Source organism: Perognathus longimembris, chromosome 13, assembly GCF_023159225.1.
Source record: "Perognathus longimembris pacificus isolate PPM17 chromosome 13, ASM2315922v1, whole genome shotgun sequence".
NCBI classification, from domain to species: Eukaryota; Metazoa; Chordata; class Mammalia; order Rodentia; family Heteromyidae; genus Perognathus; species Perognathus longimembris.
Window position 1 is genome coordinate 9,581,858 of NC_063173.1, and position 144,179 is coordinate 9,726,036.

The 144,179-nt window shown below is 40.3% G+C and overlaps 1 protein-coding gene across 1 annotated transcript; it reads right to left on the reverse strand.

Moving 5' to 3' along the window:
• Positions 1-36,147: 36,147 nt before the first annotated feature.
• Positions 36,148-93,649, reverse strand: Rab38 (RAB38, member RAS oncogene family). Its single transcript, XM_048360706.1, has 3 exons — positions 93,381-93,649; positions 75,037-75,317; positions 36,148-38,046 (listed from the first exon to the last, which is right to left on the reverse strand). The coding sequence occupies exons 1-3, from the start codon at positions 93,580-93,582 to the stop codon at positions 37,894-37,896; spliced, it is 636 nt and encodes a 211-aa protein (XP_048216663.1). The 5' UTR covers positions 93,583-93,649; the 3' UTR covers positions 36,148-37,893.
• Between the last annotated feature and the right edge of the window lie 50,530 nt (positions 93,650-144,179).

The following is a 144,179-nucleotide window of genomic DNA, read 5'->3' on the forward strand; positions in this document are numbered from 1 at the left end:
TGAAAATGAAATGCCATTAGTAGACCTTATTTGATTTCATGTTGGGATAAACTGAGTAAAAGATACATGGAATTTCTCTGTATTAAATATTACAATTGCCAATCAAACCCAGCCATTAAAGTGGATATCCATCAGTAAATGGATTTTATACAGAAAAGAAAGGTTTGTTTATTGCCTTAAAATTAGTACTCTACTTCCTCATCCAAAATGAGTATCTTTTCAATAGATATAACAAGACCATTTGCAGCATGATGAAAATTTCTCAGTCAACTAAAAATAGATTGGAAAAGATCTGGTAAAAAACAAACAACCAAAATATGATGTAAGGAGTGGTGTTGATGAGGATGTACTGCATTCACAAGTGATAGGTTGAATTGAAATACCTTTGTACAGCTACTTAAAGATAACAAAATAGAAAGTTTTAAAATTCTGTGACAATGAGTGGGTGGTGAACATGGTCAAAATCCACTCTGTAAATGCATTAGAGTCATAGTGAAACACAGTACTTTGTACAATTAATATATAATCTTTCAAAATATCTGTTATGTTTAATGATCAGATTTGGACAAAAAATAGTTTAAACCTAGTGAGTAAATGTAGCAAATCCAAGGTCGGTTTAAAAAGTATAAAGATAGAATACAAAATCAACCCTATTTTCATGTATTGGCAATGAACAACTGGAAAATGAATATCCAAGCCAGTCACATAAAATGTCTCAACAATATGAGTTTGTCTGATCTAACCCAAGATCTGAATCAGGTTGGATGTTTTTAACAATTGCATGATTATCCTATTCCTCTATTAACTCTCACGGAAAGGTAGCATCCATTGGTTGATTGATTTCTCTGATCTATTATTACAGAAATACTTGCAAAACAACTTTTGAAAATATTAATATTACCAGCTATCATTCCATGAAGAAAAGTTTCCTATTCTTTGGCCTTTTTCTCTGAGTATTGCTATCAATTCTTTATCAATTATTATCCATGTTATTAATGAGTTTCAAATCATTACTATGATTGCCTTTTGTTATGCTTAAATGTCCTGTATGCAATACTTATATTTAGATATTATAATTGGAAATTTGTAGAGGTTGGAGTTTGATTTCCAGGGTTAAGGGCAATAGTAACAGACGTGCTTGCTTATGAAAAATGGAAATCTAGACCTTTTTTCATTTGTTTGAGTAATCTGGTGATAATTCCAATAATGTGGTATATATGGAACACAATTATTTAAAGTTATGTCTGTCAACTCTAGCATCTAGATTGTTTCTTTTCCCTAAGTGCTTCTTTGAGTTGCTAGTCTCTCTTGCAGGTTTTTGTCTGAATGTCACACATTGTTTAGGGGAAAAAAATGGAAGAGGCTCTGTATTATATTGTTGGTTTTTTTTTTCAGAGAAAGCTGTTTCCTTATGGTAGGGAGTTAAAGAAAGTTACTGTAATGTTGCTAACACTGAGGTTGAAAAAAATTTTTTTTCACCAGTCCTGGGCCTTGGACTCAGGGCCTGAGCACTGTCCCTGGCTTCTTTTTGCTCAAGGCTAGCACGCTGCCACTTGAGCCACAACACCACTCCTGGCAGTTTTCTGTATATGTGGTGCTGGGGAATTGAACCCAGGGCTTCATGTATACGAGGCACGCACTCTTGCCACTAGGCCATATTCCCAGCCCTGGTTGAAATGTTTTTAACTCACATATTTTTTGTTTTTGTTAGGTTGTTTGATTTCTGCCTCATGCTTACACCAAAGCGTCTTAAAGATTGCAATAAAAGCCAGCTGTTTTCATGACTTTCCACTTGCATGTTCCCTCAAGTTCCAGTTTTGTCTTCCAAATTTGGTGAAATTTGGAGAAATATCTACTTTGGTTTTTTTTGTATTATTTTATTTTTTTCATTTAATGTCTGACTATTGCTTAATTTCTTGGCCTTTTGCCCTACATAAATACACATAGCTTAATGTTCAGAAAATTGTCTCTAAATGAAATCAGACATGTCCTTGTCTTGCTTCCTGTCACTTTCTTCTCCAGGCTCTTGGTCCTTCTGTATGGATCACAAAGAACCATGAGCTGCATTTCTTTTGTCTGGTAGTAGCATGATTGCTGTATTCTCTTTGCTTTTGCTTTCTTTAAGGAAAATGGACAACTTTCAAGAGAAATTCTTAGTAGTGAAGAGCTAGAAGTCATTTTGATGCATGTCTTTCTTTTCTTGGATCATAGGTCCCACATTCTGTTTGTCTCTAATTACCTTAAACCACTCTTTTTTTAAAAATAGAAGTCTTATAATTAGGGCAGTAATAAGATATAATGCTTATTCTTCATAGCTAGAAGCAAAATTATTATTTAATCATGCCAACTTTCTACAATGAGCTTGGGATTAAACATGATTCTGAGTCGTTTATGTCCTGACTCATGCCTGTGATCCTAGCTACTGAGGAGGCTAAGATATGATGATTAAGGCTCAAAGCCATCTTGGACAGATAAATCCAAGAGATAGATAACTCCATAAACTAGGGAGATCACTAGACTTAAGTAAAAAAACCAAACAAGAACACAAGGCCCTGAGTTCAAACCCCAGTGCCAGCATTGATACTACTACTAATCATAATAAATTTACACTCAAATGAACTAAATAGCTAAGTGTACAATCCTATGAGACCATCACAATGTGTGTGATCCCTACTTGGTCAAAACATTACATTTCTGGGGCTGGGAATGTGGCTCAGCGGTAGAGGGCTTGCCTAGCATGCATGAAGCCCTGGGTTCGATGCCTCAGTAACACATAAACAGAAAAGGCTGGAAGTGGCACTGTGGCTCAAGTGGTAGAGTGCTAACCTTCAACAAAAGAAGCCCAGGGACAGTGCTCAGGCCCTGTGTGGGGTTCAAGCTCGAGACTTCAGAAAACAAAACAAAACAAAGGAAAACATTACATTTCTATATTACTTCTAGGAAGGGTGCACACTCAAAATAATATGATTAAATTACCTGAATTAATCTTTTCTATGGTATTATGTGATCAAATGACATATAATAAGGGTTAATTGTTTTTGTTTTCTGTTTGATTTTGTTGAACATTATCAATAGGAGCAAATGTAGGATTATTTGCAAAACAACTATTAGCATAAAATTGTACTAGTTGATTCCCTAATACATTGCAAATCTTCCAATGAATTATTTGAAAGATTTAGTTTGTATAACCTTTATAAGGGAAATGGTTTCCTTTATTTTTTTCTGTGTTATCTTTATTAGGTTTAGTTTGCAATTGAAGGTAGTAATGGTTTTCAATTATTGATACAATTCTCTATAAAACCGCTCATTTTGGTAATTTTGAACAAATAGCTCCTTAAATTATTCATCTTTGTTATATGCTAAGCAGTCTGCTTCAGTAATCTTTAACAAGTAGGGTCAATTATAATAAACTACATTTTCAGAAGATTTCAAATACTTACTATAGATTGGTGTGAAATAATGTCATGATTTTGTTTATTTAATCTTCCCCTCTATGATTTCCCATTGCCAGATTCCATCTCACACCAGTAAGGTTATCATCAAGAATGTGAACAACAAATGCTGTTGAGAAGTCAAGGAATGAAATCCTATTACACTCTTGTTGGGAATGTAAATGGGCTCAACCACTGTGGAAAGCACACTGGATATTTCTCAAAAACCTAAACTTAGAGCTTCCCTGTGATCCAGCTATACCACTGTTAGGCATTTATCCAAATGATTATAGGCAGGATACAGTAAAGACCATTACACACCCGTGTTCATTGCTACACTATTCACCATAGCTAAGTCATGGAAACAGACCAGATGCCCTACAACAGATGAAAGGGGACATCTACATCATACGGGGGAGGATTCTAATGGTGTAATGTCTTTGATAACTAACTTATAGTTCCACAAAATAAATACCAGAAAGTTAGGCTATGTGTTGTTGGGGGACAGGTTAAGGGAAAGAGGGAAGATAAATGGAGAGAGGAAGGATAGCCACATGTAGTCATAATATTCAATGTATGTATGTGGGAATGGAACCAGATAACTTGAGGGGATGAGTAGGATTGAAGGAGAGAATGATAACATTAGTCACGATGCACTGTGCCCAGAAACTGACATTTAACAAGACCTTAAAGATAATTTAAATTAAAAATGAATAAAGTGCTATTTTGCTGACGTGCAACTTTTTAGTGACACGGCCTTTTCACCCCAGAGGTGTGAGAAGCTTACTGGAGTGAGATGGAATCTTCCTCTTGTTTTGATTTGTACTTCCCTTATGATGTGTGCTGGTGTGAATTTCTTCTTGCGTCTATTGGTCATTTTTACTTCTTCTTTTGGTAAGGCTCTATTTAGCTCAGTTGACCATTTATTCATCAGGTTATTGATGTTGAGGGTTTATAATTTCTTGTACTTTTTGTATATTCTGGATAGTATACCCTTGTCAACCATATAGCTGGCAAAGACCTTCTCCATTCTGTAGGCTGATGTTTTTTTTTTAGCTTAGTAACTATATCCTCACTGTGTAGAAACTTCTTAGCTGGATGAAATCCCATTTGTCAATTATCTCCCCCTATTTGCTGTGCCCCTGGAATAGGCACTTCCTGCCTATGATAATCAGTGTGGCTGTTGCTTCTTCTCCTTCCTATGGTAGTTTCAATGTTTCAGGTATTTCATTGAGGTTGTTGATCCATCTTGAAATGATATTAGTACAAAGTGAAAGACACGGTCCAGCTTCAATCTCTTGCATATGGATATCCAATTGTCCCAGCAGTGTTTGTTGAAGAGGCTACCCTCTTTCCAACCTATATTTCTGGTTCCCTAGTCAAGTATCAGATGGACTTCCAGTCTGTCCCACTGATTTTCAAGTCTATTTTTATGCCAGTACCAAGCTGGTTTTTGTTGTTGTTGTTGTTGTTAGACAGAAAAGCTGGATCTTTGCATCCTGACAAACACTTAATAAGCTCACAGCCATCTGCCAACAGGTTCCCAATGCCAAAATATCAAATCAACAAAAATCATTATTGCCATTGAGAGCCCAACCTCAGAGGAGTGCCCACTGCTACTGCTACCATGCTGACCACACAGCCATTATTACAACAGTGACTTTTATTTCCTCAGGAAAGTGAATGGTATACTTTTCTCTAATTTACTTCTCATTGTTTATGGATTTACTATCTTTGTAAGCCATTTTAAAGCTTTCTTTTTTAGTTTGGATATATATCTTGACTTTTAATTAGATTGAGTTTTCACTGGTAAAGACCTTTCCTCACAAAGTACAAATTGTAAAAAAGAGAAAACTAAAAAAAATTGTTCACTCAAAACTTACCTTATTTCTTATGGTCTATCAGAAACATGTCAGTTTTTACTTCATATTCTCTTCAGGGATTCAGGAATTATTTCCTTAAGACCATTTAACAAATCAAACAACAAGCACTACCAATTCTTTAGTTTGAAATCTGTAATTCTTTATTTTTGCTGTTATTTATTTAGGCCAGGCAGATCATTTCATACTTAAATAATTCATTATTTTTGCTTTATTTCTCCACTTCTGGGGTGAAACTTTGCAATAATATGAAAGCCATATTCCACAATGCAGTTAGCAATAGTTCCTAAAATCCAGTTCCATTTATTTCCTTACTTTTTATGAGCAGCCACTTTGCTATGCTCTGTAGTTGTGAAGATGAAAAAGAAAGCCCCTGGCTCTTTCATTTTATCTAACAGAGCAGGCGAACTCAGAAATAATAATAAGGAATCAAAGAAGCAAGCTTGAATCAATTTATTTGCGAGCACATAACTGGAAGTAAATATTTGATCTAAGCCTTAAAGGAAGAGGAGAAATTTACCTGTTTTGTGTTCTTTTGCTTTCTCATTATAGCCAGGTTGAAGAATAATTTGGATTATGTACAAAGGATAGGGGAGGGGAAACTGGCTATTTTTTTAGACCATACTATTGGTGGTAATTTAGAGGCTTTGTGGCATCAAAAAATTCATATGATTATGGAGATTGTTTGGAATTTAAGAAAGAAGGATTACCATTTAAAATTTCTTATGTCCTTTAGGGCACCATTGTGCCATATATCAGATCTACTTATTCTGTAGAGACATACTAAACAGGTCCCTTAGGCAAAGATAAATCACAGAGGCACCTAATACCCTAGATAAGCAGAATCGTGGCATGGGAAAAATGCAGAAAGATGTGCAGAGATTTAGTTGCCCCTTGGGAGGAAGGGATTTATATGCTCAGCTTGCTTCTTGAAATTCAGAGCCATCTCAGTTTTACTCATGAATTTATTAGGTTCCTTAGAAGGTCCACTGATTGAGAGAGCTTAAAGGTATGCTACCAAGAGGGAAGAGAAATCCTGACTGGCAAGCAACATTCAGAGCAGAGCCCAAATGGAAATAAGGATGAGCTGAAATTGTGTGCCTCTCTGTAGACACAATGACTGGAGTTTACACTAAAGACTAAGACCATATAAATTCAACCTTGAGCATTTTTAAATAAAGAGAATGATCATGGGTGTAAGATCATACAAGCAAACTTGACTTTGGTGCAGTTGTTCAAGAAGTATTCAATAGTGTAGCAACAAGCTTCAATCATTTGCCAATGACGACCACAACAACAAACAGTCCAAAAACTAGCATACATCTGTGGCATATTCAATTTTTTTCCTTTCTTAAAATATTTATTTTAGGGCTGGGGATATGGCCTAGTGGCAAGAGTGCCTGCCTCATATACATGAGGCCCTGGGTTCGATTCCCCAGCACCACATATACAGAAAACGGCCAGAAGTGGGGCTGTGGCTCAAGTGGCAGAGTGCTAGCCTTGAGCAAAAAGAAGCCAGGGACAGTGCTCAGGCCCAGAGTCCAAGCCCCAGGACTGGCCAAAAAAAAAAAATTTATTTTATGTTTTAGTATCTATACAGAAGAGTTGTGTTCAATGAAACAGTTAATAAATGCAATGACTCTTGACCAATATCACTCCGTTCATTATTCTCACCCATTCCTCTCAACCCACCACTTCCTTCAATTTTCTTCTTTTTGTAGACGCTGCATTAATTTTTTTTCATCTTTATTGTCAAAGTGAAGTACAGAGGGGTTACTGCTTCATATGTAAGGCAGTGAGTACATTTCTTATCCAACTTGTTGCCTCTTCTCTCATTTTCCCCCACCTCCCTCCTCCCCATTTCTCTCCCCCTGCAATAAGCTGTACAGTTGGTTTACACCAAATGGTTTTGTAAGTATTGCTGTTGCATTAGTTTGTCTTTTTACCCTTTGTCTATTTTGGTACTCCCTTCCCTTCCCTAGTTCTAATACACGTATATACAACATCCAGGGCACTAAAATCAGTTACAGTGATATCAGGGGTAAAACCATGAGAAGGGAATACAAGGAGGACAAAAGGGTATGTATGGTTTCACATGGCATGTTGAAAATAACTACAACAATGATATACACTTGTTTCCATAATTTGAAGTTCATTTCGCTAAGCATCATCTTATGTGTTCATACGGGCATAGCTTCTGAGCTATTATGATCTTTTGCTAGGACTATCCTAGACTTGTACTAATTATTTCCCTCGAGAGAAACCATAGAGTCCATGTTTCTTTGGGTCTGGCTCACTTAACTTAGTATGATTTTTTTTTCTAAGTCCTTCCATTTCCTTACAAATCCTCAAAGAACCAACAGACCCCTCAACAAATGGGCTAAAGACCTAAAAAGAGACTTGTCTAAGAGGAAACGAGAATGGCCAAGAGACACATGAAGAAGTGCTCTACATCACTGGCCATAAAAGAAATGCAAATCAAAACAACACTGAGATTCCACCTCACCCCCTTGAGAATGGCCATTACCAGGAAAACTAATAATAACAAATGCTGGAGGGGATGTGGCCAAAAGGGAACCCTGCTACATTGTTGGTGGGAGTGTAAACTTGTTCAGCCAATCTGGAAAGCAGTATGGAGATTCCTCAGAAGGTTAAACATAGAGCTCCTCTATGACCCAGCAGCCCCATTCTTGGGCATCTACCCAAAAGATTATAAGCAAGACCACACTAAAGCCACCAGCACACCAATGTTCATCACAGCACAATTTGTCATTGCTAAATTATGGAACCAACCCAGATGTCCCTCAATAGGCAAGTGAATCAGGAAAATGTGGTACATATACACAATGGAATTCTATGCCTCTATCATAAAGAATGATACCGCCCCATTCATAAGGCATATTCAGTTTTTGAGTCTTTCATCTTTTCTAGAAATAGTACTAGTTACTTTGGTGTGAATAGTCCCAAGTGTTCTTGCACAATTGATTATTATTGGTGAAACTCCAAGAAAAATTCTCTAAAATCTTTGCTCAGATTGCCACAACAAAGTATCCCTGACTGGATGGCTTAAACAACAGAAAGTTATTTTCTCACAATTTTGCAGGCTGCAAGGAGCCAGCAGACCGACCCTGCAGTTTTTCTCCTGCCAGGGGTTCGGTGTCTCGTGTCTCTAAATGGTTTCTCCTCTGGGAAAGTCTATGTGCTGCTGAGACTTACTATAGCTATAACAAAATAGCAGACAGGACAACTTAAAAACAAGGAAAGGTTTGTTTGGGCTTATGATCTTAGAAGCTTCAATCTATGGTGGACTTAATCTATTGGTTTCCAACCATGACTAGGCAAAGTATCATGGGGACAGGAAGAAGAGCTGGCCACTGCATGGCAGTCAGGGACCAGGTACAGCTCCCAAAGACACAGTCACAGTGATTTACTTTCTCTGGCTAGGCCCTGCCCCCTTGAAGTTTCCAGAATGTCCCAAGATAGCAACATTAGCTGAGGACCAGGCCTTCACCATGAGCCTTTTCCAGTGAGTGGAGACTTCATAGCCAAACTATGACAGTCTGTGTCCTAATTTCCTGCTCTTATAAGTGTACCACTCATGTTGGATTAGGGCCCATTCTAGTGACCTCATTTCAATGCAGTTATCCCTTGAAGAGCTGGTCTTCAATAGTCACACTAAAATAATATAATTTGGTCAGGGGAAAACACTTAGTTTATGGCACTTACCAAGATACATATATAAAACATGAGTGAATTTGGCTATTAAAATAAATGCAAGCCGTGAGAATGATTTAATGGGTGGCATTGATCATCATACATTGTACTTTTAAACTTATTTGTGGATTTGAGGAAAATATGAAAGCCTTATTATTTTTTAGTTATGTTACTGTGAATGTTAGCAAGATAATAATAACAGAAATCATAATTCTTAAAAAAAAATACAAATTCCTATTTTGTATGTCATTGTCAAATATTTACCCATCACTAATATTATCATATCTAGAAATGGGCTGATTTGTTTCAGAACCTTTTGCTAATGTATAAAAAAATAGCAGGACACTGGTGGTTCATGTCTACAAATCTAGCTACTTAGGAGGCTGAGATCTGTGGACAGAGGTTCAAAGCCAGCCTAGGCTTACAAATCTATGAGACTCTTTACCTCCAATTAATCAGCAAAAAGCCAGAACTGAGGGTCAAGTAGTAGAGCAGCACCCTTGAGCAAAAAAGCCAAGTGAGAACTCAAGGACTCAAATTAAAGCCCATATATGTATGTATACATATATGTATACACATACACATATATTATATAAATATATAATAGTAAACACAATCAAGGCTTCCTGTGAGTTTCTCTATTCCCTTTCATGCATTTTTTCTCTCACAGATTATACTGGTTTTTCTACTGTAAACATTGCTGTGGATGTTTTTCAGTCTTTCCTTATAACTGTACCCATGCTCTCAGCTGTTGATGTAGGTGGTACCAGCTATATTTGTTTAATATTCTTATATAAGTGGCAATTTAAGACTCAATTCGTATTCCTTAGTATGGCATGTTATTTAATTACCTGTCCTTCTCTGACTCTCTGATCCTGTTCTCTGGCCTAACCCTGTGCAACTGTGAGCAGAGACTGTCATTTGCACTCATAAATCTCCATTCCTTATAATGCTCCACTCTGTCTGCAATGACCTTGCTTTCTGCCAGCTGGTTTGTCCTCCCTCATTTATACTCAGACATCATTGGATAAAACTTCAGTCACTATCCACATTACAGAAGATTAAAATCATACATTTTCAAAAGATTCCGAATGCCTTGAACGTGAGGAGTGAGTCCATCATAACTCAGTGTCTAGGGTTTGGTACACAATATGCTACAAGCTCAAGATGTATTCAATGGATTTGCTAAATGGATGGCTTCATTGGCTGTTGATGTTGGTTGGTGATAATATTGCTTGCTGGCACATGCTACCTCGAGAAATTTAAAAACCATTTAGATGTTGACTCAATCTGATAATGGTGCATTTCTGAGCTCCTCTGGCAATGGAAGCAGGATGTAGATAAAGAAAACAAAAGGGGGAGGCGTTTTGCACTCGTGGATTCTCCCTGGGCAGCCACCTTGTCCCTGCATCTGAGAAATACAGAACGGAGGGCTCTGGCAGCTGCCTCTCCCCATCCTGGCAGAACTGGGCCCTGAAAAGTAGCTCAGCCAAAACGTACAGCTCACAGAAAGAAAGAGAAATGCAGGTCCACTTCCCACGTTGAAAGATCCATTCAGGGTCTACACTTGTGAAGCCCATCAGAGTTACATGAGTTCAAATCTTGCATCCATGAAACTCTTCTGAAGAAAACAGACTATGTGCCTCACCAGTCACGGGCTGGAGCCTGGACTCCTGAGCCAAGGCGGAAGCCGGCTTCTCCCTAGGTCACCAGTCCTCCCAGAGGAAGAGCTGATCCCGCTTGCCACTTCCTCCCCGAACCTCTCACCTGCTGACTTGGGCTGCCAGGCCCTGTGTCCACCACCACTTCCCCCGGAGTCCATTCCTGGGCTCTCTTCTCACTCACTACTATCCCTCTCTGACATCAGCAGCCCTCAAGTCAGACCCACGCCTGGCTCCCTTTCCCTGTCCAATGATGTACTGGGGGGGAATGGGGCGGGGGGGGGGGGTTACCTTCCAGGCAAGGATTCCTGGCAAGGAAGAGAATGCAAGGGAGACAGGCAATTCCCGCCCCGCCCCGGGATAGACCAGGCAGATAGGGAAGAAAAGCACCAGGTTGTGCGTGGAGAGGCCTTGGGGAGGACCCCGAGTTCATCTGCTGGCTCCCAAAGTACCCCCATCCAATCTCAGAACTCAATCATCGCTATCAGGAATGGCGTAAAGACTTCGGTCAGAATGTCTTTGCAGAGAATCATGTAAGAAAATTTACATTACTAAAGCAATAGCTACCTGTGGAGGAGGAGTCCCAGCGAGCTCTTGAAACACACAACACTTAGGTAAAGAGAGTGAGCAAGGAGACCGGTTCTGACTTACTTCCAAAAGAGAAAGTCGATGGGACCTATTGGAAACCTTTTGAATGCACCGGAAAGCCTGTCTCGGCTCAGTGGGAACCTGCGTGCCTATTGTCTCAGATTTGTTTCACCTCCATAGGGGCATGCCTATGTCCTGAAGGAGACAGCAATGGTTCCTTCCTTCCTTCCTTCCTTCCATCCTTCCTTCCTTCCTTCCTTCCTTCCTTCCTTCCTTCCTTCCTTCCTTCCTTCCTTCCTTCCTTCCTTCCTTTCTTTCTTCCTTCCTTCCTTCCTTCCTTCCCTTTCTTCCCTTTCTTCCCTTTCTTTCTTTCCTTCTTTCTTTCTTTCTTTCTTTTCTTTCTTTCTTTCTTTCTTTCTTTCTTTCTTTCTTTCTTTCTTTCTTTCTTTCTTTCTTTCTTTCTTTCTTTCTTTCTTTCTTTCTCTCGTCTACTTTTAGACACTCTACATTGTCTAGAAAAGGGACAGCCCAGTGAAGGTGCTACACTAGCATTTCTAGAAAGGAAGGAAACAAGCAGAGAAGGAACCATGGGAAGGTGAAAGCAGGAAGGAGACAGGGACAAAAGGCAGATAGGGGATATTTTAAGATGATCCAGAATGATTCAGAAATTCATTCGCCAAACCAGGATGTAAATTGGATTATTTTGCGGAAATGAATAAATTAAGCCATTTATGAATTTGAAAAGCAGTTAATGGTGCTTGTACTTAGCCCTTATTTTCCAGTCATATTCAATGATCATATAATATTTACTTACATTCAACAATGTCTTCTATGACCTTCTGCCTAAAGCTGTTCATCTATATTCAATTTAAAAAAAGTTTGTGGACCAATGAGTGAACAAACAGAAATTCTACTCAAAGGAATGCAAATAGGACATTGCACTATGTTTTTCAATATTTTTCCTGGTAAGTATGCATATAGCTAAAGAAATAGAAGCACTAAACTTGACCTGCCTTGTTTTCAAAAATGTACAATCCATGTATGTTTCTTTTCTATTTTTATTTTTTTTTTTTGGCCAGTCCTGGGCCTTGGACTCAGGGCCTGAGCACTGTCCCTGGCTTCTTTTTGCTCAAGGCTAGCACTCTGTCACTTGAGCCACAGCGCCACTTCTGGCCATTTTCTGTATATGTGGTGCTGGGGAATTGAACCCAGGGCCTCATGTATAGGAGGCAAGCACTCTTTCCACTAGGCCATATCCCCAGCCCTGTATGTTTCTTTTCTATAATTAGGGAAAGTCTCCATAGCGTCAGAGCAATCAAATAAAGTGCTCATAAGATATCTCATGAATTCCCTGAAACATGAAAAAAGACAGAAACTCCTAAGTTCTCAATTATAACATTTTTTGACGTTAATTTTGAAAGAAACAGAAAAGAATCCTATTTATCGGAATTTGAGGCATGCTTAGGTAAGTCCCACTGTCACTTCTGGCTCTACTGTGGTCATTTTCTCTCTCCCTCCCCCCTTTTTCTCCCCTCCTTCTGTCTCCCTCCTCCTCCCTCTCTGTCACTTTCACAATGACATCCTTGAGTGTACGTGCAGATGAACACATATATATGCATACTCATTTTCTCTGGCAGATGGGAGAAGAAAGGAATACACTGTACAACTTTTACAAAGTAAATTTTGTTTTCAAAGGTAAAATGTTTCACTAGGAAAAACCATTTTATTTTGAAATGTTTACTCTCTGCTTTTCCCCCTAGAATTTATTTCCTTTGGCAACATGTCTTCCCTAACTTAGCTCCAGATGGCAATTTAAGAATGTACTTGTTAAATATGACAGTATTTTTTTAAAATGGCCAGGCACCAGTGCCTCATGCCTGTAATCCTAGCTATTCAGGAGGCTGAAATCTAAGGATCATGTGAAGCCAGCCTAGGCAGAGGGCCTGTTAGACTCTTCAATTAACCACCAATAAGTTGGAAGTAGAGCTATAGCTCAAGTGGTAGAGCACTACCTTTGAGCATAAAGCTCAGAGACAGTTCCTAGGCCCAGAGTTCAAGCCTCAGGACCAGCACAACACACATACACACACACACACACACACACACACACACACACACACACACACACACATCTTCTCTGGTTCTCATTCCAGCTAAGATGACATAAGCATGCCTATTTTTGTTTTGCACCATATACAGCTCCCAGACTTGCTCAGGAATCACATGACAACTGGTCGACAATGAAACTGTATATGCACATTGGCAATGACAAGAATTTAAAGTACCACCAAGGGGCAGGCTTTGTGGGGTTTTTCCATTTGTCCCCTGCTTGGCCTCCATTTGGGGTGGAGTTGTGCAGGACTCGGGATGAGAAAAGATTGAAGAGATTGAGAAATGTGGAATGGTTCCTATGTTTGTTTTAAATTCTAAAATTATGTTCATTATAGGTTTTTCCACTAAATTTGTTTTTTAATGTCATATGAAATGCTATTTACCTTGAGTATTGAAATCTTTGTGTGTGGTTTTCCAATTTTGTTCTTTGCAAGTATTGCATCTGTTCACCCTCCTTTCTGTCCTTCCAGCAAAATAAGGTAACTAAAAACCTTCCAGTTTGGTCTGGAGCTTCCAAAAAGTTGAGCAAGAGAGAAATGGAAACTAATAAAATTATTGGTGAATAATTCTGCTAAATACTCTGAGAAAACTTCCCACTCCTGGACATCATACACATGGAACTGATTTTTAACCAGCAGCCTCTCAAATACTGTCAAGTGAACCAAACAGTATAAAGAACATATATGGAACAAGATAAATCTCGGCTCACGTGGACAGAAGTAATCAAGTGATCTCAGCACCAACATGACACAGATGTTAAAATGATGTGACCAAACCTTAAAAATAGTTATAATAAAAATGCAGCAAGCCAGCTGTGGTTGCTCATAGCTCTAATTTTGGCTGTTTTGGAGGCAGAGATACAATGATCAATGTCTGAAGCCAGACTGTGCAATGTCAAGACACTCTATGAAAAACAAACCACAGCAAAAAAGGGCTGGAGCAAGGAGGAACTGTGGATCAAGTGTAAGAGCACCTGTTTAGCAAAGCCATGAGTTCAAATCTCAGTACCTTCAATAAAATAATTAATTAAAAAATAATGGATTTCTAATAAATAACTGGGGACATTCTTGAAGCAAATGAAAAACTGAAGGTTTCAGCCAAGCATTGGAAGATTTAAAGAGCTCAATAGACACTTTAACACTAAAAAAAATAACTGAAATAAAGAACTCATTAGTTTTACTTGACAATGGAAATCAAAGAAAAATAGAGAAGTGAGAGAACTTCTAAAATGATCAACACAAGTTATTTCCTCCAACCAACAGAAAGAGATTTTAAAAAAAGAAATAACAGGAGGGAAAAATAGGATCGGTAGGACAATACAGAGGTCTATTCCTTATGTCATCAACATCAGGAAATAATTACGTGCAGAAAAGTAGTAAATATATATGTATTATATATAAAGTATCTATATGTGTGTATATAATTTATATATACACACTTTGTATAACACATACATATATATGCATATACATATATACATCTATATACTTTCCAAAACATTTGGTGTATGGTTGGGTCCATTTTAATCCTTACAATCATGCTTAGAATATATGTATGAAATTCTAAATATATAACCAGGACAACTTGAATTTAATTCTTGTTTGGGGTTGTTGCTGTTGTTTGTTTTTACTTAAAAAGTTCTTCTTGGGCTGGGGGATATGGCCTAGTGGCAAGAATGCCTGCCTCATATACATGAGGCCCTGGGTTTGATTCCCCAGCACCACATATACAGAAAACGGCCAGAAGTGGCGCTGTAGCTCAAGTGGCAGAGTGCTAGCCTTGAGCAAAAAGGAAGCCAGGGACAGTGCTCAGACCCTGAGTCCAAGGCCCAGGACTGGCCAAAAAACAAAAAACAAAAACAAAAAAAAAAAGTTCTTCTGTTCTTATTCATGTTTTCTTTGGTCTGTTCTTGAATTTTACTGCATAGCTATTCTTGCTGTTAAAATATCAAGAGAAGAATGTTGTCTGTCATGATTTCTTCCATTCTCATAAGTTCTTGACACTGACCCATCATTGCTGCATGAATGTCTGTTCTCCTGGAGTTTTCCCTCAAAGTTGGATATTTTTTTAATAGTTGATGCTCTCCAGTGACCTAAAAGAAATTGAGGCCACCTTTGAAAATCAGCATGGAACCTTTCAGTGTTGTGGGGCTTCTTTATTTGCTGGGTCTTGGCTGTCAAAAATAAGTAAGTGGGTAGATAGAGGTTAATCTAAATTTTTTAATGTAAATTTTATACAACTCCCAAACACTGCAGGAAGCATAAAAAACCCTATGAATAATGTGTGGGTATAAATTATGCCATATATGTATATAAATGTACATATAACATATGCATTACATGTATATGTATTGAACCTTCTGCTTTTGTCTTAAAAAATTACCACCCCAGCACAAATGTTTTCAGAAAGCTGTTTGTACAGTGAGAAAAACATATTAATAAAAAATAAACTAAAACACACAAAAACCAAAAAAAAAAAAAGAACCTAGCAGTTTCTCTCCTACTGGGAAAGAAATGTAAATGGTTTCAGGACGGGACCATGAACAGGTGCAGGACCTGAACAAGTTCCATCCAAAGCCTTAATACATATTTGGCAAGGACCAATAGCCACTGTAGGTCTCAACCAGGTACACTGTTGAATTTATAAGCAAGTGGAAATATATTCCAACCACATGACTAATAAGCAGGAAAAGAGAAGTTCCCAATGAATGAAGTGAGAAAGATTGTGATTTATGTTATTGATGCTCATAAAACAAGAAAAGCTCCTATGGTAGAGACCCATAGAGTACCCACTTTACGACCAGGTGGAACTCTGAGAATCTCTGGTTTCACTGTATGTGAAATTGACAAGTCATTAATCCTATCCGATTCCCACTTCCCTAGACTGTCACAAAGGAATACACTGTCCCATGTGGCTATTGCAAGGATCAATGCATTGCATCTGAAGCTCATCTGCAATACCTCTCTGAGATCACACGCCTCAGAGACAGCAATTTTCTTGTCTGCAGAGCAGCAGTTCTTCACATTTGAAAAGCTTTGCTTCTTGCTTTTTGAGGCTTGGAAATAAACTGGGGATGAACCCTGATTTTACCGAGTTGACCACATTCCTATATGTTTTTCTCCCTTCTAATACACTCGATATTTATGTTGAGGAGTGGGGAAAGCAATACAGAAGACTGATGGTTTGTGCAGATAAGTGATCCCAATATGACTGCCAATGAAAAAAACGCTAAGTGTTTGGAATACATAGAATTTAGTCCTGTACTATGGACATTTGATTCATTTTTCCAATAACACCAACCAACTTCTTCTAAACACATGCTTTCTTTTAACAAATCCCAAACTTTTCACTTTATCATGTTCCTCAAGTACATTAAGTTCCACATTGCTTTGTGGGTATTATGGGCCTGTAGGGAGGCACATTTGCATAAAATTAAGAGTAGAGAAACACCCAGCAAACCACACAATGATTTTAAGCACAGCTGAAAATAATGTGGAAATGGTTGAGAACTTAGCCATATAATGCATGTGCAGAATTTATTTGTTTCTGAAATTTCTTCTTTCACTTACTATATTATTATGATTACTTTAACACTGTAAAAATTAGGTGTAATAAATCTGTGAATAAGGAAGGTTAATTGTGTTTTATTCAATTTGCCTGGCTTTGAAACATTGATATAATCAAGTTTGCTAGAGTGTCAGCACAGATTTTAGAAAAGTTAAAGAGTTATTAACATTAGGAGTGTACAAACACAGATTTAATGTTCAAATCACTCCAGGTAGTTCCATTCAACTTGGCTGTATTGAGCATGTAATGGACATGACATAGTCTCTGTTATAAGACTACCTAAGTCATATTAAGGGAAACAAATTTCTCTACAGTCCAGTGAGGAAAGCTTATAACAGAAATGAATAGATACAAGGAATAAAAGGTCACTGCTTGGTCAGGAAAACACAGATAGATGGAGAGACAGAGATATCTATACATAAAGGTATATGGTGTTTTTCAGGTTTAAGCTAAGAAGAATGACAGACTATACAATGTCACCGAGTCAAGTAAGCTCTAAGTTACCAGTGGGCCTTTTTAAGTCTGCTGTGGCCCCAGAACAAAAGAGATGGTTAAGAATCCCATTTCCCGGGCTGGGGATATGGCCTAGTGGCAAGAGAGCTTGCCTCATATACATGAGGCCCTGGGTTCGATTCCCCAGCACCACATATACAGAAAATGGCCAGAAGTGGCGCTGTGGCTCAAGTGGCCCAGTGCTAGCCTTGAGCAAAAAAGGAAGCCAGGGACAGTGCTCAGGCCCTGAGTCCAAGGCCCAGGACTGGCCGAAAAAAAAAAAAAAAAAAGAATCCCATTTCCCAAGGTCAAGATGAACTCTCTCTGCATTTCACACCAGGTCTCTAATATAGGGAATAATTTGTAGAAGAAGTCTAACCATCTAAGTAGGCTAACCATTTTATCTCAAACTGCTCAGCATATTAGTTTTGTCACCTAGAAAATGGATTAAATAACACAGTGACTGTGATAAGAACCTATTGATATCAAAACATCATTGAAAGTACAAATCTATAAAACATCCATTATTATTAATATTAATTAGATCTTATGCATAAGTAATTGATACTAAATTAATGGCTACATTTATAAAGCAACAGATACACATTGTCCTGAGTATTATTAGGATGCAATACATGGCTCCTAATACAGTATTCTAGGAATTGAGAGAGGCATGAAGAAAAGTCCAGTGATTTTTAGAGTTACTTTCAACATGCTTATGAGTAGGAAGAGAAGATTCATCCACTTCTGTAATGACTTTCTGGCCTCACAGTGTGGAGGAGAAGCTTAAGAAACGGGGGTTAGGACAGAAAATGAAAATAAATACTAAAAGATGCTGAAATCAAGTGTTCTCTAAGAAGAAAACTACAGGCAAACACAGACATGCTAGTCAAGGTACTTCTGTGAAAGTGTACTGGATAAATTGAGGGGACAGGGCAGTTGCGAATGATGGGGAAGACAAAGGAAGGAGTGACATTGCTGGAGAAGCATTGTACTCATAAACTGATGTAGAATGGCAACCCCTTTCCCCAACTACATCAAGATAATTATATATATGTATGTATATATATATATATATATATATATATATATATATATTGAAAATTAGAATGAAAATATTAACCAGTGTTCGGGGTAGAAAAAAGGTTACAATGGAGAATAGGATATCCAATTTGTACATCTCAGGACCGATGGAAGAGAATAGAAGATACAGAAATAAACCCACAGGCCAGTGGCAATCTAATATTTGAAAAGGGAGCCAAAAACATAAGATAGAAAAGATAGCCGCTTCAACCATCAATGTTAGGAAAACTGAACGTTCACATGCAGAAAACTGACACTGCTCTGTCACGCTGTAATAACATCAATTCAAAGTGAATCAAAGACCTCAATGTAATACCAGAAACCATGAAACTGCTTCAGTAAAGACTAGAGGAAACATCAGACCTTCTCAGCACAGGCAGGAACTTTCTGAGTAAAGTTCAGGGGGCTTAGCAAATCAAAGAAAGAATTGGTGAATGGGATTGCATCAGACTAAGAAGTTTTTGCACCGCAATGGATATAGTTAACAAGCTAAAAAAGACAGCCTTCCAAATGGAAGAAGATCTTTGCCAGCGAAACATCAGACCTTGGCCTAATATCTAGAATACAAAGAATTCAAGAACCGAAACCCTCAAAGCACAAGCAACCCAATTTTTAAAATGAGCAAAAGAGCTAAATAGAGACTTCCCAGAAGAAATCAAAATGGTCAATAAACAATGCAGAAAAGCTCCATATCCCTGGCCAGAAAGAAAATGCAAATAAAGACAACACTGAAATTCCACTTCATCCCTGAGAATGGCCATTATCCAAAACACAAACAACAATAGCTGCTGGCTCAGATATGTGTTGGAGGGAGGAACCATGCTATACTATAAACTTGTTCAAGCACTCTGGAAAGTAGTTTGGAGATTCCTCAAATACTAAACCTAGCACTGATACAGTAAAGCCATCAACACAAGCACAACTATACGTATTGCCTAGATGCCCCTCAGTGGGTGAATGTTTCAAGAAAATGTGGCATATATACAGTAGAATTTTATTCATCCATTAGGAAGAATGATATTACATCAATGGCAAAGAAGTGGTCATACCTGGAAAAAGCTATGGTAAGTGAAATAGGTTTGGCCCAGAGACACAAAGGATGCGTGTGAAAGCTAGAAAAAATGTACTAGAAAACACACAAGAGATGTTTGTAAATGCACACAGATGAGTTACCCCAACTATGGCATTTTCAGGGGAAAATTAAAATGATGGAATGTCTTAGAACAACTTACAGTCCAACAAAATGAATAATAGAAAACTGGCACTTGTAAGGTGGGAAGAAGTCAAGGAGATGGCGTGAGCACATGAACAAAGGAAGCCAGAGAATGTAGTAAGAATAGTCACTGTATATCCTATGAAATTAAGAACACTGAGAGAAGAGATTTGGTTAGGATGGATGGGGGTGGGGTGAGAATGATAAAAGAGGTGACATCAATCAAGATGCATAGCATTATAAAGTCATTTGGTAAAACTACCTAAAGATAAAACATAGTTCTAAAAACTTAGGAGGGACAGGGATACAATAATTTGATAAGTACATAATATTTTCACTGGTATTTGGGGATTGTAGAAACTATTAAACTACCAGGTCTGATACACTAATTTTTACTTTTAATTTCTTCTGTGTTCCTCATCTTCTCTTGCTGAGTTTCTAAAATATACCAATGCCTTCTGTCGGCCAGCCTGTGATCCTTTTCCTCATCCAGCTTCAATGTAGCTTATCCGAAATCTGTAGTGTTCTCTTGGAAAGACAATTCAACCAAGAACATACATCTACATCACAAATTAGAAATGGAGACATTTCCCTCCTTGGAATAATTATGCTCAGCAACTACATCTGCTACCAGCCTGAAAAGTAAATTGGCCTTTCTTACACCTGAACAAAGGACACAAACATCTTGGATGGGATTTGTTCCCCACTTTCCATCCCACGTGTAAAGCAAACATGTTCATTTCTAAGGTTGCATTACACCTGGAGCCCTGACCTATGAGCCAATGGACCCTGTGTTGAGACCTCGGCAGCCATGCTTCATCCCAGTGCAACAAAGCCAAAGCTTCAGTTCTGTGAGCCTCCCTGTGATCATTGCTCCAAAAACAATGAGGAAAGTCAGTTAGCTTGTGGAATTATGGTGAAGATTCAATAAACAAAATAAGAAGAGCACAGCATGCAGGGCATAGATGTTTTTGCTTTGTGTTTCAGTATCTCACCCAACTGTAAACTTGTGAGGGAACATTTTATCTTTCTAATTATCTTTAAATTGTTGTACAAAGGAGCTTCAACTGAGCAAGTCAAATTGTATAAACAATGTGTCACAATCACTGTTAGCCCAATGTCTCCTCCATCTTTCCCAACCCCAAGGAACACTTTCTTAATTTCTCTGTGTGTGTATTTCAGAGGGAGGTCCCCTTTGATCCTATCCTATCTTAAATACATTTTCCCCATGACCCTATCAACACCTTGAAGTAAGGAACATATATCTTTGGGTTCATTGCTTGGAATCTTTCAGTTGCTCTTCCTGTCTACCTTTGCTTTCCCTTCACATTATCACTCCAATTTTTCCCATTATCCAGAGATGAAACAAGAAGAACTGAAGGATCTCCTGTTAACAGGAATAGCATCAACTGAGATAGGGAATTCTTTAGCGCATCCTGGAAAATAGAGTATGTTGCATGTCGATTCCCTGTATCAGCCAAGGGAATGCTTACCTGAAATGCAATGTCCCACAAATTTGTGTCCTGTATACTTGACAATGAGTGGACAGTTTAGACAGGCAGAGAAAGGGAGACAGACAGAGACAGAGAGAAAGACAAGAGAGAGGGGGGGGAATAAGATTATTTACATCACATGATTTGGAACAGTATAAAAGGAAACAGAAACATTAAGGAAGCATAATTATCTCTGGTATTAAAACCACTGCCATTTCTCTAGGGCCCCACACAAAGGACAGTCTAATTTAATTAACAATGCTTGCTAGAGCATCTTTCTGTAAATTCAACACAAAACAGAAAGGCCATAACCACGAAATCTAGGAACATTCCTGCTAGCCATTTGTAGTCTGGAGATATATTTTTGCACAGTGCCTAGAGGAACAGTAGACCAGCATAATCTTCTGAGACTCATTATAAATACTATTTTCTTGGGGCCAATTGGATCTGAATGGAACATCTGTATCTTTGGAAAATAATCCCTTTGTGGTAGAGTAGCAGAATTGCCTAGCAGTTACCAGTCAATGCTGATGGTCCCCACTGAATAAGTATTGCTAGGAGTTGTGACTGACAAATAACACTGATTGTCTTTAAGCTACAGTTTCCTTGTCTGTCAATCAGGGACAAGGTCTGGATGTATTCTCATTGGATGTTGTGAGCCTGAGTATGAAAATACATGAAAACGCTCAATGTGTAGAAAAGAGTGAGCACCTGACCAAGCCTTAGTTACTAACATGGGTTTTGAAGGGAAAGTCGTTAATTTTCCTGATCAGTTATTTTCTACAGTAGATTCCACATTGTCTCACTCTGGTTTGTTAATTTATGTTCATTCATAGTTGAAGGTTTCCTTTAATGTGAAGACTGTTGTCATGTAAGAGCAGAAGCCTCACACCTCCAAAGGTTAGGAATACTTTTAGCTTAAGAAATGGGTGGAATTAACATCTTATTAGTGCTTTGGCATGCTTCAGTTTCTCTTAACGTACCCTACACCTAAGAGCTTAGAGCCAAAGAGCTCAGAGTGGCCCCAAGCAGGGGCTAGTAGGATGGTTTGCTTATTTATTTATTTGTTCTTATTCTGTAAGCATCCTTTTGATCAAGGTTGCCCTTTTTGTGTCTCCAGAAAGAAACAATGGAATAAAGCCTTACCATAATTTGTTATTAAGATCTAGGAATCCCTGGATCTTTTTCTTTCAATTATCCTTGGGTCTTATCAACTATTTTACGCCTACATTCTTAGATGACAGAATTTTGAAAGTGTAAGGAAAGTCCATGTATGTTTGAGTACCTTTGGTGGCTCAAGCATTGAAGCAGTCACATTTACATAATTAAACATTTTACTTAATTCCCCCAGATAACCAGTAGAAATTAAGACTAGAGAAGTCAAAACAATTTGCTCAGGTTATAGGCAAGTTAGTAGCTGGGTTGTGATTGAACCTAATTCTGACTCCACAGTGTCTTTTTCTACAACAGCAGTGTATAGCAATGTGAACAGGCTAGCATTTGGGAGCTATTTTGTTCTTTGTATGCATTACATACTTTTTGATGTTTTGCAGTATCCCCTGATCCATCCCAACGGATATCAGTGGCATCCCCTATTTGTAATAACCCAAATTCTCACCCAAGCATTGCCAAATGACCTTCCATAAAAGCCACTGCCCTGCACTTGACTAAAAGAAAATATTCATCAAATTATATAGTTAATACGTATTTTTTATTAAAAAAATGTACATAAACAAATTATATAAAGAAATAGATTAGGGACTGTGGTGCTAACACAAAGGTGCATAAAGCATGCCATCTCAAGGTAGTAATAAAAGGCATTCAAATCAGGGTAGAAATGGAAGGACTACTTATAGTGACAACTGTTTGTTCTGCCAGGAAGGAACTAGTCAGAATGAACTGTCTTTCATTCATTCATCAGTGACCCTAAAATGATGACCTGCAAATATCATAGTAATACCAATCCTGAAAAATGGACATTTACTGGTTTTGCAAATAGGAAGTATTGAGGCTGAGAGGATTGACGCAATGTGCCGGCAGACAAAGTAATTGGGAGGAAGAAAGGGAAGCACAAGTGCTATTTCTCTCTGGATCACAAAGGGTGCCCAGTCACAGGTGCCCGGAAAGACCTAAGAGCAAGCTGTTGGCAGGAGCCTCAGACGTAAAGGGAAACCAACAAATTAGATGTGAGCCCTCTGTGCTGAGCAAAATGAGAAAATTAATCATGTGTATTTGAAAGAGACATCCCAGATGCCTAGAGACATTTGCCTGTTTATGTATCATAAATGAAGACATCACTTTGTTTAGTAACCATTTAAGAATGGAATTACAATATGTGTTTGCCTTGAAAATTGAAGGCTGATTTCTCACTAGTGACGTATCACAGGAGACAAACTCGGGACCAAGGAGGAAATGGAAAAGAAACTTTGAAAAACCAAATCTTAATTGCTTCTAGGAACTGCAACGATACATTGCTTTTCATAGGTCCTTAGAAAACTGCCCGGGACACGGCTGCTCACAGGTGTGAAGCTTGATTTCTTCTTTGTTTTTTTTTTTTTTTTTTTTGGGCCAGTCCGTGGGCCTTGGACTCAGGGCCTGAGCACTGTCCCTGGCTTCTTCCCGCTCAAGGCTAGCACTCTGCCACTTGAGCCACAGCGCCGCTTCTTGGCCGTTTTTCTGTATATGTGGTGCTGGGGAATCGAACCTAGGGCCTCGTGTATCCGAGGCAGGCACTCTTGCCACTAGGCTATATCCCCAGCCCGCTTGATTTCTTCTTATGCCATCCACTCCCGGCAGGTCCGAAAAGACTGCCAGCAGGTGCCACTGGGGGCGGGTGTCAGGAGAAAAGGGTCAGGCTTGCTCTCCATCTTTCTCCCCTAGCTGCAATCTACTGAATGAATGCAAAAGACTTGATTCATCTGTGCTGAGACAGAATCCTGTGTCCTCTTTATGACTCCTTCAAGGTCACTATTCAGAAAGTTCTTTTTTCATTTCAAATTAGGATTATTTAGAGTTATCAGATATACATACACATGCGCACACACATGCATACATATATGTGTGTGCATATGCATATATATCCCATTACTAAATATAACAAAGATTTATACGCAATGTCTTGTGCTTACTAGGCAGGCAGTCTACCATTTGAGCCATTTCCCCAGGCCATTTTTTAATTTGGTTCCTTTGTACATAGAACCATAAAGTCTTACTTTTCCCCCCAGCCAGGCTTGGAGTGCAGTCCCTCTACCTGCCTCGCTCAGACAAGAGGCATAGACCACTATGGCATTTTAAATTTATGGTAGATTATGCTACTCTTTTCTCAGTATGTGTTGTGCATCAGCTGGAGTTCTCTTGTTCATTTCACATAAGAATCACAAAAAGGCAAAATAAGCTCCCTTGGTGCTGGCAACTCCCAGATCTTAGTGGAAGCCATTCTCAGAGTTACCAGCATTTAGAGTTACCAGCATTTAGAGTTACCAGCATTTAGAGTTACCAGGTCAGCTGAGGGCCTCTCTGCCCGATTTGAGATAGAAATCACCAAGAAGCCGCTAGTGCCAGGGTTCCATACTTGTAATCCTAGCTACTCAGGAAGCTGAGATCCATGTTTAAGGCCAACCCTAGCAGACAAAATATGAGACTCTTGTCTCCAATTAACCAGCAAAAAAGGCAGAAGTGGAGCTATGTCTCAAGTGGTTGAGTGTTAGCCTTTAGTTAAAAACCTAAGAAAAAGTTCAAGGCCTTGAGTTCAAGCCCAAGTACTGGCACAAAAAGAGAGGCGGGGGAAGAAAGAAAGCAAGAAGAAAAGAAGAAAGAAAGGAAGAAAAAGAGAGAAGGAATGAAGAAAAGAAGGAACGAAGAAAAAGAAGGAAGGAAGGAAGGAAGGAAGGGAGGAAGGAAGGAAGGAAGGAAGGAAGGAAGGAAGGAAGGAAGGAAGGAAAGAAGGGAGGAAGGAAGGAAGGAAGGAAGGAAGGAAGGAAGGGAGGAAGGAAGGAAGGAAGGAAGGAAGGAAAGAAGGGAGGGAGGAAGGAAGGAAGGAAGGAAAGAAGGAAGGAAGGAAGGAAGGAAGGGAGGAAGGGAGGAAGGAAGGAAGGAAGGAAGGAAGGAAAGAAGGGAGGGAGGGAGGGAAGGAAGGAAGGAAGGGAGGGAGGGAGGAAGGGAGGGAAGGATGGAAGGAGGGAGGGAGGAAGGGGGGAAGGAGGGAAGGAAGGGAGGAAGGGAAGGAAGGAAGGAAGGAAAGAAGGAAGGAAGGAAGGAAGGAAGGAAGGGAGGGAGGAAGGAGGGAAGGAGGGAAGGAAGGGAGGAAGGGAAGGAAGGAAGGAAAGAAGGAAGGAAGGAAGGAAGGAAAGAAGGGAGGGAGGGAGGGAAGGAAGGGAGGGAGGGAGGGAGGGAAGGAGGGAAGGAGGGAAGGAAGGGAGGAAGGAAGGAAGGAAGGAAGGAAGGAAGGAAGGAAGGAAGGAAGGAAGGAAGGAAGGGAGGGAGGGAGGGAGGGAAGGAGGGAGGGAGGGAGAGTGGGAGGGAAGGAGGGAGGGAGGGAGGGTGGGAGGGAAAGAGGGAGGGGATACGGAGGGAGGGGGGAGAAATTAGCACGAAGCAAAGCAAAATCATCCCAATGAGATTTTCGTAATGTTTGTGCTCAAGCATTGGAGATGAAGTACACAGAATAGAGATTTCCTGGACTGCTTGACAGGGACGAGAGGAGCAAGTCCGCATAGACAGTCAGTCCCGAGCCGCAACATTTCCTCTGTCCTTTACCAGCTGTGGAATGTTTTCACTTGGCCCAGCCATCTTCGCATGCACGCAGGGCTCATCTGCATTCAAGTGGTCTGAGTTGGGGGAGAGGCTCCTCCTTTCACCTCAGGAAGCTGTGGGGAGTTTCTGGAAAGCCCGTGAGCGTTTCCAAGCACAGATCATCACAGACAGGATGACGGCCCTTGCAGGGTTGCTAGGGCGGCAGCGATGGCGGGAGCAGCTGATGCAGCGTTGCCAAGGCAGCCGAAGACACAGTGCGGGCGGCCACAGTGGCCTCTCCAGGATGGATGTGCAGATCCGGTGAGCGCGCATGTACAGAATCTAACCAGCAAGCCCCTGCCTGTGACCACCCAGGACCCGGAGGCAAAGCGCCCCACCAGGACTCCCACCCAAGGGTGAATTAATGACTTAAACAGAAAACACCTTGCTTCTGTTTTGAAAGCAAGACAGTGTTTGGATGTGGGAAATGCACGCACCTAACTTATGCAGGAATACCTACCGTGGCTAGAGCAACCCAGAACAGAGTGGAAACAAACGTCCCACAGACTTAGCCAGGAGGCCTCAGACTGCCGGACCGTGCTGGCCTGAGCTCTGTGACCAAGGAAGGCGTGGTGGGAACATGGTGAATACCCCAGGGCCAAGTCCAGTCTCTCACGCTCCTAGATATATAAGTTCCTTCATCCCTAGGTTCCTCTCTCAGCTCTACATTTTTACCCCTACTCTATTTAAGTTCTAAGTGGACAGAAATTCCAACGCAAATGGAAAATTCTGGAAAATTAGGAAAGGACCCAATGTAGCATCTGAGGAAGAAGGCTATTTTCTGACGGTGTCTCTGAATCCTGAGGCCTCAGAGCTTCTGTGTTAGATAGAAGAGTTGGTTGTGAGGAATGAATGTAGATATGAAGGCCTATGAAAACATTCACGCAACAGTATGAGTTCATCAAGGCTCTAGTCCTTCTTGTGTTCGGTGAAACCAACTCCTTGAGGCAGACATTGCCTTTCCTTTTTAATTGATTTAGCAGTGGAAATTGTGGAACACTTTTGGAATTTTCCTAGAGTGCATGATGAACGAGCCCAGCACCAACTATGTTGGAGATGCCGTTAGACAGACAGATATACAGGCAGACAGACGTATTTGGTCGTGGTTGCCTAGCTTCTCGTGAAGACTAAGAAGCACAGCATGTAGGATAGGAGCACTGTGAAAGAACCTTCCACAGTTCGGTGAGGCTGGACTGGAAAGCCTACTACAAAGGATATGGGAATTGATTTTCGACCCATTCTAATCATGTATGACCTTATAGGGCTTGCTTATTTCTCGCTGTTTCTTGTCAATTTATGGGCAATGCAGGCTTTCTGTGCAAGTTAATGGAAATACTAGTACCCAACAATTTGTCAGTGATCGGAGATATCAGAGATGTGGCTAGTTGCCTGACCTCATGTGTGCCACTCTATCTTTAAATTACAAGGTTGGCATAAATCTTTTACTTCATGTTTTGTTTTGTTTTTTGCCAGTGCTGGGGCTTGAACTCGGGGCCTGAGCACTGTCCCTGGCTTCCTTTTGCTCAAGGCTAGCACTCTGCCACTTGAGCCACAGCGCCACTTCTGGCCTTTTTGTGTATATGTGGTGCTGAGGAATCAAATCCAGGGCTTCGTGTACAGGAGGCTATTGTGCTCTTATGCTATGACTAGCCAAACCTATGCTAATTATTCCCTATGAGGGAAACCATGCAGTCCATGTTTCTTTGGGTCTGGCTCACTTCACTTAGTATAATTTTTTCCAAGTCCTTCCACTTCCTTACAAATGGGGCGGTATCATTCTTTCTGATAGAGGCATAGAATTCCATTGTGTATATGTACCACATTTTCCTGATCCATTCGTCTACTGAGGGGCATCTGGGTTGGTTCCATATGTTAGCTATGACAAATTGTGCTGAGATGAACATTGTTGTGTAGCCATGTTTTATATACTTCCTTACTAATAGGATATTTGAAGAAAGGAGTCCAATAGTTAAAATTATAAATTTCACAATTAGTAGGAACTCTGTTATGTTACCAATATTGGTCAGGTAAAGCATATACAAACATAACTGGTATATGTGGCTGTACTCATTAGGAGTATTTGACTTATAAATGGTAGAAAAATCAGCTCAATCTGTTCTGAATACACTGAAAAGCAAACAAGAACAACAAGCCCAAAGGGAAATGTATTGCTTCTTATAATAAGGAAGTTAAAGATTGATTGGTCCATGGCTGGACTGAGACGCAGATGGTGTCTTCCTTCCTCTCTCTTACTGCCTGACTTTTCATCTCTATGGGTTGCAATGTGTTGACCTCACTGTTCCATGGGTGAAAGCACAGCCATCATTCCCTACATCCAACTCTGTGGGAAAGACACAGAAAACTGCATGTTGCCGCTTGAACCTGTTCCTTAAGCCAGGAGAAAAGGAATATGTGGAGTGGAAAGACAGAAATCCTGACAGAAAATACTGCCAGGATCATGTGACACTCGTGATCACTTTTTTAAAAATCTATACAACTTTTTAAAAATTCTCCAATGAATAGAAGTAATAATAAATGACATTGGGTTCAAAAAAGAAGACACCATGTTGAGCAAGACAGAAGGTTCAAGCAGTAAATGAGAGCTATTATTAATACTGATAAAAAGTAAGACTAACACATAATAGACACAGGGAAAAAAGCACTCATTTTTAAATCCACAACTGCATCTTTTATTAACCCCACTCTTGAAATCAGAGATCTTTAGACCTTGGGCCCACACTTGAGGAGGTCCACATGTCAAATGTGGACTCATCCCCACATGGCAAATAAACAGACGAGACGTGGTGAAGGAAGAGAAGGGCAGTCCTCGGAGGACAGCGCTCCAGTCCATTTCCATCTGGAGTACAGACAGGAGCTTTGGGTTTATAGACAAAGAACTCTAGACAGAGGTGAGAAGATAGGCTAAATGCTGAGACGTGCCCAGTCCCAGATAGTGCATCATTGTTTCGGTCCCCAACCCTGGTTGAGTTCTGGAGCAGTTGCTGCTGTTTCATCACTCGGGGCGAGGATGATAGTCTAAGCTTTTGGCTCTTCTCTTCTGAAAGGCAATTTTGCTTAGCAGTAAATCCTATCCCTCCCAGGGCACAAAATAATTGCAAAAGGAATACAGTTGAGAACGGCTCAGATGAAGGGACAGTTGCTAAGTGGGGGCTAGGAGCATAGCTTTCATTCTGCTTGTAATTTTATTTATTGATCCAAGTAAGGAGGCAATGTTTCTTAGGGCAGGAAAAAAAAAGCAGTTTAAGTACCTCTTTCTCCCTCCAAGGAAATTCAAAATTTAAGGAGCAGGGAACCATGAATTTTATTCCTGTTTCCATGACAACTAACACAGAAAAAAGAAACTAACATGTATTAAGTACTCTGCATTTGTTACAGACTTTGACATATGACCTATTTAATGCAAACATAGCAATGTATTCAGACCCAAGACTTTATAGCTGTTTGATTAAGGAGTTTGGTGAATACAAATTGATTGATGTTACACATCTGGCATTAGGTAACATCTTAAAAGTTCTAGTTAAAATAGAATACATAATATTGTAATACAAGTAACATCAATTCTTTGTATTTGACATTAAAAAAACACTTTCATAAGATTCTTTGAGTTCTCTTGAAAGCAAACTTTGTTCTAATGGTAAAAATATATAATCTAGGCCATCTGGAATTTTAAATCTTAGAGTCTAACATTACAGTTTCAGTGAGTATATTGCTTTTAGGAAATACTGCCTGTGTCTTGGGATTAATATTCTGAAAATCAATCAAAATGAAGAAAAGGAATTGGCTTGTTGAAATGGAAATTTTTAGGCTTACAGATGCAATGACAGTTGCTGATATACCTCTGAGGTGGCATTTTATTCTCGTGTTGGAAACTCTTGCTTTAGTCTGTCAGCATTTTTTACCTTTATTGGTTGAAACTTCATGCTCTTTTTCTTCCCAAATTGAAGAATGCCGAATTGCTTGGGGAGTCTGGAAAGCCAAAGATAACTTGGACAGAAGTAGCTCAGATGCAGCTGAGTGTAAACCCTGTATTACATGAGTCCCACAGCCAGAAAGCAGGCTGTGAACTCAGAAATGATGACTAACTAGGAGGACGACAGTCCTGATTTTAAAAAGCCCCTCCTACTTTTGCCTGGTTAAGGAAAAGAGGAACTGCTTTGGGATAAGGGGATACATTTTTAAATGTAAGGTTCTGTCTTAAACTGGTTTATTTTCTAGATGGAGTTAAGACATGCCTCCAGTTTTCCTGGAGTCAGAAGGTGCAGGTATATTTTGAGATTACTTGAGCACTGTTCGTCTTATTTCAAAGTCACCGTATGTCAATACATTTTACCCTATTCACACTACTAGCCAGTCACAAGCAGATGCTGAACTTTAACTAACCATCTGAACCGAGGGACCAGCCTGATGCATTAGGGGTCCCTAATGGTGCAGCCTGCCTCCTCTGGGTGCTTTTTGGCTGATGGAGTTGCCATTCTGCAGAAATAAATTTTGTCTTACTATGAAAAAGTATTTAAACTAAAATTGCAAAGCCCCTCCTAACACTCCTTTCTACGCATCATTATTGGGACAATATTCCTTGGTTGGGATAAATTAGCATAGTAGGGGAAAATACTCATTTCATATTGTTTTGCACCCACCTCTACTTTTTTTATGTCATAATTCTGTAACTTATATGTACCCTTCATATGTCACCCATCAAAAGTCCACCGTTAAATGGATCTTAGTGTATACCCAGAGCTAGGCCACTATCATTACAAATTATTGCACAACATTTTTATCCTCCCCCAGAAAAACCCAGTATTTTTAGCTGTCACCCACCAATCCCCTCAAGCATAGACAGACCATCAATCATCTGCAGCAGTGGCTTCATGTTTGGGTCCCATTTGTGACACCTGCAGAAATGCCACTTGTACAACTTGTATTTGTATAGATTATTTTTACCTGTATTGCTTTACCTTAATAATTAACCAGACAAAGTAATATTATCATGTCCACATTTATTGATTCGTGACATTTAAGGCACTATGCTGTGTTCTGCAGGTATCATCATCATAGAGAAGCACTTGTCAGTGCTGGGTCTGTGCTAAATGGCTTAGCATTGCATACTGCATCTAGAATATTTTCCTCTTCTGAAATATGAGAGAATTGACCATAATGCTTAGTAGCATGAGGCCGTTGGTTGCTGTCTGAACTCTAGCTTGGTGTTCATTGTATATGTAGAAATTGGAAAGCCTATCATAGTACTATTGTGCTGATGTGTGAGGGTAGATATGGTTTCATGCCAATTATATATATATTCATACATACACATACATGCACACACATACTTACAAACATATGTATGAATATACGCATATATTCTTTTGTGTATATATGTAATGAGAGAAATAGAGGGAAAGATGGAGAATGACAGGGAAGAGGGAGAGAGAGAAGGACAAGGGAAATAGAGAGAGTAGAGGGAGGAGGGAGAGGAAAGAAGAAGAGGAAGAAGGAAAGGAAAGGAGGAAAAGAAGGGAGGGGGAAAGATGGAAGGAATGAGACTATTACTGACAGCAGGAAGAGCTAGTTGAACAAAATTGATTAGTGTATAGTGCCCTAGGAGAAAGAATCTATGTGTTCTAGGGGAACACTGTGATTGGTAGGAACATGCATTTTTCCTCAACATGATTGGAGTTGGAGTCCATGCATTGAGAAAGATACTATGTTTTCAGAAAAACCACTGAGCCTTGGACCCTTGGCTTCTCTGTTTAAAGAGAAAACTGCTTATTTGTTTGCGCCTCTTACCTGATCAGAGCAAGTTCCATCTGGGACTGTGTTCTTCACATCTGTGCAGCAGTGTTGGGAACATAGTAACTGCTTGATAAATATTAGTGTGGTGAGTGAGTCTGACGGCAATGAATCTGTTCACATTCATTTTGGGGGTTGTATATAGGAACATTTTTCTGTGGTGGTAGAGTTGAGAAGTTGGTTCTGATCTAGCACACACCACACACCACATCTCAATGGCTGTTTACAAAGACAGGCCGACTACCCTGGGTATTGTATATAGGTTTATTGGAACTAGGGAAGGGAAGGGGAACATCAAAATGGAGAGACAAAGGATAAAAGACAAACCAATGCAACAGCAATACTTACAAAACTATAGGCTATAAACCAACTGTACAACTTGGGGAAAGGAATTGGGGAGGGGGGAAGGTGGGAGAAAAATGAGGGAGGTAACAAGTTTGATAAGAAATGTGCTCACTGCCATATGTATGAAACTGTAACCCCTCTGTACAGCACTTTGACAATAAATAAATTAATTAATTAAGAAAGACAGGCCGAGTGTGTCAGAGTCTCAGACAGAAACAGTGCCAGTTTGGGCAACATATTAAGACCCCCATCTCAAAACAAAACAACAACAAAAACCATAAAATGAAATGAAACAAAAAGCCCACAAACAAAAGGCCGTGTATTTGAGATGCCATAGTTATTGCCCTGGGTACTCTGGTATTGTAAGAGCTACTCGCATTCTAGAAATCACCTAATTGGAAAGTGATCTTAGGAAGCACTGGTAAGGACATAAAGATGCAAGACGTGGCAGGGCAGGAACCCCAAACTAGCGGAATTGTGAGGTCACCACCATGTGAAGCATTGCCCTGATCTTAGTGGAAACCTCAGAGGAAAGACACAGAAAAGGCCTGTGAAGCCCATGTAAGAGGTCAGCTGGAATATTGACTTACTATCCCATGTCAGGCTTACACGAAGCTGCCCTAGAAGGTGTTAACTGTGTAGTAACGGCGGCCTGTGCAAAGTGCAAGGCAACAGGCCCAAGGCACTCAGAAGAAGTTGTAGGCAGAGTTGCTGGGGATTGTTATAGGAAGCTGTATACTTAATACATGCAGGTATTCCTCATTTTCAGATCCACTGATTGTTCATAGAAGGCACTAACTTTAAAAGAAAGAGAGGGGGTGGGAAGGATCCTTGCAATGGGAGGACTGGTCCCCCACTCATCCCCTTGTCAGTATCATACCACAGAGGATGTTCGTTGTTCTGTCATTTCCGTTCCCTTCATCCAATTGCTTCTAGATTGGGTTCATTTCATCCTTCAGACTTTTACCCATGAGAATATATATGAATTCCTGGTTACTTACTTTTATGACTAGAGTGTCATGCTGGCTTGCCCCAGTTGTCACCGGTCATGAACGCACTCCAAGAATGCAATGTTCCAATAGCACCACCCATAACCTCACATGCCTGTAATCTCAGCTGGGATTGATTATCAAGAGAAAGGGCTCTGCCATATGCACAGCCAAAAGTAATAAAGTAGAAGGCGAGGGTGTCATTTTAATGCATTTTCTGATAACTGAAGAAACTGAGCACACTTTAAAGATGATTATTGAAAATGATAGAGCTGTTGGCTGGTAGCTCACACTTACAATCTTAGCTACTCAAGAGGCTGTGCTATGAGGATGACAGTTCAAAGCTAGCCTGGGTAAGAAAGTGTATGAGACTCTTATTTCCCCTAAATGACTAAAAAAGCCAGAAGTGGAACTGCGGCTCAAATCATAAAGCACTAGCCTTAAACAAAAAGAAGGTCAGGGACAGAGCCCAAGCCCTGACTGTGCAGGATGTAGCTTCAAATGCACTCATAACATTTTATTACCACACCTTCAACTTTAATCATTCAAGGAGTGAGTCCCATAAACACACATCAACTTCTCAATAATCTCAAACCTTGTCTACAGAAAAAAGCACCACTCAGCTTCTCATTGGTAATGTTCCCCTCTTTCTGGAAGAGTCATACTGGTTTGGTGAAAAGAATATGTTCTAGACTTAGCTAGGGAACATAATCAGCTGGCCTTTCAAAATAAATACCTTCTAACACTTCCATTTCTGCAGGACTTTGGACTGCTTCTTTAGTATTGTGCCAAGGTAGTCCTGGCATCTCTACAGCATTTACTCTAGGCAAATATCATTTACAACCAAACACATGTTCAGTAGCATATGAAGGCCATCTACAAGTGGGTTTCCTGGGATGTTACAAGTGAACTCATCCAGGAATGTGTAACAAATAGATTACATATTCTCTGGTCCAATATTCTGTGTTCCCTGATCCAATATCTCAATATATCAAGGTCATTTTTTCTTGGAATGTGCTCTAGATTACTGTTGGTGTTAGACAGATTCGTTTGATGAATGATCCATTTCATCCTCCAATAGTGAATGAACCTCCATTTCCATTCAAATCCTGCCAAGATTTGACCCTAATTATTTACCTAAAAGCAATGATGGGACAAGACAGCTGAAATTGACAAGGACAAGTACAGGGCAATTAGCCATTCTCCACTGGAAAGGTGACAGCATTCCTTTTCTAGCTCAGAGTTGTAGGAGAACCTAGAGGTTTCAAACATTCAATGGTGTCTGCCCAAACATCACACTTTATGTTTCAGTGCCGTATTCCCTTCCTGTATGGGTTCTGAAGTTCATAGGGTACTTGACAGTTCTGTAAATTCAACCTCCTTTACAACTCTGACTCTGCTAAAATACAATTTTAGAACTATCTGCATAGTCTATACTGTAACTAGAGACAATGAGGATCATTTTGGCTGTTGCTTGAAGGTCTTCAGCTAATTTAAATTTTGGCTGAACTGATTCTATATTTATCTCATCCATCATTTTCTTTGAGAGAATGATTTCTTCTTTTTAATTAACACACAATTATAATATGTATATACATACATGCATAAATACATATTGCATATATACACGCATGTATATATAGGCTCACATATACATACAATATATACTGATTAAATCAAAGAAATTAGGATTTTTAGCTTATCATGACTGGGGCCTTTATGCTCCTCTTTCATAGCTGTATGTACAAATATAAATTATTGTACTATAATAACCTTATTGTACTGTCGGGCATTACAAATTATTCTTCATAATAAACTGCATTTTGGTATTCACTACCCTGCTGGTGAATAGCTTCTAGAAGTTAATAGTCTACACTCTCCTTGGTGTGAACCTTTTTTGCTTACACATATGAGAGAGGACATTATCTCACTTGGATATACACATTTCTATGTTCTGAAGTTTGTCCCTGAACATCGAGATTGATTATGCATGTGAGCTATTGTGACTTGTGATGAAATAAACACAGGCAAGTGTGCTTGTGGTATATTCTTTTCATTTCCTCTAGATAGGTATATAATTAGAAATGAGACTACTGAATCACATGGTAGATTTGTTTTCAGTTTGAGGAATCATCATACTGTTTTTCATAGCAACTGTACTAATTTACATTTCTATAGTGTATGAGTTCCATTTCTCTATCTTCAGCAGCATTTGTTTTTGTTTGTTGTTGTTTGCCTTTTTGATGCTACTCATTCTGACCAGGGTGAAACAATATTTCATGATGCTTTTGATTTGCATTTCTCTGGTGCCTAATGGTGTTGAACATGTTCATATGCTTAACCTTTGTATTTTTAAATGAGGAATGAACATTCAAGACCTTTGCTCATCTTTTAATTGGGTTTTTGAGGAGAAGCTTACCCAAGTTTTGAGTTGTTTGTGCACTCTGTGTGTGTGCATGCACACGTGCGTCACACAAGTGTGTGCATGAATGTAGCAGGGATTATAGGTGTGAGCCATCGGCCCTAAGCTTATCTTCTTAATATTAATACTAGTATTTAGGTTGTTTCTTCATTCTGTCAATTGTTTCCTTCACTGTACAGAAACCTGCTAGTTTGATATCATCCCATTTGTCTATATTTGTCTTAGTAGCTTATGCGTTTGGAATCTTACTTAAAAATTGACTAACTGCTGCCAGGAAGTATATTTCCTACTCCTAGGTTTTCTAAGACAGTTAGCTAACTCCAGAGTATCATCTTTCAAAGTTTCTAGCATTTCCTTTATTTGTATTTTATTATATTCTCCTCCCAAGGAGCGTCACTGTAACTACAGTGCTATAGTTCTACCATGCTATGTACCAGCAAGTATTTCTTGCTTGCACTTTGGTGGTGAATGATTGAATTAAGGAGGCTGATAGTAACAACCTGTTTCTGAGGACCACCTCTGTCTTACTTGAAGTTAAATTGCTCCATAAGAAGACTCAACTCAAGGATTTAAGTGAATTTAGTTTATTTGAAAGGTAAATCCAAGAAGCACCAGTAGAATTGTAAAGAGCTAAGAAATGGAAAGAAAGCCAACTGGGAATGGCTTCAATCAGGAGGACTGCCCACAGAGGGACCACAGAGCATGCCTGGGAACTGTCCTTTCTGAGGAACAAGCGACTTGGATAGATATCGCTCTATCCCCACGATTCCTGGTGGAGGGCTGCTCTTGTCCTCAGGGGACGGTACCTGCCAGCATTGCTGAACTGGGGTCTCAGGTGTCGGCTCCCCAGGGTCCAGGGAGTGTCCTGAGGGAAAGAGTTACATTTATAACGGGGAGCCACATGGTTGGTGCTTACAGAAACAGTGAGTGTCAAGAGAACATAATAGCGCACTTGTGGTTAGAGTGCTATTTAAGTCTCTCCTAATGAGAATATGTAAAAATAATTACAAGTTAGGAAAGATATAGCCAGAAACTATATTTAACATACTTTTCCCCAAAAGCCTTATTCAAAAATAAAAATACAAGCTTTTTCAAAGAGTATATAATAGGATACTGAAAAATATCTATTATCAAAGATAAATGCCTGTGAGTATAGTATGAGTATTAGTTGAAATATGCAGTTAAAAAAACACTAGCTTGAAAATGTGGCTGAAGTGTCAGAGGTTTGACTCCCTGCACATCCCTGGGCTCTATCTCTAGTTCAACATATACACGAATATTTACAACGATGTCTGTAGTGCTCATCAGCACAGTGGTGGCTAGGCAACACTGTGCACATTTTGCTTCTTTATGTTGGTTTGTCTAGCACCTTCTGGGTCAGAGTATCGGAGGATATATCCCGCTAATTAACAACAAACACACAGGCATACACTGCTTGCTCTGATGGCCAAAAATGGATATAAGGTAGTTGGAATACACTCAGCATAACTTCTTACAGTCTTTCAGAAATAAAATTCCAAATTGAATTTTTGAGAAATACACATTGTCAAAAAAAGAAAAACATATTCAGCACACCAAGGAATTTAGAGCACTTTCAGAAATAGGGAAACAGCAACATTCACTGTTTTATTTCTCACTTGTGAAAATATGTATAATATATCTTACATATATAGAAGAGTCCCACAGCTTGAGTCTGAGAAAGCCAGAGGAAAAGCACCTACAGGTACACAATGGGAATGAAGGCAACAAAAGCACAGGAGGCTATGGACATGACTGAAGAGCTAAATCACACGCAACCCTTTTCTCTGCCAAGAAGGGAGGTTGTCTCGGAAGAGAATACCATTTCTCTTTAACAAGCCTGCCAGGCCATCAGAGAACACATTAAAATCTGAACAAAGACATACCGGGGGCAAAGGCAAACACCAACCCTTAACTTGACAGCTGGTTTGCTCTTATCCCCTTCCTCTTTAAGTATGGACAACTCTGTTGATTTGAAAGAGAAAATACCAGGGCTGATGTCGGCCCCCCCAGAATTTTGCCCTGCAGGTCAAGAGAATTTGGTAACAGACTAAGTAGTTCCAAAGCTTGTAAACACTGTGTGGATGGTGGGTGAACACTAAAAACAACAACAACAACAACAACAAAAACCAGCAACTGCTATTTCTCTTCCAGAAAAGGTACAGGCACAGATCTTTGGCTTGGCACATGTGTTTCCCTACCCTGATTTCCCCAAAATGGTAACACTTGAGGCACAATTCATGAGCTAGTGGGATTGTGTCTGCCATACACAGACACAGGCCCCTCCTAGGATTTAGCACAGCTGGAGCAGCTGACGACCTTGGGGGAGGGAAGGTGAGGCTTCACGATGTCCGGCTCTATGGACCCCATTAGGTCACATTCATTGGCAAGGATGTGCTTCACCAGGCACCTGGAGGCCTCATCGATGTTGATGTTTTCCTAAGGAGAAAGAAAAACAGATGATTTTCTTATTGGGTATCCTGAAGACACTTCTCAGGAGAGTTTTCAATGTAAAGAAAGAAGCCATTTCAAATTCCTTTCTATTCAATATCCATGGAGCCTCTTATTTCCTCTTTCTTTTATTTTCCTTCAAAGAATTCTTACCTCTTAGTCCCTCACAAAGGTGAAAACATACAGGTATTTTATGTTGTCAAAGGGGGGAATGTTGTTTGCTAAGACTCATTTGGTAGAGGGCAATTTTCTTATTTTAATGTATTCTGTATTATAGCATGATATTTTACAAGAAATGTCCATTTCAGTTCAACATAGTGTATAATTGCCCTCAGCTGCATATTACTGTTGTGACAGTGATTAAAAGTAGAAGTAATAGGACACCTTTCACAACGATTGTCTGTATTTGAACAAATATTTCTGGCTCTCGGCCTTCCAGTCAAATGGAAGATGTACATGGACAGGAGACTGCTGGCCAATGAAAAGCGAGAAGTGCTAAGTCTTGTTTTAACGTAGGAGCTGTGAGAGCTGCAGCTCCTCCATTCCTCATTCCCCCCTTCAATTGCTGCTATCATGGACACACTGAGAGGATCATTCTCTTGGCCTTGGTCAAATATAAATAAATATCCCAATCAGCTCATTATGACACAGAGTACGAGTGAGAATGATGATCATCTTGTGTGAAGCCATTGAGATTTGAAGGCATCTATTACCATGACATTATCCCAACTCTTTAAAGGAAAAAAATGGGAACTCAGACATGTGATCTAGCTTTAGAAACAAAATAAAACTTAATTTACAGAAAGCTTGGAGCAAGAGCTTGAATCTAAAATACATTACCATAAAATATATTTCCTTTTTTCTACTAATTAGAAAGTTAAAACACAGAATAATTACTATCAGTATACAAAAATAAAAACATCCTCAATCAATTTCAATGTCCTAAAGTGAAGATCTGCAGTATCATTAAATTTTGCTCTTAATCACAACTTATAGAAATTCTTTGATGCATTTCCATATATTCAATATAAAGAAACAAAAGCTTTATTTTGCCAAATTATTTTACTAATGTTCTCTGTTGTTCAATCTGAAGTAGAATTATATACCCCTAGTTTTTTGTGTGTGTCAAAATTGCTTATTTCTGTTTTAAGATCATTGCAGGAACACATAGTGTCAAAAAAAACAACGTAGAAGCCAGGCACTAGTGGCTTACACCTATAATCCTAGCTACTCATGAGGCTGAAATCTGTCAGTTTGTAGCCAATCTAGATGGACAAATTTTCATACATTTCTTTCTCTTTTTCTTTCTTTCTCCTTTCTTTCTTCCTCCCTCATTTCCCCCTTCCCTTCTTCCCTTCCCTTCCCTTCCCTTCCCTTCCCTTCCCTTCCCTTCCCTTCCCTTCCCTTCCCTTCCCTTCCCTTCCCTTCCCTTCCCTTCCCTTCCCTTCCCTTCCCTTCCCTTCCCTTCCCTTCCCTTCCCTTCCCTTCCCTTCCCTTCCCTTCCCTTCCCTTCCCTTCCCTTCCCTTCCCTTCCCTTCCCTTCCCTTCCCTCTTTCTTTTCTGCCAGTCCTGGGGCTTGAACTCTGACCCTGGGCGCTGTCCCTGAGCTTCTTTGCTCAAGGCTAGCTAGCATGCTACTGCTTGAGCCACAGCGGCGCACAGCGGCGCTCCCAGCTCTTTGCTGGTTAATTGAAACAGGAGTCTTACAGGCTTTCCTGCCTGGAATGGCTTTGAACTACAATCCTCAGATAGCAGCCTCCTGAGTTGTTAGGATTTCAAATGTGAGCCAGCAGCACTTGGCTTTCTTATTTCTAATTAACCAGCAAAAAGGCAGAATTGGAGCCATGACTAAAGTGCATGGTGAGGAAAACAAAACAAAACAAAACCAAAAAGTGAGAAAGTGCAGCCCAGAGTTCAGCCCCAGGACTGTAAAACCAACAATAATGTAGGAGGTAGGGAGGGTTTCCCCGTGCATCCAGTTCGTGGCACTAGCTGAAAATACTTGCTCACACACCCTATCCTTCAATCCTTACCTTAATTCACCTGTGACTGAACATTCAAATACCTGAGATGAAAGTGCGGTATAACTCCAGAGTCCTAGGCAACAACCTTATTGTTTTGTTTGTTTGTTTGTTTTTTGGCCAGTCCTGGGCCTTGGACTCAGGGCCTGAGCACTGTCCCTGGCTTCTTCCCGCTCAAGGCTAGCACTCTGCCACCTGAGCCACAGCGCCCCTTCTGGCCGTTTTCCATATATGTGGTGCTGGGGAATCGAACCGAGAGCTTCATGTGTCTGAGGAGGCAAGCACTCTTGCCACGAGGCCATATTCCCAGCCCCAACCTGATTGTTTATCTCACTCTAAAGAGCTTTGCTGAAATCATTTTAGGGTTTCCAAATCAAAAACATAGTGTGTTGCTATGTTAATTCACGGGCTTTATACTTGAATTCCATTTCTGTCTCAGAGCCTTGATTTCTTCAACTAAAAATTGGTCTTGCTTATAGTACACATCTAGTAAAAGCTTGCTTTTCTTGACAGGATGTAGTTGTCATTAGTGTCTTCACAACAGGAATGTCTTAGACACTTTATATACATAGTCCTGCATCATAATTAAAACACTACCAATTAAGATTTGTTTTTGTTCCTATTGATTTTGTTGTTAGTGTTTGGGTGGAGAGGGACTATTTCTTACTTCGATGTAAGTATCTGCTTTACTCTTGAGGTCCAGAGCAGTTAACACTTGAGCCCTGCCCCTCTGCTTGGGAAAACCTCTAGGCCCTAACAGCACCTTTCTGCTTCTCTTCGAGTTCTCACCATCCTGCCCAGAGGTCACCCTTGAAAGACTTGACCTCCTAGCAATGGCGTGCCATCGGTCAACGCTAGTTCTTTGGGACAGATCTGGATAAAGACTTTCTTCCTGAGATCAGCAAGCTGTTTGTGTGACTAAGGAGAAGGCTGTTCAACACGGTGGGGAGAGGCAACTTCACCCTCCAGTCTGGGCCTCGAACTCATAGGCTAGCATTTCTCTCTAACCTGGGGTGACTTGAACACATCTAACTAGTAGTTAATGAACAATGTTTGCTCGTTGTGGCTTGTGGGTTAAGGAGAGGCAGCAATAAAAATCACACCAAATACCAAGCAGGAAAAATGATTATGTATTAAATAGCAGCTGAGAAATCCTCAGTTTAGAAAGACCATTCCCATTTACACAGCAAGTGGATTGAATTGGATTCTACTCATGTCATTGTTTCTGACCAAGCTGTATTACTTTTCAAAATCAATTAACAGAAGTTCTATTTGTTATTAAACAATAGCAATAGACCCAACAGAAACTAAAGAAATCTTAGTTTCATTTAATTTATTATCATAATAAAAATGTTTATATGACAAAGACAAGTTTCAATCATTAAAAGGCCCCTACTTCACATAAACTGTAACTCAGATTTGCCAACAGTATTTTTAAACATCCACTTATGTATTAACATGCCAGCTAAATAGGGGTTTCTTTCCTTAATGTACAAATTGGAAAATGTATTAATGGAAAGAGGTAAATGCTACTATAGGCCATTTAATGAAAATCCATTAGTATTTAAGAAAGGCAAATAAGAGCCAGGTAGTTTAGTTCTCACTAAAATGATTTTGCTGGTTAGAAGTAGCAAAATCATTTTAGTAAAAAATAGTTCTAGATAAAGGAAAGAGGAAATGGCGCTGTGGCTCAAGAGGTAGAGTGCTGGCCTTGAGCAAAAAGAAGCCAGGGACAGTGCCCAGGTCCTGAGTTCAAGACCCAGGACTGGCAAAAAAAAAATAGATAAAGGAAACACAGTCAGTGTATGGCTGAATCTTCACTGAGAATGACGTTATGAATGAAACAGCCATTCACGGTACTGAGCCACATAAATTCTTTAGCCAACATTATTTAGCTTTTTGCTAAGTATGAGGCCTATAGAAACAAAGGAAATAAAAGAAGTCCCATCCCAGGAGTAAGCTTACACATTAGAAAACTTTTATGAACAATAAAGCAACACAGGGTTGGGAAGGGCATGGAGCGGCTGGATTACCACAGTGTCTGGAAAGTGAAGTGAGCAGGTGAAATCACTCAGATGTTTGTACAGGTCAAGTGCCACAAAGCCATACTACACGGATTCATTAGTGGGCGAGGCTAGACAGACACTTGGAACAGGTGCTCATCTATCCACTGGTAAGTACTTAATGACCATTTAGCACGCACGCAGGGCCTGCTCACTGCCGAGGCAGCACGACCGCTTCAGGTTAGAAAGCTTATGAGAGCCAGGGAATGGCAGCTCTCACCTGTAATCCTAGCTGCTTAGGAGGCTGAGAAATGAGGATTCAAATTTAAATCTACGCTGGGAAGGAAAGTCCATGAGACTCTAATCTACAATTTATCAACCCCTAAACCCCCCACCCCTCGCAAAAAAAAAAAAAAGTCAGAAGTAGAGCTATGGCTCAACTGGAAGAGTACTAGCCCTGAGTGGAAAAGCTAAGGGACAGTACCAACCAAGGCCCTGAGGTCAAGCCTCAGAACCAGCATGCATGCGCACAACACACACACACACACACACACACACACACACACACACACACACACACACACGACTTAATGCTATCATATGCCACCATAGGCACAGGATGAAAAGGCAAAACGTATCAGGTTCAGAGCACAGGTCTGGAGTCAAGCCCTATTTCTCTTCCTCGCCTTCGGCTTAGATGACCTTGGGAAGTCACTTTGACCACTTTTACCTTTAGTTTTCTCATCTGTAATAAAAAAAAGCCTGCTTTACCAGTGTTTTTTTTTTTAAGTCAATACTTATCATTTACAACATGTGAGAGGCATGGAGCACGCATCCTATACATGTTTTGTCATCTTCGCATTGAATGTTCAGAGGAATGTAATGTACATTGTCTATTTCTTCATCATGAAGCTGAGGGAACTGAGTCTGAGGAGGGATACGTGGCTAGCTACAAGGCACACATGAGTAAGTAGAAGGATCAGTGTGAACAGAGGGAACGTACTGAATAATAATATTGACCAAAGGCTTACAAGGGAGATGTGTAATGTTTAAAGCTCAAGTTTCAATCTGGACCTTTATTTCAGCTTCCCTAAACAGACAAGGCATTTGGTGCCCCCATGAAAAATGTGGGTACAGGCAAGCAGGACCTCAGCCTCTGGCAATTCCAATTTGCAATGACACACTTCCAAATATACCTGGCCTGCACTGGTATTTCTCTCTCCTTCTTTCTTTCCTTCCTTCCTTCCTTCTTTCCTTCCTTCCTTCCTTCTTTCCTTCCTTCTTTGCTTCTATATTTCCTTCCTTCCTTTCTTTTTATTCAGTGCTGGTGATTGACCCCAAACCATTGTGCATGCTAGAAAATCATCCTATCATTTGAACTAGGTCCCAGACCTATTGTTTTGGAGATAGTGTTGCACTACTGTTTGTCAGGATTGGCATGAGATTCCCAGTCCTCTTAAATCTGCCTCCTGACTGCTGGGATTACAGCCATTCACCTCCATGTGTAGCCTCTCTCATTTTTTTTCCTGTTTCCTATTGAAGTCACAGCCAAAGGGCTCAGACTGGGAGAAAGAATAGAAATACAAAATGAACTTCTCTCACCTCCTGTACTAAGGCTAGCATGGACAATCAGACTTTGCCTGATAACTATAGGTTCCAGGCACTCTGGGCAATTGGATTATGACATAATTGATTGACCAACTTGGCACTTAGGTAAACACAGCTAGGCTCATCGGAGTGATTGTGTAGAAAAACAGAGCTGTTGGCTGAAAAGTAAAATATTACCTGGGGACTCTTTTTGTTGTATTAATGATCAGGTCGTAACAATATCCCTAGGAGCATTGTCTGCACGAAAGGTAATTCACACATCCTATAATGGCCAAGTCACGCTCACTCAGACTGGCTCTTAGTCACACACCTGCAGTGGGACAAGATGGCTCTACTCTGCTGACTGCTTAAGGTTGATGTACGTGCCTTCTGGAACTGACGCTAGAAATCTTTCTATTTATATCAACACATAAACTGGAGAAAAAGCTTAACATTCCTACCAACACATTTTACTAAAGACAAATGGTAATGTCTCCCAGAGTTAAGTAGGTCCTTTATTTATGAGCTAATAGTCACAAGCACTCTTCATAAAAATCTATTTGCCAGCTAATTGCCACATTTGAAAGGTAAGGAAGTGACAAGGTTAGGTAACTCATTGGTAGCGTGGCCTGATCTTGGCCAAGTTGTCATTTCAAGGAAGAGAACCTAACATATATTCCCATCTTGTTCCCTATGCATCACACTGAAATGTCTCCCAGGATGGAAAGGATTGTTGAAGAGCCTGGTTTCTAAATCTATAGTTCTCAATCCTGACTGAATATTCATGTCACTGAATAGCTTACCAATGTACACTGCCATGGGCCACTTCCCAGACTTTGATCTAGTCAATCTGGCATTAAAAAATATTCTCTACTAATTTAAAATGTGCAGCTAGTTCTGAGATGTACTTTTATAACCAAGGCTGTTTCAAAAACACTGTTCTTTTTTGTTGCTCTTGTAGCATTTCTGGATACATAATTTAAAACACAGAAACTGCAGTGGTTCTGATCTTTAGATGGGGGAAAGCTTCATAGCTAGCCATCTGAAGTCCTGAGTACTTATCAGTTTTTAATTCGCTCTTCAGAACATCTGTCAGGTGGCAAATTATTTCATCTTTGACCACAAGTGCCAGAGAGAGGGAAAAGCATAATGTAAAAGCCCTAGTAGAAAGCCTTCACATCTGCCTAGTTAGAAATTGGCAAAAAAAAAAAAAAATCATCCTCATGTAATCTTTCCAACTACATCAACCTCAGACAAAACACCAAATGTACTAGAGGCTCCAAGGTTTAGGGCATAAAATTCCTCAGCCTCGTGAAATGTTAATTAGAGCAGATGGCTGGCTGGAAAGAAAGAACACCACTCTCACAAGCCTTGCATGGAGCCAAGACTTAAGAATCCACTCCGGAGAAGATTCAGCCCTTGTTTATCAAACACGTCAGTGCTTTCTGTTTGCTTTCATCGCTCACACGGATGTTGGTGCAATGGACACCTGTATTCGGTCGGCTAGGATTCTCTCTGTCCTCCCTCATTTCATCTCTTCACTCCTTCCATTTCCTGTGGGAATTTGCTGTGCCCCACGGAAGTCCTGCACCTCCATTGGGGCTAGTCCAGCTCTCCTTAGCTCAACTTGGGTCTCCGTCACTGTCCTCGGAATGTGGGGGTTCACTTAATGTCTACAGTAATGTGGGGGTACGAATTGTTGTCCTCTCGTCTTATTTTATTTTGTTGACAGTACTGAAGTTTGAGCTCAGAAATTCCCATTTGCTAGGCTCTGCCTCTGAGCTATGCCTCTGGCCCTTTTGTAGACTTGTTATTTCTGAGATTGGGTCTCACATCCTGCCCAGGCAAACTATTGTACCATCCTTCTACTTTCTCTCTTCCTTCTGTGGCTGAAATAAGAGGCACGAGCCATCACACCCAGCTTCTTGCAGGGAGATGGAGTCACAGGGACCTTTTTTGCTTGGGCTGGCCAGGAAATGTGATCCTTACAATTTCAGCCTCCTCTAGGGTTAGGATGAGAGACACACACCGCGCCATGCCCTGCTGCTGATGCAGAAGTGGTTTCTTGCATTTGCCTGGTCTGGCCCTGACCCGTGATTTTCTGATCTCAGCCCTCCAAATTAGCTAGCATTACAGACATGCATCACCAATGCTCAGCTGGCTGCTCTTTGTGGTAAAGGTTAGAACCTGCATTCAAATCCGTATCCTTCAAGTGTCGCATTCACCATCTTTTCTTCTCCTAGCTGTCTTCTTATAATCTATGGCTGGCATTTTCTTTACTTCCAAGCCCACATCCACAGGCCTTGGCTGCAGCATTCTGCTGTGTTCTCTCTCTGAAAGAACGACACACCCAGGGAGTGTGATGTGGAGAAAGCAAGTCTAAATTGTGCTGGACTGTGTAACTGCCACTGAACTTCAGTCTAGCAGGCGCTTAGAAGGACACATCTGGCCATGTTATTCCTGATTTTCACCGTCAGCATGGAAAAAGGAAGTCCAAAAATAATCATCTGGAAAGACTGTGCCCCTTGAACACTTCACCTGTATCTGCCATAGCTTGCCCTCCACTCTATCCTCTTGCTTTAATTTTAATTTTCAGTGGTGCTCAATATGGAACCTGCTAGGCAAGATCTCTTGCACTGAGCTATATTCTCAGTCTCCGGTCCTTTGCTTTTCAGGTGTCAAAGCCCATTTCAGACCTTCTTTCCTTCCTCCTCCCTGAAGGATCCAGCCCGCCAACAATGAGGTCTCTTCCTTAATCTGCTCAAGCATCTTCCTCCACCACTGAGGCCACCTCCACATCCTCATTTCAGCCATGAAAGACTCCCCACCACCAAGTTTATAGAGGACCACCAAGTATGAAAGAAAAATGGAATTAGGAAGCAACCAGAGAGCCCACACCAGTTCCTCAAAGAAAAGGAAAGCACAGACAATGCCTAGAATGATACAGGTACTACTTAAATAATCTTCCTGTGTCAACTAAGTTAATCCCCACAAAAATTCCAATGAATAAACAATGGTCAAATAATTTTCCCAGGGGTACACAGTCACCAGAAAGAACTTTTAGTACTGGATTTGGGCATGCTCAGCCACTACGATAGGACCATCGAAGTTCTGGGGATGTCAGAAGGCAGAGGGAGACTAAAACCCAGAGTCGCTGCTCTGAAACAGGCTCCTCCACTAAATGCATGAGGAGTCTCGTCTCAGATTGTATTGATTGATTAGTGTTTGTGTATGTGTGCCAAAACTGGGGCTTGAACTCAGAGTCTCCTGCTCTTGCTTAATTTTTTGCTGCTTAAAGCTTGAACTCTATTATGTGTGCCATAGTGCTAGCTTTTATTTTCTTCTGGTTAACTGGAGATAAGAGGTTCTTAGTCTTGCTTGCCTGGGCTGGCTTTGAACCATGATCCTCAGATCTCAGCTTTAAGTAGCTAAAATTAAAGGCATGAACCAATGGTTTGTTTTTTTTTAACTTGATAGCTATTGCTTTCCTTATACGTCTCGAAAATTATGACTGAGCAATCTACAGTGTGTTATGTTGGACCTACAGGTGTTAATTAATGTTAATTAGTTCAATGATTTTCAAGCTTAAATGTCTTTAAGCGGCACATGTTCATTCTCTAGTTTACCACATGTCCAGGTTACTCATTCCTGTTCAATTCCTGATCCCTGAAGAAAGTGTGAGTCATCTTCCCTCCTCCTATACCAGCTCTGATGATCCACAGGCTTTGGTTTTTGTAAGATAGGCTCTCACCAGGTAGTACAGTCCAGCTTCAAATTGGCAATCCTCCTACCTCCACTTTCCTAGTGCAGCAGGTAAATGTAGGCGATCACTACTGCACTTCACCTTTAGTCATATTTAAACTTTATCATTAGTTAGACGCATTGCACCAAGTACAATATGCAATGTATGACTTACCTCGAATGACCATTCAGAATCAAAACATGCATAGTTGTTGCTTATGTTAATACTTCCTTTTCTATTTATTTATCTTCATAAGTACTGCACCCCCTCCCACCCCTACCTCCTCAGTCTGGATAGCACTCTTTTCTATTTTGGCATCCACTCCTGGTCCTGGACTATTTGTGTGTCTTTTCCATTGGACTTGGAGCCACTAGAGGGGGTGCAGTAGTGGAGGTGATGCATGTATTTGTATGAATGTGTCCACTGCTATTGCTTACTGGATCCCAGTATCTACAAGATAGAAAACAAGTCAATAGAGACTGACCGGACTGCTTGGGTGAATGAACAAGGTCCTCCGAAAGTGATAAGTTCAGGTTTCAACCTGAAAATAATTTTAGGTGTAGGAGATTTCTGCACAGAGTGAAAAGAAAGTATGTTCTCCCATGAATTTCCTTCACAAGTCAAACTGCCCATTCTTATTTCGTTTGTGAGTTTCTATTTGACACCACATTCTTCTCAGGTGAAATGGAAAGCAGACTGGCTGAACTCAGTTGGGTGATTAGGTTTTACAGCCAAGCAGACTGAGGCTGAAAGTCATGGTTTTACTCTTCAGAAAGCAATTTTTTCTACTGTTTCAAGACTATTTCCAGTGAGTTCTACCATTTAAATAACTAGATTTATTTAGGTAAAATAGCTAATTTTCTTGAGTTTTACTATAAGATAGAAATAATTCTAAAGTTATTTATTTATGAGATTTTAAGTATTATATCTGGGTCAAATGACGAAGGAAGTCATGTATATCATGACTGTATATTAATATAACATATATTACTCTCTATTGTATTATTTTAAATATCATCTTTTGAGAACTTTATTAAATTGAATGTGAATGGCCAGTTTGTTAGCTTTTTTGTCAATACAAAACAACTTAAATCTTTCTCAACAATTTCTGAGATTTCAGTCCATAGTCACTTGGATCCATTGCTTCTGAGCCAGCAGTAAGACAAAGCATCATGGTGAAGAATAGGTTTTGGAACAGAGTTGCTCATCTCACATCATACAAGAAGGCAATGGAGACTGGGAGAAGCCTACTTAAAGGCTGACTTTCCTTGGAATGCTGCCAGTGACCTCTTCTTCCATAGAGACCCAGTTCTGAATTTTTACCACCTCCTATTCATAGTTTAAGTCCATTAGAGGAGTTCAAAGCCTTCCAGGTGCAATCACTTGCCTAAGTCTCAGTACTTAGTAACAAATGAGCCCTTGAGATACATCTCAGATTCAAACCCTAGCTTAACAGTTCTAGCTTAACAATTTCCTTCCAAGTTTCTAGTTTTTCTTTATATACTCTCTTTTGTCTGCTCCACTCTAACTCTTTAATGTAAACTTTCAAGCTCTTGCTATTCCAGATACCTTAAGTGAAAGTATTCTTGCCACCATTGTAAGAACAATGCTAGGTTGGCTGAAAAAAAAAAAAAGGAACAAGAAATATGGGTAAAAATGGATCTGCTGATACAGCTAAACAAACTCATTTCCATCACTCTTCAGTACCAGAATATCAATACTATTAAGTAAATACCAGAACTCTGGCCTCATCCCTCAGACCTAAGTCTACTCCACCTTCCCAAATACTTGATGTCTAACTCTGAAATTTCACAGTTAGATATCAAATCATTCTAGGCCTGGGACACATCCCTGAGCCAGAATTTAGCATGTGCTATATAATTTTCTTCCTTCTGATGTGGAATAATGCTCCTTCCCTTCATTCCACAAGCTTATAATAAGAAAATTAAAGAGATTATATCCATTTCTTCCCATCCCCCACTTGATGCTGTGCATCATATCTTTCCTGGCTATCTATCCCATTTCTTCTCATTGGAATCATCTTACATGTCCCTACTACTTACTGACTAGAGTGTAGTTATATTCATCCTCACTTACCTTCTTTTATTGTTGTTGGTTGTTGAACCCTGGGCCTGGGCACTGGCCCTGAGTTCTTCAGCTCAAGCCTAGTGCTCTACACTTGAGCCACAGCACCACTTCTGGTTTCAATAGTCTCACAGACTTTCCTTCCCCTGACTAATGATGAACTGTGATCCTCAGATCTCAGTCTTCTGTGTAGCTAGGATTACTGGCATGAGCCGCCAGCACCCAGCCTCAATTACCATCTTAAAAAACAACAACAACACTTTATTGATTCATGCTTCCTACTCAGAATAATTACAGTCCACTGAACTGTGGGTCACCTAAAGCAGCCACAATTTACCTCTCCTAGCTCATCTCTACTGGCCCCCCCTTACTCCACTAAGTTCCACCAGAAATAGATATAGGCCCTTTCCTTTCTGTGTCTTTAGCCTTAGCCTTACACCCGTCTCTACCTATAGATTTGCTTGCAAGTCTTTTCTTGAGTTATTCTATCTCTACCTATAAATCCCATCCATCCCAAATAAAAATGCCTCCTTTTGTTTTTATTTTTTTAGCTGTTGACATCTAACTGATTCACAAGAATTTCATTTTATTCTGCTTTGCACTTTCAGATGAACTTCAAATGCATACAACAGTTTCAAAATCTTCTAACATCTTGAATGTTTATTATGTGGGCATAATCCTTTGCCATTGAGGGGAATCCAATGCAAAAGGACATAGAACTACCTCAGCTCTGCCGCTGCCAGTTTCTGGGAAGTCAGCCTCACCGCTTCCGGGGCCTCAGTTTCTTTGCCTATGTCTACCATAAAAAAAAAGTGACTCCTTTACAAGTTTGTTGACAATGTGTGTCCAATGAGATGAACTACTCTTTTCTCGATGTTGGTCATGGGGCATAGTCTCAGGGGCTGGGTGCTGTCCCTGATCTTTTTCACTCAAACATAGTGATCCACCACTTTTACCAACAGCACCACTTCCGGTTTTCTGGTGGTTCATTGGAGATAAGAGTCTCACAGACTTTCCTTCCTAGGCTGGCACAGAACTGCAATCCTCACATCTCAGGCTGCTGAGAAGCTAGGACCACGGGTGTGAGCCACAGGTGCCAAGGGAGATGAACTAATCTTACAACAGTTTTGATTGTTGCACAAACTCTTAACTGTGGTAAAAACTCATTTTTCTAGCATAAATCATATTTTTAAAAATATGTTTTTAGCAAAGTAGTGTCACATCTCCAAAATAGGAAACAATGGACCTAATTGGTTGTAAGAAAGCATTATCCATTCTAGTAGACATCCCTACCCCACAATCCAAGCAAGATAGGATCAGATGGGTCTCTTAGGTTCTTCCCATTGGCTTTCTAGTAGCTGTTATCATGTACATTCAAATTTACTTTCACATTAGATTATATACTTTTGGGGGCCAGAAATGGCATTTACACATTTACAATATGACTGGTAGCTAACATAAGCTATGCTGGTGGTCTCTTGGACATAGGTCCCCAAAATGTAATGAGAAAAAAATATTGTCAGTTGCTTTGTGTTGATACATGCTATAATAAAGTTCTTTTAAACTCAGGACAGTTTAGGACAGGAAACTTCTAGAGCTTGATGTGGTGGCAAACGCTCTTGGTCATTATGGGCAGATTAAGTCCTCCCTGGCGCCAATTCCACTAGTAAAACAGAATTTAGTTTGCCTTTTTCCAAACAAGATTGAAGATAACCCTGAGATTATCCCCATCTCTGAGAATAAGGCTCCCTTAATGGGGATGATTTCTCAAAATTAGCATTTAAATATAAGACATACGTTTATGAGTTCCCTTATTGAAACAAGTGCACTGTATCAATTTAATTAGCCATACATTTTTGTTTGCAAAAATCAGAAACCAAGGGCATTGCACCGGCTCTCTGAAGGGCCGTTCCCAGGACTGGCAGGATTGCTAGAGGCTGAGGTTACTTCAAAAATTTAAGAAAATAAAATTACATTCACAACCACTATCAGGAAGGCTTCATCTTCATCTGCCTGCCGCTTTTTGCATACAAACAGACTTGTAATCTCTGGCTCACAGATCCATCATTAACCACGGAAAAGAGAAGGCTTCCTGCCCCCAAAATGAATTACAAGACCCTGAGAAACAACATGGATGGATGTGGCCTCACTGACACAATCCCACTAAAAATGAGATCAACTCCACATCCAGCATATGTGCCAACTATTATAACCTGATACACGTGGCACAAAAGAAGGGTGGCTCGGATGTCAACAAGGTCCTGACATGGCTGAATCTACTGTGTCTCTATAGACGTGTATATACTTATACATATTTGTTGGTTAGATCGATATGAACAATGTATAATTTCTTAAATCAAGGAATTTTCACAGAATTGTTCATTATCCAGTAATACACATCTATGCATCTGATAACATGCAGGACAGTTAGATAATGTGGGTTACTCTATTAGACATGGCAAAAAAAGAAGGTAACAAGGAACACGGATGACCTGAAAAGACCTGCCCTTAGTCAGAAGGGCATGAAGTCATGACTCAGTAAACATTTTGGAGAAAAAAGGAAAATAAATAACTTCTTGAAACTTCAGAACTTAAGAATTGATTTCAGCTCATATTTTTCTGGTTATCTTACAGATTTCTACTGACTCAAACAGAAGCAAAAGGACAATAATTTTTTTCAGATAAAAATGTTCTCATTTCTTTTGATGTTATTAAACCTTTTAAGATATACTACATGGTTTTCTTACATTGTATGGCATTATGCAGGAGACTAGCTTTTGTTACTAATTCTGGGTGCCTCACGCTTTTCTCCTCCTGAAGATGCTGCTGGGTTTATGTGGTTATAGGTCTACAGATGAGTCAGTTTCATGGGTTTAAACTTTAAAGATTAATATGGCTTAAGAGGAATAGGATGGAATTCTTAACACTACAAACATTTTCCTTATTAGTAGGAAGGACATGAAATAAAACATTAACAGTTAAATTGATTAGTTTGATTGCAGAAAATGTTCATCTTTCATTTTAAAAATTCTGGTTAGTTTCTAAGCTTCTGATAAAGCACATGTACTATTTTAATATTAACACCAAGAGGTGTAGAATAAAGACAGAATGCTGAGTTCTGAACTGTGAATAATATAAAAATACCTAAAATATTTCATCCTGAAGTCCACATGATAGAAAAGAAGAATCCATTAATAAATATTTCATGAGCTTGAATATATATATATATATATGGATGAATGAACAACTATGTAAGTTCTGCTCACAGATAGAAAAATTTCTATAAAACTGCATTTGAAGAAAAATAAGGACAAGAAGCTTAAACCTAGAAATTTTAATAATGAAATCATGAGTAATCCAGAGAAGAAGAAAAAGGAGACAGATATAAAAGAAACCATTTCGACTACAGGAACATCTGAGGTAAGATCAAATTTAAAAATAGCCTATAAAAAAGGCAGAAGGAAAAGAGATACCTACTTAGAACAGATTCAGAAGTGATCTGAATTCCTCCAAATAGTACCAAGAAGCTCAAATCAAGTCTCAGGACAAACTAAATGAAAATGCTAAAGACAGAAAATATCAGTGTGCTACCCACTGAGAGTCCAAGTGGGATCGGCAACGGGGAGCTCACAGTACACGAGTGAGAGAAGGAACACATGCACACAAAGAGCTAACTCCATGGTCTTCCCTAATGATCACATCAGAGGAAGCAATCAAGAGACTTGTTTGTGAGTAATCTTGGGAATAATTTCACTCAGAATGTAGACAAAGTGACTATGGGATATCTGATGAAAAACTGGTAGATTTGAATGGGCTCAAACTGAGAATTACTAATTACATTAAAGAAGCCTAGAACAAACCTCATCTTTGTCAGAATACTGAATAAAGGCAGACTTACCAATTTGATTAGATACAAAGGTAAGAAGCAGAACTGACATGACAGAAATCAGGACTCTAGAATGTTCTTAGAAGAAGATGGACACTCCTATTTGTTGTTGGCAGGTATATGTTAGTCTCTTCCAAAGTTTAAAAAAATGGAGAGAGAATCAATTTCCCCATACCTTTTACTCTTAAGCTTTTCAGAACATTTGACCTCACTCAGAAATCAGTATGGTGAGCAGAATGCTAAGATATTCCAAATATTCCTACTAGCTGGGGGGGGGGGGGTACATGCCCATTGAGTGCAAGCAGACCTATGAATACGATGAAATAGCCCCTCCCTTCGTAGACTGCATTGTAGCTGACTAAAGAGTCTGCTCACTTGACGAATAAGCTGTCCTGTGGTGGAAAGGCCACAGGGAAAGAAACTCAAGTCAACCTTTCAATGCTAGCAATAATCCTCAATAACAGCCAGCAAGGAAACAGAAACATACCCCGACATTGCAGAGCTGAATTCTGCCAATAGCTGGATGACCTTGGAAGAGAATCCCAAGTTTCAGAAGAAAATACATCCATGGTGTGCAGAAAAGACTCTGAGCAAAGGATCCAGCTAAACTCTACCTGAACTATAAAATAAAACACAGAAATTGCTCCTACAGAGACAGAAATCTCAAAAACTTTTTGTGAGGACTGGATTCCAAAATGCATTCCTTCAAATCTTCACTCTTGGAGTAGTTGATATTACAAATGTAAGTCACGCATCCAGCTGATATTTTACTTTATAGGTAAAAACAAAATAAAAACAAACCTTGAACCATTAGTGCTAGTGGACCACATCTATAATCCTAGCTACTCAGGAGGCTCAGATCTTAAAGAACCAGGTTTTAAGCCAGCCTAGGAAGTAAACTCTGTCAGACTCTTATCTCCAGGTAAACACAAAAAAGTCAGAAAAGGAGATATGGTCCAAATGTTAGAGCACCAGGCCTGAGCAAAGAAACTAAGTAAGAGAGAAGTACTTAGTGCAAACCCCAGTACAGGGACAAAAATAATAAATAAATACATAAATAAATAATAAGTAACTAAGTACAATATAATAAAACTAGAAAGATAGATTAAAACCATAGAATAAAAATAAATACATAGTCGAAATATTTTAAAGTTATCAATAGCTTAAATACATAAAACTTCATTTGACAGCATATTATTTGCAGTATGTGGAAACTTTTAGCTGATCAGAAGGGCAGAATGTCAATAGTTTGATACAACTGTACAAAATAAATGAATATAGCACAATTCCATATAAAACAGAAATACTGCCACCTAGGCTGGGAAAGTTAGGGCTACTCTTTTTTTATACTCTGTTCTATCCTTGATCCATAGCTCTGACCAGTCCACTGACTAGACCAGGCAGAGAGGAAAGCAGAACAAGAAGGGCTCTTAAAACCATTTCACATGGATAGCTACAGGAATTTTCAACAAAGAGAAGTCTTGGATCAAAGAAATAATTTTGTACTGGACATGGTGAATACCAAATACAAAAATAGATCTTCAAAACTTAGAAAATACAAAAGCTATATACAAAAATGCCATATATATTATAACTTGGAATGAACATCCTCATAAAGTAACAGAAAGCAGTTTCTCATCATAAAGTTGCTGGATATTTTGGCTTTTTGTGGACTTGAAAATTGTACTTGCATATTGCACTCTGAATTATATTTAACTGTTTGTAAGTGCTCTAAACCTTGGTCAAAGTCTTGCTCCCAATCATACCCTAGATACCTCTGACCAATGCTAAAACTCCTGGTGATTTAAAAGAAAACTCCCTCTTGATAGTTCAGGGGGAGGTAATCATCTAATCCCTTTATTTTCCTACTTTGACTCTTAGACTCATTCACTAGCAGTTTTTTTGAGTTAGGAAATCAATGTTTCATAATCTGCAGATTATCCTATCCTACATAATTAATAATTAATAATTATACTATCCTACATAATTTCAGTTTATTGCTTAGAAGGAAAAGAAGGTGAGAACTGATTTTCTCAAGTGACTTTACTAGAGTTATTCAGCAACAGAAGGCCACTACCAGGCCCCTTGTAGCTCTTCTACTTCCCTTCTCTGAGGTCTCATTTTCCTATCTGACTATTGTTAGTCTTTAATAATCATTCCCTAGGTAATCTCAATAAAAGCTTTAAATACCATCTGCATTCTCATAGCCTTCAAAGATCTATCTGCAGCTACACTTCTGGTTTACCAGTAGTGTTGTCTCAAGTAGAAAATTCAAAGTGATAGAAAATTAGAAAAGTTTCAAAAGAGAATTTCCTTTCTCTAGAGCAATCTTTAAGGGAAAATATACTTTTTGTAAAATGACTCCACTTTATTTAGTCCAAGGAAATGGATTTATAACTCTTCCATGTTCTGCCATGGCTTTTCTAAATTATTCTTAGGACTGTCTACACATCTTGGAATCTCTCTAGGCACAGCAGGCTAACATGGGCCCTGAGCACTACCCAGCATGGTAGGTCAGTGGAGACAGCTGAGGAGCTGCTGCTCCTCGCTTAAGTCTAATGGGATATCGATTTCCCCCAATTCCAGCAGGCTTTACCAAAAAATCAATACTTCACTAGCAGTGAAGCAGACAGAGATGAAATGGAAGGCCTTGGAAGGATAGGGCTGTCACCCACAAATCAAGGATGCCTCAAAGATGGCAAACAAGATCTATCAAAGAAGGCAAAGCACCACAAAACAGAGGACAGGCAAAATCGATACAGAAAACAATGAAGTAACAGAGGAGAAAGAAGGCAAACATGTCTTAATAATGAAACTCCTTTTAAAATAAGAAAGCAGCATTTCCCAGTGTTAAAAGGAAAGGGATTTGACACTGGTTTAGACACAAGAGAAAGAGCCATAGGACCTTTGTCTATATTTACTAAAGTAGGAAGTTGAGATCAAAATTACCAAGGTGAGTCAATCAGGCACAAATTTAAATCCTAGTGTTAATACTAGCTGGCTTGTTATGGGTAAAGTAATTATGCCCTGCTGTAGTTAACGTCCTATATTACAAAATGAATATAAACCAACACTGATTTTAAAATAAAATAAGAGAAATGAGGTGATCAAAAGTAAGGTAGATGTACAAAAATAGAATGGCCACTTCCCAGTTAAGAGCAGAAAGTGTGATCATTTCTTTTCCTTACCAAAATTCTGCAAGAAGAAAAAAAAGATCAAAGGAATTAAATATTTCAAAGACAATCTCAAGGATTAAGACAATGAGAAAGTATATATTGGTATGCGAGAAATTTCAATACAGTTTTAGAAATCTGGAAGTAATCAAGCAATAGTAGTGGGCTTATTAGTACATAGACAAAATGTGTAGAACGCTGGTGGCATGGCTTAGAGGTACAACACCACACTAGCAAGTATGAGGTCCAAGTTCAAACTCCAGTACCACAAAAAGGATGAATAATAAAGGTTGCATGGGGGAGAGGGGGACAATAAGAGAGGCAGCCCATTCCATAGCACCAGTAGGTGCCATGAGTCTCATAGAAAGGGCAGTTGAAATCAGAAAGACTGTTAGAAAGTCAGAATAGAGCTGTCATCCCCATTCCTTCTGCATTCTTCCACAGTGAACACAAACAGATCAGCCAGTATATCTCAAGTGAATTCATCCTATGAATAACCTTATGTTTTCATACGCAGAAACTATAACTAAAAATATGACAGTATAGAAGAGGGACTACTGGCATAGAAATCAGTAGGAATGGGAGAATAAAGACAATGGGATGGGAATGAATATGATCAAAGTACATAATATGTATATAATGAAAAGAGAATAAACTCATAAAAATTATAAAAGGGGAGAAGGATAAGAAAGAGTAACAGGAGGCATAAATATGATCCAACCACATTACATGCATGTTTGGGAATCTAAAAAAATTGTACAATTAATATGTATTAATAGAAATGTTTTAATTAAAGTGTCATGAGATTCAATAGACACCAACTAATGTCCCTCTGTAGATGGTGTGGGGCTGAAAAAGTCAACTGAAAATCTTCAATATCACTCAAGACCCCATAACTCGCCCTCCCTGGGAGAGAAGTATTCTGTAGAGAAGTGGTCTCCAGTATTTGGAAGTTCCCAGTGATTCCCAACCAGAACTGAAATCCACTTATCAGAAATCAACTTAATTTCATCAGGTGACACAGGCTCACACCTGTAATCCTAGCTACTCAGGAGGCTGAGATGTGAGGACCGAGATTCAACGTCAGCCTGGGCAGACAAATCTGAACAACTCTTATTTTCATTTAGCTAGAGAAAGAGAGGAAGGAAAGAAGGAAGGAAATGAAGGGGGAGGGAGGGGGGAGAGAAAGAGAGAGGGAAGGAAGGAAGGAAGGAAGGAAGGAAGGAAGGAAGGAAGGAAGGAAGGAAGGAAGGAAGGAAGGAAGGAAGGAAGGAAGGAAGGAAGGGGAGAGAAAGAAACCAGAAGTAAAAGTGCAGTTCAAGTAGTAGATCCTCAGCCTTGAGCAAAAATGATAAGCAAGAGTACAAGGTCCTGAGTTCAAGCCCCAGTAAAGGCACAAGGAAGGAAGGAAGAAAGGAAGAAAGAAGGAAGGAGATAGAAAGAAAGAGAAATTTGCACGATAGAAACAAGCTCTTCAAAATTCAAACTATGATTGCTAAAACTAGACAGTATATAAAAGACTCAAAAAACAAAATCTAAGAAATACACGGAGTTCAAAAAATTAAACTCTCAAAGAAACAACAAATTCAATTAATAAATGGGCTAGGGACTTAGAGACTTCTCAGGAGAGGGGAAAAAAAAAATGGCCTATAGACACATGAACACCTCTGGCCAGAAAGGAAATGCCAATCAAAGCAACACTGACATTCCACCTCACCCTAGTCAGAATGGCCATTATCAAGAAAATAAATAATAACAAATGCTGGTGGGAATGAGGCCAATGGGGAACTCTTTTACCCTGTCAATAAGAATAAATGCTTGTACACACACACAATAGAATTTTACCATCCATGAGAAGAAATGATATAGTACCATTCATAAGGAAATGGAAGACTTGGAATTATATTAATTGAAGTAAGACAGACCCAGAAAAACAAAGATTATATGGTTTCTCTCTCTAGTGGTAAACAGAATGTGCCTATAAACCTATAAGTAAACACCGTGGGTGACATGCAAGTAGTTACAAATGAATTAACTGAATTATAATAGACAGGATGGAGAGCTTAAACAGTATCAATTGTTAGAAAGACTAAAAGTCCAACAAAATTGACACCAAGAAATGGGTACTTGCAAAGGAGGAAAGAGGAAGAATTCAGTCAAGAACTCATTGTAGGGCTGGGGATATAGCCTAGTGGCAAGCGTGCCTGCCTCGGATACACGAGGCCCTAGGTTCGATTCCCCAGCACCACATATACAGAAAACGGCCAGAAGCGGCGCTATGGCTCAAGTGGCAGAGTGCTAGCCTTGAGCGGGAAGAAGCCAGGGACAGTGCTCAGGCCCTGAGTCCAAGGCCCAGGACTGGCCAAAAAAAAAAAAAAAAAAAAAAAAAAGAACTCATTGTATACACAGCAAAACTGAGAAATGTAAAGCAAGGAGTGGATGGAAGGGGGGGTAAGATGGTCACTTGAAGGGGTGACACAGATCAAGATACATGGTACTCATATACTGCTTTTTTTTCAGTGACACATCCCTTGTACAACTACTTATAGATAATAAAAAAGAATAAAATATGTCATACCACCATAAAAGTAGCTCAGAAATATATAACCATGAGAGCATATGCTTTGTTCTACCTTTATTAAAACTATTACTTTGTAAATATATCATTGACACGCATGCTATGTTTACTTTCTCATTATGAGTAATATATATGCAATTTTAAAAAAGAAATACACAGAATGAAATAAAAATTAAGAAGTGATGAAAATATGTGAGAAAAATCTGGGTTTACAGATGTAGTTCCAAGTCAGGGGTCCTAAAGAATGACAATGATAACAATAATACAAGGTAGAAAATGATCCAAGAAATACTATTTTTCAGAGCATGAGTTTCTAAGTTGAAAGACCTTACAGAATTCAGAAAAAGAAATGAAGAACAGTTCATTTAGACAGCATTAGGCTAGGAATAAAGAGATAAACACAAACAAAACAATAGAAGCTTTTCATACAAAACCTGAGATTCAGAATTACATAAAACCTCTACAGAGCAACACTAAGTGTTATGCGACAGTGGCACAATGCCTTCAAGCTAGAAGGAGAAATCACTTGAAACTTATTTCTTTCCCCATCCAGAGAATTGGAACCCTGTAAGGCTAAGAACAGGCATACATGAATATATCAAGGGCTGGGGGGGGGGGGGGGCAGGGCGGGGCGGGGGCGGGGGGGCGGGGGCGTCGGTGCAGCTTTTATTAAGCAGTTGTAGAGTGCTGTGTTCCAGTCAACTAAGGAATAGAATAAGGATCTAGGGAGAAAGCAGGCAACCCCACACAGCAGGACAGCCAAGACTAGTGCCAGGCTTGCACCTGGAGGCTACCTACACAGGACCTTCAAAACACAGTGGATTTACAAAGCAGAAACTGGGCCTGGAGACGACCAGAACAAAATTGTACTTAAGAGAATGGATAATTTGGTGGGAAAGTTTTAAAGAACATTAGGACTGAAATTTGACCCAGGATAAACATGAATGGCAAATTATGTAAGGGAATAATATTTTCTGGTTCAACTAACAGCATTGATAGAACTCCACTAGCAAGCTGTGATCATGGGGAAAAGTTAAACGCCAGTAAGGTAGTCCCTACCTGTAATCCTAGCTACTTAAGAGGCTGAGGCTTGTGGTAGAAAAATCCAAAAGACTCTTATCATCAATGAACCACTAGAACAGACAGACATTGTTAGGAAAATGAGGGAGAATGGATAAGGAATAGGCTGGATTTGATCGTCCACAGACGAGGGTTGTTTATTGAGGAGCAGCTTCCCGCGGTTTGGAGGTCGTGCGAGGAACTGGATTTGGGGGTGCGCTGATAGAGGGCTTAACAAGGAAGCAGAAAATAGAAAATGGGCTATGGTCTCTTGGGGGCTCGAGCAGGGCAATGTCCTTGACCAGGCCCAGAGTGGAATGCTCAACTGGGGTGAGGGGCTATTGTCCTCTGGGGACCAAGGGTGATGTCCTTGGCCAGGCCCAGAGGGGAATAACTGCCTGCCGACAGGCAGGGGGTCAAGCCTGTTCGTGCACACCTGGTGTCTTGCTTGACCTAGGAGAATAAGGCAGGAATCAGTTCTTCAGAAGGAGTGATAGCTCAAGTGGTAAAGCACCGGCCCTACGCAAAGGGAGAGCGCCAGGTCCTGAGTTCAAGTAGAAGTACAATAAAAATGAATGAATGAATGAGTGAATGAATGAATCAGTTAAACTCTCATATAGCATGGCACGTTATGAGCGGGGGGGGTAGCTAAATCTCTTAAATCATGAAAATGTAACATTGAACACATGGAATGAGAAAAAAATGAAATAGCTGAATAGAGAAAGCTGGGTTTGAAACTTAACTCTGCCACTTGCTAATCATATGGTCTTGGGTAAATCTTGTAATTTTTCTCAATGTTCACATTCTATGCTGTAGAATAATTATAACAATAATGTCTGTTTCGAATGATTTTGTGAGAAATATGTAAAATTAAGTTATCAATCAATCACACAGGGCAAGGTCCAGTTAAGAGAAGCGTGTCTGGCTGGGCATGGTGGCACACGGGTAATCTTAACATTTGGGATGCCGGTCAGGAAGATTGTGAGTTCCAGCTAGCCTAGGATACCTAACCACACTCCTGAAGAAACTCAAAAAAGGCTGGGTGCCTGTGGCTCACGACTATAATCCTAGCTCCTCAGGATGCTGGAAAATCAAGGCTTGGAACCAGCTGGGGCACATAAGAGAGAGTCTCTGAGAAATTCTTATCTCCAAATAATCAGCAAAAAGTGAAATGAACTGTAGAGCCCCAGCCATGGTGAAAAAGCGGATCAAGAGCACAAGGCTTAGAGTTTAAGTCCCAGTACCAGAAAAAAAAATGAAAAAGAAACCAAAGAAAGAAAAGAGAAAAAAAAAGTATGTACTTTATTAATTTAAGTTTTCACTTCCATTAAGATTCTTCATGGCATTTCCTTAGGCATTTTCTGATGTCTCACAGGAAATTTTAAGAGTACAGTAGTAGTATCATGTTCTTTTAAAAAAAATTTATTTTATTGTCAAAGTGATGTACAGAGATGTTACAGTTTCATACGTTAGGCCTTGGGTACATTTCTTGTACTATTTGTTACCTCCTCCCTCATTGCCCCCTCCGCCCTCCCCCTTTCCCTCTTTCCCCATGAGTTGTTCAGTTGGTTTACACCAAATGGTTTTGCAAGTATTGCTTTTGGAGTCGTTTGTCTTTTTATCCTTTTTCTCTTGATTTTGGTATTCCCTTTCACTTCCCTAGTTCTAATACCAGTATACACGGTTTCTCTGTATCTCAAATGAGATACAGAGACAGGAAGGGGATACAAGAGGATCATCAACAATAGAAGCTACGGTTTCACATGGCATGTGGAAAGTAATTACAACAGTGATGTAACAGTCGTTTCCATAACATGGAGTTCATTTCACTTAGCATCATCTTATAACACATAGTTATAAGATGAAAGGCTTGTCTGTTTCATAAAACCTAGGGATTCCAAAGTATGATTCCTAAGGCTCCACTGCAAAAGCTCCATTAAATAATTCTTCCTGATCCTTGAGGCCTCGGGGGACGCTGACCAAGCATCAAGGAAGTGGCTTCAAGTGCCAAGGTACCAGCTTTTCCTTCCAGCTCTCTTTCACAGAGCTGACCGCTTTTGTGGACCTTCACACTGCACAGTAGTTCTTTGCTTCGTGGGTTTTCTCGAGAAGACTGGGAAACTACTGCAAAGAAACTATGTCCACAATGACCAGTGGCTCAATCCTGGGTCACATTTTACCTGCACATATTTGAGGGCTGCTCTGGGAATGAATGAGTTTAATAGGCAAATGAATGAAATGTAAAAAAATACATGGAATAACTAGTACACTCCGATCCCCTCCATCCATCGATGACATTCGAACCAAGGCAGCTTCAGCTTTAACAAAACCACGCGTGGCCCTACATCACACATCTACTCAAGAATGCATCGCGCTCACTGGACTGGACCTGAAGCTTCAGTTTGTTGTCTCCATGGAAAATCACACACACACACACACACACACACACACACACACACACACACACAAAATCCTCCTGGAAGACTTTCTTTCATTTTTTAATTTTTTTTTATTTATTCTTATTATCTTTAAGTAACTGTACAAGGAGGATTCAAGTCAACGTATCAACATGTGAGTACAATGCGTCTTGATCGATGTCACCCTTCCATTGTTCTGCCCCAAATGCCCCAGACCTACTTATCACCTCAGGATCACCCTGCTATCATTTTCACACATGAACATTGAATATTAACACTATATTTGTCTACCCTTCCTCTTTCCATTCTGTCCCTGCCCTCCCTCCCTTTGATCTATCCATACTGTTTCTTTATTAATAAAAAAAAAAGGAAAAAAGACAAATGTGACAAGGAGTGTGTGCAGCTGAAATGACAGTAGCAAAAACAAATAAGAAATATGAAAAAACAAGACTATGAGGGCAAAGCTGCAAAACTCTGGTCCTGGAGGAGAAAGCTGGACCTGGTTAAATAATTAGATCTGCAGGCTCATGTGAAATTCTTATGGGAAGCTTACTAAGACAAGCACTTGGGGCTCCCTGTCAAGACTGAGGGCATTGAGTGAGGATAGCTATGTCGCTCACCTGCATCCCCTTAGCTTCTCTTCTCTATTTCCCCTTCCACACAGCAGGGCATTGTAAGCTCCCCTGGCTGTGTAAAGTGTCTGGAGAGCTTGCTGGATGACAGGAGTTATATAATGTAGCATCCTTTGGGGAAATATAGCAGTAATTTAATTTTTTCGCTTCCACAGGGCTAAGGATAGAAATATCCCACAAGGAACAGGGGAAAGCATAGGCAGTAAAAGAATCTTCTGAAAGGATCTAGGATAGAGTGCAGCCAGTGAGCCTCTTCTGTCTAATAACCACTGACCATCTGACCCCTCAATGCTAGCTACTGCGCGGGTGGGGGGGAGGGGGGAGGAGCACGTGAACCATACAGCAATGTACGGCCCACTAAGAAATAGTTTTAGGCCCGGTGCCAGTGGCTCACACCTGTAATCTCAGCCACTCAGATGGTGGTGCCTAGACAGAAAAATATGCAAGACTCTTGTCTCCAACTAACCAGTAAAAATCCAGACATGGGGATGTGGTTCAAGTGGTAGAGCATCAGCCTTGAGGGAAAAAGCTAAGGGATAGTGCTCTGGCCCTAAATTCAAGCCACAGGACTGGCAAAGAAGAAAGACAGGGAGAAAGGAAAGGAAAGGAGGGAGGAAAAGAGGGAGGGAGGGAGGGAGGGAGGGAGGGAGGGAGGGAGGGAGGGAGGGAGGGAGGGAGGGAGGGATAAGCAAGCCTTTTAACATAAGTAAGGAGAGAAGCAGCTATCAGATGTCAGTCATGGATAATGTTCAAGATGAGTCATAAGGAAGAGTAAAAATGGTGCAGGAAGGTAGGAGGCATGTTCCATCAGGAATAATACAAAGGCCAAGAAGAGGTTCCTTCCGGCCTTTGTCCTGCGTAAGATTGACATCAAGACAAAGATGAAGTAAAGGTATCATTGAAGAGGCAACGTGGCCTTAGCAGAGCTTTCTATCCACTGGAAGGAGGGGTTTCCAAAGGACAGGTAACATGACTTGTTTAGGGGTGTGTGTGTGTGTGTGTGTGTGTGTGTGTGTGTGTGTGTGTGTGTGTGTGTGTTCAGTGTCCAAGTCAGATGACCACATTTGCAGAGAAGCAGGCGGGCTGACTTGGAAGGTGTGAGGTATTATCTGAGTAGTACAAAGGCAAGGATGAAGAAGAAAAGTGAATGTTTAATTGGAAGGAGAAGTTATGGCTAGAGGTAGAGCTCCAAGCACCAAATTGACTCTAGGGATAGAATATGGCTGGATTCCTGGATCTAAGGGAAGACACGGTCTACTAATCTAGTCATACTTTGTACCCATCTGTGCCCAAGCAATATTTTCATTCCCAAATGCCCCAGAATGCTATCGGATTTCTTTATCAGCCACAAGTTTACATAGGCCTTTTAGTGCTTCAGATGATGTTGGGAGCAGAATAGAGCCTTAGGAGCAACTTTAGTTCTTGATATTATCGAAAAAAAGCAATACATTGATCTTACTATCTTAGAAGATTTTTTTGGAAATAATTGCGATAGAAGCAGGGAAATAATTAACAAAAAAAAAGTGCAAAGACAGAAATCTTACAAAGACTTCATAGTGATCCCCTCTGGCCTAGCTTCCTCTTACATGGCACCAGGGAGCTCATTACCCCCCTCTGAACAACTCATCTACCTTCAGGATAGAGCTGGTACTGTCCTTCGCTCAGTCTACATGAGCTCCACGAACTCTCACCATTTTACAGCTTGGATTCTTTCCCACACTAAGCACAGGGAGACCCACTGCCACGAGGATCATTCCCAAGTGTACACGCTCACTCTTTAAAAAGATACATGGAGAACAATGAACCAACCCTCCACAGGCATTTTTGCCAACTCATCTGCTTACAAAAGTTCTTGCTCACAAGAACTCTGAACTCCTTCCTATTCCTGATAATCTACTCCAACAAAGAATCCTTGCCTCGCTAATAAATGCTGTCCTTCAAGAATCTTCAACTGCAAGAGATTTTTCTGAAGATTCCATTTTAGAAGCCTTTAAGCCATTCAAAGCACCAGGAACTTGAAATAGTCTGTATTTCAGTGGGTACGTTTTCCCAGGAAGCCTCTGAAATGTGTGAAGAATTATTGCCTACGTATGTATTATTTTTTGAAAACTAATCATTTATTGCATATGAACTACCTTCTAGGCACTTTATGATTATTATCACTAATTCTTACAACAATATTATGAAATATTACTCTATAAAAAGAGGTTAGTTGTGATTTAGGATCATACCCAAAGCTGCACAAACTCTACTAACCTTAGGGAGGCATTCTACATGATTAAAGACCTGTACTTTCCATCTTGGCCAGAGTACCATGTTTCTATATCGTGTTCTCCAACTCTGAACCCCACAGAGACCCTAGCTCCTGGCATCTGTTGAGGTATAGTCTGTTTTTCTGAGGGCAGAAGAAATCAGTCACTCAGAGACATTTATGTTGCAGCCTCACCTCAAGGCAATGACCACTTATCAGAAGACAGGCCTGCGGTGGCCAGATCAAGTGCTTTAGGTAGGAAGTATCATTCTTCCAAAGGCAGAGATAGAAGGGGAAGGAGATTCTAAGCATGAAGGAAAACCCTTGAAAAGGCACCAGGGTAAGAAATAACAGAATCCTAAAAAAATTCAAGTTTACTGAGGCTGATGTAAAGTATGTGGGAAACAGAGAGAAGGCGGAAGTTTCACTGTGCATCAACTCCAGTTCCTCAGCATAAACCCTTCAGAATGAGAATTCTCAGTAGAATTTAGAAGCCTAATCTCAATACTCAATAGTTTCTTAGTTAACCAACAAAAAACAAAGGATAACCCTATTTGTCTCTACTTAAAAAGAAAATAGTGCCAGTAGCTCATGCCTATAATCCTGGCTACTCAGGAGACTGAGATCTGAGGATTGCAGTTCAAAGCCAACCAGGGCAGGAAAGTCCATGAGACTCTTTATCTCCAATTAACCACCAGAAAACTAGAAGTGGTTCTGTGGCTCAGGTGGTAGAGCACTAGCCTTGAGCTGAAGAGTTCAGGGACAGCACCTAAGCCCAGAGTTCAAGCCCCAAGGCTGATAAAAGGGAAAATAAAGAGGAACATAGTAACTAAGCAGCAGCAAGACTCTTTTTAAAACTAATGCCTTTTCTTTAGGGAATACTCAAACATAAAGCAACGTACCTAGAATTTCCCACAAGTACTACTATGCTTTAGCCGAAATAATTCTTTGTTGGGAATGACAATGGAGTGGGTGCAACTGTGCAAGATAGGGTATAAAGATAGGGTCCCAGACTCCACCGACTTTATGTTGCTAAGGAGCAGATCCAACCAACTGTGACATCTCTAGACATTGTCATGCCTGGTGAGACAGGCAAAAACTATCTCATATTAAGATCATAATTAATAGTGAAAAAAATTATTTTAAAAAATCTTTCATGCCCTGTGAACCCTGCTCTGTTCTCGTTGGGTATGTGGGCACAAGACTTGTCTTAATTGTCTCTGGGCCTGTTCCCACTGGGTCTCTGGGAGGGAGGAGATATCTGAAAGGGAGGCTTACCTTTGAGTTCATTTGTGCTTGATTTCTGAAGATTCCCTTCTTCTAAAGCCAGGGATTTACTACCTTTCCTCTCTCATACATGCTCTCATTTCATTGGGAAAATGAAATTTAGACCATAAAAATGTCAATTGCCGGGGCTGGGGATATAGCCTAGTGGCAAGAGTGCCTGCCTCGGATACACGAGGCCCTAGGTTCGATTCCCCAGCACCACATATACAGAAAACGGCCAGAAGCGGCGCTGTGGCTCAAGTGGCAGAGTGCTAGCCTTGAGCGGGAAGAAGCCAGGGACAGTGCTCAGGCCCTGAGTCCAAGGCCCAGGACTGGCCAAAAAAAAAAAAAAATGTCAATTGCCTCAGGAATCCTATTTAGGAATAACATCACGGAAATAAATACAATGATGAAGAAAGCCCAGATGTTTGGCAATGGCTGAGGAAAACATCCATATGCAAAGGCCCTTCCTTGTTCAGCTCCCTCAAAAAATCTAGGGAAACTGTTCAGTTCCAACCATTTCTGCAGGTTGATCTGAAATGTACCCCCACTCCTGGAAAAAAAACACCACCATGTATTGAAAGCTTTTTTCTAGTGTAGCAGAGTTCAGAGCTCTGTCTATTGGGAATACTGGGAAGTGATTACATCATGAAGGAGCTGAATCATCAATGGATTGATCAAGTCATGAGTTAATAATATGATGACATTACTGAGAGGCAGTAGAAACTTTCAGAGATATGGCCTAGTTGTAGTAAAGGCATGCCCTGGAAATGTACCAGTAATTGAAGATAAGCGGGTCATGGACTTTCCTACCTGAGCTGGCTTTGAACTATTATCCTCAGATCTCAGCTTCCTGAGTAGCTAAGGTTATAGGTGTGAGCCACCAATACCTTGTTGAACCACATTTTATTTCCTAGTCGACTATATGTCAACTGCTTAATGAGTAGTTATTATATATAATAAGGCCAGTTAGACAACAGCTGCAATGTAGTACACTGTGGTGAATGAGTAGCTGTGCTATGCAGTTAGCACTTCTATATTAAAGTCTCAACTCCACTACATACTAATCTACATACATACTAATCATCATAATTTCTAATTTAAACTCTAATCTCCTTATCTGTAAAATAAGTTTGTAAGCTTGTTTTGATGGTGATATAATATGAAGCCACTAACATAGTTCCTAACTAAAGAGAAGCTATTGTTCTAAACATCAGTAATGAACTTTAAAGTAGATGAAAATAGTTCATGTTTTATAGCCCATAAAGACTCTGCTGCATATTTTTGACTAAAGTAGAAGGCAGAAGCAGCCAACAATAACTTGAAAACCAGTGCACACAGCTGTGTTCCAATAAAATGTTGTGAACAATGGAAGGAGAAGGCCATATTGGGCTAACAGACAGGTACTTATTCTAAGCTGCCCACATTTTAATCAGTTGAGCTAGAGTTGTCCACTAGTGGCTCAAGCTTATATCCTAGCTACTCAGGAAGCTGAGATCTAAGGATCATGGTTCAAAACCAGCACAGGCAGAAAAGCCTGTGAGTCTTATCTCCAATTAAACAGTAAAAGGCCAGAAATGGCACTGTGGCTTAAGTGGTAGAGTGCCAGCCTTGAGTGAAAAAGTCAGGTGATAGCATAAAACTGTGAGTTCAAGCACCGCCATTGCACAAAAAAGGAAATTGATTATAAAAAAAGGAATAATAAAAGAGGAAATTGATAAAAGACTCTTGAAGCCAGGCACCGGTGGCTCACACCTGTAGTCTGAGTTTCTCAGGTGGCTGAGATCTGAGGATCATAGTTCGAGGCCAGCTCAACTGAAAAGTCCCATGAGACCCTGATTCCCAATTAACCACTCAAAAACCAGAAGCAGCACAGTGATCAAGTGGTACAACACTAGCTTTGAGCACAAAGAGGCTCAGGGACAGTGCCCAGGCCCTGAGTTCAAGCCCTCAACTGGCAAAAGAAAAAGACTTTTGAACAAGGCAGTGACAAAATCAAAATGACCCTCTGGGAGGTCGGGTAAAAGAGACTTCTCGAATGTAAGTCTGAGAATGAGCTACTTTGATTGTCTAAGCCAAAGACAGAGACTGCACTGTAAATGATGAAAACGCTAGCCGGCAGGGCAGACGCTCAGGGGACACCCTCTCGTGGTCGGCTGCTCTCTTGCAATGCCTTGGTCATTGGCTGGATCTCAGATTAACTAGTAAATTGTGAGCATAGACCTGGAAAATCTTTAGAGAACTAATTAAAGATCTTAAAAGTGCTATTGTTAGTTCACACTGATGCTTAAGCAGATGTGTAGCTTGAATTGAAGACTCTTGTGCTTAAGCTATTCTTAAATTCAAGAAAAGATTTCATGTGGGCATTTAGAACCTGTCAGAAGCAATGATTCAAATAGTTGTACTACAGACTGGTGGTGATTATGGGAGCTGATCACAACGATTAAAGAAGCCATATTGGTACATTATACCTTTTAACTTGCTCTGGTTTTAAGACTCAGATTAGCCTCTTCTTTTCATGCCTCTAGCCAGACTGGCTAAAAAATACAAGGTTAAATCTGTTGTGGACGATGAGGTCGGTGGAGTTACTCACTACTACATCCTACAGCCCCTCTGAACACTGGAGAGGGATGCTTAAAGTTTGAGTATCTACTTTTCATAGGCCCAGGTTGGAAAAGAACACCATCTTGGGCCTAGTGTATACTCATAGCACAGGTCCAGAAGCAAAGGGACCTCAACACAATTTGTGCTAGTCAATAAATGCATAAGTGACCATTACAATTTTTTGAATACTTCCACATTTGAAAATTGGAAATAATCAGAGATAGCCTACTACTCAACCTAAATATAAAAGGATTTCAAGTAATATGCTACACTCAATACATTTAAAAGGTATCGGAATAGCTATCTCCCCATCTCAAGTGCAATTATCTATGCATTTTCCACTTGTGTATTACATTTTATAACTGTGTATTTTCTAGAGGCCTATAAAATAAATGATGTGTAATACTACTCCTCAAGCAGCTTCTAGAAAACCAGTCAGTTTTTAACTTCTATGTATTTCAGATCTCATGGCAATTGAGAAAGCAATTACAAAAAGAGCTCACTAAAGTTAATGAAACACAGATAAGTTTCCTTTTACAAAAGAATTCTAAGCCAGCATTCCCCATACTTTATGTAGCTCCCAGTGTTCAACATGGCCCAAGTGTTTAGGAACTATTGCATGGTATTTGGAGAAAACAGTAACAACAACAACAAAAAATGACAAAAACATTATTTATAAAATACACCAACACTTTAGAAATCTACACTGAATACAGGGCACATCTTGATTTTGAAAAGGAATAAATAATATATGTTGGAATCAGAGAATTAAGTTGGAAATTATACAGTTTTATAGGACTCAGACTTCACTCTTTTCTTTCTTTAGAATAGTACACTATAAGGTCTACTTTACAGTCATGCTATCAGTTAAATAAATTTGTTCGCATAACAATATTGCATCCGAAGGGGAAGAACAGTGGAAGAGGAGACAGTGACCAAAATGCATTGTACTCATAAACTGACTTCTGGAATTGAAACCCCTTTGCATAACTACTTAATAATAACAATTTAAGAATATATCACACAAAGCTATAGACAACAGTAAGAAACATAGTGTTTATACTGAATATAAAAAGCACACATTAGAATATTAATGCAACGTCCCTCAGTAAGAATAGCGATTGTTTCACTTCGTTTTTTCATATGTACTGTGGTCTATAGTCTCATATGCAAGGTACAGAAGGTAATGTTGGTTAGTTAACTAGGAGTTTACTCAAAGGATGCTAAGGAGCTAGCAGAGATATTAAGATGGCATCTTGCATACAGATGTCCTTATGGCCTCGTCTGGTGGTGGTAGCTATGCAGGAGAGATAAGAGAATTATAGTCTGAAACTAGCCCTGGTAAAAAGTGTGTGACCCTATCTGAAAACTGAACTAAGTCAAAAAGGACAGAGCCACAGCTTAAACACCTAGGCTAGTAGGCACAGGCCCTGGGTGTAGACAGCACAGCAACACACATCCAGACAGGTGGCTCTGCTTTATAAACTGCTAGGCTCCCCTAGGCAGCATGTGTTAAGAGTGTTTGCACCCATTTTCAAGGGAAACCTTTGTTTATGTTTTTTGTTTTGTCATCCAAGTAATATTCACTTCATGAACATGAGGTGAAAACATTCCCTCCTCTTCTAATTGCTAGAAAAATTCATGTCAACAATAAAGCCAGCTAACACCTAAGATTTTCTTTGTGAAATTTTTAAATTACAAAATTTAACTTTCAATTAAAATTAAAGATAAAGATAAATAATCCAAGTTATTTATCTCTCATTGAGTGGACTTTAGTACTTTGCTTCTTTTTGAGAAACTGATCCATTTCGTCTAAGTTAATAAAAGCATTGACATAATATTTTTGAACAAATACTTAAAGAGAACTTAAAAATAAAATTGAGTTTAAATTAAAAGTAAAATAAAAATGTAGAAAGAAAGAAATGCCCTAAGGTGGAATTTGCTCAGCTACCACAAGACACTGGGTCTGTTACCTTTAAACTCTTATGGAACTCAACGTGGACATAACTGTTCTTGGGTCTATTAATGATTCTGTGTTTTCCCAAACCACATATTCTGCATTTCACCTTGTACATAGAGCTGCTCACTTCTGAATCCATAGAATTGACAGAATCTAGGTCATATGCTTGTGTACCAGTTCCAAAGGAGACAAAAGAACAAAGTTTTATGGGTTCTTTCTGTGTCAGTAACTAGAAATTCCCAAAAGATAATAAGTAGAGTTATGAACAGTTAGAAAGCCAGAAAACACCATAGTGTGAAATCCATTTTTTAAAACAGTCTAATACCATCTCAGTGAGAAGTCAATTTTTCATTTTCTCAGCAGAAGGATACACATGAACGTCTTTGCTTTTAGTCTCAGGCAGAGACCAAAATTGAGTAGACTTTAATGTAATAAAGCTCTTTCCCAGAGTACCCATTGTTCATAAAACAGTGAGAGAAGGTGGGCCTGAAAATGTCACTATAACTAGGATAGTAATGCCCAAAGAAATGTACCCGGAATAGAACCAGAGGATGAGGAAGAAAGAGCAGGTGCATATCTTCTTCCTCTGAATTAGAGTCTTATCCCCATTATTGCAAAGATACAACTTGCTCCATTATTTCACAACTACAATGGCATTGCTCTGGTGTCCAATTTCTGTAAACAGCCAAGCCCAGAGCACAGCACTCTGAAAGCAAGATGCAGTAGAATGAACAAGGTTACAATTAGAAACAGATGAAACAAGGCTAAATGGATTCTTCCAATAAGCACTTGTTATATGCATCAGAGCCAGATATGGACAGTGAAACCCAGACCATAAGATGGACTGTGGATACACAGTGCAGTGAGAAAGAGGGGGAAGGGAGGGGAGGCAGAGGAAGGGAAGGAGGGAAAGAGGGAGGGAGGGAGGAAAAGGTAAGAAGGGGGCAGGAGAGATGTTACAAGTCTAGAAGGTTGGTAAGTGTGGTTAGAGAGCAAACCCAAAAGTTGTATATGGTGAAGATTCAGGGCATGGGCATTACGCATGCACCAGGTAAACTGGTTAGTAAGTACAGAGCTCAGTCAGCACCTCAGACAGACTCATGAAACGACTCCAAACTTTGAAGATATATTCGAAAGACAGAGCATAGTCCTCAACTTCAACAGACAAGTCGATCCCAACCCATAATATAAGGACTGAATCTGGTTATAGGAATACATAAAATATGCATCTCAGGTAAAATGGGTTGAACTCCTAATCTATAGGCTGACCATATAAGTTTAAATCACAAATTAAAAATAGGAAACTCTTATTAATAGTGTTGCTAGGAAAATATACATACAAGCCAGGAATGTTTTGGACAAATTGAAATATGTGATGACCCAGATTATAAATTACCTGGAGAATCCACAGGTAACATTCTTAGAAATAGAACAGGGAGAGGAAACAATGTGAAGGTGATACATAAAAAATTATTGTTTAGAAAAGGTTATTTTTTCTTTGCTTTGTTTTCAGTATTGGAACAGATGAAGTGGAAAACTGAAGTATACCAGAATACACTCACTTCTTATGTCTTTTTTATTTCACTATGAGGAAATAACAGTAATAGTCATGAAAACCTCCAGGGCACATTACTGTTGGTGATGGCAGAGTAAGAATGTAAGTTTCCCTCAGTAGTGAGGACCATGGCAGAATGGAGGCAAGTTTCAATGACAAGCTCATCTAACACTCCACTGGTCTCAGATCCAAAGCAGGTTAGGCTAATGATGATAATGATGATACCCACAAGGTTCACACAAGGTCTGTCGATGGAAACAGAGGCAGAGGATACGCTTTGGACCTGTGAGAAGTTTCAGGAAATCAGATGTCCTTCACCAGTCTGAGGAACATGTCACTCAAGAGTTCTCTAATCCTTTACAGATTCACTAAGAGAAAGCCTTTTGGTGGGAAACATTCCATTTCACCAACAGAAAGATCATTTGATTTGAGCCTTAGTTTTGTCATTCTAATGCTGCATTCAAGGAGTTAGCAGAACTTCCATACAGGCTTTTGAAAAGTTTTTCCAATGACTTGACACTCTACTTTGCCAATACTACAGTGTTAGTCCTCAGATTGTAATCCTAGCCAGGCATCCTATTTTCATCAAGAAACTCAGAAAGATGGGCTTCACTGCTGGGTGTCTAGAGGGCACAAGTGCTGGCTCTGGGTTCTATCCTCTACAAGGAGGGAGGTCTTATGCTTTTTTCATCATGTTGTCAACTCCACGCTCTCTCCTATACCACACGGACTCTCTTCAATGATACACGAATCGAGATTTGAAGGATTAGAAGTCCAATACCTAAGTGTAAGGGTCAGCCATGCCTGAAGTGAATAAAATCATGTTCTGAAACTTACAGAGTTTAACATTGCTATGAACGAACAAAGAATGTCAGAATGTAATGGGGGTTGAAAAAAAGTTGAGAACTCTTTTTTAACCTAGAAGACATTTCAATCTTTCCCATAAGCCTCTTCCTTTCCCTTTCTGCTTCTTAACACTTAATCACTAAGCAACACACTCTATATTTTGTTTATGTTGTGTTGTTTTTATCAAGATGGCAAGGTTCTCTTTTATAAATACATATACTCTCAATGCCCAGAATGCTTGGCTAGCCTGTGACATATATTCAATGATACATATTGAATGCATGAATAATGGAAGACTTCCTTCCACATACACAACATATAGTGTAGCTTGCTCTTAAATATAAAACAATCAATGGAGGAAAGTTCTCCAAGATGCTCATCTTTCCTTCCTCTATCTAGAAGCCTCTGCACTGCATAGTGACTTCTCAGAAGAAGACAGTTTGAAGGAAATGTAAAATCTTGATGCTGTACAATCATCTAAGGGAAGGAGGAGATTGTATGAATCGACTCCCATCTTGGTTTCAAAAAACAAAATGCAGGCTAACATCACAGAAAGCAAACCGGACACTAAAAACATGTCATATTTGTAAACTTTGGGTAACTTAATCTCATCTCAGTTTTGCTCTTCCTATTTCCCTTTATAGCAGTAAATACTTCAGAGTAATAGAAAAACTGAAAAATAAAAAATGATAATTATTGACTAACCCATTGTAAGAATCTGAAGAAATATTGGAAATAAAGAACTCTCAAAGGAAAAGAGAAAAAGGCATGTTACAACAGTAGAACTTCAGAATGAAGAAAAATCTTGTAGGAACTGAAGAATAACTTTCCAAAGACAAGATAATGGCTCTCTCCTCTAATCCCAGCTTCTTAGGAGAGTGAGATCTGAAAATCAAAGTTCCAAGATAGACCAGGCAGTAATGCCCATTAGACTCTTATCTGGAATTAACCACCAACCACCAAACAACAGGGAGCAAACCTGTGGTTCAAATGGCAGAGCACTAGCCATGACTATAAAAAAATAATAATAATAAAAAGCCAAGAGACAGCACCCAGGCCCTGAGTTCAGGCCACAGTATCAGTGCCAAAAACATGAAAAAAAAAATAGGAAAGGGCTTAATCCGTGATAGTAGTGATGATAGTTAATTCCTAACCTTCTCAGTCACTGCCTTGACATAAGAAAGAACATAAACAATTTAGGAGTGATAAATCACTAGACAAACACATTATTATCCTTCTGATGATGAAAGTGATGTGTCATTTTCTTTGTGAGTCTTGCCTACAGTAAGCTTAGCCTTGAATGGTCACATTACCTTAGCTGATGTTTCAAACCATCCTACGAAGCCATGCTCCTTGCAGAACTGGTCCATTTTGAGGCCGTTGTTTATAAGCACATCCTTCCCCTGATCACATTTGTTGGCCAGTAACACCACTGAAACTGGTTTGCCATTAGGGAGAGTTAATTTCGAGTCCAAATCATTTTTCCACTTTGCCACTGCTTCAAATGTGGCTGGCCTGGTGACATCAAAGACAATAAACGCACCCATAGCCTCTCGGTAATAGACTCGTGTCATGTTTCCAAATCTTTCTTGACCTAGAACCAAACAAAACAGAATTAAAAACTTACTAAAAATCAGAGACTGATGCATATATTGTAACTTCATAAAGCCACCAGGATAAGCAGTTTCACTGCTAATCTGTAAAGAGTAAAATAACTATGCAGTCCTGCAGATTTGCTCTTCTTCTTTGAATCCAAAAGAAAATGCTTTCAATGAGCAAAAATACGTACCGAGAAAGTAGTGTGTACCACATAATTGCTTAACATTGCGCTAGTACAAGATCCCACTATTCACTTGAGGCTATTTCCATTCCAATTAATTGAAATGAAATAAAGTTTTAAATTCAATTTTTGGGCCACACCAGCCAGTGGTCTACGAGTGCGTGGCTCAGGGACACTGCAGTAGGTAACAGGATGTTGGTCTCTACATAAGAGTTGAGACCACCGAGTTCATTCTTGTACTGGAGTCTGGAGAAGACACGATATTATGCACAGTGTCCTGTAAACATGGGCTATAATGATTGAAACAGGAAGATACTGTAAAATATTAATATGTGAAAATATAAAGATCCAGAGAGCGAGTCGAATTAACACATATAAAGCACACAATACCTTAGAACTACTCAAAATTTAAGTTTTCATTGCCTCTTATTCGGGATTCTAAAAATATAGTAGAAATGCAATGTAGATTATGAAATTAGAGGTCCAGGCTATGGTTTCTAACAAAAAATTACAGGAATTTCAGCTGCATGTGAAAAGTAAACAGAAGTTGGCACCCGCAGCTCATGCCTGTAACTCTAGCTACTTGGGATGCGGAGACCTGGCGGTGTGAAACCGGAAGCCAATCGGGGCAAAAAGAGAGCATGAGACTCCATTTTTCAAGACAGCCAGAAGAAGTGCAGCTGGTCGTGCAGCTCAAGCGGTAGAGGCCAACCTAGTCAATTTGAGGGCCTGAGTTCAAACCTTGGTATTGGCAAAAAAAAAAAAAATCCTATTACTTCGAATTCTGTGTACTAGTGACCACTGATGACAGCAACTAGTCAAGACTAGGTATATATTTCTTGAACCCAAACTCTAATAGCATGCAACCATAAGCTTTTAATTCTGATTTGGGCATGCTAAGCCTGAGATGTACATTAGAAAATGCAGGTAAATATAGCCTCTAAGAAAAATGTATCCAATATTGAGAACAAATTTTGATGGCTGGTAAATTTTAATATAAATTATCAAAATCTATTTTTGTGCATTACACTGAGATCAGAATCCCTATGCAATATGCAGAATCCCTAGGCAATTAGTGAAAATGTTTGAATATCTACAGCTCAGGTGCTGGTGTTTTTAAACATGTGTCACTGAAAAGAATAGTATTTCACCAGACAGCACATGACAATTCTCAAATATTTCTTATGCATGCCACGGAAACATTTTTAAAAATTCCCACACTCATCTAGTCAATGATGGAAAAGGATTTAAAAAAAAACACCTTTCCATATGACATATAACCCACAGATGAACTTTCATTTTCCCCAAAGGAGTTTTAATTATTGTTCCTTTGTTAGTGTTTGAGGAAAAAGTGGTTCCCTTTGATACTGTGCTGGGTGGCCATGACATTCAGAAAGCCAGGGGAAGAAAGCCCTCTGTGATCATTCAGAACTCCAAAGGCCTCCGGGCTTCGTGAAGGATGTCTCATGATCTCTTTCAGAAATCTAATCAGATGAAGGGCAGAGTCATGGGTTATTCAATCATCTGCTTGTCCAGAGGTTTTTCAGGGTGCAGTAGGCAGCTCTGAGAAATAAGAACTTTACATTTTACTATGTAGCCAAGGGGTCATTTTAAGACTGCAGAAAAAGCAACTGAGTCTTTCCATAGAGATGCCAAAGGAAAATGTGCATGTACATGAGATTGTGAGCGCATGTCTATCAGATCAGATACGAAAGGAGACGACTGCTGGTTTCTAGAAAGAAGATCTTTGTAAAGGGAGGTCCCTGGACCAGCTCGCTTGGACAGTTTATATTTGTGGCATTCCAGCAAGGGGTCACATTCAGATCAGAGCATTTCTAGTACTCCCATTCTATCCTTCCTTAGTCAGCTGATAGCCCTCTCTGCTGTTTTTTATTTAAAGAGTGCTAGACATGTGACTCTTAGTGAGTGCCTACTTCCTGGCAGACTGAGGTCTGAGCGACTCATCCTGGGCAAATTTACTTTCAAATGGAATACCTTTTGGCAAGACATCACCTATTCAACACATATTGAAGGAGGCCAGGCTCTGTGCTTTTGGTGGCTAATTATGTAGGGGCTTTTGTTCATCAGGAACTTGGAAATTACTGCTGAAAATAGTTAACTCACCACAGTGACTTCTCTTAGTTTCTAAACACACCCACGCAGTGTGCATATGGCTCCGGATTCAGTGTCTAGCTCTGATGGGTCTTAATGTCAAAGCAATCAGCAGACAATCCAATGGCTGCTGAAACCATCTGCATAACCTCCTGGCAAAACGCACAGGACGGATGAGGCAGAGGACCAGGGGTCGTAATTATAAGCAAGACGTGAACAAACCAGACCACACTTACGCAGATGCACCTTTCTCCCTGAGTCTGTTTTCTGGTGTGTTAAATAAAGTCAATGTGGCTGATGTCTAAGGACTCTTGTGGTTCTCACTGCTTAGATTAAATTCAACCATGACCTTCTTTCCCAACAGCTTGAAATGGCCACTTGGTGTTAAAGCCTGAGCTGAAAGTACACAACACGTCACTGCCACAATATGCACTTCACAACATTTTCAGGTCATAAGTACTTTCCTGTAGTTGTTTTCAGTAAGCACAACCAAGTGGCGTATCTTCTCGACAGGCATCAAACCAATGGCAGGAAGTGGAGCATGCTCTCTGGGATACTTGGCACTTTACAATCCGATCCGAACCAACTAGCATTGTGACTTCACCCTGCTCAGCCACCGTTTCGGCATGGGTAAGCTAAAGGAGCTAGAAGGAACACTCTAGATAAATTCACTACGCCTCAGGGAGCCCCATCTTCTAGAGGCAGGAACTCATTTCCCCACCTCTCACTTCTGTGTCTCACAGCTTAGTTCAGCATCAACACAATCATCTGGAGTGGGTCCCTCCAACTCAGTCCTCATTCCCTCATCCACAGGGTCTCTGCTGTCCTGCCCTACTTTACGTTGGAAGTGCCTCTGCCCATTGGCACTGCCACGATTCTAGTCTAGCCTCATCACTCCTCACCTGGACACCTACCAGTGCGCAAACTCTTGTTCACCTGTCCCCTTCCAGGTACATATAATGTCTCCCCAGATAACATAAATATAAATATTACTTTACAAGCAGGTACTCTGTCACCCTTGCTACTCAGAACTGAGATCCAGGGGATCATGACTCAAAGCTAGCCCTGAAAGAGAATCCCCCAAGACTCTGTCCAAAATAATCAGCAAAAATGGGGCTGGGGTGGGCTGGGGATATAGCCTAGTGGCAAGAGTGCCTGCCTCGGATACACGAGGCCCTAGGTTCGATTCCCCAGCACCACATATACAGAAAAAACGGCCAGAAGCAGCGCTGTGGCTCAAGTGGCAGAGTGCTAGCCTTGAGCGGGAAGAAGCCAGGGACAGTGCTCAGGCCCTGAGTCCAAGGCCCAGGACTGGCCAAAAAAAAAAAATGGGGCTGGGAGTGTGGCTCAAGTGATAGAGCACCAGGCCTAGTGCTAGAGCATGTGATAGAGCATGAGGCCCAGAGGCCAAACTGTGGAGCCATAAAAGATAAATAAACACATATATCCATATATATGCACATGTATGTGTTTATGTATATATGCAGTGTGCATGTATATGTCCTCAGACCGCTATCACCACAAACAATTTTAAAAACCCATCTGAACTATTTACCCAGTCCTGATCAAGCACCAGTGGTTCAAACCTATAATCCTAGCTACTCAGGAAGCTTAGATCTGTGGGTCATGGCTCAGAAACAGCCCAGGCAGGAAGGTCCATCAGCGTCTTATCCCTAATTAGCCACCAAGAAGCTGGAAGTGCTCTATGGCTCAAGTGGTAGAGTGTGAGCATTGAGCAACTAAGCTCAGGAATAGTGGCCAGGCCCTGAGTTGAAGCCCTAGGACTGGAATGTGCATACACACACACACACACACACACACACACACACACACACACACACGCTCTTGATCTGGATAGATTCTTATACTGAGACACATACAATTCTCAATGGCTCCCATTGACTTTGCTCAGCCTGAATGTATTGATAACTTTGGATGGCCCGCAAATGATGTTATAAACATCCAAATGGCCCTTGGGAGGAAAGAGGCTTGCCACTACTGGGAAGAATACTATGGTAAATACTAACTGGTAAAAAAAAGTATTATGAAAATACAGGATGACTGCTCACACGAGCCGCCAGCCACACCAGACTATTCTTGACAGTTTTAAACTGCAAGCTGTAACATGAATATACAAGTGTTGGATTAACTCAGAACACGTAGAAGTACAAGGGCCACATCATATCATAATAATGTGGCTCACTTATGGTTTATTGGTCAGTTCATTTGGTTTGATCTGACCAATACCAAACTGCTCATTAGGGGAAAAAAATGTGCTGAGACATTATATTCTGCCACAAAAAGACTGCCTTCGATTCTAATGTATGCCTTTGCACCATTTTATAAAAATAAATATATTTGTCTAACCCAAATGTTTCAAAATTAATGAAACACATCACTTTATCCTAAAGAAATCATTACCACTGTCTCATCTTTCTTGGTGTAAGTCTCCTGTTATGGTTTACCTAAGATTGCATGCTTTTTTCTTTGCATGAAATTACTTATCACACTTTGGCTCATACTGGTACATTCAATTATCTGCATGGAAAGTGTGGGTGTTGACAGAAAAAGGGCTATCAGAAAGCATTGTTCCTATTTCCTGGGGAACAATAACAAACACCTAGGCAATGTCTTAGGTGGTCTAGAATTAAAATTAAAATTTCCAGGAAGGCTCCTCAAAAATACAAACATAGTTGAAAACTAAACAGGGTCATACAAAGAAACACAGTGACTAAAGGATAGTGTAAGTATGGGTGAGATTCCATAGTATAACCCCTCTAAAAATGTATCAGGCAGCTCAGCAACATGAGTACCAGGAAGCTGAAATGTCTTGACAGGAGTGTTAGGGGCTAACAGGTAGAATGGGGGCCAATGGATGCAAAGAGGAATTGTGAGTGAATACAGCCATTATGCTCTATGTACATCCATAGAGCTGATCTAGGAGACGTGAGGAGATGGATGGGGTGAGGTAAATGAGGGACAGCAGAGAATGATGGAAGGGATGACTCATTACCATACACTGCTATTACATGAAAACCCCTTTCTAAAATATCTGAAGAAAACAATAAGAAAATAAATGAAATTAACATTGCAGCCAAAACAATTAAGATGGGCAAGTCTGTTTCTATGTGAACAAAAGAACTCAAGACCTTACCCTCTGGCCTCCTATGGATTGGTGAGGTTGCGCACCTTGATGTTCAAGTGGGTTTATTAATCTACTACTTGCTAAGCTTTGCTAAGTTCTTTTTGCTAAGTTCCTGCCTAGGTGTGACTCAACTCCCATTGGAACATTCCTTCTTCCTTATTCTCCTCCTAACCAAATCCTACCCAGTCTTCAAGTTTGTAACGCAAGGTAATCTCAGAGACTGTATGGTTATCTGTCTCCTCAGTTTTATATCCTTCCTTTTCCAAATTCCCACAGCATTATCCGTACCACTCACTTGGCCACAGAAGAAGCCTTACCTTGTCCTAGTCTTCCTCCTCTGCAAAGCTCTGCAGTTGTGTCCTCCACTAAATTGTAGAGGCTTTAAGCCCATCCTTCAACCACTCCCTTAATGTGCCAACATCTGCACACAGATGATGAAATGGAACTGGTGATACAAGTAGTCTATATATAATGAAGTAACGGTGAATACTGATTCTGATTTGAAGGGATCCCAGCAGAGAAAGCAATAGACTGGATAAAGCAAGATCTACAACCCAATTCGTTCACTTTCTGGGCCTACTAAGCTCTCATTCAGTTCTGCAGATCTGTCCACAATTTGAAACCACTCAGGCTCTTCTCATTCTTGCAATGGCTCCAGTTCTTCTGACTGACAGTTGTCATCCTTATAGAAAAAACTTGCCTCTATTCATCAAGAACATAAAGCTTGTTGTCATAAATGTAAGTAAGCTGAGCCACACAAGAAGATAAGATACTATGAATAGAAATACTGATTTTTCTGATATCCAGAAACAACAGCCTTAAAGAAGCAAAGCAGTCTGGGATAGATTACTGGCAAATTTTAAAAGTGTGTCCATCATGCTCTGAATTCATATTTAAATTCAAGACAGTGTCTGTGTGTGTATATTTGAAAATGGGTGTTAGTACAATATCACAGTTTTTCTTTAATCTGATTCTACCAACTTAAGTAAAATAACATATACCAATTAAAGGTCCAATAATGGATGTTAGATAAGATATGAAATCAAGTCACAAATGATAGAATTGGCAGAAATCAACACAAACAATTTTATTTTCAGTTAAATAAATAAGCAAACTTGCTAGGTGCCACAGGCTCATATTGTAATCCTAGCTACTCAGGAGGCTGAGATCTGAGGATCACAATTGGAAGCCAGCCATGACCAACAAACCTGACATCTCCAATTAACCAATAAGAAAAGGTGGGGGAAGTGGAGGTATGGTTCAAGTGACAGAGCACCAGCTTTGAGTGAAAAAAGTAAGGCAGCACTCATGTTCTGAGTTTAAGCCCTAGTACTTATACCCCAAAATCTTAGAATGCCACCATTGCTGGGGCTGAGAATGTGGCTTAGTGGTAGAGTGCTTACTGAGCATGCATGAAGTCCTAGGTTTGCTTCCTCAGCAACACATATGCAGAAAAAGCTGGAAGTGGTGCTGTGGCTCAAGTGGTAGAGTGCTAGCCTTGAGCAGAAAGAAGCCAGGGACAGTGCTCAGGCCCTGAGTGCAAGCCCCAGGACTATGTTAATGCCTCCATTGCTATTAAATAAAAAGTTATCTTTGAATTACATAGCATTTGAAGAATATTTCTATGTGGGTTCTATATATACTTATACATAGATATAGATATAGATAACTCACAAGGCTCCCTGAACTCAAAAGCTTTCATGCTTAAAGAAGTTCCAGATTTTTCTAGGGCTGTAGTTTCCCAATCCTGTCAAAGTGTCTTCAGATGCCACATGGAAGTCACAGGTGTGTAACAAGTTGTTTTGTAAATTTCCACATAAGCACAGTGATACTCAAGATCACCGAGACGTTTCACTCCAGTAGCCTGAGGTAGGTCACAGTTTAACACTATATCCATTTTTTTTATGTCATCACATTCAAAATGAATTGGGGAAGTTGCTGTGATAAAAAGCAAGAATCCTATGACAATCACTATGAACGGGACATGATGGTGGCGAAGCCCACTGTGTCCCAAAGGTGTAACATAATCATGGCCTGGGGTCAACTGTAGTTACTAAAAGCTGAACAAAACCATCCTTACAACGTATATATTCTATAGCCGCAGATAACTGTTCACCTGTTAAGATATATCCCCACTAAATTGTTTAGTGCTATTTAATTAACAGAACTGTTAGTTATTTCGGTTGGCCGAGAGGCTGGATAGAAATTTGTGTTGGGGGTGGTGGTAAACAGGGTGTATGCTGGTCCTGGAGCTTGAACCCAGGGCCTGGTCATTGTCCCTGAGTTTTGTTGCTCAAGGCTAGCTCTCAACTACTTGAGCAACAGTGCTACTTCCAGCTTTTTGGTAGTTTATCAGATAAGAGTTCCTGCCTGGACTGGTATCAAACTGTGTTCCTCCGGTTCCTCCTGAGTAGCTAGGTTCACAGGTGGGAGCCACCCACTCCTGGAAGAAAAATTGTTTTAACACTACAGATTTGAAGAATTTAGGTATGAGGACTTCTGCTGTAGCTTCTAATGTCTACTCTATTGTTTCATTTAAACTGAAGTACAAAAACATACACACACCATAGAACACACACACACACACACACACACACACACACACACACACACACACACACCCCACAGTCCCTTCTTACCATGTAAGAATTCATTTTTATTTGGAGGTCACAAACTATCACAGCCATTCTAAGAGTTTGTTTCTCAAATAAGAATGTGCTCCTCTGGTGCTGTGGTTTTCTTGCCAAACCTAAATGTAACATGTAAAGATAGTCACTCAACCAAACCACTATATAGTCTCTGCAAGGATAGGTGTTGATGGGACTTTTGGAAAGTTTTATGTATTTGTTTGTTGTTTATATTTTATAGTCTATTAAAGCATAGTTCTCTCACCTCTGTGTAATAACAATGTCTACTAGATCATGTCAATTGTAGCAGTACATAAAATGATGCACAAAGATGTGGGGGGGTGGGGGGAAATGCCTGACCTTAATAATTGGTGGCTATTAATAGCAAAGTATGTATTGTAAAGGAAAGAGTTCTCCCAACAAGTGATTTATATCAATTTGTTCTCAACTTCACCCAATAAATTGGACTGAAATTTGTTTGAATCCCCCACACTATTAAGCATTGTCATTGTGCATATTAGGCTGAGGAAATACACAAGAAATTAAGTTCATCATTCTCCCAGGGAGAGCAATTTTATGCAAGGCTGATAAACTAATTAAAAGTTAAATCCAAATATAAATGGTAAGGAACAAAGGTTAAGCAATGCATCAGGATAACACAAACTACGAAAAGTAGAGCTTGCAGAAAAAATAATATGACATTTAAGTCCATCGACTCCTATTCTTAAATTCAATTATATTTTGTTTCCAAAAGCAGATCTTTGCTTGATTTTTCTTCTTCCTTTGCAATTTCTACTTGTCTGCTTCTTTTCTGACTCTACAATCATTGCTTCAAATTATGTAACCGATAACTGATAGCAAAGTCTGCTAAAAAAAAGTCGTGAAGGATATTGAGATAGGTATAGAATAACTATGCAACTGCTTAGTGTAAGCAGTGCTACAGGAGGTAAAGAAAAGTGGCCTGGGACTCAAGGGAGGAAGAAGTTACTACCGATGCAGAGAATTGAGGAAATCTCGCAAAAGAGCTGCTATTCAGATGAGTCTTAAATATTGAGCAGCATTAGGATATATGGCAGGAAACATAATCAGGTAGGGAAAAACAGAAAACAGAAGCAGTAGACACAGGTACTGAAAAAGGAACACCAAGAAGTTCAAATGGCTATAATCAAAGCTTCATCATGGACAAAGGGCAGAAATATTATTAGGAAAGTTTTTAGTAGAGGCTGGGAATATGGCCTAGTGGTAGAATGCTTGCCTCGTATACATGAAACCCTGGGTTTGATTCCTCAGCACCACATACATGGAAAAAAACAGAAGTGGTGCTGTGGCTCAAGTGGTAGAGTGCTAGCCATGAGCAAAAAAAAAAAAAGAAGCCAGAGACAGTGCTCAGGCCTTGAGTTCAAGCTCCACGACTGGCAAAAAAAAAAAAAGAAAAGAAAAAAGAAATGTTTTTAATAGTCTACATTTGAATGACTTTGGCTGTCCACAATGTAAGGCGCCATTCTGTGTTCTTCCTGGCATGAACTCTACAGTTCCCCAGTGTTTGTATTTCAGTGTTTGACAACACCAAACACCTGGTGTGAATACCAAGTTTTAAATTCTTCTGAACTCACTAGTAAAAAAAAAAAAAAAAATACAAAAACAGGGAAACCTGAATTCCAGTTCTAGTACTACTCTTCACATCGTGAGGTTGAGGAACCAGTGCTCCCTCCATCCCTGATTACAGTTTGTCTCCCAAGTGACTCGCATGGTTTTCACAAGTCCTTATGGCTTTTAGCTGTATACAATTACCTTTTAGGAAGGTAGTACTCTGTAGAATAGATCCAATAATTACAAAGAAAATAGAGATCTTCTATTTCACCACTAAATAAATAACAATTCACTCCAAATTATGGAGACTAGTAAATCCAGATGCACAGCTCTTAAAAATACTATTTAAGTTGGGTGTAGTTGGCTCAAGCCTATAACCCTAGCTACTCGGGAAGTTGAGATCCAGAGAATGGAGCAGAGCACCAACCTTGAGCCAGAAAGCCGAGGGGGGTAGTAGAAATGATGGCTGGGATACTTTGTAGTTTATGAGGCAGGCATGACCATTAAGAAAAGAGTAGAATTTGATTCATACTCTAGTACTGGATAGTTAGAGGAAAAATTAAAATGAGTTTATTTTCCAGGAGTAATTTAAGATCATGTATCCTCTTAGCACAATTCCATATATCTAAAAAATATTGAAAATGTCATTTGAAACCGCAGGTAGAATCTTAAGACTTGATTCTGCCAAGCTGAAGGAGAATATTCTAGAATACGAATTTAGAGCTAAAGGTCTTCCCTTGATGGGATATCTGTCATTTCTACCATAGAAGCACTGGGGACATAATCTCCCTCTGGAAACATCCATCTCATAGACTGAAATAAATACAAAGGGTTCTCAATGGCTCGACACACTGAAGGATTCCTCACAGTGAATTATGAGAAGAAGGAAGGGAAGGCCGTGAGCTTACTTCAGGACAACTGTTCTCAAAAATCTATCAGATGGTCAATCACTCTGGTATCAACTTAGCATCAAAGCACTTTTACTGAATAACTTTTATGTTTTGGCCAAGAGTGTGACCCAGTCCAACAAAGCAAATACTGGGGGGGGGAAAGTACACGAACCGTGTACTTAGAGAGGTCAACGTAGGTGTACGTAGAGAGGTCAAAAGAAATGGGGCAGATGAAAGAAGAGAAAACTGGGAGCAGAATGCAAACAAAACATTCAATGCATATCCTATGAAATTAAGAGAATTGAGGAGAAGGGCAGTGTTGGGAGGGATGAGAGATGACATTCATCAAGATGCATTGAATTCATATGCTGCTTTGTTGAAGGGCAACCTTTTTTTTTTTTTTACAACTACTAAAATAGAATACTATATTTTGAAGAAAGAGCGTGACCAATGGGGAAAAAGAGTCTTAAGTAGTAAGTTGAAAAGTCAAATTTAGGGCTGGGAATATGGCCTAGTGGTAAAGTGCTCGCCTCGTATACATGAAGGCCTGTGTTCGATTCCTCAGCACCACATATATAGAAAGACCTAGACCTAGACTGACAAGTGGAAGTTAATCCATGTCATCTTTGATCCAGTAATTCTGATCAATGGACTAAGTTACCCTAGGGATAACAGCGCAATCCCATTAAAGAATCCATATCGAAAATGGGGTTTACGACCTCGATGTTGGATCAGGACATCAAAAGGCCAGAAGTGGTGCTGTGGCGCAAGTAGTAGAGTGCTAGCCTTGAGCAAAAAGAAGCCAGGGACAGTGCTCAGGCCCTGAGTCCAAGCCCAGGACTGGCCAAAAAAAAAAAAAAAAAAAAAAAAAACAACTTAGAGGCATAGCTTTTGGGTCATTTGCATAAATTTTAAACTACTCTCTGGTTTAGACTCACAAACTGAAAGGATGTGGTGTAGACAAGTTCTTATTCGCATCACAGGACTATTTTAAAGTGATCTATATCAATACACATTACTCGCTGTTACAGGTGATTTACTTTATGTCATCATCCCCATTAAAAAGTGAACTTCCTGCGGTCAAGAATATAGTCTTATTGAATGATTTGTCCTTCTTTTTTTTTTTCTTGCACCCAGCATGGAAGCTAACATATACCAGGCATTAATTCACCGAGGAAACCAACCACATATGTGAAAACCAGTCTCTCCAATCTTTTTTCTCTCAAATGACTTAACACTCCTTGGCGAACCTCCGCCTGCTTTCCTGTCACAACTAGTCCTAGATGATAGGAGTGTCCCACACACCCACTGCTCACACATTTGTGACAGATGCAAACTCCAACAACTCCCCCACAAGAGGCCTTGAGATCTTGCCCAACTCTGAAAATTCACCATTTTTCATAAACATTCTTTACCTGTCAGCACATCCCCTGCCATTCCACATAGTAATTAGAGAATCCATAATTACCAAGGCTAGAAGCAGAGCAAATCAGCCAGTACAGAAGAGCCAGGACTTAAGAAGCATTTGCTTAACATACTGGGTTGCTGAAGCTAGCTTTTCTGCATTTCTCTATCTTTGACTCTGACATTCAATACTCCTCCCAGGAAACAAATTTGAGATTTTTGAGGCATACACATAGGAAAGTCCAAACCCCTTCTTCAGTAAATTTCACAATCTGAAAGCACTCGGCAAACGATAAAACTGTCTAGCACCGTGGTCCAATTGCCTGGCCTGGCCTCTCCCATAAAGACTCAGCTAGCTGGTAAGGACTCCTCCCAGGGCTGAGTGCAATTCACACCACCACGTTCTGCCATGGGAAGTGTACCCCTTGCTTCCTGTCCACACAGCAGAAGCGAGGAAGCAGACACATGTGTGTCCTTCATGGAAATTCATGTCCTGTTAAAGGTATCTGCTATTTAGAAGGGCACAATAGTGATTTTTTTATATGGCAAAGGACTCTCAAAATTATCTGCCAGCGTATATTTGTTTTGCAGTTTTTAATTGTGATTGAATTTCCAGTTTCTAATTTTTATTTTTTAAATTTGTTTTTAAATCTAATTTGTTTTCAAATGTAGGACTGGATTTTTCAATGACTAATGACAGCTTTCGTCATCTCATAGATAGATAGATATAGATAGATAGGAAGATATATTCCTGAACTTCTCTGTCACTTGTGATCCTGTCCCTTATTCTTGATTTTATCTAATACAGGTTTAATGTAGTCTTCTCTGTCTACCTTCTTGGTGACACTGGAAAGATCAAACAGAAAAATAAGTATTGGAGTCGTTTGTAATAGCCACAACAATGACAACAATTTGATCAAGCATAGTAGCTAACAAGGGTCTAGGTTTTTCACCATTTATTATGCATCAGGTACGACTTCCCATGAATGAACACATTTAATGCACGTGTGTGTGTGCATGTGCATGCATGTGTGTGTGTGTTTGTGTGTACATGTGTGTTTGCCATTACTGGGGCTTGCATTCTAGGCCTCATGCTTTTGCTTGGCTTTTTCACTCAAAGTCAGTGCTTTACCTTTTGAGCCAGAGCTTCACTTTCAGCTTTGTCCTGTTCTTGGGTATTTTTTATGAGATAATAGTTTTTCCTTAATTATTATTATTTTTAAGTAGCTGTGTAAAAGGAGTTGCTATTTAACAAAGCAATTTATGAACACAATGCATCTTGATGAATGTTGCCCCTTCCAACATTCTCACCCTACCCTTCCATCCTGTCCCTCACTTTTCTTAATTTTGTAGGATATAATTGAATTCCTGACTGCAGGTTAATTAGAAATAAGAATCTCTAGAATGTTTCTGCCCAAGCTGGCTTCTAACTGTGATCTTCAGCTCTCAGCCACCTGAGTCAGCAGGATTACAGGGGTGAGCCACCAGTACTTGGCTCCTTTAATGCTTACAACAACCCTAAAACATACAGATTCTGTTAGTGACCCCACTTTATAAACAGGAAACCAAGGCACAATGGGCAAGAGGCGTACACCTGTCACAAGGCTGGCAGGTAAAGAAACTGGAATGAACTGCCAGGTGCCACCTACCCCTAGGCACAGTGAGACTGTGATATTAAAGCTGATTAAAAAAAAAAACGGCAAGAGATAATATCTTACAAATACATGATGTCACAGGGAGATAAAATAATCACAGTTCTGTAGGTGGAGTTCACAAGGTTTTGTAACTGCCCTAATATCATGAACTACATTTTTAAATGTCTGTAACTTATGTTAAATTCAGAATATGTTTTAAGCTATCTATGAAGAAGGTAATAATTCGGAGAGTATTAAGAGTCTCAAATGTGAAGCTTTTTTTTTTCTTTTCCCGATTAATCTATATCTAAAAAGGAAACCCTACCAAGAACCATAACCAAGTACCAAATTTTCAGAAATAAGTTTTCATTCATGTCTTTCCAATTTTGACATGGCCAGTGACCAATAACCCAGTTTAGAAATTGGAAGGAAAGGGCAAGACGCCCTGCCAACTGAAAGAAGGGAAGAGGCTTTTCCGTAGGCTAAGAGTATGCCACACAATCACAGGGTTGTGTACTTAGGAACATGGCTTAACTAGAAGTCAGATAGAATGGGTCAAGTCCGGATCTTCCGCTAGTAGTTGGGCAGCCTTGAGCAAAGTTACTCAATGTCTCTGACTCTGTCCAGAGTTTCTGAACACAGAGAGGAGCCAGTTGTTCCTCTGTAGCCTTTTCTCTGGGATCTGAGGTACCTGCTCTCCCTCAAACAGTACAGATGGCAGTGGGGAATTCTGGAATCAAACTAGACAATCAAAATGACAGTAGACATCAACCGTGGAAATCTGAGGACAAATAGGGTCCTACTTAGCATTGCACATCAAGAACATAACTGAGCAAAGACTCCCTTGGTGGCACGAGTACCTGGTAACCATCTCCACCTTACTAACAGCCCAAACCCTCTGAAAATTAAGCCTGTTAACCTTCACTTCCTGTTTTTCCTGGATAACACTGGAGTTGAACACAAAGGAAAGAAACAGGTTGTAGCTGGGACAAGGTACACCTAAACTGCCAGAGGCTGATGAGCAGTTGGCCTGGGTTTCATATGAACTTATCACCAAGAGGACCATTATGCAATTTAAAATAAGCATGTCCCACCCATTCTGTCTCCCCATGGCCTGTGCCCACCTCCAACCTTGAACTCAGTTCAGAATGCTTTTGAGCTTCAGGCTGCCAAAGAGAGGCTATCATGAGCAAGCAGTAGAAACTGTCCTACTGAGAGGCTGCAAACAGCACTGCATCTATAGACCTGACTGTGCCAAACTTATTCACACGGACCTCTGTGACTATAGCTTCCACACAACTTCAGAACGTCAGTCCAGCACGATGGCTCAGTGGGAATGTCAAAGCTTAGGAGATGAACTGGTTTATGTGGTAAGGTAGGTGAGGCTGGAATGGACCTGGGTGCTTAAGGACCAGGGTATTATGTGTGCAACCAGAACTACAATTTATAAGGACTTGGTACAGGCATATCATGTTTCTCTTGCCTAGCATTTATTCATGATCAAGAAAAGCTATGACAAGAATCCTCCAAGAAGCTGGGGATATGGCCTAGTGGCAAGAGCGCTTGCCTCGTATACTTGAAACCCTGGGTTCGATTCCCCAGCACCACATATACAGAAAATGGCCAGAAGTAGCGCTGTGACTCAAGTGGCAGAGTGCTAGCCTTGAGCAAAAACAAGTCAGGGACAGTGCTCAGGCCCTGAGTCTAAGGCCCAGGACTGGCAAAAAAAAAAAAAAAAAAAAAAAGAATTCTCCAAGAGCTTTTGTAGTAGGCACGATCGCCTTTGGCTGCCATTGTTTTGGTTGTACAGCTTGTATTGGAGGGCAGGGGATAAAATATCCGTCTTGCTTATAGATTTTTTTTTAAAAAAAGAAAAGAAGCAGAGTTTAAGGAATCTGCTGAAATCACTATATATACATAACCGCTTATCTTTCTTTTTTTTGTTCTTTTTTGGTAGTACTATTATTTGAATTCATGGCCTTACATTTTCCGGGCAAGGACTTTATCACTTAAATTATAACTTTAGCCCTTTCTGCTTTCATTATTTTTCTAATATAGTCTCAAATTTTGCCTGGGCTGTCCTGGATCACAGTTCTCTCCTGCTTATGCTTTTTGCATTGCTGGGGTGACAAGTGGGTTTCTCTGAAGCCAGCTTTTTTAGGGGTTGAGATGGCAGTTTCCCGAGACCCTCTCTGGCCTCAAGCCATGATATTCCCTGTCTCAGCCTCCCAACTTGTTAGCTTTATATGCTTGAACCCTGGGCCCCACTCACTAAACTCCTTTTCCCATTTAGGAGGGGAAACTAAGGCATACAGACACGTAACATACTTGAGATCATATTGCTGCTTAACCTTGAAGAAAAAATTATAGAGTAGCTATTTGTCACTCCAAGACCTGGAGATTTTTATGCAAGGATGAATTTTTCAGATTCTAAAACCTGTAGCAATGCATACACATTCACTGTGGGATTTTTCTTTTCTTAGATGAAAATCCCAGTGAGCCACTGGCTGACATCTTCTGGTCTCTGATAACCAGTGTGCCTCTGGAGCTGCCAAAGAGTTCAAATGCATGAATCTGTCCACATGCCAAGGGCTTTATCATAAGACCCGGCTGCTCCTGATGAAAGAGGCACCAGAGTCCTCAGACCAGAAAGGCCCTTTCAAAAATTCTCCCCATTTGTTCTCACGTTAAGTCATGAAACAAATGTTTCCAGTCAAATGTACCAGTTGAAATGAACCTCTTTTCTGAAAGAAAGAAAAAAAAAAAGAATTGGCTAGTTTAGGCACAGCAATTATCAGGAGTGGTTCCTGGAGTCACAAACCATGAAGTGGCCAAGAGATGAAGGAGTCTGTTTCAAGTGTTTCACAGAAAATCTCCAAGGACCTTCAAACTTCTAAGCAAGAAGGTTTCCAATCTGTCATTGCCCAACTCCTTTCAGGGGAGCAGAAATACAACACAACTGAAGTGAAGGAACCTGTCCCAACCCACTGAGCAGGTTGCAAGTGGCAGAGCCAGCATCTGTCATAAGAGGCTGGGCCTGCCCTGATTGCAAACAGCCTTAGTCCCAGGACTTGCTCTTGGATTGCCTAAATCCTCATACAAACTCTTCAGACAAATTCTGATTTCAAAAAACTATTTTTAAGATTTTACTTTGCACAACCATGTAAAAGTGAAACAATGAAGCTTGTTGAGATTGATTTGGGAGGGGGACAAGGAGATTGAGAAGAGGTACAACGTATGCATATGAGGATCTGTCAAGAGGAAGCCTCCTCAGATAACACATGGATACTAACAAAACTGTGGAAAATTTAAGTGTCTCGTTTTTTCAGACCAATGAAAAGTTCAGGTTCAAATAAATAACTCTTGGGCTGGGGATATAGCCTAGTGGCAAGAGTGCCTGCCTCGGATACACGAGGCCCTAGGTTCGATTCCCCAGCACCACATATACAGAAAACGGCCAGAAGCGGCGCTGTGGCTCAAGTGGCAGAGTGCTAGCCTTGAGCAAAAAGAAGCCAGGGACAGTGCTCAGGCCCTGAGTCCAAGGCCCAGGACTGGCAAAAATAAATAAATAAATAAATAAATAAATAACTCTTAGCCACCTGTCCTTGGTTCACTCCTGCCATCCTAGCTGCTCAGGAGGCTGAGATCTGAGGATACTCATGTGAATCCAGCTACAACAGAAGAACATCCATGTGACTCTGATGTCCAATTAACCAGCGAAAAGCAGGAAGGAGAACTGTAGCTCCAGTGGTAGAGCACCAGCCTTGAATTGAACAGCCAAGGGAGAGGAAGGTGCCCCGAGTTCCAGCCTCAGTGCCCAAGCCCAGCACAGGCACAAAAGAATCCACGAGTGTCATCCACTCACCCCAAAGTTGTCTTAAAACAAAAACACAATTTCCTTTCGATAGACTATAGAAAGCCGGAAGAATTGGAAAGATGGTGAGTTAAAGACATTGAATTGTTGGGGGGGCGGGGGAGGACATGGGGGGGGGGCGGTAACTTTCTTAGTCCTTGATTTGCTTGTGAAAAGCAAAGTATTTCCAAGACCCAAAGAGAGGATGGTGGAATTTGGAAGTGAGTGAGCTGTTCGAAACAGGAAAGGGCCAAGTATTGCGAGCCGGCCATTGATGATTCCAGCTACCCCCCCTAACTGGGCGCCTGTGTGACTCGGGGCCCCTTCACCGGCTAGACAGCCTGCGCCCAGAAAACGAGTGAGCCCCAGCGAGGGCACCGGGCCGAGCTCCCTCTGGGTCCCAGTGGCCGCCCGCTGGGCGCGGCGCGGGGGTTGGGAGCCGCGAGGCCGGCGCGCCCCAGCTTTTAACTTGGAGTGGAGAAACTTTTTGTTTTCATCGTGGCACGCGGGTCTTCCAGCCCCCCCCAGGGCAAGTCTGCGAGGGTGGACGGCCCGGCCCTCCGTGTCCCGAGCGGGGGACCCCCCCCGCCCCCCCCAGACGCCGGCCTCCCGGGGCGCTCACCTGCGATGTCCCAGAGCTGCAGGCGCACCACGGTCTCCGCGTCCCAGCGCAGCACCTTGAGCGCGAAGTCCACGCCGATCGTGGCGCGGTAGTGCGAGGAGAAGTTCTGGTGCACGTAGCGCTTGATGATGCTGGTCTTGCCCACGCCCAGGTCCCCGATCACCAGCAGCTTGTACAGGTGCTCTTTGTGCGGGGCCTGCATGGTGGCGGCCGGCCCGCGGCGCGGTGCGGGCTGGGGGGGAGGCGCAGCCGGCCGGGCTCTGGCTCGGGACGCCGGGGGACGGGAGTGTGGGCGCCGCCGGGGCGGCAGGGCGGGGCGGGGTGGGGGTGGGGGGGAAGGCGGGGGCCCGGGCGGGCTCCTCCCCGGGGTGAAGCCTCCTTTCCCAGCGCCTGTGGCTGGAGACGCCGGGCCTCTCGCTGCAATGGATCCCTCACCCCACCTGTGCGGGCGGAATCCGTGCCCCATGATTTGCACGCCAGGAAAAATGAGTGTCAAAGATTTAGGTCATGCAGGGGAGGGAATCGTGACCGGCGGAGAGGAGCTCAGAACTTCTGAGGTCACCCTCCCCACCGCCACGCCACGCGTGGAAAGACCTCTCAAGAGGCAGCAGGAAAAGCAGCCCAGATACAGAAAGAATAGCAGTGGTCGGCGCGCGTGGACAGTGCGTTCGCCAGTGCAGCCCCAGCACAGCCCCCAGGACGGGGTCCCCTTGGCGCCAGCTCCGCCCTGGCCTGGGACTCGGCCTAGGGGCCTAAGGTCCAAGATTGGATCATTCGAGCTCCCCAAACAACAGCTTCCTGAAATGCTGTCCGTATCGGTTATGATTTCGTTTTGTGAAGATTTTATTAGCATACATTAGTTGTATCGGGGAATTTCCAAACGTGGTTAGCATGTCGTCCATCAGTCTTGCCTCCCTATTCACCCTCAATCAACCTCTCCCTTTCACCCACCTCCTTCCCAGTCCCCTGTCATTCATTCACTTTTTTTTTTTAATTTTTTGGCAGTATTGGATTTGAACTTACCTTTTTTTGCTTGCTTCCTAGGCTGATACTGCACCACTTAAATCTGCTGTTTTTCGAGTTACTTTGGAGATTGGGTTTTGTTTTGGGGGTTTTTTTGTTGTTGGTGGTTTGTTTTTGTTTTTGTTTTGGTTTTGGTTTTGGTTTTGGTATTTTCTGCCCTGGCTGCCCTCAAAATTTCAATCCTTAGCTTTAACCTTGAGTTGCTAAAGTTACAGGTGTGAACCACCAGCTCCTGGTTTTATTGTTATTTTTAAATAGTATCCTCATTGTAATCAACATGTAACCATGGTGTTTTGCAAGTACAAATGACATATTTTAACCAAAAATAATTTTTCTATTGGTCTGTCTCCCTATCATCCCACCTCTTATTAACAACCATCGAAGAGATTCATTATTCCATATAGGTATGGAATATTTCTACACTAATCACTCTCCACCAAATCTTTCTCTCGCTTTTGTCTCTCCAAATAGTATGATGTTCTATGTGTGTATATAGACATACATGCATACCTATATACATGTCTATCTATAATATATATATGTATCTGCATAGATAGATAGATAGATCTTAACTTTGAGATGTGAACATCGGCACTTTTGGTGTCACGAGTTAATGATCTAACACAGAGGACATTCTAGCAGGAACTAATGAGGAACTAGCAGGAACTAATGAACTATTCACGACTTCCAGCTTTCTCCCACATCCCCAAAGCTCTAAGCATTTGTAATTCTAGCTACTCAGAAGGCTGAGATACAAAGATGGCAGTTCAAAGCCCGCCTGGACAGGAAAGTCTGTGAAACTCTTATCTCCTTTTTACTACCCGAAAAACTGGATGTGGAGCTGTGGCTCAAGTGGTAGAGTGCTAGACTTGAGTACACAAAAACCCAAGGACAGCACACAGGCCCTGAGTTCAAGCCCAAGGACCAGAAAAACAAACCAAAACAACAACAAAAAACTCTTTGAGCAGCACTGAGAGACAGTCTAAACAATAATAATAGCAAGTGTTTGTATCGGTCACTTAATCATCCTAAAGTCTTTCAAATGAGCAATAGTTCTTTTTGTTTTGCAAATAAAGAAGTCAAGGATAAGAACTTTAGAAGTAGTATTCCCCTAGCTAATAAGAACTGACAATTAGAAGTGGCAGAGTGCCTCAGCTGCTGGAGCACAAGGCTCTGAATTTTAGAAAGCACAGTGCTCTGAATACAAATCCCACTAAGGTACCATAAAACAAAAGCCATGCCTGGCACCAGTTGTTTACACATCTACTTACTCAGGAGGCTGAGACCTGAGGATCACAGTTCAAAGTTAACCTAAATAGACAAATCCAAGAGGTTCTTATCTCCAATTAAACAGCTGAACCCAGAAGCATGACTTAATTGGTAGAGCACTAGCCATGTGTAAATAAAGCTGAGCCAGAGCATGAAGCCCTAAATTCAAGCCCCAGTATGAAAACGCACACACACACACACACACACACACACACACACACACGTAAAGGAAATGCAAAACTCAAATCTGGGTCAGGTTCAAAGACTGTTTTTTCATTCACTTATTCAATATACACCGAGTACTTAGAATGTACATAGCTTTGTACATACTCCACACCAGACTCTTGACCTGGCCCATGTGCAGATAAAGCAAGAATGGGGAATGGAAAGGTGGAATGGGGTTGACCTTTAAGGCCGAGGCAATGAGGGAGAATCTCACCGAACAGAAGAAGTATTTGGGGGAGCTGAAGAAAATGAGGAACGGTGCCCACAGACCCCCTATGTGACAGGCCTGCAATGCGTAGGTCCATCCCCTGGTTTGGAGATGAGTATTCACAAACCAGGGCCAGAGCTCTGCCACACCGCCTCATTTCGTCCTTCCCGTTGCTTTATGAAGGAAGGCATTTTGTTCACTTGATAAACAAAGAGAGTCAGATGAAAAGCAGCCTTCCCAAGGCCTCACCTGGCTAGGCAGTATCAGAACTGGAATCTAAACTCAGACTTGTATGAAACGGAATGGAAACTTTGCTATGGCTGTGGTCTTCCTCCAGCACAGCAAACCCTAAACGTCAAACTCCACAGGCCCCTTGCACACTTAAGTATGCTCCAAATGTGACCTGGACATATCGCATAGCTTTTATCGAGCTTTAATTCCCACATCAGCAAAACGAGACTAATAATATCTGTAGCTTACAGGTCTTGAAAGGACTAGAATATATATGTACATGTATATATACATGTATTTCATATATTTGTGGGTATGTATATAATATATCTACATATATTATCAACCCCATATTATTTTACTGAATAAATGCCAGCTCTAAATGTGAAATGAAAATGAAGCACACGTTTTAAACACTGTTGATGCTGTTGTCCTTTTTTATTTTTAGCTTTCTCTTACCTTCTTCAAGGATAACGAAGAGGCTTTGATCCTAATGGACACTAAAGGAAGATTTGAGAATTGTTCTTATTAGTGCTTAATTCGTTGCTTTCCACCCACCCAGAGAACTCCAGGCAGATGATAGGGAACAAGTAAGAAATATTTCACCTACTCAAGGAACTGGACAACACTATGTCTTTACCAAATAGGGAGGAGCATGGGGAGCTGGAAATGAACAAATTATGCTTAGCACGGGAAACGAGCGATGGTGACAACATCGATCCCTTGGCAGATTCTAAGTCCCAGTTCTGAATCTGAAATGCAAGCTTGGTCTAGCAAAGAGCGGAGGGTGTAGGACAGGGGCAGAAATTTGGGACAGACCAAATTTCACTGAGCTGGCTCTCAGTGTTACACCTGCCCAACTTCCTGGCAGACGTCATCTTATTTCCCTAAGCTGAATGCAAGCTGAGTCAGGCTTGTCTTCCTTTTGTCTTCCCTCTGTTCAGGAGTGTATTCACACATCAGATGTTTACATTCATGGTGTAGGACAGGCATGGCAAGACTCAGGATTTCTAGGACCAAAACCTTATGAAATCGAGGGCAGCAGCCTCTGTACGCAAAAGAATACAAGATGCAAAGCTAATTCAGTGTTGGGAACAGGTGCCTATCCCTGAACCCCCAACTCCCTGTCTCTGTGGGCAGGGACAGTGAGCAAGTGTCCTAGCTGGGGAGGAAGGATGTGCAATTGGTTTCCAGAGGCATTCTTTTTGCTCTCATGATAATTCTTCTCAATGAGAAGAAATTACTCTCAGTTTGTATTTCTAAATCCTTGAGGTCAAAGTCATTTGGTGAGCATAGTGTACTAGCCACTGTTCCTCGTTTCATGGCCCTTTCTACACTGGGACACCTGCACCATCTCCCTTCAAGCCTCTGACGATGTCTTCACAGTTTTACTGCCCTCCGTTTGCTCACTCACAGCACACCTGTCTTCAAGGCCGTATGAGCTGTGTGTGAATTCAAGCCTAGAGTGCTGTCCCACAGATCACAGCATCGCATCCGAGTTCTCCACAGCGCCATTCACTTGCTGCCCAAGAAGGGGACACAATCTTGCACGTATTAAGTGGAAAACCTAATTTAAATGATTAGAAATTGCTTCTCAAATATCAACTTGAAAGCACAATCCCTTATGCTTCCCTCCCAAGATACTGCTAAATTAGGTGAGCTGCTGGAAAGTTACCTTATTTGCTTTGCTATTAAGAGAGCTACAGGGAGTTACTCATTAGCTTATGTGAGCTCTTAATTATTGCATCAAAGAAATACTTAAAGTCTGCAAGTTAGGGTCCCAAGAGGCTTTGTTGCAGAAAGGTAAACTAATTTTTCTTAGATTCACACAGAAATATAGCCAAAAAGACATGGACCCTTACCCTGCAAAAGGCCTGTTAGGAGCTGACTGTGTAATTTATCATCTAAACTGAATCTCCTGAGTGAAAGGGGCATATTATTAATAATGACATCAAAGAACAGGACCAAACCAGACTGTCCTAAAGAACATTCCTTCCTGAAGCAGAGGGTTAGCAATCTCAAATAAGATCTAAATGTAACAGTGGCATTTGAAAAATCTCATAAATCACTCTTTCAATATATAGGCCTGCCAAGTTAGGCCTGTTGTCTCTGTTGTCTTCAAAGCATTTCCTTATTTTCCACTAGGCTGGTCTGAAACCTGTGCTGACTTGCAGCGGCGGCTGGATCCGGCATTTACTTGAGAATGCAGCAGTTGCCTGGCAGTGCGAAGCAACTTGTAGATTGTTTAGAGAGACTTCAAGAAGGATTCGGGGTGGAAAGTGCTTGAAATAAAAACATTTCAGTCTGTGAGAATTTTAGCATTGAATTTCTTGTCTCCCAGAAAGACAGACTATACTGGAATATTTAATGATGCTCACGTGATAGTTTTAACTCTGTTAATCTTCAGTATATCAGTAAAAACCAGATGGCACTTTCAACTGTTTTCAGGAAGAGATTTATTGCCAGCTAGAATTATGTTCCGCAGTTAAACTTGCCCTAGGCTGATATGGCCAAGTTGGGACACATGTTTCTCTGGGCCCACTAAACATAAAAGGGTGGAAATTAGCTTTAGAGTGGCCAAAAGATCAGCTGCTGGGAAGAACTTGGAGCAAAAGTATTCCGTATGTAATAGAATTTCAAATTCTTTCCACGGGGTTCCCTTGTTCCTCAGAGCTACCCGGAAGCAGGCATATCCTCTTTATTATAAGCAAAATAGGGCTCAATAAGTTTAAATAAATCTCTCAGAATCAAAGGAGCATAAAAAGAGAATTTCAATCCATAATCCCTACCTCTCTACACTTTGTATATATCTCAGTCCTTTAGCAGGTGATAAAATCCACATCCAGATTTCTACTGCAGATCTATTTCCATTACAGTATTAGATAGTCAGGCTATAATAGAAAAAGATTAGTCTATTTCTAGAACCATCTCATACTCACTAAGCAACTCAGGCAAAATCTTAGCACAAATAAAAAGGGCATGCTTTTCATTTAGACAGTGATCTGAACTGAAATGTTCTACATAGCAGGCATGTACCAAGGATGGTTCCCAGAGATAGCAATAATAGTGGAGTACCGAGGTTCTTCAATTAAGGGGGCCCTGCCCAGACAGGAGATAATGACCCAATATCACATACAGTCTAGCTCAAAAACGATAAAAAGGATGCAAGAAAATTGATAGAGCATTAAAGCATTAACCAAGAATATTCAAATGCAAAGCGTAGTAATAGGTGTTCAGGCTGGGAATGTGGCTTAGTGATAGTACTTGCCTCGTATGTATGAAGCACTGGGTTGGATTATTCAGCACCACATGAACAGAAAAGGGCTCAAGTGGCGCTTGTGGCTCAAGTGGTAGCGTGCTAGCTTTAAGCAAAAGAAGCTCAATGACAGTGCCCAGGCAAGCCCCAGGACTAGCCAAAAAATAAATAAATTAATTAAAAAGGTGTCAGGGTCAAAAGACAGACAGATTTCATGTGTCTGAGACATAATAAGTCTCTACCACCCAAATACATTCACAGTGCGTGGAGCATTGGCAGGTACACACGCACCTTGCCTACCCTGTGAAGGCTTTTGTAGGCCCCTTTACTGACAACTTCTTTCCTTTCTGTCTGCATATTATTTTACTATTTTTCCATCCATAGAACCTTGCCTTTCTTCTTGGATTCAGCCACTCCCATGGCAATATAGAAAAGTAGGATAAATATTAAATTCTCATCCAGGTTCTATCACTATCCAACTGTGAGAAATTAATAAAGTAAGTTAGCTCCTGTAAGCTTGTCCCTGATTATATAAAATGAGAATATTAATGGCTCCTAGCTCATGAATTTGCTGGAGACACTAAGCAAAATAATGCAGTAGCAAGTGCTTACATAATGTTGGAATCCAAATTTGCATTAAAATGAAAATGTTGTTAAATTAATAAATGTCTACTGATGATTTTTATATTTGTATTTAAAATTCTAACATTATGCCTACATTCTATACCCTGCTTACAAACTTCCTATTGGATATTTCTACCAGGTTGTCTGCCAAGCATAACAGCAGCATGGGCAAAATGAATCTCTTATCTACGCCAACCGATTCCTTCCTTTTCCTGCATTCCTGGTCTTGTGGTTATTGGTAGAGTCTTACCATGCTTGGAAACTCAGTCACACTGGTCTCCTCCCTCCCACTGGCCGCTTCCCCTCATCTGAGCACTCTGACTCTCAGCTGAGTTCCTGAATTCTCCTCTGCCTCATAGAAGTACTACAAGAACAAAAGAGAAGGCCTAGTCAGTGTTGTTAAAATATTTATTCAGTCTTATTCAATTTAACTATTTACCCCATGTTATTCAATACTATTTTAAGTATAAATAAAAGTATTAAGTATTAAATAAAAAGGAAACAAATGTAAATAATGTATACGTGTGTGCATATGTATACACATATACACAATGGGAAAATGAACGTGTTCTGACATTTAAGACAGGCCAACATTAGTATATTTAAACAATGTATCTAGTTTGCTAAATTATTTTCAAACACCTTCACAGGTAAAGGAACAAGTAAATACATAGATAATTGGCCATACAAGAAATAGAAACTAATAATATGAAATATATTTTACTAGTACTAAAACTATGAAAATTAATCAGTAACAAGATATTATTTGTACTTACCAAATTGATGGATATTTTATATTAGAATACCCAATTGAGAAGGATGAAATTGAGGAGGTTGCAATTATATGTGTACACACACACACACAATTCTGGTGGGACAATTTTTTAATAAAATAATGTTGGAGTTAATATGAATCAAAAAGTTTAAAAATGCATGTCACCTGTATTCCAACTATTCCTTTCATAAGAATTCATAAGTAAATAATTGGAGACCTGTGTTTGTGTGTGTGTGTGTGCAAGTGCACGTGTGCATATGAATAGTAAGCTTCAACAATGTCTATTACATTGTTGCTGATATCAACAAACAGCTGCAACTTCGTAAATATAGTCAGAATAAATATTGTATTGGTGCTATGTACTGTGCGAGAGCCCTTTGACATACTGTTAAAGAAATAGGTTGAAGCTAGGCACTGGTAGCTCTCACCTTAATCCTAGCTACTCAGGAATCTGAGAGCCCAAATCTGAGGACTGAGGTTTGAAGCCAGCCTAGGACGAAAATAATCAGCAAAAAAACCTGGAAGTGGATGAGCGGCTCATGTGGTGAAGGAAAGAAAGAACAAAAGGGAGCAAGAAAGGGAGGGAGAGAGGGAGGGAGGGAGAGAGGGAGGGAGGGAGGGAGGGAGGGAGGGAGGGAGGGAGGGAGAGAGAAAGGAAGGAAAGAAGGAAGGAAGGAAAGAAGGAAGGAAGGAAGGAAGGAAGGAAGTAGGAGGGAGGAAGGAAGGAAATAACATGTACATATGAACATTAGATTATTGCTGGGTGCCAGTGGCTCATGTGTGTAGTCCTAGCTACTCAGCAGGCTGGGATGTAAGGATCATGGTTCAAAGCCAGCCTAGGCAGGGAAGTCCCTGGGAGTCTTATCTCCAGTTAATTGATACAAAAGCTGGAAGTGGAGCTGTGACAAAAGTGGTAGAGTGCTAGCCTTGAGAAAAACAGATTATAGACAGTGCCCAGGCCAACTTCAAGCCCAAGGACCAGCAAACAATAAAACCAAAAAACAAAAACAGACAAACAAAAATTAGAAATAAAAAGTAGAAAGATGTTCACATTAATTTTCATAGCACTTTACAATTGAGAAAAGTCAAGTCAAACTATAATTACCAATATATAGAAATATATATATATACATATATTAAAAACATATATTGATGATAATGAAGAATATAAAACAGTGGTTGGGAATATGGCCTAGTGGTAAATTGCTCACCTCATATACATGAAGCCCTGGGTTCAATTTCTCAGCATCACATATATAGAAAAAACTGGAAGTGGCGCTGTGGCTCAAGAGGTAGAGTGCTAGCCTTGAGCAAAAAGAAGCTCAAGGGACAGTGCTCAGGCCCTGAGTTCAAGCCCCAGGACTGGCATAAAACAAAACAAAACAAAAAACAGTAAGAATATAACACAATATGTTACCCATGTTTATTCCTGGATAGTGAAACTAGCACCTTTTTGTTATTATTTTTGGCCTTCTTAACTTTTATATTTCATTTATATAAGAAACCGTATTGACTTATAAAAGAGAATCCCAGCATGCTCGCTCCGGGGCCTCAGTGTTCAATGTGTAATCAAAACGGCAGCCCGCGTCTCACCACCAGCTTTAGCTTTCAGTATTTTTCCAGCCAACTCTTGTTACCCTGATCCCATCGATGCTGAGAAGTCTTGTTTCCCAAAGAAGCCAATGCACCATTTCCAGGGTGGCATAATCACACTGACGCTCCAGAACCAGTTCCACAAGGTCTTCAAGTTGTCCTGGGGTGACTGTGTCATGTCAGCGCAGGCTCTTTGGGCTCTCAACACAAGTCATCTCCACAGGATTAAAATTCCCACCCAAGCCGCCACTGTCCAGGCCTTCACGTCATCTCTGCTCCCTGTTCCCGTTGACCTATTTTCCCACGTTGACCCTGGTTCTCTAACTCTTCTTTACAGTGCCACAACCATGCATCCTGGCATTTGTACCTCAGTTTCACTTTTGGTAATGGCGATGGTGGTACCAGAGTTTGAACTCGGGGCCAAGTGCTGGGTCAGCTTGCGTGCTCAGATGGCATTCTGCTTTAGCCTTACTTCTTACTCAGCTTTTCTGTTAGTTATTTTCAAGATTAAGCCTCATAGATTTTTTTTTCCCCCTGGGCTGGCTTTGAACCTGGATCCTCCATGTTTCAGTCATCTGAGTAGCAAGGACTACAAGTGAGAGCCACTGGCACCTAGGGAGTCCCCATTATTATATCAAGCACTTGTTAGGTAAAGAAATCTCGCTGACTCCCTTGATGTGAATCACTTGCCAATACACCCAGATCAATCTTCAAAAATCAATTACTTCAATGAAGAACTCTTCGCAACCTCAAAACTTATATGTGAAGGGAATATATATCACTTTATTGAACCCTTTGTTTGATTGTTTTGTTATTAAATAAAAAAACCTCAAATAGTAACTGGTCAGTCTCTTTGTGAAAAGGGAAATTATATTCCACCATAACACACTTATTAGCCACTACTAGCAGCTTTTATATTTGTCATTTTGTCATTCTATGACCTACCATCATTCTTTTTATATATCTCTTCCAATGAGATCAGAAGCAAATGCCTACCAGCACTTGTAGAACTGTCACATATAACTGTATGCATGAGACATTTTTTACACTTGTTCAAGTCCAGATATATTCAATATCATGGTTTACACAGACACCTAGTAAATCTTTTCATAACAACAGAAAATATAGAAGACTGAAGACCATGTCTTCAGTTATCACCAACCACTGCAAGCTCAATATACAGTAAGTTACCTCTTTGTGTTGGCTATTGTGTCTTTATTTTTCCCCACAAGAAGCTTGCACATTGTTATCAACATTTGTTTAAAAATATTGAACAAATGGAATTCCAAATAATGCTAGGAGAGATATTTTGAGATCTTCTGACTCTGCCAATAACTTCTAGAATCCACTGGGTTCCTTCACTCCTTGAGTGTCCTTCATCTAGATTTTGTAAATTGATTCAGAAGAAAGACAACTTCAAAGACAATATGCTCATGTACATTATATGTCTTAAGTCTAGAAATAATTATCCAATACTTTAGCTACCATTAACCAGTTGGCTTGCTTTCAGAATATATTCTAAAGAAACAATCTTTAAAGATCAATGCACAAAATATTTAATACCCTGTTGTTTTTGTGCTCTAAGTGTAAGCTCTACCCCTTGAGTTACAGCTCAACTTCTGTGTGTGTGTGTGTGTGTGTGTGTGTGTGTGTGTATCTGTGTGTGTGTGGTTAATTGGAGATAGACTCACAGACTTTTCTTCCTGAGCTGGCTTTGAACTGCATCCTTCAGATCTCAGCCTGTTGAGTAGCTAGGATTACAGACATGAGCCACTGCTTTTTAGTAGAAACTCGAGTACACACTAATAGTAAATTGGTTGGACAATCTTCTATCCATGAAATTCAAAATGTACGTGGCTCATGCCTGTAACTCTTGATACTTTGGATGCTATATCGGAAACCAGCCTGGCAGAACAATTTGTGATTCCTTCTCCAATGAACCAGCAAAATGCTGGACTGGATTCATGGCTCTAGAAGTATAGCTCCAGCTATGAAAGAAAAAGTGAGTGAGAATATGAGGCCATGAGTTGAAGCCATAGTACCTAGCCACACTATCAGCACACATGCACACATAAACACATGCACGCACTCTTACCATATACAAACTTCACAACCTAAATTAATATTTTATTTATGAATAAAATTTATTCATGTAAGTTATATTCAGGATATTGTATGTGCAAAAATGTTAACATTTGTAGGTTTTATATACACATATCAGTCATATACCACATGTGATACATTATGTGGAAAACCAAAAAACACAACATACATACATATGTGAGTATTAGTATCTCAACTTTATAAACATATGGGCATGATTAGCAATGGACCTTGAAAGAAACATCAAAATAGGGATGATAGACTTACTGTAATTATTTTTAATACATAAAACTAATGTGTCATTTTAGAAATCATATTGGATTATTATTTATTTTTATTCACATTAACTTTTAAAATTTTTGCATTGATGCATCTTGGTTTAAGTCACTAGATAGTCTCTTTCATAAGAATACTTATATTATTCATTTTCCAGGACCATTCATCCATTGTTTCTTGGACAATTTTCTCTGCCTTTTCATCTGTTCTAAGTATTACGGAAAGTTTTACATCTGGACTAGAATTGTGGTTCAAGTGGTAGAGTGATCTTTGTGGGAAAGCAAGCTGAGCAAGCTTGAAGCCATGAGTTCAAGTCCCAGTACTGCAACAAACCAACCAACCAACATGTCAACTCTAGACCTCCATGAAAGCTCTTAAAAATGTTTCGTTCTTTGGATATATATATGCAGTACAACACCTGTCTAACAAATCGCGCATAATTCATTGTGCTTATCTTATTTCTGTAGTTAGAAAATTTGTGTACCTGGATTATCTAATTTTTTCACAGTGAGCTTTTTACTAGATATCTAATTTCCATTCAGTATAACAGGCAGCTAAAACATGCAGTTTTATTTAACTTTTCTCTGTCAGTATTTGATCACATTGCCACAGTAAGCTGATATACTAAAAAAAATATGTATTGGAAGCCAGGAGTCAGTGGCTCATGTCTGTAATCCTAGCTACTCAGAAGGCTGAGATCTGGTCATCATGGTTCAAAGCCAGCCCCGGCAGGAAAAGTCCAATTAACCACCAGAAAACTAGAAGTGGCTCAAGTGGTAGAGTGCTAGCCTTGAGCCGAAGAGCTCAGGGACAAAGCCCAGGCCCAGAGTTCAAGTACTATGACCCACAACAACCAAAAAATATTGGAAACGGTAGGCCTCAGGTCCTCCCATCCTCGTCACACCTTTGAAAAGTACTGAGGTTCTATATTGCTTGTAGATTTTCAAACCCTGGCCTACTCTGGCCTCAGTAATAACCAACGTTTCTTGTGAAGGTGATAATAAATGACCTGGGGTCGCAGAGAATGTTAGAGTACATTGCTAGTAGAGGATACTTTCAGTTAGCTAAACTCATACAGGTCCAATTAAGAAGGTAGATAAAACTACCCAATTTCTGCCATTTTACTCAAAGGGACCTAAAAACAATCTTTCATTTGGAAATTTTGCTTAAGAAGAGCTCAAAAGAAAGGTCGAAAATGCAGATAACAAAAAAGAGGGTTTTGTTGCTAGCTGTTTGGGGTTTTGTTGTTTTCAATGTTTCCCTCAAAGTAAGTCTCCTAGCTCTAGTCTGTTTACATTTACCTCTACCCATTAAAGGCTGAATAGTGTCTTCATGTTGATCAAGATTCGTTGCCTCATCTTTGCCAGCAGTTTAATACCTGCACCCAAACTATAGTAATGCTTGCTATGAGACCCCCAAAGGTACTGACTGAAACTGCTGGGACCCTCCTCTAGAAGTGAGGAATATGGTGGTACGTATTCTAGTCTTTATTACAGGGAAGAGATAAAGGAGGACGTGAGGCATACCGCCAGATATTTCTGGGCTGCTTGAAGCTGATTATCCCCATGATAAATTCCAAACTGAGGCCTTTCAACATTCCCAGGACCCAATGATGCAGGAAGATCGGGCTGTGCATGTCCAAAATTCCTGGATGCATGCTGGCAGCTGGCATAGCGCTCTCCTTCCAGGCTGATTGGTGCACCTGCTCACAGCCATTGCCAAGTAGGTCTGTGGCTTCCTTCAGTGCAACCAAATTTTCACTGCTGATGTATTAACAAGGTCCTCTCAAAAGAGTTCCATCAGAGTTCAGAGCCTACCAGGCACATTTTCCCAAAACTCTCAGAGGTTCTTGACTAGTGTACATGTCCAAAAAGCACACATTGGCTTTGCTAACATGGGAGTCAACTGGAGCACTCTAGAGTCACTGACGTAGCTTAGATTATTCTAAGCATCTGCTTGCTGTAATAAAAAAGTTTGCAATTTGATAATTCTCTTCCACTTAGAATAATGTTATATTCTGGGAACTTTTCTGGAGGCATTTTGAAAGCAGCTCTTGTGCTGAACACCATCAGAACACAAGCTCCTGGAGCAATCCCGTCTCCACCCTCATGGAGCTATGACCTAGGCGTTCTGCTCTCCCGGAATACAGGACTAGCATTCTTTTCTGCTGGAGCAGACTCTTGTGGCTCAGCCTGAAGGATTAGACAGTCCCCCTGCTCTGCAGAGAAATGGGCAAAATTAATAATAATTGAAGATGAAAGAGGTTTTCACAGTTTCAACAGAGGCTAAGAAGATTACATCCATTCTAACCATAATCACAAAAGTAGCTGTACTGTGACTTGGGTTCACAGTGAGGTCATAAGTCAGTAGCAAAAAGTTGGGGCCTTGGAAAAGAAAGAGATAGTTATGAGCATACATTCATTGTCTGCAGTTTGCTAATTAGCTAGTGCTACCTGACATTTATTACACACAGAAGTTAGCGCGACTAGGAAAAACAGGGTTGGAACACTGAGCTGGCATGCATTGAGGAAGACTGTAATTATGGGTTTCATTACAGAAAGTGGTATCTTCTCTGAAAAAAAGGAAACACTTAAGCAAATCCAGAGCACTCTACCAGGAGGACATCTCTTCCCTTTGCTTTGTGTGCTTTAAGTCCAGCAAAAAAGGCAAGACATTGGGTTCTGTTCCAGCTTCACAATTCATCTTCAGTATAACCGTGGGCAGCCATTAGATCTCAACAATGAGTTCCAATTATTGGTTATTGATCCTAGCTAAGTGCTAAAAATGATACCCCTCAGTTTCTTAGCAGTGAAGTGTGGTGAATATTGTTCATTCCCACTGGCCATAAAAATCAAATCAAATAAATAGTTGTTCAGAAAATTGAAAGTACCTTAATACAAAAGCTAAATTGTGGATATTGTACTACTATTAACCATGCTGTAAGAAAAGAAAGAAAGAAAGAGAGAAAGAGAGAGAGAGAGAGAGAGAGAGAGAGGGAGAGAGGGAGGGAGGGAGAGAGGGAGGAAGGAAGGAAGGAAGGAAGGAAGGAAGGAAGGAAGGAAGGAAGGAAGGAAGGAAGGAAGGAAGGCCAAGAACTAATGGCAACATGGTTTTAATGAAGGACCAAAGACCAAGCAATAAAATAAGACTAACAATAAAATAAGCTTTAGAGACTAAAATAACTACTGTTTCTTTCTAAGAAAGCATCTCTGAAAATTGCCAGCTAGAGGTGATTCCATCACCACTGCAATTCCTGACACACAATGCAGGGTCAGAGGATTTGAATGGAGATCTGAGTTTGAATGGAGACCATGCCACGTGCTGACTATCAAATTAGGATAGACTTTTTCATGTTTGTATTCAAAGTATAATCCAAGTCCATTCTTTTTTTAACACCAATAGTATTAGTATTACCATTTATTTATATAGAAATTCAAATGGAAAAGCTAGAATCCTTTTCCAAAAACACATCACATATAAATACTTGAATTAAAATTTACTGCCGGAACCACTCACTCTGGAAAGCAGTGTGTAGGTTCCTCAAAAGGCTAAACACAGAGCTTCCCTATGACCCAGCAACCCCACTTTTGGGCATTTACCCAAAAGACTACAAGCAAGACCACACTGAAGCTACCAGCACAACTATGTTCATCGCAGCACAATTTACCATTGTCTTTCCACTTTGATGTTCCCCTTCCCTTTCCTGGTTCTATATGCAACACCCAGGGTACCAAAATCCGTTACAGTGACATCAGGGGTAAAACCATGGGGAAGAAAGACAAAAGAAAAATTATATTAAGTGAAGTAAGCCAGGTTCAAAGAAACTAGACTGCAAGTTTTCCCTCATTTGTAATAACTATAATGTGCCTATAAATTAGAAGAACCCAGTGCATAGTAAATGACAAATAATTACTCTTGCACCTGATTAATTAAATAGCATTCACATAGTGAGGATCACAAGGGCTGAATGGTTATGTGCTAGTTCTATGATAGTGATATGGTCATATAAAATGATACTTACTGAAATGAACTCCCTCATTCTCTTCCAGTTTTTCCTCTCCTATCCTCCCTCCCTCCAAAGTTGTATAGTTCATTTCCAACATAGTGTCTAGTGGGGTCCACTGTTTTCATTGTTTCACCCTTTGTCTTGCAGTTTCTGTGCTTCCCCTTCCCCTCCCCAAATCAGATAAACTTGTGTACAAGACAAAGGGTCCAGACATCAAAAACAGAAGCAGAAAGGAATCCACCAAAGAAAAAAGTAAAGAAGAAAAGGGAGGAAAAAGAACTACCCAACAGTATATCAAATACACTTCTAACTTCCATTTTTCCAAGTCTCTTCATTTCCTTACGAAGGGGCAATGTCATTCTTTCTGATGAAAGTATAGGTTTCATTGTATGTATCAAAATGTCCTCATAAAAATTTTCAAATATGTAGAACTTGATTTTGAACTATAGCCATCATTTTTAAGGTAGATCTCTTTAACATAATTGAATTGAAATTTAAATCCAGAACCATCTAAAGCTAAGATCATTTTCTTTCCATTGGGTGGTGATAAATAATCCAAGGTACAAAAAACACCAGCAAGTTCAGGCATAAACTCCTGGCCAGATCTGGATCTGGAAGCCAAAGTACTTGGGTTCTTTCTGGTGTGGCCAGTTAGTGATTAGCTGTGTGATTTAAAGTATTTAAACTTTCTGTGTCACATTTTCTCCCCCTGAACAAAGATGAAATGAATACTGTTCTGCAATGTATTCAGTTAACACCTGTTAGCACTCAAAGCAAGCAGGGCCTGGGTGTACATGCCTGTAATCTCAGCATTCAAACTACTTTGCAGTTTTAGTTACGCTAATATATCAATTCTAACCCTGATCACAGTGATACCTTGTTATTACTTGAAATTATAGTGTTATAAGGTAAATGATCAGAGAAGCCACATTTTGAAGGATTGAATCTTGGAGTCTTTATTAGAATGCTAGCAGTCTGCAGGCAGCTAGTTGTTACAAAGGCCTGCAGCCCATAATCACACTTACCACTGTTAGGAAACAGGCAGCAGGAGAGGAAAGACAGAACAAAACAATACCAACAAACCAATTCAGCTCCAATGGAGAGCTGAAGTGGGATGCCATGGTGACTGGAGAAGAGACAGGAGACAGGACTCGAACACGGAGACATGTGGCATGGTGTAATGGTGAGTTTGTTGGAGCCTATATAAAGGTCAGGGGTCACAGGAAGCTCCCAGTCTCAGGCACTGGACTGACAGGTTCAGTAACTTATAGGCCAAGTCCACCCCCCCCCTGCCCCAGATGGACACATTACCGGGAGGGGGGAATTGGGAGGCTTTACCTTCCCCCAGCATGAAGACAAGATCCCAGACCTTAAATGGGATGGATGCTCAGGTACCCACAGAACTTTCCCATCTAGGGAAGATAGGCTTCAACCTTCCCTATAGGGTATACTTAGAGGCCAATTACAGACCTACAGCACCCCTCCATTTCCTCCTCCCTACTTTCCCCTCCCCCCCCCACATGTTGGGTGGAGACAGCACAAGTTTCAGGAGTCCCCTGGGGCTAAACAACATAAGTATCTACTTGTTCTGCCAAGCAGGGCCCTGGCTCTCCCCATTGAGCCAGACATCTGCAATTCACCTCTAGGCCTTGGACCTGGGTGGACAGGCCCCAGTCTCCTGGCTAGGAGCCCCCATGTCTGTGAAACCCACAGGCCTCAGGTGGTGGGCTGGCTGAGAAATTACTTAGATTCAGCCCCCCCCCACTACAATAGTGGTGAGGATGGAGATTGTGAAATGAACAAGGGCTGTGTAAGAAGGCTCTATATTAAAAGAACTAAAAAGTACTGTAAGTCATCCATAAAAATGATCTATTATTGCTTAATGGCAATAATTTTCGAACCTCTTTATCACTCTGTAATATAAATATGCTATAGTCTTATCTACTATATGAAGAAGCAAAGTAGTCACTGAGAAGAAAATACTTTACTCTTAGAGTTACTAGTAAACTCTGTGCCTCTGCTAATTATATATATATATATATATAAAATGTTGAGTTTTCACTTTGAGATATATGACAGAGTCTTTTTCATTTTCTGTCCTTATTACTACTTTTACAGATGTGTTTTGAAGAAGTTGGAAAGTATAGAAAGTACAGAAAATTAAAAAATTTATTCAACATAGTCACTGCCCAAACTGTATCTTATTTCGTTATTTGTATTTGTTTATGCTGCATGGGTATATACATAGATATGTGAGATCATTACAATTGTTAAGAAAATGGAGGGGGCTGGGGATATGGCCTAGTGGCAAGAGAGCTTGTCTCGTATACATGAGGCCCTGGGTTCAATTCCCCAGCACCACATATACAGAAAATGGCCAGAAGTGGCACTGTGTGGCTCAAGTGGCAGAGTGCTAGCCTTGAGCAAAAGGAAGCCAGGGACAGTGCTCAGGCCCTAGAGTTCAAGGCCCAGGACTGGCAAAAAAAAAAAAAAAAGAAAGAAAAGAAAATGGAGGAAAACAGAAAAGAAAGAGGCCGAACTGAGGGACAGCCAGGGGCACAGACCTTCCTTCATTGGAGGCTGGGTGGGGGTGGGGGGTGGGGGGTGGGGTGCTGGAATTTGGGACCAGGCTTATATGGGGTCTGAGCAAGGAGGTAGAGGTTAATGAAGAAGTCACTCTGTCTCGGAAGTTGGTGGTTTTTCCTTGGGCCCACCAAGGATTTTTACCAGTTGGGCTTAGGTGAATTGCCCTGCCTGCACATCAAAGCAGGTCAGCTCATACCTGGGGTTTTGCCTGGTATCTGTATGGGCCTGGGAAAACTGGGTGGGGGTCAATCCTTCATATTCCATCTTTGGATACATAGAAAGAATGGGCCTAGAGGGGAGAGGCAAGTCCTTCTTCATATAGGCTCTTTGGATACATAAAAAGAATGTGCTGAGAGGGGAGTGACAAGGAGTTATGAGAACAAAGCAGATTCCCACTAATAATAATAACATATATATATATATATATCTTCTCTTGTTCATACAATGATTTCCTTGGATCCAAATATTATAAAAAGTTTCACACATAGTCCATTCCTTTAAAAGTGTATTTTCTTTATTTTTGCTTAGCTTTAAAAAGTATATTTAAGATAAAACTCAGGAAGTTATAATACTGAAATCCAACAGAGCTTTTCTAAATATAATATCACTAGAGTCTTAATGAGATTTTCCTCCTTGTTTTTAACACACTATGCATGAAGTGATGTATCACAGGAAATGGCATTTTAAGAAAATATCATTTCCTTTCTCAAAAGATAATAAAACATCTGCCTTTTTCCAAAATGAAATAGAGAGTTATAAAAATAGTCTTCTTGAGATATACAAGTTATCTTTGATATATTTTGGGAGTTTCTCCAAAGTGCGAAATTCACATAAAAACCAATGTTGTCTCTGAGCATAATTTTTAGCAAATGTAAATTGTCTACATCTAATTATACTTAGCACATCTTATCTTGAGTGTATCAAAGCATTTCACACATCTTAATAAAGGCTCAAAGTTTTTTAAGTTAAAGATTTAATTTGGAATGATATTAACAAAGAAATCCTGCCCCAAATAATTTGTATAAGATACATGTAGTAGCAAGTGGTGATGGACTTTCCAAAGCAATAGAACGAATGCTCAATTTCAAGATACAGCAAACAAAATGCAGAAAACCCACTTCCTTTAACATTTACTGCCTATGTCGGAGACCCATTAAAAATGAAATAGATTCACATAGTAAATTCAAAGTCCAGGCACCGGCAATTGTATGGTCAATTAGGGGTGTGTGTGTGTGTGTGTGTGTGTGTGTGTGTGTGTGTGTGTGTGTGTGTGTTGGTTTGGGGGCTTGAACTCAGGGCCTGGCCCTCTCCCTTCTCTGAGTTTCTTGGTTACAGCTAGCACTCCATCACTTGAGCCACAGCTCCACTTCGGGAGCCTGGAGACCAGACTGGCTTTAAAACACAGTCCCCAGACCTTAGGCTGCTAAGTGGCTAATATTACAGACAAGAGCCACTGGTGCCACTAGATCATTTTAAAGAGTACTAATTCCACGTTCTCTCCTGTCATCCAATTAAAATAGTTTTCACTGCTTTTTTATTGTGTGTTTGTTTTCAGCTACACCTATCAAATGCACGCTGGCAGGCACAGGCAGTGTCCCCTGATAGCCGCCTCAACCCGACACTGATGGGTTGCTTTCAGAGTCCAGAGAAGACTATTCAGCAGTGTAGTTAGGGAAGTAAGTGTATTTTTAATATTTGTCCCTAACTAGAATACTCAACAGGCATATAAAATGAAATAGGCTGGTGAAAGAGTATTTGTTTCTAATCTTGGGAAACGGAAATTTAGCTAGTAGCTTGTTGACCTGAAAAAACGAAATTGGGAGGAAAGGAGAAAAGAAAATTGGGAAGAGAAGAAAAGAACATGAAAGACAGGAGAGGTGATGTGAATTCTGCGTCCTAGAACCAGGTAATTCAGTGAAGGGAAGCCAGGACCAGACCATTCCTCTCAGTGCAATCAGGTGCTGACCTGCCCACAGGAGCCGCTTAGGAAGAAAAGACCAAGGAAGCCACAGTCTTATTTAGGAAGTTATCCTGGTGGTCAAATCCTAGTAGGAATAGGAAAAGGAGTGCAATGCTGGCTAGCAGTAAGAACTGGAAAAATGTCTACTAAAAAACATTGGTAACATGACTGTCCTGTGACTATAGACAGGAACATTGAAGAAAACATTAAAAAAAAAAAACCCTTACTAAGTCCTAAATGCCTAAAACTTTCTCACACTGTCTGCAAGTGTTTAACAAGTCAGGAATGGAACAAAAGCAGAGGCAAACATTGGGTGACTATGTGAATAAAGAATGTTGTCTAGAACCAAATGGATTCAGGCAATTCCTTTGGTCAACATGTGGAAAGCTGGAATAGTAAGAAAAGGTTCCCTCATTCTCTGCATTGTAAATGGAAATACTTTGGTAGAAAATGCTACTATGCTACATACCATGGTCTCAGACAAGTAATAGTTTGACTTTGGGGGCCTATAGTGTATAATATACTGAGACTAAGCAGATGTCTCTGTGGAGATTCTAGAGGCTTCCTAGATACTCCCAATAAGTAGCAGGGAAGTATGATTAAATTAGAGTAGCCAAAAATAAGAGCACGTGGGTATGTGGGAAAAAAAACAAATTAGAAACTAATTCTGCTCCTGATTTCTGTGCCTAGGTGCTTATTTGGATTTAAAATCAGGGAGAACGATGAGGGAAGAGGTAACAAGTTTGACAAGAAATGTACTCACTACCTTACCTATGTAACTGTAACACCTCTGCACATCACCTTGACAATAAAATTTTTTAAAATAAATAAACAAAATCAGTTTGGTACTAGGTGCTACCTAAAATTTGTCACAGGACCATACTAACAGAGGTGTGCTGAACTCAAACTAACCTGTGCCAGAATGAGCTGTCCAGGTTAAAAGATAATCCATGCTTGATTCTACAAACTCACTTGTACATGTTCGTTGATGGAAAGTAACCAATGTAAAATGAAAGAATTTCTATTAAGTAGACCTTTAAATTCCTCAGTATTAGAAGAGATTCTTGGGTTCTCTTTTAAATGCTCGTGAGGGTGCTAAATGATCTGGGTAGGGGAGTCCTATGCAGGAGGAACAATATGAACAATGGCTGGCTTTTTTAATCTCAATATACATGCTATATTTATATTATATTCATATTTGTATTAGCCTACTTATAAAGGTGACATGAGCTAGGCACTAGTGGCACATACCTGTAATCCTAGCTACTCAAGAAGCTAAGATCTGAGAGGATCATGGCTGGAAACTAGCCTATGCAGATAAATTCCTGAGGCTCTTATATCCAGTTTACCAGCAAAAAGCCAAGAGCAGAGATGTGGCTTATGTGATAGAATGCCCAGCTTTGACTGAAAAAGCCAGGCAAGAATTGGATCCACGCCAGTATCAGGAAAAGAAAAAAAGTTATGTTTATTGGTCTAAATACTGTATCTAAAACAGAATTGATTCTATTAAATTTATTAAACCAGACTTTGCTTCTTTCTAAAACCATAAAAGGGCTTATGAAGTAATATTAAGTAATTTTAAGTAATTAAATAATATCAAGTGACTCTTAATTAAGTTACTATTAATCTAATTATCTTCCTGATTGGTACTTTGACCCTATTTGTTTACACCCTGAATAGAATGAAGACAATAAACAGAATCACTGTAAGTAATAAAAGCTATGCATCTACAAACACAGTGTTAATACAGTCAAACTTACTTTCTAATAACTGAGTGCTAGATTTAGTGCCCTTGAAATCATTAGGCACTGAAACTCAAGTGAATGCGTTTGAATGGACATCCAGTAAAGAAGAGGGCCTTGCAGCACAGTAACATCCAGGAATCACTGGATTTGATTAATTATGTGGCAGACACTGATGTTTCTTTGCTTTTAATAACTGGAGCTCTGAAGCTGAAAAATTGCATTTTCTTAGAAATGTGTGTGTGTGCCAGCCTTCAATCTGGACCTCAAGGCCTGGGTGCTGTCCCTGAGCTTTGTTGCTCAAGGCTCGTATTCTACCCCTGCCATGACTAAGAGCTAGGAAAACCCATGGAGGCACGGCTAAAGGTGGCAAAGGAGTTTTATTTACAAAGGAGCTTTATTTAGAGATCCAAACTCAGAACCAGCCTCCACCTCCAAATACTGGCCTGTGACTACCTCTCTTCCCTCCCCATTGTACCATTTTCCTGGATGCCTTTCAGAAGATGGTCATGAGAACTTTATGGCTGGTCACGAGTCACTTCCTGTGGCTCTGAACTCCTAGGCCATTGACTGCATCGTGTTTTCAGCAGCTTTAGAGGGCTATAACCCCTAATCTAATCACCCGGACCTCAACTTTGGAAACTTTTCCCCCTCAAGCACATATGTCCAGTTCCATCACCACCCTAATCCTCTCCCAGTCTCTCAACAATCTCCAAGCTTCTGCAAAGACTTTTCCCCTCACCCAGCTCCCTCCGTGGCTTGCTAATCTACCAACATAATTGTAAATTAATGCATATCCATTTGTGATAGGGCTAGCAGGGAAAAGACCACTTCTCAGGCTTTTGAAACTATTGTTTCTAGCCTCCAATGCAAATGAGGTTAGGTGGTCAAGCCAATACTAAATGGAACAGAATCTGAGTTTTGAATGTATTTTATGCGGTAGCGGTGTCAAAATTGACTCAAGAGAATCTTCAGGTATAATCGCATTTTACTTCCCAATAAGTCTGTGATGAGTGTCTCTGGTATGTTTCAGAGAGCCTGCCTAGGTTTGTATTTACTTTCAGAGGTTTGGATGATCCCCCTTCAGTCTTCTACCTGTATGTGTATAAAAAAAAAGATTCTCAACCCATAGCCACCTTCTGCAGGTTTGACTCAGGACAACAGACTTGAGTCCTGAGACTTGTGGTTGCTAGGCAATCACTCAAGCCACACCCCTAGTCCTTTTGCTTTTTGGATCTCATCATAATGTTTTACTAGCCCACCTCACATCACATCCTCCTACCTCTACTGTAGAGTATCTATGACCACAAATTTGCACTGCTAAGCCTGGCTTGTCGGCTGAGATGAAGTCTTTCTGGGACTGACCATGAACCTTAATCTTCCTCTCTCTGCCTCCTGAGTAACTGGGTTTCCTGCTTCTATTTTCCTAAGACAGGGTGGTACTATGGTGCTCAGTCTGGCCCTGAATTCCTAAGAGCTCAGACTGTTGGGATTGCAGAAAGTTATGACCCCACCAAGGTTAGTTTGGCTTTATTGTACTCTCTCTTCTTTTTTTGTTTTCTTTCTTCCACTCCCTTCCTCTCCCATGTCAGAGTTTGGATTTATGATCTGGCACTCAGCTTGCTGATATGGCTGGCAACCTACCACATGAACCATGCCTCCAGCCCAGCTTTTTCTGTTTATTTTGGAGATGGAATCTCCTGGAATTTTCTGCCTGACTGGGCTGGCTTTGAACTGTGATCCTCCAGAGCTCAGCTTCCTGAAAAGTTGGAATCACAGGCTTGAGTCACCAAGGTTAAGCTTTCTTTTTCTATTTATGAATAACCATTTTTATGATGAAGAGAATGTTCTTGAAATTCTTGGCATAAAAATAACTGAATACAATTGAATATTTAATAACTTACACTTGTCTCTCTTTTTGGAATTGACTATGTTGAAAAGTCTTTGAATGGGGAAGGAATATCTTCAAGTATATTTTTGTTAGCCCGCCTCTTAGCTCTGCCAAAAATGATTAGTGTGAAAGGAAGTAATTCTGCCTTTCTGATTATTCCTTTACCTTTATACTGTAATTTTAGAACAAACACCTTTTCCACATTTGCATTTTTTCATTATCCAGTGTCCTTTCATGCATATTATGTTCACACTTCTGCAAAAGATGAATACATGTTTACAGATAAGGAGAACTAATTCTGAAAAAATCATTTTTTGTTTCATACTGCTTTTTAATAAAATTAATCTATTAAAAGAAAATATATCTCTAAATATAATAAATTTACAAATTCAAGAAATTCACAAGATTAAAGAAAGTAGCCTAATTAATACAATTTAACATTCAAAACATTGTCTAGCACTGTTGGCTCTTGCCTATAATTCTAGCTATCAGGACGCTGACACATGAGGGTTCCGATTCAAAGCCAGCCCAAACAGAAAAGTCCATGAGACTCTTCAACCACCAAAAGCTTAAAGAGGAGATATGAGCCAAGTGGTAGAGTGCAAGATTTGAGCAGAGACGCCAAGCATGAATGTGAGTCCCTGAGTTCAAGCCCTTGTATGGGCAAGAAATAGAAAAGTTAAAAATCAATTAAGTAAATAAATAAATAACAGAGCAGAATGAAGCGGTGGCACATGTAGGCCAAGGCAGAGCGATTCCAACTTTGAGGCCAGGCTACATAGTGAGGTCTTGTCTCTAAAGACAAATAACAGAAAATACCTTGCACTTCCAAATGTAGTAGGGTGAATCATAGCTATGTTCTTACTAGGGGGAAAGTCCACATAGGAAAAGTTATACAAGTTAGAAGATCCTAATTTTAAAAGCATCAACAGATCTGAGGCTGAGATCTGAGGATCAGCCTGGGCAGAAAAGTCTGAAACTTTTCTGTTCAGTTAATCACCAGAAAGTCAGAAGTAAAGTTGTGGATCAAAGAGTAGAGCACCATCCTTGAACAAAAGAGACACTATCCAGGTCCTAAGTTCAAGCCACAATACCAGCATAAATAAATAAAATAAAGAAGCATCAGCAGACAGTGAGAACAACATACTAGATTAAAATATCAGAGGGAGGGCTCTTTGGATGGGGAGCTACTGGTGTCTGTCTTTCTTCCTCCTGCGACCTAGGCCAGTCCATTCTGAGAGCAGTCTGAGTTTGGCCTGAACTCAAGCCTAGAGCCTCTGCTGGAGGAAGAAAAATCAAAGCAATTTTGCTAATTGCACAGGGCTGGTATAAAAGAAATGGAAAGCTTGAGGAGCCTCCTGTGCCCTTATAGGAAAATTTCTATTCTAAGCTGCACGGAAGCTATGAGTTACGCAAATGATTCTAAAAAGGAAAACTCAAGCTTCCTTAAACGTATGTGGTTACCAGTGGTAGGAAAGTCAGAATCAAAGACATACATGCATTTCATGACCTGTTTTTTTTTTCCATAAGGAAGAGACTTTTAAAAACCCCACCAGCTGTAAATCTAAATGCAAGGATTTAGGTTGGTAAATTGTCTTTTTATTGTTGCGACTCTTTTTTTTCTTTCCCCTCTAGTACCTTGTTCAGCCTTGTTCAGCTGCTTTGCTCAGCAATGACTCTACCACTTGATCCAAGCCTTACCCAGGCTCTTGGGTAGTTATTTTGAAAACAGAATGTCCTGGACTTTGCTGCCCAATGACAATCCTCAGAATGCAGTCTCCTTGGGGATTATGATTTTCGGCACAAGCCGTCTGCAGTGGGTAATGACTTTGCTATGAAAGGCATCAAGTAGGGTTTAATGAGCATGCCCTTTCAGCATGCGCTGTTGATAACATTTTACACCGATGATCTTTCTACATTCAAATCCCCCTTGCACACACAGTGAGGCACACCCCAAAATGGTCAGTGCACGAAACTCTACCTCTTCCCCTTTCTTTCTCAGCCAGAATGAAAAAGGGAGTCGTGATGTTGAATCAGTTCATTGTGAGTTTCCAAAAGGTTAACACTTCTTGGAATTTTTTTAAATTTTAACTAATACTTAGCTAACAATGTATTAAATTGGTAATATTCTCAGCGCTTCCTTTGCTTCCAGCCAATTAAGAAGGGTTTCAAAAAGACACTTAGATAACTTGCTATACACCTTTGAAGCTTTGGAACTGATCCATGAGCAGTCTGAATTTGAAATGTTCTTAGAGCGATAGCACATAGAGAGCCAGCCTCACTTCCAGTATTGGTAAGCAGAAATTCATTGTTTGTCAAGACAGCACACTGTAATGGGGGAATCAGTTCAGAGTCAGCCTATGAGCAGGTTTATCACATTCATGAAAGAAAGGTGTGCTGGTCACCCCTGACTAACACATGTAATCCTGGCTATTGAGGAGACTGAGATCTGAGGATCATAGTTCCAAGTCCAGCAAAAAGCTGGAAGTGGAAGTGTGGCTCAAGTAATAGAGCAACAGTGTTGAGTGGAAAGAACTAAGCAAAAAGATGAGGTCTTGAGCAGAAACCCGAGTACTGGCATACACAACATGAATGGAGGTATGTGTGTGCGCACACACACACACACACACACACTTCCATACTCATGCATTCATTTAAAAAAACAAACAAAAAGAAGAGGTGGGTATGGGGTTGTGACTATATGAAGGACAACCAAAGGAAGACATGCGGTCATTTCAATGGTATGGAAATCAGATTTTTCCAGCAGAGAAATCTCCAGGAAAGCTATAAATGTGGCAAAGTGTAGGGTGAAAAAGAACAGTCATTCAACTTCTTTTATGGATGGAGAACACAAGTTCCAGATCACAATCATAAAACTTCCTGGTCTGACCTCCTTATATTCTTCTTATACCTATCTAGGAATCTCAGGAATTTCAGATAGAGTTGAAAAAAGCTACCATATTTGCCTAACTTATAGGATTCCCAACATAGGTAGGTAAAATGGGAGAAAAAGAATCTTTAGTTTTACATGCATTTTATAGTTTTACTTTTCAAAAGGCATATTTCGGAGAATACGAGATGGCTACGATGCTGACACTGTTCAGTGCTATTTTATTATCTGGATTGATTAGAGTGATATAACTGATCTGGTTTTCAGGAGGAGCCAGGAAACGGCCACTTAATCATGGAGAGATGGTTGTTTCTTTTTATAGTCTTCTCGTGACCAGCAAGATGCTTATCAATCTCCTTTCTTCCTCCATAAAGTTCAGAAATTGTAAGTTCCCAGCATCCTTTGCAGTTCATTTAGGGTCATGTGGCTGGGATTTGATGACTATGATGTGGATGGAGATATGATACTATGTATGTCTGACTGTAACAACTCCCTTTGTAATGTTTTACTGACCTAATTGCTAGAAGTGGTGGACTGTGGGATTACTGGGATGTATTATGAGAATCCAATGTTTCGGAGACACTATTACAAGACAGTTCTACCTCAAGCTCCTGAACAAATTACCTGACCTTTCACAGGGTGTAATAGAAGCTTAGCTTGTTTCACTGAAATGTGATTTGAACTTGTTTTGCACAGGAACTAGAGATGTACAGTCTAACTCTTTCCATAAAATTCTTTGAATATTAGCAAAACATTTGATAATTTTGTGCCTGTGAGTGATTGTGATAAAGCAATGAGTGCCAACAGTATATAATTATTTCCTTAGAGAATCTAGCATCAGAACGTTCATTGTAAAGCCACAAGAGCATCACTGAATGGTTGAAATCAGACCATTACTTGACAGAAAGACTTATTAGCAGAAAAAAAGAGTAGATGATAGATGTATTTGACAAATGTAAGCAGGCTGTACAAGAATGTACATCATATTCAACACCCATAATTCAACTCCCGATTTCTCAGTGAGAAGAAGAAATGAAGATTCTGGGTTGGATAAAAACAAAGGAGGATTTGGCTAAGAAAATTTGAGCATAGCCTGCAGGTGGGTAAGACCACATTAGGCAGCCAAGAAAAGGGCGGATGTTCAAGGAGGGACACATCTAACGTGAGCGTGTGCTAAGATAGCCGTTCAGCTGATCACTCAACTTGGTGGCTTGCTTTGTTATACTGTGAATATCAATTCTGGAAACAGAAAGGGATACAGAAGACTATTAAATAAAGGGTAAATTCAGTACTTTGTCTTTTGTGTGATATCCGGAAGAGTTTATTTAGAGCTTAATACCTATTAGTTGCTGTACTAGATGCTTTAATTTCATTGTTACAATCCAGTGGAGTATATACTTTTATTCCTCTCATTTTAGAGGAGAGAAAACTGAGGCAGTGGAAGCTCACTCCCTGTCTTTTAGTCAGACAATATCTAATGGATATTGGCAAGACAAAACCTCCTCTCCAGCACCTAACATGTAGTAAGTGCTGACTAGCTTCACCAACCTAATGAACTCAGAAATTGTATCTATACTTTCAAATAACATTGCCCAACATTACTTACCATACTTTCTTTACTAATGTCAGTCAGTCAAGGATGGATGGTAACTTCTCGTGAATAAACAGGGAAAATGGAGCTTATACTAGTCTTTGCATCAAAAGGCAGAAATTATTAGTAATACAATGTGTTGAACACAGCTAAATAATTGAGATGACCTGTGGCTCATGTTTGGATTCCCACAAAAGCTTTACAGCTATAAATCCAACCAGATAACCACTCACCACCTCCATTTTCCTGACAGCCACTTGTGTCATCTGAGTATCTCTAGATGTACTATCTTCTTTTGTGAGTCTGTGCTCCAGACATTTACAAGACATCCTACAACCTTCCCTGTCAAGCACAACTGAAGCTTTGAAGCCAATGAAAGATTTCACATTTCCTGACAACTGTTCTTTGATGAACAGTTAATAAATTAACAAATTAACTTATTTTTATGGAAGTTTGCATGCAACTAATATTAACATTCACAGTTATTCTTGAATGTGTTTGCTTTTGATCTGAGTTCTTTCTGATTATGTTTAAAATCTTTCAGTAATTTTTTTTGTATTCATATGTTGGTACTAAGGCTGAAACTCAGGCCTTGTGTTCTTATTTAGCTTTATTGCTCAAGACTAATGCTATACAACTTGAGCCACTCCGCCGCTCCCAGCTTTGAGAAAAGAAGAGTCTCATGAATTTGTTTGCCCAGGCTGGTTTTGAACCTCAATCTTCAGATCTCAGCCTCTTTAGTAGCTAGGAGTATAGGTATGAACTTCACATCCTCTCATTAAGATCTTGGAATTTTCTGTGTCCATCATTCACTAAAGGTACAGATTTTTCTTATAATTACTTTATGCCTCCACATAAAATACAAATTATTTTTTACTAACTTTTCCTGCTAATATTTTAGTTAGTATTCTAAAAATAAGAATTGCTTCTTTTACTTTTTATTCATTATGATTTTCTGTGTCTATAAGCACATTCGCCTATCAAAAATTAAGAGCTATTTCCTTCTCTCAAATGCTGGGAACTGTAATGGGGTCGGGGGGGGGGTCCCCCCATCCCTCCAAGAGTCCACCACTCAGAGACAGTCTCAAGTAAAACGATGGATTTATTGGGGAAGTTCCAGATGGACCCGTCCCAGGTTTCAGAAAAACACATTGCACAAAACAGGACAGAGAATTACTTCCAGACGATTTCTAAGTACCAACAAACCAATTCAGCTTCAATGGAGAGCTAAATTGGGACACCATGGGGACAAGAGACAGGACACAGGACGCGAACATGGAGACATGTAGCATGATGTAATGGCACCTGAGCTGGCCTGCCCCAAAATAGGGTCAGGTCAGGGAGCTGGGTCACAGGAAACTCCCAGTCCCAAGCACTTGACTGACAGGTTCAGTAACTGATAGGCCCTGTGCCAGCCTGGCTCTTGGGATTTAAGAACACCCATTATCTGGGGATGGGACTTCCCTTCCTGTGGGAATCCAGGCACGCCCATCATGACAAGATGCTAGAAATACCACATGGTCAACTTGCCACGTGGCCACTATGGAGCTGGCCAGATCTGACCTCCATGTTACAGGGACCTTTTCCTAACAACTAATTTGCTTGTCTTAATGTTAGATGGACGAGGTGACAGTGAGTGTCAGTCATTTCTTGCTGCCTCAGGTGTCAAAGATTTAACTGCTAATGATGAGTGGTACAAGAAGAGGTTCACAGATACTCTGCAACAGATGAAGTTTGCTTCTATTTCTAATATGTCAAAGTTTTATAACGTAAGTGAATGTTGGATTGTTATCACATGTTTTTGCTTCTAAACTTTTCTTTATTTTTTTGTGGTGCTGGTGGAGGGATATCAGACTCAGGACCTTGCTTATGCTAAACAAATCTCTGCAACTATTGACACAGTCATAAACTTTTTTTTATGTAGCAAAGTATACTGGTTTCTTAATGTTGAAATAATCACATTTGATTAAAAATCAGCTAAGATGATTTATAATTTTGCATCAATGTTAGTAAGGTATGTTGACCTGTGTATAATATTTCTTCATTAGCTTTAATTATTAAGATTATTCTGAAGTACTAAAACTGGAAGTATAGTCCCTTTTTATTCTTTTGAAAGAGTTTGGTCTATTTTTTCTCTTAATATGTGGACTAACACCACTAAACTCAGCTGCACCTAGTTATTTTCAGACACAGTTCCTTACTAGATACAGAAGTGTTCGATTGTATGAAGTTTTCATGTATCTATACACTGCAATATAAATGACTTGCTCACTTTATAAAAGTTTTGTAAGTTAATGGCACACATTTCCACTATTTTTAAAATTAACTTTCTCGAGAGTTTAATAATCATGCTTTCAATTTATTCCCATTGCTGCTATTTAGTCTTCATTACAATCCTATAAGAGAGGTGTTATGATTATTATTATTGCTAGTATCATGTTTGTACTTTGCAATGAGTTAAGAATAGTCTCAAATGCCTACTTTGTTTTTTAAATTTATTTTATCTACAAATGGTTGTATTGTTTACAATCATACCTCGTATCATACCTATGCTGATTTCACTCCTTTCAGAAAGAAAAGGAAAAAAAAAACACATACATATTAACAGTGGCTTTGTCCAAGAAGAAGAAAGGGGTAAATAGACAATTCTTCATCTCTGACCACTTAAGCATTTGGCAACAGCACCGTCTGAATCATTTCCCACTAACATGTGCTTTTTTTGTGCTTCTCAACTTCTTTAGAGAGCTCATCTTTATGCTATTAAAAACCCTGAATTATCCTGTAAGTACCTGCTCTGCTGTGAAGGGCTTCTCCTATTCATTCTCCTGTGTCTTCTATTCCACGGAGGAGGAATTAATTCCCCCAACAAATAGATCTCTTTACCTCCATTAAAATGTTCAGTTACAGCTCAAATACTCACGTAGGCAGTGTTGTGGAGATGTTCATAAGCATTTGCCTATCCTACTGAATTATCCATGGCGCTGGCATCTTTTGTAACTGCAATTCTCAGTAAAACCTCAACGAGAGTGCAGAGTGGAAACACGGCCATGGCTCTGCATGGCTGTTTAGGAGGCATGCTTTTCTGAAAACCTCCTCCAAGGTGGGGACTCTGCCACCTGGCCTAGCACTTTCCCGAGTCCATTTGTGTGTGCATGTGATTTGTAAATAGGGATGTTCTCAGCCAACGAATAGGCCTTCGTATCATCTACTAATCCATCATCATCTAAGGTCCTGTCTCAAATGATCTGCATTACAAAAATGCAGACACGGTGGCTGCAAAATGATAAAGCAGGGCTCGATGGTTACCGGTGACGAATTCATACTTAAAACGCAATCGCAGGTGCAAAGGCTGCCCGCAGTTACCTCCATTTCGATATCAAGTGTCAAGTGTGAGGTTTTAATCAACATCTATTTGCCCCGCTCCCGGTCTTCCCTCTAGCCTGGGCTCCGTCTCCCAGGCCACCGATTCCCAATGCTCTGACTGGCCTGGCCACTTAGAACTGCAGTACGGGGCACGGCCAGTAGGTGGAGCCCCGTGAAGCCTGCGGGTACCCCCGGCCCGCCTGTTTATCCCTCCAGCCCCCGGGAGGCTGGTGTGGGCAGGCGGGGAACCAGCGCAGCCGCCGCCGCCGGGGCGCGGATCCCGGATCCACCCGCCAGCCAGAGCCGGGACCTGAGCGCGCACCCAGCGCACAGGGCGCTGCGGTATTCGCGGGAAACGAGCACCTGGCGCTGGCGTCTCGATGGCCCGAGCTCTTCCCTCTCGCTGCTGCAATGGTGTGTCCTCAATTCTATGCACCTGTAGAGGAATAGGACAGCACAGCTGGTGCACGGTGACGGCCAGCAGGGCGCTCAGGAAAGCTGCTGTGCAAACAAGGGCTAGCTGGACATCCAGAGGGCTCTGCTGGACATCTCCCAACGCAAGGGGAAGAACACGAAGCAGCTTTCTGAGGGAGGACAGGAAACATTCTCCCAGGGCTTACTGAGTAACATGCAAAGCGCACCGATGCTCTCTTGCTTTGGTGAGTCCTCTGTTGCACACACATTTGAGATCCAAAAAATAATTGTAGACAATAATGAAGCCCTTGCTCATTATGGGCACTATTATACATATATATGTACATATCTATATATGGAGTTCTACTATATATAGCACCACATATGCATATATATGTAAAACAATCTTGATGATGCAATAATTTTTAGAGGAAACGAATCTGTGTTTCTTTCGGAAATGCACCCACACATGCGATTATTCCTTTTTTTTTTTTTTTAAAGGGAAATGCACTGGGCCTTGATAAATTATAGGAGAAACTAGTCAATTCACATATTGGGGCCAAAGGACGATCGGCATGGGAGTGGCGGACAAAGGCTCAATAGTTATGCACAGGTGATCATATAAAATAATATTCTACGACGTGAACTCCAGGAAAAGGAAGCGAGACATTTTTAGTTGTCATTGTTGCTGCTGCTGTTTTCTTTTCCCTTTGTCTTGTTTGTTGGTTTGTTTATATTTTGGAGAGTGAGGGAGGGCACACGAAAGATGGAACAAAGGTGAACAAATACCACAGCGATATTCACTGGCCACTCCGTAAAAAATGAACTGGATATCTTGTGGGTAGGGACAGGAGGGAAAAACGGAGACAGTGATGCAAGGGGAAACATTTCAAAAAGAATTGTACTCAATAACCAATTCATGCAACTGTAATCCCTCTGTATATCAACTCCACAATAAAAAAATAAAATGAAATTTTAAAAGAGAAGAGAATTCATGCCAAACTTCATATGCATGCCATATCGTTAAAGAAGAAAACAAATCACATGAATGAATTCTTCCCAGGAAGTTCTATGAGAACGTTTTACTTCCAAGCAAGCATGGAAGACAATAATAATTATTACTTTGTTTATTATTAAGCAGCTGTACAAGGAGTTACAATTCCATGAGTCAGGTTAGGAGTACAATGAAGACCTTGTTTTTTGAGTAAAGCTTACTCAAGCCTCAAGTTGTGTCTCTAGGATGAAGAGACGAGGGACCCAGCACCTGGCTGAGTGGGAGGTAAGTCCGTGGAAAGGAGAGCCGCAGTGCTCATCTCAAGGTCGCTCTGAAGTCTGGTTCTTTAGCTATTCCCTTAAGACCATCCTGTGAGGAAGGGAGTGTAGTGACAGCAGCAACATTATCTATCCATGCCGCGAGAGCAGTCTCAACGTCCAAGAGCAAGAAAACAAGAGTCCATGCCTCAGAGTTTTTATTAGGTCCTTTGTACCCCTCCTATGGCTTTTCTTTTTGAAACAGAAATGGTGGACTTTGAAGAACCCCCCTTTCTTCATCTTTAATTTTCTAACATAACGTAAGACAGGATGAATGAATTCATTACTGCAACAATGAATATTGCTAGCAGTGCAGTAGAAGCCCTGTGTGCTTGTATCCTGTTTTCTCTTCTTTCTGTATGTAGCTGGGTTCATCTGAAACTTGAGAGAAGGAAGAGCATTATGAAGACTGGAGAAGCTAATGGAAATGACCTAAGTATCTTGAAAGAGCCAGAAACTGCCTTCTCCTTCCTGACTGTGTCTAAGATGAGATCTCTATATCGTTGTCTCTGTCTCTCTGTCCTTCTCAAACACACACATACATTACTACATTTTCCATTTTTAGACATCTTTATTAAGATATAATTCAAACTCTGAACAATCCATTTATTACATGTATGGAACCTAATGAAGTTTAGTTTGTTCAAAGTTGTGCAAAAATCACACCAATTTTAGAACATCTTATCATCTAAAAGCCAACTCAATAAACGATAGTAGTTACTCAACACTTCTCCTCATCTATCTGCCCTTACCTCCACACCTCTGGAAATTATTTATTTACACTCATGAGCTTATATATTTTCCTATTCTCGATATTTACAAAAGCATTCTTCTATCTAACAGTAGTTACATACCATTGGGATAATATCCCTAATTGTACAAGCCTTATGTGACCAACCATCATCTTCCTCTCTGCCTTCTGGAAATGGTTTTTAGTATATTACACCTATGAGCAAATTCCTGTGTATCTTTCTGGATCTGACATATTTCTACTTATATAATATCTTCTGGGTTCATCCATGATTTTTATAAATGACAGGGCTTTCTTCTTTCTATGGCTTAATAGCAGAGCATTGTGCATATACTACATCTTCTGTATCCAGTTTATTTCACTGATGGTCACATGCTTTGATGCCATGTGTTGAATTCTGTGAACACTGTTGCAATAAACATGGACATGTGGATGTTTCTTCCATATAATGACTAGATTTCCTTTGCGTATAGACCCACTAGTGAGAGTACTGGGTCATAGGATAGTTCTCGTTTTAATATTCTAAGATTCTCCACGCCATTACCTGTTATTCCAGTAGTCAGTATTATAGAAGAAGCAAATCATTTGTGACAGGTGCGTTCACGTGCCTCCTTCTTTCTACATGTGGTTACATTCATCTAACCTGCAAAGAAAGAACATTAAGAAGCTCATAATTTATACCTCCACCAACAGTATGTGAAGTTGCTTTTTCTCTACATCCTTACTAGATAGAACATGTCTGCTGTCTTTTTTGATAATAGGCATTCTAACAGATCTGAGGTAATTTCTCAGTGAAGTTTCAATTTTCATTTGTCTAGTGATGAGTGCTGTTGAAATCAGTTGTATATGTGCAAGTCTTCTTTTGAGAAATGTTCTCCAAGACAAGCTTTCTCCTCTAAATGTCTGTACCTTTAAACCCACTCACAGTTTTTAACTAGATTTATCAGGTTGCAAATGTTCAAAGCCAAATTTAAACACTGTATCATAACTAGGAAGTGGTGTCAGAGGTTAGTACTCCTTGCTACTCATCTGGGGATTGTTGGTCAAAGCTAGCCAGGTGGGAAATGTCCGTGAGACACTGATCTTCAATTTACCAGCAAAAACCTGGAAGTAGAGTACTATCCTTCAGCAAAAAAACTAAGGGACTGTGCCAGGTCCTAAATTCAAGCCCTAGTACTGGTACAATAATTAAATAAGTAGGGGCTGGGGATATAGCCTAGTGGCAAGAGTGCCCTAGGGCACGAGGCCCTAGGTTCGATTCCCCAGCACCACATATACAGAAAACGGCCAGAAGCGGCGCTGTGGCTCAAGTGGCAGAGTGCTAGCCTTGAGCAGGAAGAAGCCAGGGACAGTGCTCAGGCCCTGAGTCCAAGGCCCAGGACTGGCCAAAAAAAAAAAAAAAATAATAATAATAATTAAATAAGTAAGTAAATAAATAAGGTCTAGGGTTGGGAATATGGCCTACTGGTTAGGTGCTCACCTCGTATACATGAAGTCCTGGGGTTCGATTCCTCAGCACCACACACACAGAAAAAGCCAGAAGTGGCGCTGTGGCTCAAGTAGCAGAGTGCTAGCCTTGAGCAAAAAGAAGCCAGAGACAGTGCTCAGGCGCTGAGTTCAAGCCCCAAGACTGGCCAAAAAAAAAAAAAAAAGCAAACAAAAAATAAATAAGGTATAAAATAATAGACATAAATAAACCAAATCTGTGTCTCACAATTCTGACTTGCTTTTGAGCAAGAATCTAATAGAAAATTGATTTCTTTAGGAATTTATTAAATGGCTTGCATGCAGGATTAAAATTTATCTTACGTTTAAGTACATTACAGTCACATTTTCCGCGTGTTAATTCAATCATTAATTTATTTAATAGATGATTAAACTGAATAGTTTCATTCCATAAGAGTAGGCAGAGATGTGTGAAATTCTAAGCTAAAGCGTCTGACCCATGGGGCAAGGGAGAAATTTAAGTGAGAGAAGCTCCTACACTTGGCCTATAATTCATTCTCACATTGCTATTTCTGGAAACTTAATTCAGATATCTAGTTTTAGGAAATCAGAAATTTCTGACTTCTCTGCCTCTATGTAATGCAATCATCTTCTACATAGCTGACATTTACCACTGCATTTGTTTATTCAGTAAATAGTTACCGAGCCCTTGCTAGGAGCCAATTACCCTCCCATGAAGTCCTTATCTGACCAACAGCTCCCAAGGATGTGGTGATTGGAGGCTCCTCCGTTTCCGTACCTTGGCATTCCGAGCCCGTAGTTATCTAGGCTGCTGGCCTTTGGGTCGCTCCGCGTCCAGGACCTCATACTATCCGGACCGCATGACTTGCATCTTGCCTGATCCGGAGTGTCTATCCTTGAAACCTTTCAGGCTTCGTCACCCATTTCTCTCTTTCTGGTTTGTTCTGAACACATTTCTTCTAGGAAAAGGAGACTGTGCTACACATGCATCTCTACTGAGTGTCCTTTGGGGGTGAGGGGAAAGGGCTGCTCCTGGGGCTTGAACTCAGGGCCTGGGCACTGCCCCTGAGCTTTTGCTGCTCAGGGCTAGCACTTCAGCCACAGCTCCAATTCCGCCTTTTTAGTGGTTAGTTGAAAAGTCTCATAGACTTTTCTGCTTGGGCTGGCTTTGAACCATGATCCTCAGATCTCAGCTTCCTGAGTAGCTAGGTTACAGCTGTGAGCCACCAACATCCAGCTTTTTTTCCTTTTTGTAGTGGTATTGGGGCTTGGACCCGGGGCCTGCATACTGTCCCTTAGTTGTTTTTCTTGTTGTTGTTTTACTGAAGATGGGTGCTCTACCACTTGAGTCACAGCTACACTTCCAGATTTTTTTCTAGTTAATTGCAGTTAAGCATCTCATGGGCTTTCCTGCCTGGGCTGGCTTCAAGCTACAATCCTCAAAGCTTAGCCTCCAGCTTTAAAAAAAAAAAAAAAAAAAAGAAAAGCACGTTTACTAAAGAAGAGTGACAGTTATAGAGGCATTGAACACATTCTACAAGGGCAAATTGGTTGCCTGTCAGGTTAGTGAGCGTGACTTTATTTTTATATAAGAATGACCCAAAGGTTTCCCATTTATAGCCAAAGTCAGTCTGTTATTGTTAGTTTGTGGTTACTTTGGGGAAGGGTCAGTACAAGATCTTTAACAATCTTTAGAAAATTACTTTCATTCCTTGTGACATAGTGAGTTATAGCATGACATTGAAATGGGTGAAGTGAAAACTGGGCCAGGAGGAAGATGACTTACATAGTTTCTTGGCTCTAAATAACTGAGGGCAATTTTTTTGTCAGGTAGGTCAGCCTCTAATAATAGGGACACTTAGTATTTGGAAGCTAGGTATCTCATCCTCTGAGGTCATTATTTCCTATGGTAAATTCATAAGCGTATACTTTATTTTTTTTTTCTTTGTGCCAATCCTGGGGCTTCAACTCAGGGCCTGAGTGCTATCCTTGTTTTTTTTGGGGGGGTCAAGTCGAATGCTCTACTATCTGAGCCACTTCTGGCATTTTGCTGCTTAACTAGAGATAAGAGCCCTACAGACTTTCCTGCCCGGGCAGGCTTTGAACTGTGACCCTTAAATTTCAGCCTCCTAAGTCGCTAGGATTACAAGCATGAGCCGCTGGCACCTGCCAATATTTCAACTTTTAAATACAATTTTACTTTTACTGTTATTATTAAGGTGCAGAGGGGTTGCCATTTCATAAGTCAGGTGTTGAATACATTTCTTTTTCTGAACAGTATCACCCCTTCTTTCACATTCCCCCAATTTCCCTCCTATCCCTGCTCACAAGTTACATAGTTCTTTTTCCACATAATGTGTATACTGAATAGGCTGATTTCATTTGTTCACCCTTCCTCTCTCCCTTTCTGTTTCTACCAAAGAGAAAAATAGACCCCAAGGATACCCTTATGGGGAAAACTCAAAGAGGTAACTCCTCTGAACATTTAAAATACTATATATCAAAGCAAATTCCAAGAAACAGAAACATGTTTTTGTATTGTTGTTGTTATTGTTGTTGCTACTGATACTTCAATTTTGTATCTTAATTCTATAAACTTGTCTGAGTTTGGGCTAAAGTTCAACTGCCCAAGGGTTCTTTAGGTCTACTTTTCTTGGCATACAAGTTCAGCAAAACTTCAGATTAGGGAAAATTCACCAAGGCAGTAATGTTTCATAGCCAGAAAACGCATATATGGTAGCTGGTGTCCTCCCTGAAAGGATAAACCAACCTCATCTCATGACTGCATTGAATCAGTTTAAGTCAAGTGCCTGTACTCCTTGCTACTCAGGAGACTGAGATCTGAAGATTGGGATTCTAAGCCAACTGGGGCAAGAAAGTCTATGAGAGTGTTGTCTCCCATTAACCTGCAAAAAAACAAAAGTAGAGCTGCAGCTCAAGTAGTAGAGCACCAGCTTTCAGTACATGCTAGCTCCAAAGCAGACCACATTAAAGCGACCAGCACAACCATGTTCACTGCAGCATTGTTTACCATAGCCATGGTATGGAATCAACCCAGGTGCCTCTCAGTGGACAAATGGATCAAGAAAATGTGGCATATATACACAGAGGAATTCTACTCATCCATCCGAAGGGATGCTGTTGTACTATTCCTAAGGAAGTGGAAGGACTTGGAAAAAATAATATTACATGAAGCAAGCCAGATCCAAAGAAACAGGCTGCAAGGTTTCCCTCATTTGTGGTAACTAGGATGCACCTATAAATCTACAAGTAAATACACTGAAATATATGTGTGTGTGCACACATACACACACACACACAGGGACATGATAAATTATATAGGATTCTAGACATTGACACACTGACGCCAAAGGAGAATATGCATAGGAGTGGTGGGCAAAGGCTGGATAGCTATGTGCAGATGATCAGTCTATGAAATGAACTCCAAGAAAAGGAAACAAGAGATAGTTTTTAGTTGCCTTTGTTGCTGTTTCTGTGGGTTTTTTTTTCTCCTTTTGTATTGTTTGTATGTATTTGGGAGAGTAAGGAAGGGCACATAAGAGGTGGAACAAGGGTGAACAAATACAATGGTGACACTCAACAGACACTAAGTGGCAAATGAACTGTATATCTTGTGGGGAGGAACAGGAGGGAAAAGCCAGGAGAGAGTGGCAGACAGGGAGACATGGTTCAAAGAGAATTGTACTCAATACTTGATTCATATAACTGTAACCCATCTGTAAATCAAGTCTACAATAAAATAAAAAAATAGCCAGTAGCTCTCAAGTCTCATCCAATTCCCCGTGCAAATAGACACACACACACACACACACACACACACACACACACAAATTATTTATTGTATTGTTTTTCTATCCCAAATAAAATAGAGACAAAAGTCAAAAAGTAGAAGAAAGGCAGTAACATTGAAAGGACCACGTCAGTTAATATTTAGGCTGAGTCCCCAAAGAGAAGTTAGAGTGGTGATACAGAACATGGCCCCAAATAGTTATCTACCTCTGTGTCCTGACAGCAAGAAAGACATACACTGAGCCTTTTCATCAGCATCTCTTTTAGGCTTTCTTAGGTCTAAGAGCCTGAAGATTGCTGTTATATGATATATATATATATATATATTAGAATAATATATAATATAATATAATATATATATTAGAAAACAGCAACATCAAGAAGGTATGTGTGGGTGAACAGTCAAGCAGGTGTTTTCTACAAAAAGCTCAAAAAGAAATAGCACAGTCTGTACTCTCAAAATGATCATGATAACTCCACCTAGTGCTAAGACATAATCCCATTCAGTCAGAGTAGTGAAATCAATGGTTTCAAAGTTGGCTATTGAAGAATGATAGAAAGAAACAAAGGCAAATCTAAGATTGATAGCCACTTCTTTACATTCTTATGCTTGGAGAAAGGATGCCTGCAACCACTGTTCTCCTGGGCCAATGCTAACTCAGAATAGCTCCATCTACTACCACCTGGCCTTACGTGCACCTTCTATGTCAATGCCTGACAAACAACAAACTTGGAAATCCATCAGCTGGTTACAATTTTACTCTGGAAAATCTATTAGAATCCAAGTCCAAACTTCTTAACACTTCAGTTGCCACTGATACCACATTTTAAAATGTTTTCCAAGTTCATTTAAGATTTACTGAAGACTTACATGTCTGTCTAACCTTTATTTGGAAAATCATTGGTATAAGTTCTGTGCTTTTCCCCAGGTCCACAAGAAGGAAAATAGGCTCTCTAGTTCTGCAGCTTTGATCTGGGTAAAGTGTGTTCTTGTTTAGCTCTCTGCCAAGAAGGAGAAAATTCCAGTCCTTCAGAGGTAGGCTCAACCTCAGTCCGTCATATCATTTCTTCAGGCCATAATAACCAACTTAATTTCGTCTCTGGAACTACACTCAGCCTCATTAGTCTTGCTTCAAATTTCAGTCTCTCTCTCTCTCTCTCTCTCTCTCTCTCTCTGTCTCTCTCTCTGTCTCTCTCTGTCTGTCTCACTCTGTAAATTTACAATGAGTGTAAATTAAAACAGAAAAGTGACGTGCTAAGAGAGTAATGGGAAAGTGCTACATAGTTCCAAAATTATTCACCCCTAAGAACACGAGCAGAAAGCCAGGTGCATGGCAAGCATCCACGTCATTGCTTCTGTCCTGTGACCACTTCCCTAAGAGAAACAATTCAACGGAGAAAGATTTACTGAGGGCCACAGTTTTAGACGGAGGGTCTGATTTGTATCTGCAGGATGGTTTGGGGAAGCAGAGCAGTTCACATCATGACCTTCAGAAAAAAGAGAAAAAGGAATGCTCAAGAGGTCAGCCTAAGGCCAGGGTCACAGCCACCCAATGCCTCTGATGAGGCCCAGCTTCCTACTTCCCACTGCCCCCCACAAAGGTCATCTATTAGGAATCCATAAAAGGATGGATCTCTTTATTTAGGTCAGAGTCCTGGTGCTGGAATCATATCTGGAGATGCCCTTACTTACAGACTGAGCCATTTTTTTTCCCTAATTCCTAGACCCTTCTTAGTCCACGCAGGTTTACTGTCGACATTGAAGAAGGGTTTCTTGATCCAGGAGTTTGAGCCCAGCCTAGGCAGCATCAGGCTACCTCCATTAAATTCAAAGCAGCAAGGAGCAGGAATCAAAGGCAGCTCTGTTACCAGCTGGCCTAGAACCGCACAGGGAAATACCACGCAATATAATTGCTCTCTTGTCTGAATCTTTGTTAGAATTGTCTTTGCCCTCATTTCATGGACTCGTTGGAGCCAGCCTTCAGACTCTTCCTGATCCTCATCAGCTACGTTCACGTAGTTTCATGTAGTCAGACCGCCAGTCATGTGACGCTGAAGAGGCGAATCATTTGGAGAGACTCTTCTTTTAGATGTGACTGCTTTGAAGTGTGCATTGCATTCGCCACATCCTTCCTTGAGTCGACTTTGATACATCTACTGTACTGTGAGAATTCTTCTCTTGATGATTTGTACATTGTTTCAAGAATGGCACTGAAGGCTCTTTGGCTGTCTAGACCATGTATTGCATTGTGTGTGTGTGTATGTGTGTGTGTGTGTGTGTGTGTGTGTGTGTGTGTGTGTGTGTATAGAGAGAGAAAGAGACAGAGACAGAGAGAGAGAGGAAGGGAGTTTACTAAAAAATGTAGATATTATCTTGAGATTCTAACTTGATAGGTCTTGTACAGGGTTCTGGAAACCCTATCTTGAATAAAGTTTTTTGAATACAGAGGTCAGATGATCACATTCTAATTTGGTACCATCTGCTTGTCAGGCAATGTGTTAAAAAGCTGTATAGGTCTTGTTTCATAAACCTATCACATCGGTGCCATAAAAATCACACCCACGTTGTATAAATAAGTAAATGGAGATTGAGAAAGAGAAATTAAAGACCAAGATAAAATGTATTACACCAAATATTCAAGTTAAATTATAACTATAAAGCTGCAACCTCCAAATTCTTTCAATTGTATTACATTATAACATATACTGGTAAAGATATTTTTAATTCCAGCAAGAAAAACAATTTTCTACTAATGTATTTTAAGTTTAAAAATATATTAGTTTAAAGATGTAAGGATTGGTAGGCTATGCTGCTATAACAAATAACCCTGGGTAGTAGTTGCTTAAAACCACTGGTTACCTTTCACTGTGCTCTATCTTTAGTTGTGCTGAGGATTCTGGGCCATATTGTTCTCATTTGGAGTCACAACCTACCAGGTCCATCACCATGTGAAACTTTACTGTTGCCTCCTGCAGGAAGGGAAATCAAGCTTCTGTGTCAGTGGCTGAAGCAAGTTGGATGACCAGGCTTAACATCAAAAAGACAGAGAACTACAGGTCTTCATGTACTTACCAGGCACAGAGCCCCACAAAGTTTTACAGCGAGGCTGGAAACTACTAGCCAGGGAGAAAGAGGAGCTGGGGTTAAATTCTAATTCAAAACACTTGGTTGACAAAAGGTAACCAATATTCATTCCCAAGCTGGTTGAATTAGAAATGGTGGCCTTGGTGATGGCAGCTGCCTACCACATACCAGGGATGTTTCAGATTTACAATGGCTTCACCTTTCAATTCACAGATAGCTTAACTATCTAGAAGACAGTTGAATTACTGGTTTACAAAGCTGTCATAGGTTAGGTTCCCCAGTAAACCATCTAGAGTGGAATAAACAGCACATGCAAAAGGAAAAAGAACTGAGGAAGAACTAGATGACTTGCAGTGCAGTTACAATAGAATGTATCTTTTGGGGAGTCCAGGACCTGGGCTGTCTCCTTAGAGATGCTCTGAGTTGTGGTACGGGAGTTGGGCCCACCTTTCAGTCAGGTGATGCTTTCAGATAGCAATTCCCTTCTGGTTGTCAGCCATAACCAGTTAGCACACTGCTGCCGCTGAGAAGCTAGTGGAAGGAGGGCATCAGGCCTGAGTCTAAGGACTAGGAAGCGATCAGGAAAGATCTAAGCAATGTAACCATGGAATTTCCTTTAAAAGTAAACTACAAGCTGGACACCATGGTTCTGGCCTGTAATTCTATTTGCAGGCTGAGCTCTGATGATCCTAATCCTAGTGTAAAGCCAGCCTGAGAAGCCAAGGCAGAGAGACTCTTAGAACCATCAAAAGGCTGAAGTGGAGGTATGGACAAAGTGGTAGAGAACGAGCCTTGGAATGAAAAAGCTGAAGGAGAGCATGAGTCCCTGAGTTCTAGTCCTAGTACTGGCACTAGCTAACCAACTTAATTAATTAGCTAATTAAATCTACAAATAGAACAGGGCATAAAACAGGAAGAAATCAAACTAGAGTTTCTTGTTACATTTTCTTTCCCTTTGAGTAGAAAGTAACAGTTCTTAGTATTTAATATTCTAATATACAAACATTAATATATATATAGAGAGAAAAGGTATAATTGGTATACAAACTAAGCCATTTTCTCTTGCCTCTCTGCCATTTTCATACAGAAATAATTGGCCTCCTGGGTAGTACTATAAAAATATTAGGCTTAGCGGCAAAAGAGTCATTACATCCAGCAGAGAAATAAGTCCTAAAAGAAATTGGTGTGTTTGTATACAGGTTGAAATACTTTCTCATCTTACTTGGGCTACAGTATTGCAGTGACTTCAGGATTTTTTAGCTGTGGTCAAATGAAGCAGGAGAAGCCACAGGAGTCAGAAGACCAGTCTGCAGGAATGTGGACATGACTTGATGATGTGGATATAGGTAAGTGTGTGCAGGGCACAAGCACTTTAGTGATTTTATCTTTCAAAGCATGTGTTTTATAAATTGGGTTATTTTCTAGGCAAAAGCACATATTTAAAGAAGTCAGCCAGGAACCAGTGACTCACACCCATAATCATAACTGCTCACAAGGCTGAGATCTAAGGATCACAGTTAGAAACCAGCCCCAGCAGGAAAGTCCATGAGACTCATCTTCAGCTAACCAGAAAATGTCCAGAAGTAGAGTTGTGGCTCAAGAAGTCGTTTTGAGCAGACAAAACTAAGGGAGAGCATCCAGGTCCTGAGTTGAAGCCTCAGTATTGGCACATAATAGTAATAAATGAATAAATAATCACATGCTTCTGTGCTTGCTGTAAAGGGTTCAATTAATGTAGGGTCACATGTCCATTCTGCTATGCCTTCAAGGGAATTTCAGCACAAAATTAGGGGGTGGGAGTGTTGTACAAATTATTACAGCACTTCCCTTATAGATGATAAGTTGTGGTTTGTTTTAAAGTTCACATACTTCAGAGATAGCTTCAGCTGCTGTTTCTCTGGGAAATTAAACCAATGTAGGAGACTTATATTCCTTCCTTCCTTCCTTCTTTCCTTCCTTCCTTCCTTCCTTCCTTCCTTCCTTCCTTCCTTCCTTCCTTTCTTCCTTCCTCTCGCCAGTCCTGGGCCTTGAACTCAGGGCGTGAGCACTGTCCCTGGCTTCTTTTTGGTCAAGGTTAGCACTCTGCCACTTGAGCCACAGCGCCACTTCTGGCGTTTTTTATATATGTGGTGTTGAGGAATCAAACCCATGGTTTCATGTATACCAGGTAAGCACTCTTGCCACTAGGCCGTATTCCCAGCCCTGAGACTTATATTTCTATAAAGCACAAAAGGTGAATTATGTTTGACCCATACTTCAACAGGATTTACAAACTTAGCCACCTCAGTGACGATCCAAAGGATGGTCAAATCACTCTATGACATTTGGAAAGAATGTAGTAGTTTTTGAGCTTCAGATAGCTGGAAAATGAAAAATACCATTGTCAATTGTGAGAACAGGTAGTGCATATATACAAAAAATAATGCTTTTGCAGCTTCTACATAGAAAATTTTATTATTTATTTTTGTATCAGCACTGGGGCTTGAACTCAAGGCCTCTTGGTACTCTATCACTTGAGCTACACCTCCACTTTTTGCTTTTTTTTTTTCCTGACTAATTGGAGAAAGAATTCTCCTGGGTCTGTCTGCCTGGGGTGGCTTCAAACCACATTCCCTAAATCTCGCTAGCTGGTGATATAGGCAAAAGACACCAGCATCCAGCTGACATTAAGTCTTTGAAGGGTGAATTCAATGAACATGCCTAAAGGAATGCCACACCAACTGTTCTACTTAGCATGAAAGCCAGTGCAAACCAGCCAGTTACTCAGAAGCAAGCAGGAAAACAAAAGCCTCCAGCATCCTTGGCTTTTTTCCTTTGTCATTTTGCTTGGTCCTCCTAGGTCTGTGCTTCTTTCAGGCAGTCACAATAAGAACATCATTTAGTTTTCCCGGAGAAATGATAGGAACATCCTTTAGTGTTTCCAGGGAAGCCTTGGTAATCGTCCCAGGATGCTATGTTTTTTAATCTCTTTTACCTGGTCCAGCTTTCACAGGCTATTTTCTCCATTGTTTGAAGTAGTTTTAATTATAGTTGATAATTCTGGGGTGCCTTTCACATGCTCCCTGATGAGTGTGATATAAATGGACATAATAAACAAACCATCTAATATCGATAGGGTTTACAGCTGCATCTGTTAATTAGGAGGGCAACAGTTCCCATGCAACATTTGTTTAATTAAAGCCTTTGTCTGTCCTCTGTGAAAGGGTGAAAAATATTCTGCTTAAATTGTACTGAAAACAAACAGTCAGTAGAATGCAGAACATTCCATAATAGTCCTTTCTGGCCTCACAAAATGACACTTTTAGGACTAAACAATATTTTCTTGATAACATATACACTGCTGCTATTGATTTAATTAAACTAAAAGTTTGTTCTGTTTTTAAATATATATGGGAGCAAAGAAAAGCCAAGTGAGAATGTAAGGCCCTGAGGTTAAGCGAGAGAGAGAGAGAGAGAGAGAAAGAGAGAGAAGGAGGAGGAGGAGGAGGAGGAGGAGGAGGAGGAGGAGGAGGAGGAAGAGGAGGAGGAGGAGGAGGAGGAGGAGGAGGAGGAGGAGGAGGAGGAAGAAGAAGAAGAAGAAGAAGAAGAAGAACAACAACAACAACAACAACAACAACAACAACAAGAAAAGTAAATAAATCAATAACTAAGATAACCAAAGTAACTGACAGTCAAAGGGTACCAAGCTTCTCTGACGAGAGGGAGGAGTCACAATCAGCAGAGCACTTGAAGCTGGACAGCGCTGCTATAGATGCATCTAATTTCATATGGACACACAGAGTCCACATTCACTCACTAGCTCTTCTCTCTGGGCATTTATTGTGTGCTTTTTAACATGACTCGACAGAGAAGAGAAAATGGAAGAAGTATTGTTGGTCAACTCCCCAAGTTTGATGACGAAGGAGATAGCTAAGAGTCTTTGCCTCCTAGGTACTGAGTTCTGGAAGATGTTCCATCATTGGAGGAAGGGTGAGCTTGTGGGAACCCGTAAATGCCGGGGCCATGAGGTTGGCCTAAGAGAATTGGAAGGCCATTCTCTGACTCTCAGAAGGCTGAGGGCAGCCCTGGCAAGACCTATTGTTCTTAGCATTACAATGACCACAGTTTCCACTGTAGTGATAATCCACTCAATTCCCTTCTCAGGACCTTGGAGCTGGCAGGGGCCTATGCAAATTGGCAGATTGTCACCTTCACCGCCTGTTTACTGGAAGTCACTAGTCCTAGGATTGTTCCCCTGCACTCTGATACCTTTATCTCTTTAGTCTCTTCGGAGTAGTGGCCTAGTTTTCTGCACATACTCTCCTGTTGGATAATAAATAGAAGCCCTGTTCACGGGACCCTCTGGATCTGTTGCTGATGGCACGCAGCAGGTACCCTGGTACCCCCAAACCAGTTCCATGGTCCCGTCTCCATCATTGCTTTGCTCCTGGCTGTGGCAAGACAAAGGTGTGCAGAGCCTCCCTCCCAAAGTCCACAGAGCTCAAGAAACCCTCCAGTACCCAATGGCCTCAGTCCAGAGACCTCCAGACTAAACTGAAAAATAACCGAAGTAAGGCTGGGGATGTTTTAGGTACAGTGTGTGACACGCATGAGGTTTGGGGTTCAATCCCTAGAGACAAATGCACGCATACACATACACACATCTACCCTGCAAGTGTAAAGCCAATGTGACATGCAATCCAAGACGTTGCTCACTTGATCACAAATGGCTTTCTCTGGAAATCCATGAAACTTGCTACGTGACATGTCTAAGCCACCAAGAATGGCGTTTTCTGCCTTTCTCTCTCTGCTCATTCTTTGCTTTCTTCACCTCCATTTTCCCGTTCCCACTGAGAAGACTCCAATGTTTTCTGTTAGTTATGAACTTAATGCCATGAAACTAACATTTTGAAGCTCATCCAATTCATCAAGGAGCACCATCCCATTAGATAATAAGCATGATATAGAAACAGATAATAAGTGTTAAATGATTCGAAAATCGGAACATGAAGTGTAACAAGTATGAAAGTCAGTTTTACACAGCAATTGGAAGTTACATCAGCCTCCTAACTAATCTGCTTCCAGTTTTCCTCTTCACCTCAGCTTTCCTTAGCAACAGAAATGACCAAGGAAGAGGTCTGACATGTTGTTTACCTGTACAAAACCCCCTCTATCCTAATTCCATCCTCACCAGCAGGTGATGCATTTATTATTAAAATCCATACTGTGTAGAAAGAAATCTAGAACCACAGCTTCTAGCTTTCTTCTCCACAACCTAGGATGTGTTGTTATTGGTACTCCATTCCCCAGACTCTTTGGCCCATTTTCCTAAGTTCAGCTACCACACATACCTGTTATCTTGTGAGGTCTGTGAGAAAAACTGTGCTTTCTAACAAAGTGGATTCCTTAAAACTTCTTGCTTTGGTATGGTGGCTTGGCTCTTGATTATTCTGTTAATATCAAGAAAGTACAATAGTAGCAAGTACAGAAAAGAAAAGAGGAACCACTTTGGGATAAGGAAGGATTTTTGAAATGCAAGGTTTTGTATTCTTTGCTTTTTCCCAAATGGAAATGAGACCTACCTCCGATTGCTCAAGAACTAGCAGAGAGTGGGTTTTGAGATTGTTTGTGCACTTTTAATCTTATTTAACTCTTTTAATGGTCACTTTATGTAAATACGTCTTACCCTGTTCAAACTAGCCAATCATGAGCAGATTGTAAACCTGAGCCCAACCAATCTGAGCAGAGTGTGCTGGTTTAGGAATGAACCTGGGAGAAGCCTGCGTGCTTTGCGTGCTGGCTTGCCACTTTTCTGGCTGATGTCCCACCTTTCTGCAGAAGTACATTTTGCCTTCCTTGCTGAGACAGTTCTTTATTTTCATGTCTATCATTGTTACTCCAGTGTTTATTGGAGGGCATTTTTTTTTAACAGATACTGGTCATGTACCTATCTATATCACCTAGACACTAACTGGGAATCTTTCCCAAAACTTAAAACCATGTTTGTTTAGGAGGTTCCAGGAGTCCTGCTCCATCCACTGTCAAAAATGTGTCCTTGAAATGTCCATGCTTCCTGGGTTGCATTGCCATGTTTTACTGGACTCTGTATATTGGTTTGCTACTTTCTTTTCTTCCATACTAACTGGTCCACACTCCTAGACTGCTTCTCCAGCTGAGGACTGTAACACTGCTTTCTGTGTGATTTGTCTCTCACCAACTTCGAATCTCCCTTCTCCAATAATGAGAGAAAGATGATAGAAAAAAATCATACATGAGATTGAATTGAGCCAGGACTATTATCAAACCCAAAGATAATATGTTAATACTTCTGGCTTTTAAACTAGATAAGACACTGCTATGCTGTCTTTTTGCCTAACAATAAAAAGATACTTTGAGGTCCCCAGTACTAAATGATTTGAGGCTATAGGTTAATTGGCAGGGACTGAGGATCGTACTTAACATAAATATTTTAAAAAGCACATAATTATTCCCAACTTATGGAAGCAGAAAACATTTAATTATGGGACTGTTTGTAGATAAGCATGATCACATTTGTTTTCCTGTTTGTTTTTGTTGTTTGTTTTATGTTGTGACTTTACAAAGGCATGAACTCAGGACCCCACACTTGCTCAGCTTTCTTGCTCCTGGCAATCATTCTACCACTTGAGCCACACATCCAGTTAGGGATTTTAATGGTTAATTGGGGATGGAGTCTTGGAGATGTTTCTGCCTGAGCTGGCTTTAAAATGTAATTCCCCAGGTTCAGCTTCTACATCGCGAGGATTACAGGTGTTATCCAGGATGTTCAGCCCACACCTGTTTGATAACAATAGATCAGTCATGGGTAGTATAGTTACTTGCAAGAATAGCATAAGTGTAATTACCTTGAAAAAGGCCTAAGTAATTCTCCAAAGTTTTAATTAGCTACAAATTGTATTCTGTGATATATTGTATTATGAGATACCGCTAAGGAAAGTTACTGACTCCAAACAGCTGAAAATGATATACATTAAAGTCAGGTGCCAATGATTCAAGCCTATAGTCCTAAGTACACAGAAGACTGAGATATGAGTTGAGAGTTGAAGGTAACACTGACAGGAAAGTCCAAGAGGCTCTATCTCCAATTAACTAGCAAAGGAGCTAGACTAGAAATGTGGTCCAAGTGGTAGACAGCCAGCTACGAGCATAAGAGCCAAACAAGAGTGCAAGACCCTGAGCTCAACCGGATTGTTGGTCTCATGGAAACTCCGTTTTTATATCTGTAACATGAGATTTTAACATTTAACTATCTCAAAAGTTGTCTTGAAGAATAATGTAAACATGATACTACCATTTCAAAGGTAATTATTTTAACTATATATAATTGTGGTCATTTGGGCAAGCAAAATGCTGTACTATTACAAATCCATTTGGGGTTACTATGTCATATTTTAGATAAGTAAATGCTTATTAATGCTTTCAATTCTTCTTTAATTAAATGGAAGTTTTGAAGATCAGATTTTGAGGCCATTTTGGGTGCAGGCCAACATAACTCAGCCAAGTACCACAGCCAAGTGCCAGAAACACTCCTCAATTTGAATGGGAGATTGCTTTTGCCAAACCAAGTCTTAAGGGTTTTTTATAATTTTTTTTCTCATATGTCCCTACAAAAAGGTTATTTTCCATATCTCATTTTTAATGAGACTGCCAGAATCACAAGTATCTACTCTTTTCCAGCCTGGGAAAATGATACAGTTAGAATAAATTTCAAGATAGAAGGTATTGTCAGGGAATCCAGAGAATTATGCCTTGAAATCCTGGGGAGACCAAATTAAAATGAACACAGGTGGCTGACCTCCTGTTTACACTTCGTCCATATGGTCTGTTCACATAGAGACAGCACCCAGACAGTCAACAAGAGCTGAGCGATGATTGACATACGTGTTCATCAGTCCCTGTCCTGAGTGATAAGGAATGCCATTTTCAGTCTCAGTCATTCTCTTCCTATGCCCAGATCAGAAAAAGGAATGGGGGTTTGTTAACAGCAAACTATAGTGTCTCCAGATTCCAAGTCTCATGGGCTCTGAACAGGAATCAGAGCTCTGGACTGAGGTGTACAGACTTCTGCTGCTACCAAAAGGAAGGGACATTATTCTGCTCTCATTGCCCCTATGTGAACTGGAAAGGTAGAAATACCACAGCAAATAAGTCTGAGTTTATCAACACTGGCAGGAAATATTAATAAATGGAAATGCCTACAAATGTATATAACAGGACAGACCTACCTTCAAATAATTCAACTGTTTTCCAAAACACAGATATTTTAAAAAATGATAACAGTTACCACAAACAAATACAACTCTATCAAGTTTACATTTTCCATATTTTTCA

What these genes read in the sequence shown, in the direction of transcription:
- Rab38 (XM_048360706.1), bottom strand. Translation starts at nt 93,582, where the DNA reads ATGCAGGCCCCGCACAAAGAGCACCTGTACAAGCTGCTGGTGATCGGG. An exon ending in GCAGCTCTGGGACATCGCAG is followed by an intron (nt 75,318 to 93,380) that starts GTGAGCGCCCCG and finishes GTTTGGTTCTAG; the next exon opens with GTCAAGAAAGATTTGGAAAC. An exon ending in GGTTTGAAACATCAGCTAAG is followed by an intron (nt 38,047 to 75,036) that starts GTAATGTGACCA and finishes CTTTCTCCTTAG; the next exon opens with GAAAACATCAACATCGATGA.